The sequence below is a fragment of the Tenrec ecaudatus genome, chromosome 15 (genome assembly GCF_050624435.1).
Source record: "Tenrec ecaudatus isolate mTenEca1 chromosome 15, mTenEca1.hap1, whole genome shotgun sequence".
Classification (NCBI taxonomy): Eukaryota; Metazoa; Chordata; class Mammalia; order Afrosoricida; family Tenrecidae; genus Tenrec; species Tenrec ecaudatus.
The window spans coordinates 86274972-86419150 of NC_134544.1; the positions used below are offsets into that span (position 1 = coordinate 86274972).

The 144179-nt window shown below is 42.0% G+C and overlaps 1 protein-coding gene, 2 non-coding genes and 3 pseudogenes across 3 annotated transcripts; 3 read left to right on the forward strand and 3 right to left on the reverse strand.

Moving 5' to 3' along the window:
- Positions 1-6551: 6551 nt before the first annotated feature.
- LOC142427570 (COMM domain-containing protein 2 pseudogene) lies at positions 6552-26200 on the reverse strand (annotated as a pseudogene).
- Positions 26201-47426: 21226 nt separating this feature from the next.
- LOC142427571 (nicotinamide phosphoribosyltransferase-like) lies at positions 47427-101899 on the forward strand (annotated as a pseudogene).
- Positions 83144-83331, forward strand: LOC142428231 (U1 spliceosomal RNA; annotated as a pseudogene).
- On the reverse strand, positions 87947-88062 carry LOC142428298 (U5 spliceosomal RNA). The gene has a single exon (XR_012780222.1). It is a non-coding gene; the product is annotated as a U5 spliceosomal RNA (small nuclear RNA).
- A 1292-nt stretch (positions 101900-103191) lies between the features above and the next one.
- On the forward strand, positions 103192-107975 carry LOC142427572 (large ribosomal subunit protein uL14-like). Its single transcript, XM_075532782.1, has 2 exons — positions 103192-103231; positions 107650-107975. The coding sequence occupies exons 1-2, from the start codon at positions 103192-103194 to the stop codon at positions 107973-107975; spliced, it is 366 nt and encodes a 121-aa protein (XP_075388897.1).
- Positions 107976-140432: 32457 nt separating this feature from the next.
- LOC142428479 (U1 spliceosomal RNA) lies at positions 140433-140596 on the reverse strand. The gene has a single exon (XR_012780376.1). It is a non-coding gene; the product is annotated as a U1 spliceosomal RNA (small nuclear RNA).
- Between the last annotated feature and the right edge of the window lie 3583 nt (positions 140597-144179).

Sequence of the window (144179 nt, forward strand, 5' to 3'; positions counted from 1 at the left end):
AACTGTCTAACTCAGTGATTTTCAGCCTTCCTAATGCCGTGCCCCTTTAATGTAGTTCCTCATGTTGTGACCCTCCAACAATAAAATTATTTCTGTTGCTACTTCATAACTAATTTTGCCACTGTTATGAATCAGGCGACCTCTGTGAAACAGTCGTTCCACCCCCAAAGCAGTCTGTACCCGCAGGTTCAGAATCGCTGATCTCACTGCATTAGGAACTACAAATAATGCTACATTAAAAACGTTGATCTCTATTGGGATTCAAAGTATACTTACTATTGGGGGAAGTATACTTCTTTATTTCAAAATATATACATAAATTTCAGTCTAACATGTCATGTGTTTATTATGGAGCCTTGGCTTTGACATGTGTTAACAGTTGGACTGCTATCCTCAAGGTCAGAGGTACACAGCCATTAGCTTCCTATCCTGGCTTTAGAGTCTCGGAAGCCTGGGCCCTATCTGCAGATTATATGTCTAACTCTACTTGATGGTTAGTTTTAAAGTGTTTCTAAAGTGATTTTACGATTTATAGTTCTTCTATGAAATAATCTTTCATTTATAATAGCTCTTTATATATCCCATTTTAAATGTTTCCAGATACTTTACTTAACATAGTCATCTTCAAAGTTCATTGATTTGTTATTCTCCTGGAGAGTCACACAGTAAGGAATTGGTAGTTCTGTATGGGGTGAGGTAGGTATCCAACTTTTTGGTTTCTTCCTTTTTGACATTTATATTTGATTGCCCAATCTCTATTTGTTATAAAGTCATCTTATATTCACATGTTTGAAAATTTTGAGATTTACATTTATTGCTCATTCAGGGGTCCTCACACTACAGCCCGTGGGCCACATGTGGCCTGCCAAGGACATTTTTCCGGCCCGCCAGGTGTTTTTGCTGCCGCTGCCTATCCTGCTTAGCAGCTGACTCTCCCAGTGTGCATAGGAATTTGTTCAAAGTTTTTTTAAAACTATAGTCCGGCCTTCCAATGGTCTGAGGGACAGTGAACTGTTTTAAAAGTTTGAGGACCCATGGCTCATGTTATAAGCATGCTTTCCATCACTCACTAAGGGAATCATTAACATTATTGGGGACTTGGTGTAAGGAGAGGGACAAAAAAGTAACTGCATCTGGACCTACAGGTTATGTATTACTCACATTGTATTCTCTCATCAACCGGCAGATTGTGCATCACCAGGAGCATAGAGAAAGGAGGAAGAAATGCCTGATTCAGATGTTATTATTTTGGGGAGATCCTCATAAGAGATTGTAATTTGTGAACATAATTGAAGCTGATCAGATGGGACAAACATAAAGCATCCCAGTTGCCGGCAGTGTCCTAAGGACCTAAGAAGATGACCAAGGCCCAGGTGATTCTGATGTGTTTTATCTTTTTCTGTATTAACTACTAGGAATGTAGAAGCCTGGATAATACTGATTCCGCTCAGTGGGAAAGTCAAAATTTGAAATTAGAGATAAACTTTGACTCTGACTTCAACATTTGGATGGAGAAGATTGAGAATATTTTGATCATAGGATTAATACATCAATGACGATTCTTTGGATGACACTATCTTCCAACTCATAATGCATCATTCTGTGGCCAGCTCATGAGAAGCTTTCAAATGATATGCTGTACGTAGTTTTTAAGGTGAAATAAAACCACGTCTTTAGGAGAATTCCCTATTCCATCGGATTTTTGTCTGATTAAGTGTCTTTAACGCTTCTCTTTGAAGGTGATATTTACATATTTTCCTGAACAGCAGCATTCTCATTAATTCATCTAAAATGGGCCTTGTAGCGATACTGGTTTAAAATTGGTTTACACCTTCTCACCTCCTGTAACTATTACCTGCAGGAGAGAGGATCAACCATCAGCAGCAGCTCTGATTCCTATATGGGAGAGCTTAAACATACCTGTACTCTCCAGTGGTTTTCCAGTTCTGACACCAGTATCTTTGCCACAGCCCTCTCCTACTCAGCTCATTAATTTTTTCCAGTGGTCATGGCCTAATTGCAGCTCAGAGTCACAGGTACATGTTTTATTCAGTACCAGAATATAATTTGGTGTCAGAATCAATAGGCTACACATTGGGATTCATATTACAGAACCATGTAGGCAAATTTGATCTTCTTCAGGGTAGGTTTGTTCTCTCTGTCCCTCTCAGACATTTTACCCCCTGAAGTTAGGCTCATTTCTTTCTTCCATCTGTATAGGCTCCTCTCAGCTCCTTGAGGATATCCTCCTCTTCATCTTGCCTGCCTGCCCCACTATGTTGGCTGAAAATCTGTTCTGGACCTGCCACCATTGGCTCCGTTGCTGTGTCTTTTCTGCCCTGATCAGTATCTGCATTGGTACAGCTCTTGACCCATGAATAGTACAGTTCATTTTGCAGGAGCAGTAGTAGACCAGTCCCTAGGAGGTAGAGGTTTAAGCTGTTCTATGATTTTCCCTGCAGTATCTCAGAAAACTAAATAGCCATCAAGTAAATAACTCTTCAGGATGTGGAAGCTGGTGAGTCCCAAATTTGTATAGAGGTCAGGGATCAGTCTGTAGTGTTCTCCTCATTCGTGTGCTTGCCATGGATGATGAACCAGATCATCAGGGCAGAACTCAGTCCACTGCCTCACAAAGTGAAGTTATTGAATCTGGTCAGATAATAAGTTGTAGCGGCTGAGGAATCCAAATGGGAATGTCAGGCAGCAGGCTGTTGGCTCATAGAGTTGAGGGAGCTCTCAAGTCAGGTCACGTAGGCAGCTTGCAGTTGCCATTCAAGGAAATGGCTCATGAATTTCTGGAAGCTGGCAAATCTCTAATCCAAGGGTTCATTCTGAACTCCGAGACTATAGGGGCTAACAAAACCAAATCAACAGATCAAATGACAGGCCAATGTCTCTGTCTCTTCTCAAACCATGCTTGCAGGCAGTTCTCTCTCTCTCTTGATATGATGGCTTCTTGGGTCAACCTAGCGCCTTCCCTGCCTAGGCAAGGTTAAGAGAGCTGCAGAGGTCGAGCCAGTGGAAGAGAACTGCAAGGGAGAGCATGTGGTGAAAGATGGCAGGTCCAAGAGGACCTTGCAATTAAAGCTAAGGCAAAACTGTGTGAAGGTGACTCAGAAGAATTTGTCCTAAGGTTGTCAAGAGGAGCTTGTGCTCCTCTTAAGAACTTAAGAACTTAGAAAGTCATTCTGCATTCAGGAAGGGAGATATTGCCTCTGAACATTCTGCTCTTGGTTCGGAGATAGAGCTTCTTGTTTCTGATCCCAAGGTGTACCTGTTCATTAATAGACCCCTTTGAGCTATTTAGTTTTGTGTGGCCATAGCAACAGATTTTCAAACCCAGAAGTGAGACAAAGAGTGGTGTGGGAGGAATGACTTGGGTAAGAGTTGACTAAAAATATTGGTGAACTGAGGTGTGTTCGACCACCCCCATATGAACTGTTCCTGATAATCATTGCCACTGGAGATACTGAGCCTTTTATAATGGTGATACTGCTAGAATTCCCAATTCCATTTCACAATGTACTGTAAACTTGTTTGTTAATATAAACAAGTGTGTGAATATAAATCTACTTTGTGTGAATATAAATCTCAGCTATTTCTAGCACATTCAGGTAATTTCACTGGTATTCAAAATTCTAATTTTATGAGTGGGTGCATTATTTTGGGGCATGGAGGTCCCCAAGACTTGAACGGTGATCCTCAGGAGTGACATTGCAATTGTGGCAAATATTAAAGACAGCGCAGTGGGGCATGGGGCTCCTCATCCTATGTCAGGACTGAGAAAGTGAATGTATTTTCCAGTGGGTATATGTACTGGAGTTTACAGATCTTTCCATAAGGCGTACATGCCATGCAATTAGTGTATACATAGTCAATGGGTAATAATATCGTAAGTGGGTAACATAATAAGCAAGACTGTGATTCACCATCTTGACCTAGTGCTAGTTGACTTGAAACCCACCCTGTGCCCTCCCCAGGCATTTGCTACATTTATGGTGGGTTGGCTACAGAACCTGATTGCTCTGATCTACAGAGAACCTTCAGGCACAGTGAAGTAGCCAGGCACAGAAATGATTCATCTACTATGAGATCTCCTTTAAGACTGCTCCTTAATGGAGAGCTATTGTAGGGGGTGGGGGTGGGGCACATTATTTGGCCTGGAGAATGTGTATTTGAAAATATTTATCAGAACAATGGAGATCTTTCTGAAAATAGGGCTAGTTTTCCGTCCCATAATTGCGAATGTAGAAATAAAGTTAAATACTTTCTACCAAGTCCTCAGTTTGCCACACATTATGGAATATACAGTTTTTACTACTGTTTTGCTTTCTTTACTGTAAGATAGTTTTAAAAAATCTTCAAATGGAAAGTACACCATTAAATCGACTCCTCTTACTGTAGGAATCACTGACATTCAACGATGTGGCTGTAAAGTTCACCTGGGAGGAATGGCAGCTCCTGAACCCTGCTCAGAAGACCCTATATCAGGATGTGATGTTGGAGAACTATCACAATCTGGTTTCCATCGGTGAGGAAAATTCTGAAGTCATTGGCTTTTCCTAGCTTATGTGTTCAAATCTTTGTAGTGTCTGTGGTGTTCTCAAAGAGGGAGATTCTTGTTGCATTCTCTGGTTCTAAGTTAGTAGGTAAGGTCTCCTATGCTTGAGAGAACACCCTTTGCTTTGTTCCCTTGAACATGCTTTTCGTAGAAATACTGTATTCTGCACGCTTTACAAACTTTAGGTTAATTTTGCTGTGTCTAAGATTCTGTAATTTCTCATGAACAGGTTATCTAGTTGTCACCCCAGAAACGTTCTCTCAAATGGAACAAGAGAACTGTGGTCGGTATTAGAAACAAGCTGTAGTGGGATTTTTTTCAGGTGCATGGTCAAAATACCTTAAGGGGAATTGGCTGGGGGCGTTGATTCAAGTAGTAGAAGGCCTCACATCCAAGACAGGTGTCGGAAAATGCATAAAAGTGTGTACTTCTTTGAATAGGAGAACTCACTTTTCCTAGAAGTTGAGAGAAGTACTCCTGTAGCTCTTGAGATTAGATTTCCATTTATTTGATTTATAGTACTGTTTGTTTGCTTCCCTAATTTTCTGTCTTTAAGATTCTCAAAACCTACCCTTTTTTATATGCTTCTATCTTACTATGAAAATCCATCTTGCAAGCCTCTCTCCAAACAGAGAACTCTGATTTTGTAACTGGCCTCGGAATACAGCACATTCCTCCCCTACTGAGTAAGAATGGCTTGCCCTTTTGTTGTTCGCAACACAGTCTAGGTTCTTGAACTCCCACCATGAATGAGTCCGTCTCTTTTGGGCTTCCTTAGCTTCCCCCTTGGAGTTTCTCTAAAGGTTTTAGTGTCCATTTTCTCATTTGTTTTCCTGTTTCTTTAAAGTTTTCTTCATTCTGGTGAAATAAATTCTTTCTATTTTCCTATAGAGATGGTCAAATTGCCTTCTCTGTTGGAATTCTTCAACAGACATGTTTCTCCATATTTTGCTCCTGTTGGTGAAACACGTTTATGGCTTCTGTTATTTTCAGGTCCTTAAAATCACCTTTCTAACAAGAAAATTGTTATCAGCTTAGGATATACTTTAGCTCTCTACCTCCAATTTTGTTCTACTTGGAAGATTTTATTTTATTTTTTTACATTTTCGAATGCTCGGTTTATTCACTGCAGACACATATCACACCATCCAAAAATTAATAACTCAAACTACTAAAGATAAAAGGATTGGAGCAAGTGTGATCATAAGTATGAGCATAGTATCTACTTGTAAGATTTTAAAAACATTTCTGTTCCTCCGATAATTTTTAAGTGGAAAGGACATTTTAACATCCTGAGTTGTTGGTTTCTTCATTAAACACATATCTACTATATATTCCTTACTGTGCAGTGTGCCTTCCTTAGGCCCACCCCGAAAGATGACTTTTGATGCTTCTAAAGAACATTTTTTTCTGTATGTTCCAACAGATTTTTTTGTTGTTATTCAAACAATGCATAGTATATTCAATATTGCTCTCTCTCTTCTGTCTTTTGAGTAGCCTTTTGGTTTTCATATGTAAGATGTCTTTCGTGTTGTCCCACATCTCATCTCTTCTCAGTCATTAGTCTTCTTTCAGCAGTCTTTTTATTTTTTTAGTAATAGAAAAATCCCCAGAATTTATTTTCAATTTTGGTCAGTGAGGATGTAAATAATAAAGAAAATCAACCAGTCAACAGAAGTATCAAAAACAGGACAGTCATTCAAATATACAGAAGATATAAACAGTATAGATTCATTTCCACTTGATTTAATCCTATTTACACATTTAAAATACAAAACAGAGTTTAATTGGTCAAGGATCTTACACAATTTGCACCAGGAAAGGAACTTTAGTTCATTACCACGTCCTCAGTATCTTGGCACAGAAAGAAATCTCATCTAATCGATATGTATTACCATCAACAATTAAAAAAAAATCTGGAGAGTAATTACTGTCATCCCCAATTCCCCGACGATGCAGAGGGATCCGTGTCTTCAGCTTGATGGTGCTACTTGATGTTTCGGACAACCCTCCGACAGTGCTTTGTTTTCATCTCTCCCAGTGCTTGTTCCAGCTGCTGCACCAAATGGAACAGGGTCACTTGGTACAGTCTGCAGAACTCTGGTGGTGTGATCTCTATTCTGATGAGGTGTAGCTTTATAGTCACTGATGACTTAATCTGTTGCCTGAGACTTCTGCTTGCGAGCTGTGCATCTAATCTCCATTCAAGGCTGTGGTAACTGGGGAGCCTTGATGCCAATTCGCTCAGAATCGTTCAGATCTCCTTTCGGTTGTCCAGGTAAAGCTGAAGCAACAATCTGTTCAGTTCTTCAGAGAATCCCAGAACAAACACGGAGTCCTGGAAATCCAGTTCGGAAGTCATGAGCTTCGAGCTCTCATTGAGGAGATATGTTAACCCTTCCACAATATGCTGGAAGGTGTCCCTACTCACGTTGAGTTTCCTCGCGGCGCCTTCGTCGATCTTGGGGTTTGACCCTCACCGCAGGAATTCCACCGCGATGCGCCCGAACTCGGTGACCACTGTGAGGGAAGCCAGCGCGCTGGATCTGTCAGCAGTCTTTTATTCCTCAAGTTTATTCTTTACATAGTCTCTCAGCTCTGTGATCTAGCTACTTTTCCTAACTTCTACTTGGATTTGAGCAATTGATGATCTGTTCCACAGTTAACCCTTGGGTGTGTTTTGACTAATGAGCTTCTCCACCATTTCTTTCTATGGATATGGTGGATTTGATTTTTGTTTGTTCATCCATATGTATAGTTTCCATTTCTTTTGTTTAATAAAAATTTGCTTTGAATTCATCATTAGTCTCAAAATTTTATCGGTAAACTTGTGTGTCATTTCTGTCACTAAGGCTGCATTTTCCAATTACTTATATTGTTCCCAAATTTTACATTCATCTGTGTACATGATTGTATGTATGGTTGATCAATGTCAGGCTGCAAAAGGTATGCAAAATTTTCTAATGTATATATATTTATTTAGTTAATTGTATTGATACTACCATGGTTTCAAAATATTTTCTTCTTGAATTCCTTGATATCACCTGCCCGTATTCCCTCCCTCTCCCACCCTCAATTTCGTTATCGTGGAAAACAGAACCTGGATGAAAGTGTAAGCAACCTTACCTCTATACTCCTGACTTCATGGCTTGGGAGACCAGTACTAGTGTTAGAAGAAAACCTCCAAGCCCCAAGGATAAAGCTAGAGCTGAAATGCACAATCTCCAGATAGAGTGGTCTCCACAACTGCTCTCCAGTAAGATGTTAGAATATAGCTCCTACAGGGACATGACTTCTTGCTACTCAGCTAAAAGATGCCTAGCTTTAAAAGCAATCAGGTTCCCTTTGTTGCTATCACTCAAGCAATCAACTATCACTTTGTCTCTTAAATTCCCTCTGGATGGGTCTTAAGGGATGGTTGTATAATTGAAGGGCAGACATAAAAAGGCTTTGTATTCTTTCACCAATTTTTATAGTGTCAGGGCATGCAGCCCCGCCCCCACTCCTTACTCACAGTGATGCCTACCTACTTAACAAGGTAGGCAGTGGCTTTACCCTGAAGGTCCCTGAAGCGATTGGGTGAGCAACTAAAGACCAGTGCTGAGGCTGAGGGCAAGTGAGGGAAGTAACTATCCACTGAGCAGGGAGAACAATAACAACATATCTGCTCTTATAGTTAAAGCTGCTCGCAGATGGTAATAGTCATGTGTTGTATGAGGTATCATTAAGGTAGCACTGTAATGAAAGGATATTGTGGGGATGATTTTTAATTAGGAGAATGTAATTGGGGCTCTTCTCCAACTTACAAATGTGAATGCTTCCCTCCAACCAGATACCTGGCCTTGCAATCTTTAATTCTATCTTTAATTCTGAGAATAAAGAATTGGTCTGCCTCCAATCTCTTCTTGATCTTGTTTCCCACAGCCTGATACTTATCATGAAGTGTTCTAAAAGAGTTCAACATATTCCCACATTCACATCTGTCTGTTCTGTTGTCCATGCTTTCTGGAGGCTCGCACACCTCGCTGCAATATAAACTCACTGGTAAATGACCTCACTATCTTATTACAGCATCGGAGATGAAGCCACTCTACCCCGTTTTTGCTGTCTGCTTTATCTTTCTTACTTGCACATGCTATTCCTACGAGCCTTTTGACTCTGGGACTGGACCCCACACTTTGTTTGCTAAACAGTTGGTGCACAAATGTAAATAACACTTTTGGTAACTGGTCTTACTTGCAGGCATATGAATGTTAACCATCTGCTGACAGAATTACACTTAAGGGAAGATCTTCCCATATACTTTTTGATGAAGAATATGATTTTAGTCTTCTTTAATTTGTCAATCTCAGCTTTATAAACCACTTGATTATCTAATTAAAAAGAGCCAGTATCAGTCTATTTAGTTGAATAATTGGCAAGCCTTATCACATCTGTGGTCTATTGGTCTCAATTTCTTCCTTCTTAGGCAAATACCAAATCTGTGTCCATTCATCACTTTCATAGCCAACCTGATTTCTACAATAAGTTAACTATTTAGATTGTTTGCACTGTTGTGTTACCTCCAATGGGCAATAAACATTAAGCATAGTGTTTTATTCATATAAAAGGGTTGTCACTAAAGATCTACTTTGTATCAATGCATATTTTAAGAGACCTGTTGTCAATCAAGATGGTGAAAAGAGTCAATGTTCTTTTGCTTTACAGAAATCCACAAAGATGATGATCATTTGCTTGAGCACTCGCAATATGAAAGTTGCATAGACAGAACAGAACGGTGTTATAAATTTAATGCATTGGAAAGTATTGTTTCTCAGCACAAAAATAATTTTCCTCCAAAGGAAAATGATGAGATGTTTGGCTTACATGAAAAAATCGTAAAATCATATTTAATCATCCTGGAATTAAATCAGAATAGAAGCAATAAAATACAGAAGTCAGTTGTGCTCAGTGAAGATGAGGAAACTTTTCTCCATGTTGAACAAGAGCAATGTTGTACTGAAAAGGAATTCCCTGAGTGTGAACAATCTAGGCTCATGAAGTCACAATGCCATCAGCATCAGAAATCTGATGAAATTGAGAAACCGCACACAGGTGATAAATGTGGGACAACCTTCATCGAGGAGTCTGTGTTCTATGAGCACCGGATCACTGATACACTAGGTAAGACCTATGAATGTACTCAGTGTGGGCAAACATTCAAGAAGATTGAGGTCACTGTTCATCAGCGAACTCATACTGGAGAGAAACCCCATGTGTGTGGTGAATGTGGAAAAGGCTTTATCAAGAAGACTTCTCTCACTGTTCATCAGCGAACTCATACTGGGCGGAAACCCCATGTATGTGGTGAATGTGGAAAAGGCTTCATTCGGAAAACAAATCTCAAAACTCATCTACTAACTCATACAGGAGAGAAACCCCATGTATGTGGTGAATGTGGAAAAGCTTTTATCGGGAAGAAAAACCTCACCGTTCATCAGTGAACTCATACTGGAGAGAAACCCCATGTATGTGGTGAATGTGGCAAAGGTTTCAACTGGAAAACACATCTCAAAACTCATCTACGAATTCACACTGGCGAGAAACCCCATGTATGTGATGAATGTGGAAAAGGCTTCATTCTCAAAAAACAGCTCAAAACTCATCAAGTAACTCATACTGGAGAGAAACCCCATGTGTGTGATGAATGTGGAAAAGGCTTCACTCGGAAAACATATCTCAAAACTCATCTACTAACTCATACAAGAGAGAAACCCCATATATGTGGTGAATGTGGAAAAGCCTTTACCTGGATGACTTCTCTCACTGTTCATCAGCGAATTCATACTGGAGAGAAACCCTATGTGTGTGGTGAATGTGGCAAAGGTTTCAACCGGAAAACACACCTCAAAACTCTTCTACGATTTCATACTGAAGAGAACCCCTATGTATGTGGTGCCTATTGCAAAGGCTATATCAGGAAGACTGCTCTCACGGTTCATCAGTGAACTCATACTAGAGAAACCCTATGTGTGTGGTGAATGTGGAAAGGCTTTTACCTGGATGATTTCTCTCACTGTTCACCAGCAGACTCATACTCGATAGAAACTGTACATATGTGGTGAATGTGGAAAAGGTTTTATCAGATAGAAGGACCTCAGTGTTCATCAGGGAACTCATACTGGAGAGAAACCCCATGTGTGTAGTGAATGTGGCAAAAGCTTCATTCAGGAAGGAAATCTCAAAACTCAGCTACAAATTCACAGGAGAAAACCGCTATGTATGTGGTGAGTGTGGTAAAGCTTTCAGCCAGAAAACATAGCTTATAGCATATCAGAAACTTCACACAGAAGCTAAACCCCATGTATGTGGTGAATGTGGGAAGCCTTTTTCAGGAAGAATAAGCTCATCGTTCATCAGAAAACTCACCATGCAGAGAGAGAAACCCTGTTTGTAGTGAATGTGTCAAAGGCTTCATTCAGAAAGCACATCTCATAACTCATCTATGAATTCTTTGTGGAGAAAAACCTTAATAGGTGTTGAGTGTGGTAAAGCTTTCAGCCAGACGTGATGCCTTACAGTACACCAGAGATTTCACAAAGAAAAGAAGCTCTTTGCATGAGTTAAATGTAAAAAATCTTATATGTGGAAGTCAGGTTTCCTTAAACATTAGACAGTTTCCAAGAAGAAAACCTTTCATTGGAGTTAGTGTAACAAAGCTTTCAAAAGAGAGGATGAGGTGCTAGAGTTTGGCCTGGGCCAAGCGTGGGAACAGACAATTGTGACCATATGGGGATCCATGTTCTGCATTGCTGTCCCTCTATTGGCATGACCACCCTTGTGGGGAGAAGACCCTCCAGACTTCCACAGAGTGCATAGGTACCTCATTGCTCTTCCAGTTTTCAGTACCCGAAAGAGAACAGAACCTAGTGTTTCTGGATCCACAGCTATATCACGCAGTAGAGTGCCCACCCAGATGACACTTGTACCTGCCCTACCTGCATGCTCTTTGTTAGCCACCAGAGACAGCACAGAAGTACCATAAAATAAGAATAAAGAGAATAGAAGATGTATGGGGACAATTATTCCAAAGGATGAATGGAACACAGTGAACCTCAGACTCCACAACCGTGAGACCAGAAGAACTAGATGGTGCTCGGCTTCCAGTGCTAATTACTCTGAAAAGGGTCACAAAAGAGAGTCCTGTGTCGAGTGGGGAAGAAAGTGGAAGAAATTGGAACAAACCAAAACCATAAAATAGATCAGGCTTACTGGTCTGCTGGAAACTTGGAATCTACAGATTGTGGCCTTTAGCGATGTTTCACTCTTGGACCTGTACTCACTCCTCTGACTCAGCTTTCAGCCCAACTATATATAGACTTGGAGGGGAAGAATAACATACACTCCCTGGAAAATCAACCATACAAAATCAAAGGAACAGCATTTGCTTATGGCTAAAAACTTATAAAAGCTAGAAGAAACATGACAAAAGGATGAATAGTATAAAAACACAGGGAGTGGGCAGAAGTGGGAAGAAAGCTGGTGTATCTTGGGGACTGCAATCAATGTATGAACTGTTGAATAGAAAACCAATTTACTCTGTTAAGTTTTAAATCATAAAAAAAACATTAAAAAAATTTAAACACTTATGTCTCATCAATGATTTCAGGTAGGATAGTTACCATGAAACTGCATTGAATGTGGGTAAAACTTTTACCTGTGCTTCTAAGTTTTCTTCACAGAAACACACAAAACTGAAAACATACAAAATTCACTCAAGATAGGAAACTACAGGAAGTCATGTGACATCTCATACCAGTGATCTCAATAAGAAGGAAAGCTCTGGCAATATAGTGACTTTGCAAATACCCTCTTTGGTTTCTCTCAGTGTGTCACTAGACTACATTGGGATTTTAACGAATGTAGTTCTGATTGTCTGGCCTTTAGCCCGAAAGGAGTCATGTGACAATAGAGGATTTGTACAGCAGAGAAACCATATGAATACAGGGCATGTGGCAGTGCGTATGCATTTAGTGATTGGCAGTTACTGCAGTATCCAATTATATTTTCTTTGATGTTCCCCAAAGCTCATAGGATAAACTGACGCAGTGATTGGACAGAAGGGCTGAACAAAATGTCTGTCACAGTGTATGACTGCAATGTAAATCCTGCAGGAAATCATGAATACAGCTACTGGGAAAGCCTGATAGACTCATCCTGTGTGCATATGTACCTTGATACCAAGACCAATATTTCATTTTACATTTGATCATTCCTTTGACCCATATTAACTACATTAACTGGAGAAATACTGTGACCATAGAACAGGAATGTGAATGGCCTTGCTCCCATGCAGAATTCTTTGGAAGGTGGATTATTCAGATGCAGTTAAGTTAAAATATGACCCTTTATCTTTTGAGAACCTTTTTCACCCATTTTAAATCTTGCAGTTTTAAACATTCCTCTTATTTTCAACTGAGCTTTACCTCTGTTTTAGTATGTTGTTTTTAAAAATATATTGCTTTGTGTATGAATTCCATGGTGTCTAATTGTGGTATTGTTGGATCAAATGGGACTTCAAGCTTTGGTTATTTTAAGTAGTGCCACATTGATTTCCACAGTGGCTGTATGTATCTCTAAGTCCACCGCCAGTATATATGAATCCCAATCCCTCCATATCCTCTCCAGCATTTGTTGTTTTGCTTCTTTGTTTTGGGCTTGCATTGCAGGGGTGAAGTACTATCTCATTGTGGTTTGAATTTGCATCTGAAGGCTAGTGAGCATGAGCATTTTTTATATGTTTGTTAACCATCTGTATTTCATTTTTGGTGAAGTTAATCATGTGAACTTCATTTGCTTATCATTATTAATCATTTGTACTTCAATTTTTTCATATCTTTTCCCCATTTTTTTATTTGGTTTCTTGTTATTTTCTTATTGAGATATAGAGTTCTGTATGTATTTGTAATTGTCCCTTTGGCTGATGTGCCATTGATTAAAAAAAAAAAATTTCCCTGTCCACGGGCTCTCATTTTACTTTTCTCATGTAGTCTTCTAATGTGCATTAGTAATGCAATTTTTATTTATGTCCAAATTGGGAGTCTTTATTATAGCTGGTGGCCTTTGGGAGGATTCAAATCTCGGCTAAATTACTCAAAGCTGAAAATTATATTCAGGTGAGTTTATAAGGGCAAAAACCGCTGTTGGTTTGGCGATTAGGAGTGGTTGAAGCTATTATAAAGCTTTCAGTGTGTATGTAGGGAAGGTTGGGGGATTCCACATTCCTTTCAGCAAGCAGTTTACAGAAGCTAAGATAAGCGTAATCTTTTTAACTTTGTGAGGCAGGGTGGAATGGGGTATGGAAAATGTGCACATTCTGAGAACAGGAGGATATTGACATTTGAATAATAAAACATTGCGATGGCGCAAAACTGGGTGTGGTAGACAAAGAGGTTACATACTTTAGTGATGAAAGAGGCCAGAACAGCATTTTAAAAATTCTAAAATGGGGCATGAGTCAAGCTTAAGAGAAGTTCTTTACATCAATTATGTAAAGCACATTTGTACATTCATTTCCCTCATCATTCTCAAAGCATTTGCTCTTCACTTAAGCCCCTGGCATCAGTTCCTCATTTTACCCCTCACTCTGCACTCCCCCTTCCTCATGAACCCTTGACAATTTATAAATTATTATTTTGTCATTTATTACACAGTCCGATGTCTCCACCCACTTTTCTGTTGTCCCTGCCCCAGGGAGGAGGTTATATGTAGATCCTTGTAATCGATCCCCATTCCCACCCTCACCCCTGCCACCCTCCACCCTCCTGGTATTGCCGCTCTTACCACTGGTCCTGAAGGAATCTTCCACCCTGGATTCCCTGTGTTTCCAGTTCCTACCTGTACCAGTGTATATCTTTTGGTCTAGCCAGATTTGTAAGGTAGAATAGTGGTCATGATAGTGGGTGGGGAGGAAGCATTTAGGAACTAGAGGAAAGTTGTATGTTTCATTTTTACTACACTGCACCATGACTGGCTGATCTCCCCGCGACCCTTCTCTAAGGGGATGGATGTCCAATTGCCTACAAGTGGGCTATGGGTCCCCATTCTGCACTCCCCCTCATTCACAATGACAAGATTTTTTTGGTTTGGAGGAGCAAATGGGACTGACAGTTCCAGGGGGACATGGGAGAGGGGGAGGTTGGGGGAAAGAAAGTGGTGTTAACAAACTCAGGGAGAAGGGAACAAGTGATCCAAATCGGTGGTGAAGAGGGTGTAGGAGGCCTGGTAGGGCATGACCAAGGGTACTGTAACAGAGAAGAATTACTGAAACCAAAATGAAGGCTGAATATGATCGTTGAATAAGAGGAAAGCAAAAGGAAATAGAGGAAGGAGCTAGGAGGTAAATGGCATATGGAGAGGTTTAAATAAAGGCATGCATGTATGTAAATATATGTATGAGTATGTGGAGATAGATCTGTGTACATATATGGATAGGTTTAGTATTAAGGTACCAGATAGACATTGGGCCTCCACTCAAGCACTCCCTCAATGAAAGAATACTTTCTTCTATTAAACTGGCATTCCATGATGCTCGCCTTCCTGACACAATAGCTGAAGACAAAGCAGGTGCATAAGCAAATGTGAACAAAGCTTATGGTGCCCGGCTATCAAAAGGTATAGTGAGTTCGTTCTCAAAGGTCTTAGCCTTTCAAATGGGAATGCAATTCTACTCTGTGCACAACGGGACACAGTGAATCAGAATCACCTCCATGGAATCCAAAACAGTTCTAGATTGGTTTTGTTTTGTTAAATTGTTATGAGCATATAGAAACCCTGGGTTCACGGTGGGTAGGGCATTGACCACCTGAAATCCAGCATCTGGGAAGCATGATTAAAGGGTCTACCTCCAAAAAAATGTACAATCCAGAGTCTACAATGTTCCTATGTGTTAGAATTGACTTTGATTTTGTTTATGGCATAATTGTATGATTTGAGTCCTAGAGAATGTTTCCTCCAATTTTGTGGAGCTGATTTAACAGCCCAAAACTGAAACTATTTTCAGGAAATAAAAGCTTTTTTTCACAAAGCTTTAACCACTAAGTGAAAGAAGAGGAAAAAAGGACAGCAAATGAATTGTCAAAGTCATTCACTTTGTCCTGGGTGTCTGGCATTTTCAGGATGTGAGTTTTCATTGTTTCTTGCATAGTCATAGGTGACAGTGTCCTCAGACTACAGTCTGATAATCTGAAGATAGGATGTGTTGACTGAAATGACCATGGAGGAGACATTTCCTTCTCTCAAGCCCTCAAGGAGGTGCATTGATACAGTGACTGCAATACCAGTCTCAAACATAGCAAATAATGTTTTGATGATCCTTTGTAATTGTTAGGGGTCCTGTAGTTATTTCTGATTCCCTGTGAACCTGCATAGAACAGTCATAAATGCTGCTTGGAGTTAGATTTGGTCAGTCATCCTCAAGGTGCACTAAACCTCCCAATATTCTGAAATGTGGAAATGATGGCAGAAAATATGATTCCAAGGATAATACAATCCAATTGGATGCAGTTGTGTTCTGTTAATTGGCAAACAAGAATAAAAGTTTACAGGATAAAATTCTAACTACTATGTTATTGTTTGGTTTTTCTGATCTTATCTAGTGCCTGATTGAAAATCTCTACAGATGAATGGAGCCTTTTCTCCCAAGATGGCTTTGTCTTAAGTCTGGCATGCTGTCCTGGCTGTAATCTAGGAATGCATACAGGCTGAGGGCCAGGACCTTGATCTAGAACCTGAATCTCTCCTTTGGACTGAGATTCCACCCAACATGATCCCTGAGTGTTTCCTGAAAGTCACGAGATAAATTGAAAGTTATATTAAAAGTTACTGATTTAAATTAAAATTATGAAATAAAATTATTTCGGTTAATGTGGTCTACAACAGTGGTTCTCAACTTGTGAGTCACAACCCTTTTGGGGGTCGAACAACCCTTTCACAGGGATCTCATGATTCATAACAGTAGTAAAATTACAGTTATGAACTAGTAACTAAAACAAGTTGAACTGTGTTAAAGGTTTGCGGCATTAGGCAGGTTGAGAACCACTGCTCTAAGCGATGTGTAATGACAATGCAATTCTGAACAAGATTCCAGCATCCATCGTTAAGGACATGGAAATTATCAAGTTTAAAAAGAGAAATCAAATAGACCCAGGATAAGCAAGGTCACAACAAGCATTAAAGGATCCATGGGTCTTTGAATCTGCTGTGGCCACCTGCATCTGCCGGTCTCTGACCTGATGGGAGACCCAGCTACATCAGGAGGAGTAGAAAGGAGGTAGACATTTCTGTATCAAAGACTGACTCAGAAGTCTCTGGGATCCCCTGATTGCAGGGTGGTGAAGGTGGTGGCCTCATTTAAGTAACAAACCACAACAGGCATTTGCCTATGAGTGTTCCTGGCTGTGATACGAGTGAGGGACTATGAACAGTTTGCTAATGCGCAGGCACCACAGCTCCACCAGAAAGTGTCTCCAGAGCTGGTTGTTGAAACAAGTTGGGTGACAGAGATGGGAGTGATGTGACCCACAGGCATACCTTGAATTAGTAGGCTCCATAGAGTCCACATTTGCAATTAGAAAATTATGAGTTCCAGTGCAGCATTATTGTTTGGTTTGAACATATGCATCCACTAATGTATGCATTAATTCATTCTTTCTGAGGTCTGAGCGCTATAAACACCCCAGACATTCTTCTGCATTGAGGGAAAACCAATAGAGCAAGCAGCTGAGCTAGGAAACGAACAAGCTCTTTCTCTAAAACCAAACCACTGTGATTTCATCTTTTCTGCCTCATAGGAACCTTAGAGGACTAAGAAGTACTCATTAGGCTTTCTCTGACTGTAATTATTTACAGCAATAAACAATGTCATCTTACTCGGGGAACCGTTGGCTGGTTTGAATCCCTGACCTTGTAGTGAGCAAACAAATCTTATCCCACAGCACCACCATAGCCCTTTTTATATCTGCACCAACAGGCTCATATTACAGGACTTCTTAAATGTCCCTTTTAGAAGCCAAGTTAAAATTTTAAATATTATTATATGAATAAGGAAGGCCATAAAAATGATGACCTTTGACTTATGGTGTTAAAAAGAATGATGAAAGTACCGTGGACAGGCTTTCAATAAAAAAAACATCTGTTTCGAGTGAAATACAGCCAGAGAGTTCCTTAGAATCAAGGAGAGTGAGACTTTGTTTCATGCAACATTATCATGATCCCTCCCAGTCCCTTGAGAAAGACCTCCTCCATGATAAAGTAGGGGATCAGTGAAGAAGAAGCTACATCATGAGCTGGACTGACACGGTGGCTGTAACGATGGGCTCAAAAAGAGTCCTTGTGATTGTGGTGCTGAACTAGGCATTCTTTAGTTCTGTTGTCCATTGACTCACGTAGAATTGGAATGCACTCTGGCATTTAACAGCATCAAAAACAAAACAACAACAAATCAAAACACAAGGTTCTTCTCAGGTCGGATAACAATGCCGGGGGAAAGGGGAGATGTTTTATGTGGGGAAACACAACAACGGGAAATTTGTAACAGAACACACTGTCTTGATCATTGCTTTCTACTTGAGCCCTTGGTATCAGCTCCTCATTTTTTCCCCTCCAACCCTGCTCCCGCCCTCCGTCATGAACCCTTAATAATTTGTAGATTATTTTGTTACATTTTACACTGACATCTCCCTTTATCCACTTTTCTGTTGTCCAACATCTTGAATATTTCATGGAAGCATTCGAGCAAGACTTCATTGCACTCATTTGGTCATGTCATCAGGAGGAACTAGTCCCCGGAGAATGATCTTGTGCTTGGTGAAGTAAAATGTCAATGAAAACGAGAGAGACTATCAATGAGATGATTATCACAATGGCTGCAGTGATCAGTCCAAACAGAGGAATGATTGTGCGCATAGTGCACGTCCGGGCAGCATTTCATTGTGTTGCACATAGGATCTCTGTGAGTTGAAGCCAATTCAAGCATACCTAAGACTATCAACACATACAATATTATCCAGGTCACTGTAAGTTAAAATTATTGCATAAATATACATGTGTGAGCATATATGAATGAATACATCCGATTGCTTAGAGAAAATTTGGGACTCACAAGAGAGATTTTTCCAGCATTAAAGTTTCTTTAAGGATCCCTCTTGTGTAAAGTAGTTATGCTTTGGGCTGAGATCTGCACGTACACAGTTTAAAACAACCAGACGTTCCATGGCTTTTTACTCCTGTAAACAGTTATAGTCTCAGAAACTCACAATAGCATCACTGTAAGTTGGCATAGACTCTGGTGGTGTTTGGTGTTTTGGAATATCTCTGGCTTTGACAACAAATACTAGTTAGTACAGTCAATTGCAGACATATCTTATCAAGACATATAACTGTGAACTCTGTTGTATATATGGTCAAAGACAGACAAAGCCCATTCCAATGAAAAGAAGACATTCAGATTAATGAAGTTTCCCCAGAGTGTATACATGATAATCCCTAGAGATGTGCTGAAAATGTGGGGGAAACTGCAGCTTCTGAGCGGAAAGCATCCCTGACTCCTCTCTTGCGTGGCCTGGAACCATGGCCTGATGCAGGGAGGTTTGTGCCTGGGCTCACACTGACTTCCCATTACTGTGTCTCTAGCACAGTAATACATGGCTGTGTTCTCGTGATTCACAGAGCTCAGTTTTAAATAAACTTGGCTCTTGGAGGTGTTCTTGGTGATGCTGACTCTTGACTGGAGAGATGGATTATATATAGTATGTTTTCCCATCATAAGCTAATACCCTGCCCCACCCCAGGACCTTTCCTGGAGCCTGGCCAATCCAGTGCACATAATAGCCAGTTAAAAAGAATCCAGAGACAGCACAGGTGAGAGACCGGGTCTGTGAGGGCTTCACCAGTCCAGAGCCTGACTCTTGTAGCTGCACCTGGGCCAGGACACCTGGGGATAAAGAGAAACACCGTGAGTCATGTGCTCAGATGCTGCATCCACAGACTTGATGTTGGAATCCCAGAAGCACTCACCACCCAGAGTTGCCACTAGAACGAGGAAAATCCGCACATGCTTCATGTTCTTGTGGATAAGATTCATGACACCCAAAAAATGCTCTCCGGGCTGATGAGGACTGCGCATTGTTAAGCATATGTGTGCTGTGGCTTCATCTGGCTGCCAAAGAGGAATTCGCATGTTGGAGGTGCATTTGTTCATCAAGGTGGACAGGATGAAGTGAGGACCCTGGGTGTGCTCCTCCCACTCAATGCTGCTGGCAGTGCCTTTAGGATAATCCAGAGTTTTTCTGAAGTCTTCTCTTTATCCACTGCCCCGTTCTCTTAATCCACACAAGAGTGTAGTCTGTTCTGGGAGGTATATGCAGCCACAGATTGAGGACATTTTTATTCCCAGTGATAGGTAGAGACATCACTAGAGAGAGAAACAAACAGCCAAACAGAAAGGAGGATAAATGGCTATGTAAATAGATAAGAAATGAAAATATTCACCACAAACCAGGGCCATATCTCTTCTGATTCATGACACCTACATTAGTCTATATTTAAACAATGGAATGTTCTAGTGTGGCCAGACAACATACAAATGACCAAAAATATTGCTAAATTGGGTAACCATGTCTTTACTTAAATCAAATGTACTGCCATATGTCGTCATACCAAGTTTAACTCAAGTGATGGTATTTTCAATTGCTTCATGTGCTTGTGAAAGTTGAGCATTGAGTAAAGAATAGTAAAGAATCATTGCATGTGAATTGTGGTGCTATTGAGGAATATTGGAATTACCATGGACTGTCAAAGGAACCAACCATGAGGATCGCAGAGTAAAGGTTAACTGATGAACCACCAGCAGCAGACGCTCTTCAGGAGAAAGACTGGGCTTTCTACTCCTGTAAACCTTTACAGTCCTGGAAACGCACAGGGCGGTCGCTATGAGTCAGCACTGACTTAATGCTAGTGGTTTTGGTTTGGCCAAAGGAACAAGCAAATCTTTCTTGGAATAGTACATCCAGAATATTCCTTAGAAACAAGATGATGGTACTTCCTCTCACATTTTTTTTAACATGATATCAAGAGAGACCAGTACTTGGAAAAGGGTATCATCCTTGGCAAAGTAGAGGACAGTCAAATAGAGTAAGGCCCATGAGGAGATGAACTGACACAGTAGCTTCAATAATGGGCTCAAACTTAGGAATTATATTGAAGATGGCTCAATAATGTACATTATTTTTGTTCTTTTGTATACAGGGTTGTTACAAGTTGGAAATGAATAAACAGACCTAACCCAAAAAAGCACACTCAATGTGGTAGTTACATAATCTGTTGTCAATTTTAGACTTAAGAGTGAAGGGGTGGAGGTTAGCCTGTCAATCAGGTCGCAGCTTCATGACCTCATTTGTAGGCACTAAAGAGATAAATAGCTCACTGGGGGTGGAACACACACACTTCCTGCTAGACTTCGCCCCTTGGAGAGAGGCTGATGGAGCCAGAGGCCTGGGAGATGTAGGAGCCATGTAGAGACCCTTGCCAGCACCGAGGTGCTTCTACCGCCACTGGATCCACAAGACTTTCCACCCACTGGCTTGTGATCTTCCTGTATTCAGCATTATTGCTAAGCTGCATGAGTGTAATGAAAAATTTATGGACTAGTATTGGACATCTGGGTTAATATTGGGTGTATGGACTTGATCTGGACTGGGCTGGAATGTTTCTTTAATACCCAATTAAGTTTTGTATATAAAGCTTTTTCTTATACACATATGTGTGTCTATGAATTTGTTTCTCTAATCTACCTGGACTAACAAACACAATATGCTGAAACCAACATCCATTGATTCTATCCTGCAAAACATACTTACACAAATTCATACAAAGGCCTCACAGAGGATATTCATAAAAGGATTGCATATGAATGAGACAAGCATGAATTGAATAAATATTGGGAATACTGAAGCACATGATGAACTTTCATGATTCCGAATTTTACTAGTTAAACTAACTGAATACAAGCTCAATATATATACTACCAGAATCATCCCTTACTTGTGTTCCTAAAGGCAGGCTGGCAATTATTCACAAGGCGTTCGAAGGGGCTGAACGTGGAAATCATCCCAGATTTGTCGTCTTTGGATTAACAGACTAAATAAAATGTGGTCTTCTCTGATGTCTTCAAAAGTGCCACCAAACTGTATGTTAAGATGGATAAAAAACAGTGATCATGTTAAGTAATAATGTTCCTGAATGGAGAGATTGAAAGGGAAGTTAGTGGTGTCCCTCTTAAAATAAATAATAATAATATCTTCAAAAAGACTTGTTGCAGAAGCAGGACAACCAGAATTCTCATTGGGAGTTAAGAGACAAGGTTCTTTCACACAGACTTTGGACACAATATCAGGAGGGACTATTCTTGGGAAAAGGACCTCATAGATGTTGAAGTACAGGGTCACCAAGGTGGACGAACCCTGTGACTATAACAATGGTATCAGACATTGTAAAGACTGAGGATGGTGCAGGACAAGGCACTGTTTCATTCTATTGTACGTAGAGTCTCTATGATTCGCAACCCGTTCAATGAAAGCTAACAACAGTCTACTGGTGGAAGCATGATGTCTTAATAAAGTTGTAATGAAAGCTTATTGGTTAAAAGTTAAGAAAACTCCAGAAATAAATAGGAAATAAATCTATGTTAATACTTGCTTTCTGGGAATAACTCCAAGTTCAGTGAACTATCAATAACGATCTTGCCCTCTGCTACTTCGACTGGGTTGGTTCGTATGTTTCAACCATCCTGTGCACCCTGCAGACTTGCCCCTTCTGAATGAGATGTTTGTGTTGATCTCACCCTGAGCTCTACTCACAGGTGTTTGAAGAACTAGCACTCATGTTTCAACTTGCTGGGTTAGTTTTTCTAGCTTTGTTACTGTTTTGTCTTCTGTTCACAAGGTAAAAGGGATACTATGGTGTGGACAGCTGGGGATGCTTGTATAGATCATTCATACATGGACTGTGACCTTGTCATTGCCACAGGTGGTAAGGTGAGGTAACTCCACCTTGAGCTTGATTAATGCATGTGGTAGTTACCTAATCTGTTGTCGACTTGAGACTCTTAAAGAGTGAAGGGTCGCAGCTTGATGACCTCATTTGGAGGAGCTAGAGATAAATAGCTCACTGGAAGTGGGGCACACACCCAATTCCTGCTAGACTTTCCTACTGACAGGACATATGGACCTACTGTAGAGTCCGGGAGCTGGAGGAGCCATGTGCCAGCGTTGAGATGCTTCCACTGACATGGATCTCGGAGACTTTCAACCCACTGGCCTGTAATCTTCTTGCACTCAGCGTCATTCCATGCTTTGCATGAGTCTAAAGAGGAATTTACAGTCTGCTACTGGACATACGGGCTAATATCGGACTTATGGTCTTCATTTGCATGGGGCTGGAATGTTTTCTTAATATACAAATTGTATAGTACATAAAGCTCTTTTTTTAAACAATTTATTAGGGGCTCATACAACTCTTATCACAATCCATACATATACATACATCAATTGTATAAAGCACACCCATACATTCCCTGCCCCAATTATTCTCAAAGCATTTGCTCTCCACTTAAGCCCATTGCATCAGGTCCTCTTTTTTTCCCCTCCCTCCCCTCTCCCCCCTCCCTCATGTGCCCTTGGTAATATATACATCGTTATTTTGTCATATCTTGCCCTATCCGGAGTCTCCCCTCGCCCCCTTCTCTGCTGTCCCTCTCCCAGGGAAGAGGTCACGTGGATCCTTGTAATCAGTTCCCCCTTTCCAACCCACTCACCCTCCATTCTCCCAGCATCGCCCCTCACACCCTTGGTCCTGAAGGTATCATCCACCCTGGATTCCCTGTGTCTCCAGCTCCCATATGCACCAGTGTACAACCTCTGCCCTATCCAGCCCTGCAAGGTAGAATTCGGATCATGGTAGTTGGGGGGAGGAAGCATCCAGGATCTGGGGGAAAGCTATGTTCTTCATCGGTACTACCTCGCACCCTATTTAACCCGTCTCCTCTCCTAAACCCCTCTATGAGGGGATCTCCATTGCATAAAGCTCTTATACACATGAGTCTCTGAATTTGTTTCTCTAGGCAACCCAGAATAACACCATTATCAGATGAAGATAATCAATATGGGGAGGGGTTGTGGAGAGTGCTCAAACATGCATGGGGACTTGGTGTGCTGAACTGTATGATACATACATGTGTACACAAAAAAAGAATTACTGTCATCAAGTCAGTTTTGTCTCATAGTGACCCTATGAGACAAGGTTGAACTGTCCCTGTGAATTTCCAAAACTCTAACTCTTCATAACAATAGAAAACTTATGTGTATACAGAGCTAAAATTTATTGAACTATATACATATACTTGTGCACTTTAGATATGTTAATTACTAAGGATAGGAATAAAAAGACATGAAGGTGAATGATCTAAGGCATGATAGCACTTTATCAAACAAATAGCTCTCAGGCTGAGCAGCCCACGTGGGGCCACCCTGTGTGTGGGGGGGGGGCAGAGTTCTATCTGGCAGGAAGATGGAGTGGCAGAGAGGGACGTTCCAAGTTTCTCTAATTATTAGAAGGGCACACCCCCCAGGAGGCTTCACCAGGCTGTGACCTGATCGACGGGTTGTATTCCACCACTATATTTTCATACACCTTCAAGTTGACATAAATCTATGACAGATTTAAGTGACATAAGTATACCTGTCAGAGACCCACACAGTCAAATGCTTTTGCGTAGTCAACAAAACCCAACAATAAAACTGGTAGCTTTCAGTCAATACCCACCTGATGTCAGCAATGATATCTTGTTTCACATTCTTTTGTGAATCCACACTGCATTTCTGGAGGCTCCTTGTTGATGTACTGCTGCAATCATTATTAAATTATCTTCTGCAAAATTTTACTTGCATGTGGTTTTAATTTAATTAGTTGATAATTTCTACATATTTGGTTAATTTTATTTTTCATAAAACAAATGTAGATCTCTATCGTTTCCGACCGCTGGGTGCTGCCTTGAGCCCATTTGCGCTGGACCTCCTCACCTTTGCGCCGCGCCCCGCCCGGCCCGGCCCCGCCCATCCCTCGCCAGGCACTGGGGTTTGTGCAGCGGTAGAAATGGGCGGGACAAGAGCTGCCTTGAGAGGAAGTGAAGGCGGAGACCCTACTCCTCCCTGACCCTGCAAGCTCCTCCCACCCCGGGTCATGCCCAGACAGGGCCGGAAGTGGCAGTGTCCTCGCCGGGACTGCAGCTCACATCGCAGATTCTGCTGACCTGGATGCTGCACGTGGTGCCGAGAAGCGCCCACGGCCTGAGCACCCTGTTGCCAGCCCTCCCAAGTAGGGGGTTCCGGGGACGTGCGTGTGGGCGTAGGCCATTTTAGGGTGACCCTGCTGCACATAGCGGTCTGCGAGGACCCTTTGTCTCCTCCCCCCAACCGCTGCCTGCGCCCCGCTCATGGGCAGAGGTGGGCGGTGTCCCCGAGGCCGGTCCTATTTGTCAGCTTTTGGGTTGCTTGGGGTTCATGGTGGGAATCCCTGTTGGAGAAAGGAGAAAATCCCAGTCTGGGATTTTGGGTTTCGGGGTTCCCAGATTCGTCGCTTTGCGGGTCTCCTAACCCCACCCATTGTTTCCTTTCCACACCGCGCCGCCTCCTCCCTGAGATTCCTGGCACCTCTTTTTCTCTCAGAGGTGAGCCCCGGGGTCTTGCTTCTGTGACCTCCCTCTGGACCCGACCAGAGTCTGTTCTAGGTGCAAGATCTATTATGACAAAGACGTCTTCCCTGGCTTTTAAGATGTTGAGGGTGGCCCTATTTTTACTGGTTGTATTTTTGTCGGTACATTACTATGGTTTTATCCTTCCCACACTGTTTCTTTTCGTTAGTTTCTGTTGGGTTTATCAGTTGGTGGAGCACCGAAGGAGTGGATGCCTACAGATAAGAAATGATGGGAGGGCTTATAGGCATGTCAGCTGTGGGGTGGGGATGGGGTTGCTGAGTTGGGGAGGAGGAGGGGATTTGGGGAGTAAAGAATGAGGGAAGGAGGGAACTGAGCACTAGAACAGAAGGTGACTACACAGGTCATTTGAAAGGCGATTTAATCGTGGTGGGAAAGAAGACAATGGTATGAAATAATTCTAATGATTGTACAATTTTTGTTTGAACTGTTCAATTGTGGAATGTATGGATCAAGTGCCCCAAAATGTGTTCAAAGAGAAAAGATCTCCATCACAAAAACTAACTAAATAAACTGTGTGCCAAAGAGTCAAACAACCAAACTGAAACAAACAAACCCAAAACTAGATAGTGCCAAATTTTTCGACCTTTCTGTGGCATGAAAACAGAAGTGGGTTTTGAGTACTATGTGGCTGAAGGACAGTTTATTTGGAGCTGGTGGCCTTTGGCCACTACATTCTTGGCCAGTTGGCCAGGCAGCAGTCGGTGCACGACCCCCTGGATGTGCTGGGCAGTGATGATGGTGGAGTGCTGTTTGGAATGTGCCAGTTGAGATGCCTGGCAGGTGATGCGCTCCAGTGGGTTGTTGAGCAGCAAGTTCACGGTGCCCATGGCCCTGGACGAGATGCTGGAGTCCAGGTGGACCTACTTGAGCACCTTGTACACACACACGGAGTCAGGTCTCCTTGCTGCTGCACTGGCATTTCTTGCTGTGCTTCCTCTGAGCCTTAGCTTCAGCCTCCTTGGGACCCCTATTGTTACGTTTGAACCCAATAACTTGAATTTAAACAACAGAACAGTAAAAAGGTGTTTATTCATCCTCTCTCATGAAATTTTATTTTTAGTTTTCATCTATCTCATGAAATTTTATTTTCATTCAATCGATTATAGACCTTCAAAGTAGTCTGAAACCCACTCAACTGTCATCAATGCCTTGCTCTGTTGGATCCTCTGTGATCTTCCAGCTGAGCTCTCAGTGTAGAGAACTAGATGATTTTCACTTCCTTGAAAGACAAAAGGCCACGCACAATTGAGTGTGTTTCTCTTATACTAGAGTCCACATTCGTGATAGTACTCTGCCATATGGCATGCTGTGTGGACCTTACAGAATTCCCTCCAGCTCACCTCCAAAAGAACGATAAAATGAGGGGTAGGTATGGATTGTGACAAGAGTTATATGAGCCTCTAATAAAATGTAAAAAAAAAATGAGGGGTAGGAATTCCTCAGTGATCTTGTTGACACTTTTGTCTGTTCTGAGTTTTTTTTTTTTTAACTTTTAAGAAACCTCTTCCCTTTTTTAATAAAATAAAAACGCTTGTGTTTAGTGTTTACTCGTGGCTTCTAAGGCTGTTGTCATGTTAGCTGTCATTGAGTCAGCCCTACCCGACAGGAACCGAGCACACAACAGAACAAAACACTGCACTCTCCTGTGCCATCCTCACAATTTAGAATGAACCCATTGTTGCCGTCACTTTTTTAATCCATTTAAGAGAGGGATTCTTTTTTTTCACTGCCCCTCCACTTTACCAAACATATAATTTTCTAATTGAAAATACTGGACTCTATGGAGCCTACTAATTCAAGGCATGCCTGTGGGTCACATCACTCCCATCTCTGTCACCCAACTTGTTTCAACAACCAGCTCTGGAGACACTTTCTGGTGGAGCTGTGGTGCCTGCGCATTAGCACACTATTCATAGTCCCTCACTCGTATCACAGCCAGGAACACTCATAGGCAAATGCCTGTTGTAGTTTGTTACTTAAATGAGGCCACCACCTTCACCACCCTGCAATCAGGGGATCCCAGAGACTTCTGAGTCAGAGTCTTTGATACAGAAATGTCTGCCTCCTTTCTCGTCCTCCTGATGGTGCTGGGTCTCCCATCAGGTCAGTGGCAGGCAGATGCAGGGGGTTACAGCAGATTCAAAGACCCATGGATCCTTTAATGCTTGTTGTGACCTTGCTTATCCTGGGTCTATTTGATTTCTCTTTTTAAACTTGATAATTTCCATGTCCTTAACGATGGATGCTGGAATCTTGTTCAGAATTGCATTGTCATTACACATCGCTTAGAGCAGTGGTTCTCAACCTGCCTAATGCCGCAAACCTTTAACACAGTTCAACTTGTTTTAGTTACTAGTTCATAACTGTAATTTTACTACTGTTATGAATCATGAGATCCCTGTGAAAGGGTTGTTCGACCCCCAAAAGGGTTGTGACTCACAAGTTGAGAACCACTGTTGTAGACCATGTTAACCGAAATAATTTTATTTCATAATTTTAATTTAAATCAGTAACTTTTAATATAACTTTCACTTTCTTTATCTCATGACTTTCAGGAAACACTCAGGGACCATGTTGGGTGGAATCTCAGTCCAAAGGAGAGATTCAGGTTCTAGATCAAGGTCCTGGCCCTCAGCCCTGTATGCATTCCTAGATTACAGTCAGGACAGCATGCCAGACTTAAAACAAAGCAACCTTGGAAGAAAAGGCTCTATTCATCTGTAGAGCTTTTCAATCAGGCACTAGTTAAGATCAGAAAAACCAAACTAACACAGTAGTTAGAATTTTATCCTGCAAACTTTTATTCTTGTTTGCCAATTAACAGAACACAACTGCATCCAATTGGATTGTATTTTCCTTGGAATCATATTTTCTGCCATCATTTATGTTAAGGCTTGATAGAGTAAAATAAGTTGTCTTAAGTTACTCCATTTTGAAAAGCTTAAGTGCCATCCCCCGTTCTAAGAGAGGTATGTTATTTTAGAAACTTGCTTATATTCGCTTGTAAATGTAAGCAAAAAGTTTTGCAAGATCATCTGGTTCAAGATAAGCTGAGCAGGACTTGCCGAACTACCTGCATCCCAACACCCTGTGGTTTTAAACGTTTGCCTTTGCCTCCCCAGAACCTTTTCGTTCTGAAACCCAGGACACCTAAGTCTCTAAATGACTTAGTATATTCTAGACTACTGAACGAAAACCATTTTAAGAACTGAGTTGAAAGTCGTAGCATGGGTTGAAAAGCAAGGGGGAAAACAGGATGATTGGTAATAGGTTTTTTGTTTTGTTTTGTTTTAAAAGAGGGGAAAAGAGAGTAGTTTTGTCTTAAAGTAGAATGTCTGGTTGTGCCAGAATGTGAACGATAGTAAAGCTCAACTTGAGGGGATGTGGTAAGTTGTAGAAGGTTTGAGGGGAAGTGAACTTGATTTGCCTTGGTTTTCAATACCAGCAAATACTGCGTATGGAAAGAGGCGATGAGGTGTTGTGAAATCTTTACAGAGTAGATCAGTGGTGGTGGACTTATTCACAGGATAGTGAAAAAGGCTGGTGAACCTCTTCACTGCAGAATGCTATCTGACTGATAAAATGTTGACTATTGTGTGAAATATATTTGGCCAGAGGAAGTGTTCCCCTGAACGAGACCAGATTGGGACCCTAATACCTCTGCAGGAGATAGGAGCCTCACCCAATACCGCTCAACTCTATTAAAGGATCTGAAAGGTGCAGGGAAAAAGCCTACCAATTTGTCTAAAGTCACTGAGGTTAAACAGGGGCCTAAAGAAAGCCCTACTGCCTTTCCTGAAAGGCTGCAAGAGGCTTACAGGGTGTACACACCCATAGACCCCAGCGCCCCGGCTAATCAGGCGGCTGTAGTTATGCAATTTGTAGCACAGTCAGCTCCTGATATTAGAAAAAAGTTACAAAAATTAGAAGGCTTTGAGGGTAAATCTCTCTCTGAGCTCCTGGCGGTGTCCCAAAAAGTTTTTGACAACAGAGAAGATCCAGCTGAGGCATCCCGAGCTCTTACTCAAAAAATGGCAAAGGTGCTTCTAGCCACAGAAGTTGGGGTCCGCCGCCCCTGGAGCCTCGCCCCACCAAAAAAAAAAAAAAAAAAAGAGATTTCGGCCAAAGATAGCGAAAGCCCACCCAGTCGCGTTTAGGAAAGGATCAGTGTGCTGTGTGCAAGGAAGAAGGACACTGGAAAAACGAGTGCCCTAACCGAGGACAAAGGAAACCCAAGAAACCCTCCACCCCTGTCTTAGTGGAGGAGCTGGAGTGACGGGACCGGGGTTCAGCATCCCCCCACCTAAACCCAGGGTAACTCTCATGGTGGAAAACAAACCAATCAATTTTTTAGTAGACACCGGAGCAACCCATTCCAAGGACACTGCTAAAATTATTGGAGCCACGGGAAAAGTGAAGACATACCCATGGTCGTCAGCTAGAATTTCTAACCTGGGAAAAGGAACTGTGACTCACTCTTTCTTAGTCATTCCAGAATGCCCTACCCCCCTCCTGGGACAAGACCTTGCTCAGCAAGCTGAAGGCCACTATTTCCTTCAAAGAAAACTCCATGCAGGTACAAACGGGGTCAGGGCTCTGCTGGTTTCGTTTCCAATTGAAGAAGAGTCTCGCCTCTTCCTTGCAGCAGACGCCGAAAAGAAATACCAAGACCCTGGGGGACTCCTGGAAAGATGGAAAGCCACAATCTGTAATGTGTGGGCAGAAACAAACCCCCCGGGGCTGGCTAAACATCGGGCACCCATTGTAGTTCAATTACAGAGCTCTGCCACTCCAATTCGAGAAAAACAATACCCAATAAGCCAACTAGGCTATAAGGTTTCTGCCAAAAAGGCCCAGCTGTGTGCAAAAATCGTCACCTACCTAGGGTATGAGTTAAAGGATGGCAATCGGACTTTGTCCAATAGCAGAATCCAGGCCATCCAAGCTCTACCCAAACCCACCACCAAAAAAACAGGTACGTGAATTTCTAGGAGCAGTAGGATACTGCCGCCTGTGGATCCTGGGTTTTGCAGAAATAGCCAAACCACTCTATGCAGCTACTGGAGGAGCAAAGGCTGAACTAATATGAACAGAGGTAGAAGAAAAAGCTTTCCAGAAGCTGAAGACTGCACTGGTAAGTGCTCCTGCCCTAGCCCTTTCTAACCTCGAAAAGCCCTTTCACCTTTTTGTTGCAGAAGCAAATGGAGTAGCAAAAGATGTGTTGGTACAGGCTCTCAGGCCCTGAAAACGGCCCTTAGCGTACCTCTCCAAAAGACTCGAACCAGAGGCTGTTGGATGGCCTAACTGCTTGAGGGCAATTGCAACCACCGCCCTGCTGGTGAAAGAAGCCTCAAAGCACACTTTTGACCAGAACCTCGTCATCACTGCTCCTCACAATGTAGAGCAACTCCTCCGGGCTCCTCAAGACAGATGGCTCTCAAATTCCAGAATCACCCAGTACCAAGTATCTAACAGCAACAGACTGGCTGATCAGGCTGCGTGCCAAGCAGCCAGCTCCGAAACCATCCTGCCTCTGCTAGAACCCTCTAACAGCCTCGAGCCTCCCCATTACTCACAAGCTGAACAAGAACTGGCCAAAATTAGCAGAGCTCCTGCACAAGGATTATGTAATTAAAGGACTGTACCAGCTAACCAGAAGTGAAGCTGCAAGGTGCCCGTTTGTGCCCAGGTAAATGCTAATCCTGTCCCAGTTCATCACCCAGGACAAAGATACCGAGGAAAAGCTCCAGGTGAACACTGGAAAGTAGATTTTACTGAAGTCCCACGAGCACCAGGCAACTACAGGTATCTCCTTGTTTTTGTGGACACTTTTTTCTGGCTGTACAGAGGCCTATCCAACAAAGAGAGAGACTGCCCTCATTGCAGTTAAAAAGTTAGTCTTTGAAATTATTCCCAGATTTGGACTCCCCATGTTCATAGGATCTGACAATGGCCCGGCGTTCACCGCCCTGTTAACAAAATTACTAACTGGGGTGCTAAAAACCAATTGGAAGTTGCATTGTAGTTACCGACCACAAAGCTCTGGACAGGTAGAAAGAGCAAATAGAACAATTAAGGAAGTTCTCACTAAATTAAAGTTAGAACCTGGCGGAGATTGGGTTAGCCTCCTACCTTTTGCCTTGCTTCAGGTGAGATGTACACCTCAAAAGCATGGTTATTCTCCATTTGAAATAATGTATGGGTTTCCACCCTCATTGTTACCTAAGATTGGAAGTGAAGTGTTAAGCGAAATCAAATTGCATAACATGGTTAAGTCATTACAGGCCTTGCAATCAGAAACAACGTGCCGTCCGACCAGACTCCAGCCCGTGACAAGGAAAGCCGAAAGCCCCTCTTCAACCCCAACCGACGGCAGTTCCCTATTTCTAAAACCCACCGACTAGGCCTAAGGTTACTTTTATTGCAAACAAAACTAAAATTGTTAGGAAAATCCAAGCAGAAATAAGGAAAAAGTTAAAGTTTGTGCAAGGTCAAGTCAAACTGAGTCAGAAAAACTGAGTATGCCCCCAGACCAGTAAAGAATGATAAAGTATGTGATAAGAATGTAAAGAGTATGTGATAAGGATGTGAAGAGCATGGGATGAGGATGTGATGTGATGGAGAAGGTAATAAAGGAGTTGAAATTATTCTGAGTGATAACGAAACTGAGAATGTTCTAGGTGGTAAGCAAGGTGCGATTGTTCTGGGTAAAACTGTTCTAGGTTTGCAAAAGAAACAAACATAAAAAGCAGGATGATCCCAACCTTGCATAAAGTTCAGCTTAACCGCTTCTGTGCCCTGCAGCTTTTGGGAAAAACTACAGCTTCAGCAGATAGCTGCCTTTAAACTCTTCAGTGTTAGCTAGAAAATAAAAAGGGGGGAATTATAGAAAATCACTGAGTTTTAACTGAAGTATATTGGTAACTCTCTGAAGATACTGTGTCTTTATGCTTTCCCAAGTTCTGAGATGCATTAAGTAAACTAGAACCATGCTGGGAAGGACCCTACCCTGTTGCCCTGAGTACCCCGACTGCGTCAAAGGTTGCTGGAAAGCAGCATTGGATTCATCACCCCAGACTAAAGAAGGGGCTGACTTTACTTCCCTCAGCCTGCAAGTTAATCATGATCTCCAGGCTCTAGAAAAGTCAGTAACTGCTCTTAAAACCTCCCTAAGCTCCCTAGCCGAAGTGGTGCTACAAAATAGAAGAGGCCTAGACTTGCTGTTTCATAAACAAGGGGGTTTGTGTATGGCATTAGGAGAAGCATGCTGTTTTATGTAAATCACTCCGGTGTAATTAGAAAAAGTATAAGTCACCTCCGAAAACGACTGCAAGATAGAGAAAAGGCCCTAACCAGTCAAGAAAACTGGTAGCAACGAATGTTTTCAGCCTATCCCTGGCTCACATCTTTACTTAGTGCCATTGCTGGGCCCCTTATTCTGTTCGTACTTGCCCTCACTGTGGGCCTGTTTGTGTTCAACGTCCTTCTCAAGTTAATCGGAACTCGCTACAAGATATCAAGTTGATGGTTGTTAAAACCAATTATCAGGTTTTAGCAAATAAAAAAGTTAGGGAATGAAGGATTTGATTTAGTTACTAGAAGAGGAGGGAATGTTAAGGCTTAATAGAGTAAAATAAGTTATTCCATTTTGAAAAGCTTAAGTGCCATCCCCCATTCTAAGAGAGATATGTTATTTTAGAAAAGCAAGTCACTGTGACCTTGCTTATATTCGTTTGTAAATATAAGCAAAAAGTTTTGCAAGATCATCTGGTCTAAGGTAGCTGAGCAGGACGTGTGGAACTACCCACATCCCTCTTATCTTGTGTACACACCCTTTCCCATTCCTTGCTCTACCCCCCTCGCCTTGCTGGTTTTAAGTGTATAAAAGGGAAAGAAAAATTTTGCCGGACGCTTCAGCTTTGGACCCTGTGTGGCCATGCTGTAGCCCAAATCCGGATTTGTCTATTTGTATTTTTGTCTTTCTGTAATAATATTTTGCTTTGTTACTTTGCAGTTGCTTGTGGGTCAGTGGTCTATGTTGGGCGCGACTCCGTAACAATTTCCACATTTCAGAATATTGGGAGGTTTAGTGCACCTTGAGGATTACTGACCAAATCTAACTCCAAGCAGCGTTTATGAATGTTCTATGCAGGTTCACAGGGAATCAGAACTGACTACAGGACCCTAACAATTACAAAGGATTATCAAAACATTTGCTATGTTTGAGACTGGTATTGCAGTCACTGTATCAATGCACTTCCTTGAGGACTTGAGAGAAGGAAATGTCTCCTTCATGGTCATTTCCGTCAACACATCCATCTATCAAACTGTAGTCTGAGGACACGGTCACCTATGACTATGCAGGAAACAATGAAAACTCACATCCTGAAAATGCCACACACCCAGGACAGAGGGAATGACGTTGACAATTCATTTGCTGTCCTTTCCCCTCCTTCTTTCACTTAGTGGTTAAAGCTTTGTGAAAAAAAGCTTTTATTTCCTGAAAATCGTTTCAGTTTTGGGCTGTTAAACCAGCTCCACAAAATTGGAGGAAACATTCTCTAGACTCAAATCATACAATTAGGCCACAAACACAATCACCGAGTCAATTCTAACTCAGGGGCATTGTAGAGTCTGGATTGTACATTTTTTGGAGGCAGACCCTTTAATCATTCTTCCCAGATGCTGGATTTCAGGTGGTCAATGCCTTACCCACCGTGCACCCAGGGTTTCTATATGCTCATAACAATTTAACAAAACAAAACCAATCTAGAACTGTTTTGGATTCCATAGAGGTGATTCTGATTCACTGTGTCCCGTTGTGCAGTGTAGAACTGCATTCCCATTTGAAAGGCTAAGACCTTTGAGAATGAACTCATTATAGCTTTTGATAGCCGGGCACCATAAGCTTTGTTCACATTTGCTTATGCACCTGCTTTGTCTTCAGCTATTGTGTCGGGAAGGTGAGCATCATGGAATGCCAGTTTAATAGAACAAAGTATTCTTGCATTGAGGGAGTGCTTGAGCGGAGGCCCAATGCCCATCTGCTACCTTAATACTAAACCTATACATATATGCACACAGATCTATCTCCACATACTCATACATATAATTACATATGTACATGCTTTTATTTAGACCAATCTATATGCCCTTTGCCTCCTAGCTCTTTCATCTATTTCCTTTTACATTCTTCTTATCCAACGATCATCATGTTCAGCCTTCATTTTGGTTTCAGTAATTCCTCTCTGTTACTATCCTTGGTCATGCCCTACCAGGCCTCCTACACCCTCTTCACCGATTTGGATCACTTGTTCCCTTGTCCCTGGGTTTGTTAACACCACTTCTTTTCCCCCAACCTCCCCCTCTCCCATGTCCCCCTGGAACTGTCAGTCCCATTGTTTTCTCCTCCAAACCAAAAAAATCATGTCATTGTGAATGAGGGGGAGTGCAGAGTGGGGACCCAAAGCCCACCTGTAGGCAATTGGACATCAACCCCTTAGAGAAGGATCGCGGGGAGATCAGTCAGTCAGGGTGCAGGGTAGGAAAGATGATACAACTTTCCTCTAGTTCCTAAATGCTTCCTCCCCACCCACTATCATGATCACTATTCTACCTTACAAATCTGGCTAGACCAAAAGATGTACACTGGTACAGATAGGAACTGGAAACACGGGGAATCCAGGGCGGAAGATTCCTTCAGGACCAGTGGTGAGAGTGGCAATACCAGGAGGGTGGAGAGTGGCAGGAGTGAGGGTGGGAATGGGGATCGATTACAAGGATCTACATATAACCTCCTCCCTGGGGCAGGGACAACAGAAAAGTGGGTGGAGACATCGGACTGTGTAATAAATGACAATAATTTATAAATTGTAAAGGGTTCATGAGTAAGGGGGAGTGCAGAGTGAGGGGTAAAATGAGGAACTGATGCCAGGGGCTTAAGTGAAGAGCAAATGCTTTGAGAATGATGAGGGAAATGAATGTACAAATGTGCTTTACATAATTGATGTAAAGAACTCTTAAGCTTAACTCATGCCCCATTTTAGAATTTTTAAAATGCTGTTCTGGCCTCTTTCATCACTAAAGTATGTAACCTCTTTGTCTACCACACCCAGTTTTGCGCCATCGCAATGTTTTATTATTCAAATGTCAATATCTTCCTGTTCTCAGAATGTGCACATTTTCCATACCCCATTCCACTCTGCCTCACAAAGTTAAAAATTTACGCTTATCTTAGTGTCTGTAAACTGCGTGCTGAAAGGAATGTGAAACCTCCAACCTTCCCTGCTTACACACTGAAAGCTTTGTAATAGCCTCAACCACTCCTGATCGCCAAACCAGCAGCGGTTTTTGCCCTTATAGACCCACCTGAATATAATTTTCAGCTTTGAGTAATTTAACCGAGATTTGAATCCTCCCAAAGGCCACCACCTAGAATAAAGACTCCCAATTTGGACATAAATAAAAATTGCATTACTTATGCACATCAGAAGACTGCATGAGAAGAGTAAAATGAGAGCCCATGGACAGGGAATTTTTTTAAAATCAATGACACATCAGCCAAAGGAATAATTACAAAAAAATACAGAACTCTATATCTCAATAAGAAAATAACAAGAAACCAAATAAAAAAATGGGGAAAAGATATGAAAAAAATTGAAGTACAAATGATTAATAATGATAAGCAAATGAAGTTCACATGATTAACTTCACCAAAAATGAAATACAGATGGTTAACAAACATATAAAAAATGCTCATGCTCACTAGCCTTCAGATGCAAATTCAAACCACAATGAGATAGTACTTAACCCCTGCAATGCAAGCCCAAAACAAAGAAGCAAAACAACAAATGCTGGAGAGGATATGGAGGGATTGGGATTCATATATACTGGCGGTGGACTTAGAGATACATACAGCCACTGTGGAAATCAATGTGGCACTACTTAAAATAACCAAAGCTTGAAGTCCCATTTGATCCAACAATACCACAATTAGACACCATGGAATTCATACACAAAGCAATATATTTTTAAAAACAACATACTAAAACAGAGGTAAAGCTCAGTTGAAAATAAGAGGAATGTTTAAAACTGCAAGATTTAAAATGGGTGAAAAAGGTTCTCAAAAGATAAAGGGTCATATTTTAACTTAACTGCATCTGAATAATCCACCTTCCAAAGAATTCTGCATGGGAGCAAGGCCATTCACATTCCTGTTCTATGGTCACAGTATTTCTCCAGTTAATGTAGTTAATATGGGTCAAAGGAATGATCAAATGTAAAATGAAATATTGGTCTTGGTATCAAGGTACATATGCACACAGGATGAGTCTATCAGGCTTTCCCAGTAGCTGTATTCATGATTTCCTGCAGGATTTACATTGCAGTCATACACTGTGACAGACATTTTGTTCAGCCCTTCTGTCCAATCACTGCGTCAGTTTATCCTATGAGCTTTGGGGAACATCAAAGAAAATATAATTGGATACTGCAGTAACTGCCAATCACTAAATGCATACGCACTGCCACATGCCCTGTATTCATATGGTTTCTCTGCTGTACAAATCCTCTATTGTCACATGACTCCTTTCGGGCTAAAGGCCAGACAATCAGAACTACATTCGTTAAAATCCCAATGTAGTCTAGTGACACACTGAGAGAAACCAAAGAGGGTATTTGCAAAGTCACTATATTGCCAGAGCTTTCCTTCTTATTGAGATCACTGGTATGAGATGTCACATGACTTCCTGTAGTTTCCTATCTTGAGTGAATTTTGTATGTTTTCAGTTTTGTGTGTTTCTGTGAAGAAAACTTAGAAGCACAGGTAAAAGTTTTACCCACATTCAATGCAGTTTCATGGTAACTATCCTACCTGAAATCATTGATGAGACATAAGCGTTTAAATTTTTTTAAATGTTTTTTTTATGATTTAAAACTTAACAGAATAAATTGGTTTTCTATTCATCAGTTCATACATTGATTGCAGTCCCCAAGATGTACCAGCCTTCTTCGCACTTCTGCCCCCTCCCTGTCCTTTTATACTATACATCCTTCGTTCATGTTTCTTCTAGCTTTTATGTGTTTTTAGCCATAAGCAAATGCTTTTCTTTTGATTTTGTATGGTTGATTTTCCAGGGAGTGTATGTTATTCTTCCCCTCCAAGTCTATATATTGTTGGGCTGAAAGCTGAGGCAGAGGAGTGAGTACAGGTCCAAGAGTGAAACATCGCTAAAGGCCACAATCTGTAGATTCCAAGTTTCCAGCAGACCAGTAAGCCTGATCTATTTTATGGTTTTGGTTTGTTCCACTTTCTTCCCCACTCGACTCAGGACTCTCTTTTGTGATTCCTTTCAGAGTAATTAGCAGTGGAAGGTGAGCACCATCTAGTTCTTCTGGTCTCACGGTTGTGGAGTCTGAGGTTCACTGTGTTCCATTCTTCCTTTGGAATAATTGTCCCCATACATCTTCTATTCTCTTTATTCTTATTTTATGGTACTTCTGTGCTGTCTCCGGTAGCTAACAAAGTGCATGCAGGTGGGGCAGGTACACGTGTCATCTGGTGGGCACTCTGCTTGGTATAGCTGTGATCCAGAAACACCAGGTTCAGTTCCCTTTTGGGTACTGAAAGTTGGAAGAGCAATGAGGTACCTATGAACTCTGTGGAAGTCTGGAAGGTCTTCTCCCCACAAGGGTGGTCATGCCAGTAGAGGGACAGCAATGCAGAACATGGATCCCCATATGGTCACAATTGTCTGTTTCCACGCTTGCCCAGGCCAAACTCTAGCACCTCTTCCTCTGTTTTGAAAGCTTTGTTACACTAACTCCAATGAAAGGTTTTCTTCTTGGAAATTGTCTAATGTTTAAGGAAACCTGACTTCCACATATAAGATTTTCTACATTTAATTCATGCAAAGGGCTTCTTTCCTTTGTGAAATTTCTGATGTGCTGTAAGGCATCACGTCTGGCTGAAAGCTTTACCACACTCAACACATATTAAGGCTTTTCTCCACGAAGAATTCATAGATGAGTTATGAGATGTGCTTTCTGAATGAAGCCTTTGCTACATTCACTACATACATGGAGTTTCTCTCTCTGCATGAGTTTTCTGATAAACGATGAGCTTATTCTTCCTGAAAAAGGCTTTCCACATTCACCACATACATGGGGTTTAGCGTCTGTGTGAAGTTTCTGATGTGCTATAAGGTATGTTTTCTGGCTGAAAGCTTTACCACACTCACCACATACATAGCGGTTTTCTCCTGTGAATTTGTAGCTGAGTTTTGAGATTTCCTTCCTGAAGGAAGCTTTTGCCACATTCACTACACACATGGGGTTTCTCTCCAGTATGAGTTCCCTGATGAACACTGAGGTCCTTCTATCTGATAAATGTAGGGAACTGTGTGTCCCCCCCACCCTGGATTTAAGCCATGTACGACCTTTATGAATTTACTCTCAGTTTTCTGCCATACAAACTGCCCTGAGATTTTACTGCCCTTTGTTCCATTCCCGCCAGAGGGTGGCTGCCTTGACCCTTGCTAGGATTGGTGCTCTTTCACTAGCTGCTGCTATGTTCATTGGTCAATATATGACTGATGGCATCCACCTCCCAGGCACCAGGTATGCTTCATTAGCATACTTACCTGTTCGATCAGTTGCCGGCCATTTCTTCCTTATTTGGCAATGCACGACTATTGGCTACCTCAGTTGTACCTTACTTTACATGTGACATAATGGTGCCCGCCCTTCGCTGGCTATTTAAACCTCTGCTCTCAACTCAATAAACGAGGCTTGATCAGATTCCTGTCGTGCTTCCATCTCTCCGCGCCCTTACCCATCTTCATTCCCAGTCCCTCTTTCAGGTTCCCACGTTGTTGATGTCCCACGGGATGGGACAGATAAAACCTTTTCCATATTCACCACATATGTACGGTTTCTATCGAGTATGAGTCTGCTGATTATCAGTGAGAAAAGCCATCCAGGTAAAGGCTTTTCCACATTCCCCACATGCATGGGGTTTCTGTCCAGTACGAGTTCGCTGATGAACAGTGAGAGCAGTCTTCCTCATTTAGCCTTTGCCACCTTCACCACATACATAGGGTTTCTCTCCAGTATGAGTTCGTAGATGAGTTTTAAGATGTGCTTTCCGGTTGAAACCTTTGCCACATTCACCACATACGTGGGGTTTCTCTCCAGTGTGAGTTAGCTGATGATTAGAGAGCACAGTCTTCAAGATAAAACCTTTTCCACACTCATCACACACATGGGGTTTCTCTCCCGTATGAGTTCGCTGATGATCACTGAGAGAAGTCTTCCTGATAAAGCCTTTTCCACATTCACCACATACATGGGGTTTCTCTCCAGTATGAGTTCGCTGATGATCACTGAGAGAAGTCTTCTTGATAAAGCCTTTTCCACATTCACCACATACATGGGGTTTCTCTCCTGTATGAGTTAGTAGATGAGTTTTGAGCTGTGTTTTCTGAATGAAGCCTTTTCCACATTCACCACATACATGGGGTTTCTCTACTGTATGAGTTTGCTGACGAACACTGAGCTTGTTCTTCTTAGTAAAGGATTTTCCACATTCACCACGTACATGGGGTTTCTCTCCAGTATGAGTTCGCTGATGAACAGTGAGAGCAGTCTTCCTGATAAAGGCTTTTCCCCATTCACCACACACATGTGGTTTCACTCCAGTATGAGTTCGCTGATGAACAGTGACGTTCTTCCCGATAAAAGCTTTGCCACATTCACCACATACATGGGGTTTATCTCCTGTGTGAATTATCTGATGTGCTCTAAGGTGCTGCTTCTGGTTGAAAGCTTTACCACACTCACCAAGTACATAGGGTTTTTCTCCTGCATGAATTTGTAGATGACTTTTGAGATGGGCTTTCCGACTGAAACCTTTGCCACCTTCACCACAGACATGGGGTTTCTCTCCAGTATGACTTTGCTGTTGAATAGTGAGGTCCATCTTCCTGATAAAGGCTTTTGCACATTGACCACATACATGGGGTTTCTCTGCAGTATGAGTTCGCAGATGAGCAGTAAGATCAGTCTTCCTGGTGAAGCCTTTCCCACATTCACTGCATATATAGGGCATCCCTGCCACAAGAGTTTCCTGATAGCCCTTGAGGTAGGATTTACTGTGATAAGCTTTGCCACATTGCAAGCATTTACCTAGCTTTTGTCCTTCATGGGCTTTTTGATGTTCATTGATTTTGAACACTTTCTTGAATTTTTGCCCACACTGACTGCATTCATAGTTCTTATCTAGTGTATCAGTGATCCGGTGCTCATAGAGCACAGACTCCTCGATGAAGGTTGTCCCACATTTATCACCTGTATGTGGTTTCTCAATTTCATCAGATTTCTGATGCTGATGGCATTGTGACTTCATGAGCCTGGATTGTTCACACTCAGGGAATTTCTTTTCAGTACAATATTGCTCTTGTTCAACATGGAGAAAAGTTTCCTCATCTTCACTGAGCACAACTGACTTCTGTATTTTATTGCTTCTATTCTGATTTAATTCAGGAATGATTAAATCTGATTTTATGATTTTTTCATGTAAGCCAAACATCTCATCATTTTCCTTTGGAGGAAAATTATTTTGGTGTTGAGAAACAATAATTTCCAATGTATTAAATTTATAACACCGTTCCGTTCTGTCTATGCATCTTTCACATTGCAAGTGCTCAAGCAAATGATCATCATCTTTGTGGATTTCTATAAAAGAAAAGAACATGGACTCTTTTCAACATTTTGATTGACAACGGGTCTCTTAAAATATGCATTGATACAAAGTAGATCTTTAGTGACAACCCTCTTATATGAATAAAACACTATGCTTAATGTTTATTTCCCATTGGAAGTAATACAACAGTGTAAACAATCCAAAGAGTAAAGTTATTGTAGAAATCAGGTTGGATATGAAAGTGATGAATGAGCACAGATTTGGTATTTGCATAAAGAGGGGCATGAAAATGTACAACAAACATAATAGAAGGGAGACATCGAGACCAATAGACCACAGATGTGATAAGGCTTGCTAATTCCAGTTGCTAGAGGTCAGATGTATTCATTTCATCAATCATTAATGAAAGACAACTAAGTACTAGACAAAGTTGGGAATGTGAAAAATGTAGAATGTTCTACTTGGGAGAAAACTATTTTTACAGGTATATATGAAAGGTACTATGGTACAGAAACATATTGGTTATGTTTCTGGAGCCTGTATTCTAGCTGACACCACCCATCTTTCAGTGTTGTCCTGTGGTAGCTTGCATGTTGCTGTGATGCCAGAAGCACTGCCACCCAGTGTTTCAAACACAAGCAGGACCACCCATGGTGTACAGGTCTTAGTAGAATCTCCAGAAACAAGGACTGGGAGGAAGACCCGGTGATCTACTTCTGGAACATGCACCCCTCAAGTTTAATGGCAATGAAATAACACTGAAGAAGTACTAAATCCTCAAAGTACAATCAACAGTAATGATGTGGATGTAGGAGAGCTTTGGGGAGCTTCTGTGGTTGACATGGCATGACTGAAAATGAGAAAAAGTAGCTGTAAACATCCTCTAATAATTGGAAGGTGGAATATATGAAATATTATCAAGAAAAAATTGCAAGTTGTTAAAACAAAATGTAATGTTTAAAAATTGATAGTGTATGAATTATTCAACTAAATAGACTGATACTGGCTCTTTTTAATTAGATAGTCAAGTGGTTTATAAGGCTGGGAGTGACAAATTAAAGAAGACTAAAATCATATCCATCTTCAAAAAGTACATGGTAAGATCTTCCCTAAAGTGTAATTCTGTCAGCGGAAGGTTAATATTCATATGCCTGCAAGTAAGACCAGTTACTAAAAGTATTATTTAGATTTGTGCACCAATTGTTTAAGCAAACGAAGTGTGGGATCCAGCCCCAGAGTCAAAAGGCCCTTAAGAATAGCGTGTGCACTTAAGGAAGATAAAGCAGACAGCAAAAACTGGGTAGAGTGGCTTCATATCCGATGCTGGATAAGATAGTGAGGTGATTTAACAGTGAGTTTATATAGTAGCGAGGTGTGTGAGCCTCCAGAAGGCATGGACAACAGGGCAGACTGATGTGAATGTGGGAATATGTTGAACTCTTTTAGAACACTTCATGATAAGTATCAGGCTGTGGGAAACTGCAGCTCAAGAAGAGAGTGGAGGCAGACCAATTATTCTCAGAATTAAAGATTGCAAGGCCAGGTATCTGGTTGGAGGGAAGCATTCGCATTTGTAAGTTGGAGAAGAGCTCCAATTACATTCTCCTAATTAAAAATCATCCCCACAATATCCTTTCATTACAGTGCTACCTTAATGATGCCTCATATAAGCACATGACTATTACCATCTGCGAGCAGCTTTAGCTATAAGAGCAGATATGGTGTTATTGTTCTCCCTGCTCAGTGGATAGTTACTTCCCTCACTTGCCCTCAGCCTCAGCACTGGTCTTTAGTTGCTCACCCAATTACTTCAGGGACATTCAGGGTAAAGACACTGCCTACCTTGTTAAGTAGGTAGGCGTTCCTGTGTGTAAGGAGTGGGAGCGGGGCTGCATGCCCTGACACTATATAAATTGGTGAAAGAATACAAAGCCTTTTTATGTCTGCCCTTCAATTATACAACCATCCCTTAGGACCCATCCAGAGGGAATTTAAGAGACAAAGTGATAGTTGATTGCTTGAGTGAAAGCAACAAAGGGAACCTGATTGCTTTTAAAGCTAGGCATCTTTTAGCTGAGTAGCAAGAAGTTAGGCGCCTGTAGGAGCTGTACACTAACATCTTACTGGAGGGCATTGTGGAGAAAACTCTATCTGGAGATTGTGCATTTCAGCTCTAGCTTTATCCTTGGGGCTTGGAGGTTTTCTTCTAACACTAGCACTGGTCTCCCAAGCCCTGAAGTCAGGAGTATAGAGGTAAGGTTGCTTACACTTTCATCCAGGTTCTGTTTTCCACAATAACGAAATTGAGGGTGGGAGAGGGAGGGAATACGGGCAGGTGATATCAAGGAATTCAAGAAGAAAATATTTTGAAACCGTGGTAGCATCAATACAATTAACTAAATATACATACATACATACATACATACATATATATATACATTAGAAAATTTTCCATACATTTTGCAGCCTGACATTGATCAACAATACATACAATCATGTACACAGATGAATGTAAAATTTGGGAACAATATAAGTATTTGGAAAATGCAGCCTTAGTGACAGAAATGACACACAAGTTTACCGATAAAATTTTGAGACTAATGATGAATTCAAAGCAAATTCCTTATTAAACAAAAGAAATGGAAACTATACATATGGAACTTTCTGAATGGAACAAACGAAAAGCAAATCACATCCATAGAAAGAAATAGTGGAGAAGCTCATTAGTCAAAACACAGCCATGGGTTAACTGTGGGACAGATGATCAACTGCTCAAATCCAAGTAGAAGCTAGCCAAAATACCTAGATCACAGAGCTGAGAAACTGTAAAGAATAAACTTGAGGAATAAAAGACTGATGAGTGAAGATTAATGACTGAGACCAGATGAGATGTGGGACGACACAAACGACATTTTACATATGGAAACCAAAAGGCTACTCAAAAGACAGAAGAGAGAAAGCAATATTGAATATACTATGATTATTTGATCAACAACAAAAATATCTATTGGAACATACAGACAAAATGTTATTTAGAAGCAGCAAAGGTCATCTTTTGGGTTTTCGAACTGTTAAGAAGGGGTGGGCCCAAGGAAGGCACACTGCATGGTAAGAAATATATAGTAGGTACACGTTTAGTGAAAAATATAAAATAACAATGCAGGATGTTAAAAATGTCCTTTCCACTTAAAAAATTATCGGAGGAATAGAAATGTTTTTAAAATCTTACAAGTAGAACAAAATTGGAGGTAGAGTGCTAAAGTATATCCTAAGCTGATAACAATTTTCTTGATAGGTGATTTTAAAGACCTGAAAATAACAGAAGTCATAAATGTGTTTCGCCAACAGAAGCAAAATATGGAGAAACATGTCTGTTAAAGTATTCCAACAGAGAAGGCAATTTGATCATCTCTATTAGAAAAACTCAGTAGGGGAGGAATGTGCTGCATTGAGGCCAGTTACAAAATCAGAGTTCTCTGTTTGGAGAGAGGCTTGCAAGATGGATTTTCATAGTAAGGTAGAAGAAAATAAAAAAGGGAAAATTTGAGAATCTTAAAGAAAGAAAATTAGGGAAGCAAACATACAGTACTATAAATCGAATAAATAGAAACCTAATCTCATAAGAGCTACAGTAGAACTTCTCTCAACTTCTAGGAAAAGTGAGCTCTCCTATTCAAAGAAGTACACACTTTTATGCATTTTCCAACACCTACCGTGGATGTGAGGCCTTCTGCTGCTTGAATCAATGCCCCCAGCCAATTTCCCTTAAGGTATTTTGACCATGCACCTGAAAAAAATCCCACTACAGCTTGTTTCTAATACCGACCACAGTTCTCTTGTTCCAATTGAGAGAACGCTTCTGGGGTGACAACTGAACCTGTTCATGAGAAATTACACAATCTTAGACACACCAAAATTAACCTAAAGTTTGTAAAACCTGAAGAATATAGTATTTCTACGAAAATCATGTTCAAAGGAAAAAAGTAAAGGGTGGTCTCTCAAGGATAGAAGACCTTACCTACTAACTTAGAACCAGAGAATGCAATAAGAATCTCCCTCTTTGAGAACATCACAGACACTACAAAGATTTGAACACATAAGCTAGGAAAAGCCAATGACTTCAGAATACTCACCGACAGAAACCAGGTTGCGATAGTTCTCCAACATTACATCCTGATATAGGGATTTCTGAGCAGGGTTCAGGAGCTGACATTCCTCCCAAGTGAACTTTACAGCCACATCATTGAATGGCACTGATTCCTGCAGTAAGAGGAGTCGATTTAATGGTGTATTTTCCATTTGAAGATTTTTAAAAAATATCTTAAAGAAAGCAAAACAGTAGTAAAAACTGTACATTCCATAATGCGTGGTAAACTGAGGACATGGTAGAAAGTATTTAACTTTATTTCTACATTCATAATTATGGGGATGGAAAACTAGCCCTATTTTCAGAAAGATCTCCTTTGTTCTGAGAAAGAAATATTTTCAAATACACATTTTCCAGGCCAAATAATGTGCCCCACCCCCACCCCCTACAATAGCTCTCCATTAAGGAGCAGTCTTAAAGGAGATCCCATAGTAGATGAATCATTTCTGTGATTGGCCACTTCACTGTGCCTGAAGGTTCTCTGTAGATCAGAGCAATCAGGTTCTGTAGCTAACCCACCATAAATGTAGCAAATGCCTGGGGAGGGCACAGGGTGGGTTTCAAGTCAACTAGCACTAGGTCAAGATGGTGATTCACAATCTTGCTTATTTATTATGTTACTCACTTATGACATTATTACCCATTGACTATGTATACACTAATTGCATGACGTGTACACCTTATGGAAAGATCTGAAAACTCCAGTACCTATACCCACTGGAAAATACATTCACTTTCTCAGTCCTGACATAGGATGAGGAGCCCCGTGCCCCACTGGTCTGTCTTTAATATTTGCCACAATTGCAATGTCACTCCTGAGGATCACCGTTCAAGTCTTGGGGACCTCCATGCCCCAAAACAATGCAACCACTCATAAAATTAGAATTTTGAATACCAGTGAAATTATCTGAATGAGCTAGAAATAGCTGAGATTTATATTCACACAAATTAGATTTATATTCACACACACTTGTTTATATTGACAAAACAAGTTTACAATACATTGTGAAATGGAATTGGGAGGTCTAGCACTATCATCATTATAAAAGGCTCTGTATCTCCAGTGGCAATGATTATCAGGAGCAGTTCAGATGGGGGCGGTCAAACACACCTCAGTTCACCAACATTTTTTGTCAACTCTTACCAAAGTCATTCCTCCCACACCACTCTTTGTCTCACTTCTGGGTTTGAAAATCTGTTGCTATGGCCACACAAAACTCAATAGATCAAAGTGGTCTATTAATGAAACAGGTACATCTTGGGGTCAGAAACAAGAAGCTATAGCTCAGAACCAAGATCAGAAAGTTCATAGGCAATATCTCCCTGAATGCAGAATAACTTTCTAAGTTCTTAAGTTCTTAAGAGGAGCACAAGCTCCTCTTGACAACCTTAGGACAAATTCTTCTCAGTCACCTTCACACAGTTTCGTCTTAACTTTAATTGCAAGGTCCTCTTGGACCTGCCATCTTTCACCACATACTCTCCCTTGCAGTTCTCTTCCACTGGCTTGACCTCTGGAGCCCTGGGCAGGGAAGGTGCTAGGTTGGGCAAAAGGTGCTAGGTTGGGCAAAGAAGCCATTATATCAAGAGAGAAAGAGAACTGTGTGCAGGCATGGTTTGAGAAGAGACAGAGACATTGGCCTGTCATCTGATCTGTTGATTTGGTTTTGTTAGCCCCTGCAGCCACGGAGTTCAGAATGAACCCTTGGATTAGAGATTTGCCAGCTTCCGGAAATTCTTGAGCCATTTCCTTGAATGGCAACTCCAGGCCACCTGTGTGACCTGACTTGAGAGCTCCCTCGACTCTATGAGCCAACAGTCTGCTGCATGACATTCCCATTTGGGTTCCTCAGCCACGTCAACCTATTATTTGACCAGATTCAACAACTTCACCTTGTGAGGCAGTGGACTGTGGTCTGACCTGATGATCTGGTTCATCATCCATGGCACACACATGAATGAGGAGAACCCTACAGACTGATACCTGACCACCATATAGATTTGGGACTCACCAGCTTCCACATCTTGAAGAGGTATTTGTTTTCTGGATGGCTATTTAGTTTTGTGAGATGCTGCAGAGCAAATCATGCAGCATCTTGAACCTCTACCTCATAGGGACTGGTCTACTGCTGCTGCTGCAAAAGGAACTGTACTGTCCACTGGTTAAGAGTTGTGTAATGGAGACAATGGCCAGGGTAGATCGGACATGGTGACGGAGCCAATGGTGACGGGTCCAGAAAGGATTTTCAGCCAAGATAGTGGAGCAGGCAGCCAAGATCAAGAGGAGGATATCCCTAAGGAGTTAAGAGGAGTCTATACAGATGGAAGTAAGAAATTAGCCTAACTTCAGGATGTAAAATGTCTGAGAGGGACAGAGGGAACAGACCTTCCCTTCCCTGAAGAAGATCAAATTTGCTACATGGTTCTGTAATATGAATCCCAATGTGTAGCCTATTGATTCTGACGCCAAATTATATTCTGGTACTGAATAAAACATGTACCTGTGACTCTGGGCTGCAATTAGTCCATGGCAACTGCAAAAAATTAATGAGCTGAGTAGAAGAGGGCTGTGGCAAAGATACTGGTGTCAGAACTGGAAAACCATTGGAGGGTACAGGTATGTTTAAGCTCTCCCGTATAGGAATCAGAGCTGGTGCTGATGGTTGATCCTCTCACCTGCAGGTAGAGTTAGAGGAGGTGAGAAGGTGTCAACCAATTTTAAACCAGTATCGCTACAAGGCCCGTTTTAGATGAATTAATGAGAATGCTGCTGTTTAGGAAATGTGTAAATACCACCTTCAGAGAGAAGCGTTAAAGACAATTATTCGGACAAAAATCCGACGGAATAGCGAATTCTCCTAAAGATGTGGTTTTATTTCTCCTTAAAAAATACGTATAGCGTATCAATTGAAAGATTCTCATGAGCTGGCCATAGAAAGATACATTATGAGTTGGAAGATAATGCCATCCAAAGAATCCTCATTGATGTAATAATCCTATGGTCAATATATTCTCAATCTTCTCCAGTCAAATGTCAAAGTTAGAGTCAAAGCTTATCTCTAATTTCAAATTTCGACTTTTCCACTGAGCTGAATCAGTATTATACAGGCGTCTACAATCCCAGTAGGAAATACAGAAAAGGATAAAACACTTCAGAATCACCTGGGCCTTGGTCATTTTCTTTGGTCCTAACGACAATGCCGGCAAATGGGATGCTCTATGTTTGTCCCATCTGGATCAGCTTCAATTATGTTCACAAATTACAATCTCTCATGAGGATCTCCCGAAAATAATAATATCCCAATCAGGCTCTTCTTCCTTCTTTCTCTATGCTCCTGGTGATGCCCAATCTGCAGGCTGATGAGAGAATACAATGTGAGTAACACATAACGTGTAGGTCCAGATGATGTTATTTTGTCCCTCTTCTTACACCAGTCCCCAATAATGTTAATGATGCCCTTATTGAGTGATGGAAAGCATGCTTATAACATGAGCCAGGGGTCTTTAAACTTTTGATACAGTTCACTGTCCCTCAGACCGTTGGAAGACTGGACTACAGTTTTAAAAAAAAACTTTGAACAAATTCCTAGGCACACTGGGAGAGTCAGCTGCTAAGCAGGATAGGCAGCAGCGGCAAAAACACCTGGTGGGCCTTATAAATGTCCTTGGCAGGCCGCATATGGCCCACGGGCTGTAGTACGAGGACCCCTGAATGAGCAATAAATGTAAAACTCATAATTTTCAAACATGTGAATATAAGATGACTTTATAACAAATAGAGATTGGGCAATCAAATATAAATGTCAAAAAGGAAGAAACCAAAAAGTTGGATCCCTACCTCACCCCATACAGAACTACCAATTCCTTACTGTGTGACTCTCCAGGAGACTAACAACTCAATGAACTTTGAAGATGACTATGTTAAGCATCTGGAAACATTTAAAATGGGCTATATAAACAGCTATTATAAATAAAAAATTATTTTATAGAAGAACTAGAAATTGTATAATTACTTAGAAACACTTTAAAACTCACCATCCTGTAGAGTTAGACGTATAATCTGCAGCTAGGACCCAGGAGAACTGCTGTACAGAGCTTCCGAGACTCTAAAGTCAGGACAGGAAGCTAATGGGTGTGTACCTCTGACCTTGAGGTCCAACTGTTAACAAATGTCAAATCCAAGGCTCCATAATAAACACATGGCATCTGTTAGACTGAAATTTATGTATATATTTTGAAATAAAGAAGTATTCTTCCCTCAATAGTAAGTGCACTTTGAATCCCAATAGAGATCAACTTTTTAATGTAGCATTATTTGTAGTTCCTAATGCAGTGAGATCAGCGGTTCTGAACCTGTGGGTACAGACCGCTTTGGGGGTTGAACGACCGTTTCACAGGGGTCACCTGATTCATAACAGTGGCACAATTATTGTTATGAAGTAGCAACAAAAACAATTTTATTGTGGGGTCACAACATGAGGAACTACATTAAAGGGGCACGGCATTAGGAAGGCTGAAAATCACTGAGTTAGACATTGGTCTATACAAGTATACAGTCTTTCTAGCTATGTCCCCTTAACTCCCTCCAAATCATTTACCTGGGTTTGTCTCCTGCCAATGCTAATGAGGCAAAGGAGCCTTGGTGGCAAAGTGGTGACTGTCGGGCTGCCAACTGCAAGGTCAGCAGTTGGAAACCACCAATTTCTCCTCGAAAGCAGGATGGGGCTTCCTTCTACCATGAGTGACATGGCTTTCTACTCCGCTGCAGAGTTACAATCTTGGAAACTCACAGGGGCTATTCGACCCTGTCCTATAGGGTCGCTAAGAGTCTGTGTTAACTTGATGGCAGTGAGTTTGTTTTTGTTTTTTTGCTTCAAGAGAAGTGGGCAGTTTACCCAACAATATATTGGTACCTTTGTACCTTGTGGTTATGTAAATAAACTGTCTGAAACCAAACCTGAGAATTAGTCACATTGGAAATCATGTTAGGACTAATTGAGTCCTTTCAGAGACAGAAACTGGGATCTCACTACCATCAAAAAAGAAGAGGCAGAAGTAGAGGCCTTTGGATCCTATATTCTTGCACTAAAACTTTTCAATCCAGAAGACAGGGAGCTGTGACACAAGAGAGGAAGTGATGGGGAGAAGCAGCAACAGAGACATGGTGGCAGCAGAACCAAGAGACTGAGACAGACCAGTGGGATTCCCAGGCCACAGAACAATAGAGCTGAGTGCATTTGGGCAGGAGGCTAGGAGGTGAACTGGGGGTACATCTGAATACTTATCTGGGTCACTAGATTTGACAACCCACATAGAGTTGAGTGTGTTTGGTGTGAGGCTAAGGTGCAGAGAGAGCATTTATCCGCAGAACTAAAAGACCTTTGTAACATATGCCCATTCAGGACAGAAGCCAGGAGGGTTGCAGGGCCTGACCTCACCTGCAGGGTGGCTGTCAAGATGCTGTCCCAAAGAACTGGACCTTGAGTCACTGATGATCCTAAATTGTGCTTTAGGGTAGAAAAGTAATCCCACTGTCAAATATAATTTAAGGAGAACATTTACTAAACTTTAAGAGACAACAAAAGAAACACACACATACATCATATGGATAAGGGAGGCCATTAGTAGTTCAAATGCACAGTCGAGACCTTGCATAAGCAGGGCACAGAACAAAAGGCCATGTCACAGACCATGATTGGTGACAGATCAATACATCACAGCTACAGGTGGGACTGTATCAGCAGGAATGGGACCATAATTGGGACATGCACATTTTGGATAGAAGGATTTACATGAATCGTCCAGGCCCTTCAAACTGAGGCAATCAAGGCCAGACTCATGACAACGGCCCCTGTGCTGCCCTCAGTAAGGTGAGCTCCATCAAGGACACATCTAGGCAGGCCCTTGGAGGGTGCTGGATGGAGAGGAGTGCAGGCAATCTATTTTCTAAGGCATTCTCCCCAAGGGGAAGATGATCTACATTCTTGGTTAATGATCAGAAAGAATTCAAGGAGGCTTAATCAAAGTGGGGATGCAGCAAATGGACAGAGTTGTCACTGTCATCAGCAACGAAAACCTTAAACACAATTCAGTGCCAGCGAGTGGAATCTGGTTACAGCGACCCTTTAAAAGGAGGTGGAATGGCCCCTTGTGGATTTCTGAGACTGTAACTCTTTACAATATTGGAAACTCTGCCTTTCTACCCAGGGTGACTTGTAATTCTGAACCGCTAACCTTCGAGTTAGCAGTCCAAACTGTAACCATTATGGCACCAGCCTTTTTCAAATTGGAATGCTCATAATTTAAGTTCTAATTATAAATGGTTATGTAACCAGTGAATTCTATCATTCATGGAGATGCGCAAATTGCTCGGACCCTGACCATTGGGGCAGCTTGGGTCCTTGTACACTGGTGCTTTCCTGGGTTCAGACTCCAGGAAGCCCAGATCCATCCTCCTTCTCCTCTAGTTCCTCTGCCCAGCGCTGCCCCCAGGAACCCCAGGGATGCTCACCCTTCTTGGTGTCAGGTGAATGGATTTGGTTCACAACCCAGTAAGAAGTTGAAATCCTTCCTTGTCATGCTTCAAAGTGCAAAACAGTAGTAACAGATTTCTAGCTCCATTTCTCTGTGGCAAATCTTTGATCTGAAAAAGAAGAGGAGGCAATGGTGCAAAAGGCATATCAGGCCTGTACTTCTTGTGCTAAATAGTGACCACCCCCACCACCTAGGATCAAAATCATGCTCCAAGCTGAGGGTGTTTGCATTAAACAAAAGACCACTCTACCTTTAGAGAGCAATTTTACTAATTTCTCAAATATCATTATCAAGTTTGGATTCACATCCTATATATACAATATTTATTTTTAGAATAAAGTGGAAGTATTAAAGGCCTAAAGATTCTAAAGCTCCATTGAAGGTAAACATCTTCCTTTCACCAGCAATCTAACTGAAGAAAGGAATATTTTAGGAAGAATGTTCTTTACCAGCCCATACTGTACCTCAGACTGTAACCCTTGACATACTGGCTAAAGCGATCAAGCTGAATCATGCTCATACATGCCACTCCATCCCAGGCTGAGCTTGTCATCAAGTATAACCTGCCCCAATCCCCTTGCATCCTGGGTATTCTTTACAATATCTATTCTGTGTGAAGAAATGGCTAAGGTTGGGTAGCCCATTTATGCACAATAGTGTGGTAAGTAGAGAAAGTTTTTGTACAGGTGGACAACAAGAGACAGAGGGACACCAATAGGACATCCTAGAGGTGCCTTGGCCAACACAGAGATATCCTAAACAAGAAAACCTGACAGGGGAATGCTTATTTGCCACTCTCTTTAAGTTCTTGGGTTTACGCATGTCCAATTTTAAAGCCTTTGGGAAAGCCTGCAGCCTACAGGCAAGGAATGGCAAGGGGTAGGTAAAGGGCAGAAGCTTAAAAGTACAAGAGGGATCCAGAAAAGAGATGACTTATCAACAATTTTGTCAGCTTGGCCTAGATTCTGGATTCTGAACTTTCTAGGTAATGCTGACTGAAGGCAAACAACACACACTGTAGGAATGAGCTTATTGGCTTGGGTTCAAGGATGTCCCATCCATAGTCTCAGGTGTGAGTGACTACTTGTCTGTCAAGAGTAGTCATTAAAACATTTCACTCTACACTGAAGTGTCAGCTAACAAGACCAGAGGATCCAGCCAGAGCAAGTGATCTATGAGAGTTGAGTGGGTTTCAGAATGCTCAAAAGTCTATAATCAAATGAATCAAAATTAAATTCCATGAGAAACTTCAAGGCTAAGTATAAGGCAGATAGAAGTTTAAGATTCTGGCAGCTAGATACCAGAGTATTCACACAATATGAATAAACACTTTATGTTTTTTGTCTAAGTTCACATTATTGGGTGAAACATAACAATGATTGTGAGAGTATACTTACTGACATTTTCTATGAGACCTGTAGTAACCTGTTAACAAGGTCAGATGATACTTTAAGAAAACCGTAGATCAATATTGATAATGGATCTACATGAAAAAGTTCTTGAAAATATTGGGAATTTAGTCATAAAACACGAACATAATTATATACAATGATTAATTGGAATCTATCCTACAGTTGATTTGATATAAGAAAATAAGTACTGTAATATACCAATTAATGTAAAAAATGAATAAATAATCTAAATAGACACATAAAACATACTAAACAAAGTCAAAGGCTTTTAATGCTAAGAAAATAAACCTCTACAAATCTAATATAAAACAGATATAGCTCAATATGTTAATATACTAATACACATTCCTAAAAGGAAACAGTCAAAATGTCATATTTTTTAAAAAAATCACTCTACGTCAGAAAATGGACAAACATGTATGTCCACTGTTACCAGTGATATTAAAAATTGACTGTATGTTCTAACTAGAGCAATCAGGTTAACATTTTTTTTTAAGGAAGAGGCTTCCAAAAAGAAATAAAAATTCCTCTAATCATAATTTAATTATCATATCCATAAAATATTCACAATATGGCATAAATAGCTAATAAATATTAAAACGTAGTAGACTACATTTCAACACGCTGAAATAACTCTTGGTACTTATTCACTATTAATTGCTAATCAGGAGGGGAAGGGGAAAGTGGGGGGAGAAATAGGGAACCTATCACAATGATCTATCTATAACCCCCTCCCAGGGGAATGGACAACAGAAAAGTGGGTGAAGGAAGACCTCGGTCAGTGTAAGACATGAAAAAATAGTAATTCATAAATTATCAAGGGTTCATGAGGGAGGGAATAAAAATGAGAAGCTGATACGAAGGGCTCAAGTAGGAAGAAATGTTTTGAGACCGATGATGCCAACAAATATACAAATGTGCTTGACACAATGGATGGATGTGTGTGTTGTGATGAGTTGTACAAGCCCCCAATAAATGATTTAAGAAAAAAAGGAAAAAGAAAATACAGCATGATAAAAATTATAGCATTTATCCTACAGAAAAGTAAAAAATTATTCAGATTAGAACCTTGAAATGGGGAATTTGTTTCCACCCATTTTGTGGTGAAAGTCATGGATTTAGAGTCCTGTAGTTTTCTGTAGTGTTGAAGGTCCTTATATACTGATGAATTAAAATAAGGAATTTCTGGACACATATAATATTAGAGTGATTATATAGTTACATATATAGACATACATATATGTATATGATATACAGACATATATATATATTAAGCTTGACAGCAGAAAGGATTGATGTTCACCCAAAAACTGAAGTTTGGGGACTTGAACACACTGAGCCATGGATGTTCCAGCTAGCATTGGACCCATGAGCTTCAGTTGGACTGGGCTGTTATATTGTCCTGATAATAAGCCCTTTCTTATGCATGTGTAAGTGTCTATAGTTTTATTTTTCTAGACAACCCAGCCTAAGGCAGGTTCCCATCACATTAGTGTCATATGAGGGCAAAAAAGGTGTATCTGACATGCTGCTCTTGGAGAAAGGCACAGCACAAGGAGTGTGAAAAGATAATCACCAATTCCCTGATACCAATCCAATCCTATGTTCCTCTAAGTCTGTGGATTTTAGGTGGGTGAAAATCAATTTATAAGAAAAGTATCTGAGGGGCCACCCCTAATCCTAACTACAAGGTCAGCTACCCCTCCCCGCATAAGAATTTACTTCAAAGGACAACAATGAGGCTACAGATCAAGGAGAGGGATATGACTGATCAGAGCATGTGGGAGAAAATGAAGAGGGAGGAAGAGAGAGTGAAACACATCCTGGCCAACCAAGCGTTAAGGACAATATCCCCACTCAAAGCAGCCAATGCAAAGAGAGGACCTATGGCTGGCCGCACTATGAAACATGACATCCCTCACTTACCCATAGTCCTACAGCAGACGACGCTGGAGACACTGTGTGAGAATTGCATCCAATCTGACCCCACCACACCGAGGCAAAACACTAAGGGTGTGCAACAGAACAAGGGGAGCAGAGTGAGGAAGTCCCAAGGGAGTACCAAAAACAGACTTTTGGGCCAGCGTGTGGCAGCCCATCAGACTCCACAGGAAAACACTCCTAAAGGTCAATAAACAGACCTTGAACTTTTTACAGGCTTTTCTTTTTTTGTTTTCTTTTGTTGCTTTGTTTTGCTTTTTGTGTGCCTGTGCATATTATCTCTGCAGGTCTATCTAGATAAGATAGGCTGGATAAATGATGCGGAGAAGAAAACAATGGGACCCATGGTTGGAGGGGGAGGGGGAAGGGGAAAAAGGTGGGGTGAAGGAAGTGGTGTTATCAGTGGGTGTTAACCAACCCAGGGACAAGGGAACAATAAGTGATCCAAAATTATGGGAAACATTTCTCCCAAGTCATCTCCACAAATATATGTTAGACTTAGGATACTGCTATCATTTAATGGTAAATGATTGTCAAGTCACCTCCCTGAAGGCAATCAGTTGCCAGACTACTGTCTGGTCCCACCACAAATAGGGCCCACTCCCTGCTGTTAAGGACAATGGGCTACTTCTCCCTAAAGGCTTCAGTTTGGTCTCTGCAGGGTGGGTTTATACCCTACTGATAATGGTTTCTATAGTGAGCCAGAGAACAGGTCAAATCTGCTCAGTAACAGCCAAAGTTAGGCCACTCTCATACATTTCGGGTCTGCCCATCTTGTCAAATGTATATCCTTATTCCCTCCTCTTCCAATAGCATTTGAACCCGTAGATCACCCCCCTGCCATTACTGCATTACCCATAACACAACCCTTTCCTGTGATGTATGTCTTCACCTGTAATTAGGGGGATTGCCCATCCCCAGAGAATATAAAAAACTTGGTTAGCAATAAATCTCTCTCTCTGCATGCGGACCACCAAGTGAGGCTGAGATAAGCATGCTACCATGAAATGTGTCTGACTCTATTATTTCAATCTCTCTTCTTTCTCTCATGCTATGACTTTACTATAATCTTTACTTATCATTACTGTAAATTGCACCTACCGGATCCGTGTTGATGTGTTAGGGGCTGGCCTTTCCTCTGACACAAAATCAGTGGCAAGGAGGGTGTAGATGCCTGGTAGGGATTGATGAAGGGCAATGTAACTGAGAGGAATTACTGAAACCCAAATGAAGACTGAGCATGATAGTGGGACAAGAGGAAAGTGAAAGGAAATAGAGGAAGGAGCTAGGAGGCAAATGGCATTTATAGAGGTCTAAATACAGGCATGCACATATGCAAATATATTTACATGTGATGATGGGGAAATAGATCTATGTGCATATATGTATAGGTTTAGTATTAAGGTAAGCAGATGGACATTGGGTCTCCACTCAAGTGCTTCCTGAATGCAAGAACACTTTGTTCTATTAAACTCTCATTCCATGATGCTCACCTTCCCAACCCGATCACTGAAAACAAATGGGTGAATAAGCAAATGTGGTGAAGAAAGTTGATGGTGCTCAGCTATCAAAAGATATAGCATCTGAGGTCTTAAAGGCTTGAAGGTAAACAAGCAGATATCTAGCTGAGAAGCAACAAAGCCCACATGGAAGAAGCACAGCAACCTGTGTGATCACCAGGTGTCGAAGGGATCAGGTATCAGACATCAAAGAATAAAAATCCTATTATTGTGAATGAAAGGGAGTGCAGATTGGAGACCCAAAGCCCATCTGTAAGAATCTGGACATCCCTTTACAGAAGGGTGACAAGGAGAAGACGAGTCAGTCAGGGTACAGTGTAGCAAGAATGAAAAATATTACTTTCTTCTAGCTCCTAAATGCTGCCCCCAGCCACTATCATGATTCCAATTCTACCTTACAAATTCAGCTAGACTAGAGGATGGACACTGGTACAGATAGGAACTGGAAACAAGGAATCTAGGACAGAAGGTCCCTTCAGGACCAGTGGTGAGAATGGTGATACCAGGAGGGTGGAGGGAAAGGTGGTACAGAAAGGGGGAACCGATGTCAAGGATCTACATATAACCTCCTCCCTGGGGGGACGGACAACATTAAAATGGGTGAAGGGAGACGTCGGACAGTTGTAAGATATGACAAAATAATAATAATTTATAAATTATCAAGGGTTCATGAGGGAGGGGGAGCAGGGAGGGAGGGAAAAAATGAGGCACTGATACCAAGGGCTCAAGTAGAAAGCAAATGTTTTGAGAATGATGAGGCAATATATGTACAAATGTGTTTGACACACAATGGATGTATGGATGGATTGTGGTAAGATTTATTCAAGCCCCCAATAAAATGATTCTAAATAAATAATGAAAGTCATCACGTTAACCTTGTAAAATACACAGAGTTCTTACAAGGCACAATGAACACATACTCTCTCTGCACCAAAGGTCAACACTCGCATTATTACGCGTAAGGAAACTTAGCAGACTCATAGTCACACTTGACATAAGAAGTTATTATAACGCTATGCTTTAGATTCATGGGGGAAATTCCTACACTTGTTTATATAACAAAGTATTCCCATTACTCAGGCCACATACTGCAGTAGCATCAGTGAGTATCACACACACACACACACACACACAGATAGACACACACACACACAATTTTCTTTTCTAATGAAAATATTCATACCTACTGAGATCAGGTTTCTAAAAGTTTCCATCCCCACATGTCTCTATAGTTTCCTCTAAGAAAGGTCTAGCAATGCCCATACTTCCTAAGAGAAATCCACAGCCACCTCTTCAACAGCCACAGTGTCCTAAAATATCCCATATACTCGGGTTCAGCAAGGTGCCATGCATTCCACTATGTGAAAGGATGAAGATGACAGTCCTGGGAAATAGAGACTTCATTTCACATGGATTAGACACAGGGGTCTTGTTCTACTAAAGATTTCCAACAGGGTTTAAATAACCCACTTCACCCACTAGATCAGCGGTTCGCAACCTGTGGGTTGCATGCAACCCCTTTGGGGGTCGAAGGACCCTTTCACAGGGGTTGCCTGATTCACAACAGTATCAAAATTACAGTAATGAAAATAATTTTAGGGTTGGGGGTGACCGCACATGAGGAACTGCATTAAAGGGCCGCAGCATTAGGAAGGTTGAGAACCACTGCACTAGACACATTTCCTCACTAATTACATGCTGTCCCAACGACTGCATGCTTCTAGCATAATGAATTTATTTCTGTACAGTTTGTCTGTGACCAACTGCAACCTTATTCCTATCTATCTCTGTTTCAGAATAGAGAACAGTCAGAACACACAAATCAGATAAATGACCAAAATAAAAAGCCTCAATTCCACATCATATCCTCTCTTCCATTGGAGGGAGGAGACAAATTCACCTCCTTGCACAGAACCAACCAGAATATTTATCAGAACATGAAGCACATGGTAAAAGCAAGATAACAAATAGGAAACACTGCAGAATTTGTGCTTCCCCCTGTAGTCCTTCCTTAGCCATTGGAGAGCTACTGATATGAACTAACAAAGTAGCATGCCAAAGCCCTGGATCCATGGTAGCCTCTTGGAGAATTCTACGTTATCAAGAGCTGATGCATTACCTGCTGACAGACATGATTATTTCAGGAATTATGAAATTTCCTGTAGTGTGTCTATGTTATTCAACTACTTTCCAGTCACTCTACTGTTGTACTCTATTGAACAGGGAAACAGAGCAAAAAAAAAAGGGGGGGGGCAACTGGCCAGAGTGAAAGTTAGCAATAAAATATAGATATCACCTGTAAACTGGAAATACAGGGAATCCAGGGCGGATGATCCATTCAGGATCAGTGGTGAGAGTGGAGATACCTGGAGGATGGAGGGAGGGTGAGGTGGATATGGATGGGAAACCGTTAATAAGGATCTACATGTGACCTCCTCACTGGGGGAAGGACAACAGAAAAGGGGGTGAAGGGAGATACTGGGCAGTGTAAGATGCCAGGGGCTTAAGTGGACAGCAAATGTTTTGAGATTGATGAGGGCAATGAATGTACAATGTGCTTTACACAATTGTTGTATGTATGGATTGTGATAAGAGTTCTATGAGCCCCTAATATAAAGATTTTTTTTTAAAAAAGTATCTGAACAAAAAGAATATAGGTATCCTCCAAATTTTCCCACTCTGAGACACAAAGCTACTGTCATGTAATTATTATGTACTGCTCCTCCCCTCAAAAAACACTGGACACGCTAATAAATATACACCAAGCTCATAGGATATACTGACAAAAGAGCACAATCTATGAAATATCATAATAGCATGTCCTTTTTGCTGATTGGGAAAATGTAGTTAGATTCCAATTTTCGTATAAGTAGACTGAACTTCAATGCATTTGACTGGTAAACTGTGTCAGGCTTTGAGATGTTTTCACATTTTAGATTTTTTGAAGACTTTTTCACATTTGCAGATCATGGAAGGCAGACTAGCTGAACATGATGACAACTAGCATTCTCTCAGCTGTGGGACTGGCCTCTATGACTTGTCAGACTTTTGTTCCCACATTTTTTAAGGATAGACCAGTCCCTGGAGAAGGCCATCATGCTTGGTAAGGGAGAGAGAGGCAAAGAAGAGAAAGGACTTCAACAATATGGATCGACACAGGGGCTGTCACAATGGGCTCAAACGTGGGAACATTTGTGATGATGCAGGACAGAACAGTGTTTCATGCTGTTAAATAGAGGGTTTAGGGGTTGGAATGGACATGATGCCACCTAAAAACAACATAGAAACGGTTTCACTTTCATGCTAAAATTTCACTGCGTCGCCAACTAGCTATAACATAAAGTCACATGACCTGCCCCAGTCACCCTACAATTCTGCTACAACAGTGTAACCTAATGTCGATCCAATAAGCCTTTCAAAATCTCATCCACAGTAGTGCATCAGGTGCCATGTTTTAAAGCCTTCCCATTCCTTCATGATGAACCAAACCAAATGTAGTGCTATCAAGTACATTCTAACTCATTTTGACCATTTAACAGGGAGTGAAACTGCTCGTTAGTGTTTCCCAGTCTGTACATCATGCAGCCTCATTGTCTTATCTTGATGCGCCCTGTATGCTGGAGCCACAGAGGGTATGGCCTGCAACCAATCAATTCAACCAATGAACCACTAGAGTCTCTTCCACACAACATGTTCATGATAAAACACTGCATTTATTCCGCAACCATGATTTTGAAGCAATTTCCCCTAAATTTCCCACATTGGCTCATTTAGTCTCTTGTCTCTTTTAAGTAGATGTTGCTTCCAATGGGATATAGCTGAAGAAAGTCACAAACCATCAAGTACATGTTCAGTACTGCTCAAATGGTAAGTTGCTGAATGGAGTCGGCATGCAGGTTCCCATGTCTACCTACCACTAAGTGCCTGGCAACTACATTTCTGTTCATACACCGACAGTTTGTTATTCCGTCAGTCATCGCTTACAGAGATGATCTAGAGATCTGTGTAGTACGACGAGGAGATGAAGAAAACATTGTATTCAGTTCAGATAACTGGAACTCATTTTCCTGTAAAAGCCTGGAGCCTCAGACAATACTGCTTACCTCAGGCCCATATAACTGGCTCTTACATTTATTCAACTGATTGAAGAAATGTAACACCCAGGCAGAGCAGGCACAGCATTGAGCAAATCAAAGCAAAACATGACCAATCTGTTCTGAGAGGGCATGCCATTCTAAAACCAACTGAGTTCTACCCTGGACATATGAGGTGGCTATGAATTGAAAATGAATCCACAACAACTAACAAAAACAAAAGCACAAGGTCACATGGTCACAACTTGTATGAGAAATGCAACAGAGGTGGATCCTAAGCAGTAACACATGCATATTTACATTTCATGAACTAGCACAGGGAGAAATAAAATGATCACTTTAGGAAACTAGCTAGTGAACCTTGGCATGATAAGGAAATTCTAACAATGTAGGGGGGTTCTGTGATGAGTTTGCAAATACTGTTTGATTTCCTTTCTCAAACATACAAGCAAAGCAGTCAAAGAGCACCCAGGTCTTCATGGCCAGGAGAGGGAAGCTCCAAGGTCACCCACCAAATGAAAAGCACATTAGCAATAAGTATTCATGGAAATCCCACACTGGAAAAATGAATGGAGCATGAAGAAGCAGTAGCAAGAAAGTAAAACAAAAGAGGCAATAGTTACAAGAAATGCAAATGAGGACTTTCAGGTTCATGACCAAATTGTGATGAGCCCAAAGTCACCATTTCCGTCTCAGAGAAAAAAGCTGACCATGTTGAACTCAGAGTACGGAGGTCACAGGGCATGTTTTCTGTTGTTTTGTTTTTCTGTTGTACATTAAAAATAAAAATCACTGTCATTGAGTCAATTCGGACTCAAAACATTCCCATAGGGCAGTGTACAACAGGCCCGGTGCGTTTCTGAAACTGCGAGTCTTTAAGGGAGTAGAAAGTCTCATCTTTCTACTGTGGACCAGTTACAGTTTTGAATGGCTGAACATGTGGGTACCAACCCAACACATAGCGCATTACATCACCATGGGTGCACACTGTTGAAAAACAGAAGGGGGGGGGGTTGAACATAGGCACTCTCTCAGCTGATTTCCATTCTGAAATCATTCTGCGTACCTGCCTATCGGGCCCTTTTGTTTAGTGGTGGTTTTTGTTATCTGCCCTTAGTAGTCTAATTAATTTAATTCATTGAAAACAGTGATTTGAAGGATGTGATGGGAATTAACTAATGGATAGCCCAAAAGAGTTTGTTCCTAGAGGAGAAAATACCAGACCACAGGCTATCAGGAAGGAATCTACTTGTTATGTTTTAAGGATAGTCAAACCCCAGGCTGACCTATTAAACTTAAATAAAGATAAAGGATGCCAGAAAAGTGTGTCATTGAGACTTCAATGAAGAAATAAAAAAAGACTGAAATAAATAAAAAAGTAGCATGTTCCAAAAAATCATACCATTATGTGCTCATCTTCCCAATACGATCACTGAAGACAGATTGATACATCATTAAAAGTGATGAAGAAAGTTAATGGTGCCCAGCTATCAAAAGACACAGCATATGGAGTCTTAAAGGCTTGAAGGTAAACAAGTGGCCATCTAGCTCAGAAGCAACAAAGCCCAAAAGTTGGAAGAAGCATACCAAACTGTGTGATCACGAGCTGTAGAAGGGATTAGGAATCAGGCATCACCAGAACAAAAAAATAAAATCATTGTGAATGAGGGTGAATGCAGATTGGGAACCAAGACCCATCTGTAGGGAACTGGACATCCCCATACAGACGAATTTCAGGAAGATGAGTCAGTCACAGTGCAGTGTAGTAACGATGAGACATACAACTTATCTCTAGTTCCTAAATGCTTCCTCCCCCACCCCCACTATCATGATCCCAATTCTACTTTACAAATCTGGCTAGACCTGAGGATGTACACAGGTACAGATAGGAACCAGAAACACAGGGAATCCAGGACAGATGATGCCTTCAGGACCAGTGCTGAGAGTGGCAATACTGGGAGGGTAGAGGGAGGTTGGGGCGGAAAGAAGGAACCAATTACATATATATTTATATCTAACCTTCTCCCTGGGGTATGCACAACAGAAAAGTGGGTGAAGGGAGACAACGGACCAATGTATGTATGTATGGATTGTGATGAGTTGTATGAGCCCACAAAAAATGATTTTTTAAAATAGCATATTCCACAACAACTCTTCTTCACAAATAGATCAGTTCCCAAAACTGTCACCAAAAAAATTTTTTTTCGCACTTCACAACAGTCCACAAAAGGTGAATCTAATTGCATTTAGCCTCAAATAGCTAATAAGTGCTCAAGAACAAGGTCTGGCGTTGTCCACACATAACTCCCTCCCACCACATCTGGCCAACTCACAGCAGAGCTATCAGACAGTGTAGAACTCCCTATCGGACTCCCACACCTGCACATCTTTACTGCAGCAGGCAGATTCAACTTCTCCTGCATATTTTGGGTGAGTTTGCACAGCTGCCCTTGCAGTCCGCAGCTCAATATTTAACCCACTGGGACAAAAAAGTTCCCTTGTTCATATATCCCACATACAATAAAGTATCATTACAGGAACACATAAAAGACCAACAGAAAAAGAAAAACAGCCCCAGAAAAAGGCCACCAATCTGTAAGGGACGTTAATTCCTGACACAACACAGGGCTCTGACAGCAAGCACTCACACTTCAAGATGTAGGTCCTTAAAGGAGGTCCCTGAGTAGTGGGAACAACTGAGTGCTCAGCTACCAAATAAAAGATTAGAGAATGAAGGCAACCTTAGAAGAAATCGACCAACTTCTGAAGTTAGCCAACGAAAATCTTACGGAGTATAGTTTTACTCTGAAACCACATATAGTCACCATATGAAATCCAATGGTAGGCAAGTAGTATTTATCAAGTATTATCTAATTGAGATACAAGGAGCTCATTGGTAGCCAATCCTTTATGCCATGAATGCACAAGGGCCTTTCAAAAAGGTCATGGAAAAATGGAATAAAAATGGACTTTATCAATGAACCTTTTGAAGCCACTGCATATCTGTTCCTAATAGATTATGCTACACAGTACAGGATTATGCTAAATAGAATAATGTAATACACTTTCAATTCCTCAAATATTGTACATCTTAAAAATCTTTAGGATCCCTGTTCATCTTCCATGAAAACTCAGGAAGAATATTAAGCTATTTACATATACCATCTCTCTTGAAGATCTATTAAAGTTGATATTAATTTTATTATCTAGCTATGGTAAAAAGATCAGTTAGGATACATATATCTGTACAATTCACATAAAAACTTGATAGCTGAAAATTAACAGAATGACTTTATTTTTCTAGACCTGCAAATTTTACAAATTCAACTGTGTGGTTTCTCATGTTATAGTTAGAAATTCAACCTCATTTTATAGTTTACAATAGTTTGAGTTTTCCTTCTCTAAAAGATTTCCAACTTATATAGGTTCTGGCTTTTCTAAGTGTGTGTATTTGCACATGTGTCCCTTGCTTAGTTTTTGGTGTCCCTGAGCATTACAGATGGTTAACATGGATAGGTGTTCATGGAGAGATTGGGAGTTTGTGTCTACTCAGAGTCTCCAGGGAAGAAAGCCTGGGTGATGCACTTTGAGAAACCAGTCACAGAAACCCCTCTGCAACATCCCTGTGCTCTGATTCACATGGAGTCTGCAGGAGCTGGTGTGGGTTTCAGGGCATCTGCTTGATTTGGTTCATTTCTAGGAGGAAGAATGAATGCTGGCTTCATTTGCTACCCTCAAAGCTGGCAGTTCAACCACACCAGCACATCTGAAAAAGGAAAATGAGGCTGGTTGCTTCTGTACAGATTTTGATCTCGCACACCTATAAAGGAACACTATGAGTGAGAATTGACTTTGTGGCAGTGAGTTTATTTTGGCGGGTTAGGGACAATGAAAGCTTCTAGGGGGCACAAATAGCTTGCACTAGACTGTTCCACTGAGGCTTGATGGGGTAAACAGCCCGCATTACTATGGAAGCACAGGAGATCTGCTTCCACAAATATGATGCTCCAGAAACACTATGGAACTCACATGACATAGCCACGAGATGGAATTAACTTCATGGCACCTAACCAAAGGGGAAATTGAACATGATGATCGCATATTCATGTCTATGTATGCACATGGATAGTGTGTTGGAAATATGACTAAATCAGAATAACAAACATAATTCCCATTAAGGATCGCCATGTCTATAATGAAAAACATGTCAGAGTGGCCCATCTAAATTAGTCTGTGAAGAAGCCCTCTTACTCCAGTGGTTAGAGGACTGGCAGCTCCATGAAATGAAAGCAGTTGTGTTCCATGAGGTGGCCATTGGTAACACATGGATTACAGCCTAGAAACCATAAGGAGGAGTGTAAGGTGCTATGGCATCACTCACAAAACCCACTGTAGCGCAGTGGACAAAACAAGCCTCTTATCAAGAACACATGGATAAAAGACTAGAACATTCAAGCACTACCATGCAGTGGGGCACAGAGAAAACAGTAGCTTAGCTTAAATAAGATCCTATCTTACTATATATGAGTTATATGTATATTTGGATGTTGCCTTTTATTAGAAATGATTATGACACAATTTTTAAAATGAGCTGCTATTAATAGGGCACACTTTTTGCACAGTAAATTCAAAGAAAATGAAAAAACAGTTAACATATGAAAAAAATCCAACAGGATAAAAATCGTTTACATACTTAGAATTTGGTCCCAAGAAACTGTTCTATGGAGGTCTGAGGATTAATCAGGGCCACTCCGAAAAGGATCGAATGAAAAGCTTTACTGGAGCTGGCCGCACTCCAAAAACACTCTCCAAAGCCCTCTGTGACACTGTGCCCTGTAACAATAACAGGCAGGCCACCCCCGCCTGGTCAAGAATGGGTGCCATGTAACACTAACAGGCAGGTCCAGTCCCCCCCACACACACACACCCCTTGTCCGTCCCCAAGTCAGAAATGGAAAATCTTTGAATTGCAGCCTGCCCAGGATGTTTACGCTCCAAGAAGCAGCCTAGCCTACCTACAGTATAGTTTGGCAGACCACTGGGGACAAACTGACCTTAAATGTAAAACTTACTTTGTTAGACTTAAAAACTGTTTTGTTTCACTTTTCTGAGAATGCTTTGCCAGTTTCACACAAGAACTTGCCGTCCCCCTCCCCTTGCTTGGCAAGACGCCCCACAAGGAAGTATAATAACTTCCCTTTGAAGCTGTTCGGGGCACTCGCCTTACAGTCTGAGCCTGCCTCAGTTGCTGGTGAGAGCCCAGATTCGAATTTGTCTGAATAAAGCTTTACTGTTTCCATCTGTTTCAGTGAGTGGTCTGGGCGAGTGTCTCGCTAGCTAACACCCTCTGCCTGAGGGCCATGTTACCTACAACTTTGCTTCCTGGTCAGAAGGCGTTCAATGAGGTTTACTCTACGTGGGACTCTGCAATTCCAGTGAGGACTCAGTCTGTGTGGGGATCTGGGGCCGTCACTGCTAAGGTACCCTTTTTCAAAGGAAGGTGCTGAGAAGTTAAGCTCTAACACAGACTTCGGTCAGCAGTGGAGCGGCCTGATGACCTCAAGGCTGGCCTCTCCTTTCGGTAAAGGCCATTCCGGGGTCCCCTGCTCTCGTGCCGGAGACCTGACATGGAGGGAACCGGCCTAGGCAAGAACCCGCCCCAATCGCGCCTTTCTGGAGCCAGGGGTGAGGGTGCAGGAGGAGCTCTGAGCAAGAAAAGCGGCCAGCGGTCTCCAGACCCATGAGAGGCCTGCACCCAATTCAGAAAGGGTTTCACCGGAAATGTCCCAGGGGGTCGCGGCGACCTGAAACTGACGGACAGAGTGCGGGAAGCGTAAAGTCCGCGGGAAGCCGGACACAGCTGGGGACGCCAGGCCTGCGGGGATTCCGCGCCCGGGATCCGCACAGAAACTCAGAAACTCACCCACCGGTAGAAACTCGTGGGGCACTCACTGGGCTCCTTCTCAGGCAGAGGAAGAGGGGTCAGCAGGAAATTGCATCACCTGGGGAGGGGGTGGGGTGGTGTCTGTGGGAAGAGGCAAGGCCTGGAGATAATGAGGGCGACCTGGAGGTGAGGCTCAGGGCCTGGAGTGGCAATGGATTCATTCTCAGTGGTTTCCACTTAGTCTGGAAACCCTGCTGAAACGTGTTCTCTTTGGGTGACCCTGCTTGCATTTGGAGCACGTTTGCGTGTGTTTTGTGAGTTTGAGCAGGGCTTTGTAGACTGTTGTCGGACATAAGGGCTAATGGTCGGACTTGTGGGATTGGACTGACCTGAGTTGGGATGCTTTCTTAATGTATACTTAGCTCTTATATAAAACTCTCTCTTATATACATATGAGTTTATGAGGATTTGTTTCTCTAGTCTACCCAGACTAACACAGTGCTCTCCTGTCAGGTCTGAATCACTGACCTTATGCTCACAGATTGACACACTGCCAAGTCCTGCATCATCCCGAACATTGTGGCTCAGTCTGAGCCTATTGTTGTAGCCAATGTGTCCATTCATCTTCTTGGGGGTTTTCCTCTTTGAGTTGCTGTACAGCTTTTCCGTCCATGTTGTCCTTTTCCAGGGACTTTCTCTCTCAAGAGCATGTCCAAGGTACATGAGACAAAGTCTTGCCATCCTTGAACCCAAAGGGAATCTGGCTGTACGTTTTCAAGATCGGTTTGTTCTTCTGGAAATCCATAGTACTAGCAGCACCCTTTACTAGTACCTTCATTCACCTGAGCATAACGAGCCCACTAAATTCAGTTTGAATCTCACATACTTTCAGCCTTGATGGCTTCTTTCTGACCCCTGACCTGCATTGTAAAGAAAGGTCATGTAAAGTTCTGAAGGGTGTTGGTGAGTCTCTTCTGGATGGAAGAGGAGAGACTTACTCATTTAGCACTTTCTCTGGAGCTTACGTATCCTGGATTGCCTTTGACAGATATCGGAGTAGTAGCTAACACTGCATGAATCACATCTGGAAAAGAGAGGGCTGTGATTCAATCCTGTGGGGTTTTAAAATTTCATTGTTGTCCCCATCCTAATCATGGTCCTTTGCTTCTTCCGGAAGTCAAACCTGAGGCCGTGTTTAGTTAACCTGCCACCAGCCATGATTTTGTGCCCCCCCTCGCCCCTTCAACACCTTTTTATTTTTCTTGTGAAGAGAGCAAAAGAACTCTCTTCAAACAAGGAAAGGCTTTTACAAAAGATGCAGGCAAGATTCCAACTCTTTTTTAGTTGTATATGATTACTGTTTATTTTGAACTGAGTTTTTAAATCAACATAGCTCAGGAAACCTCCAGGCATCCTCCTTCCTTCCTCCCAGTTACTCTCACAACAGCAGTGAGGTAGAGCATTCATTCTCACCCCCAATATTTAAAAACAAAATAAATTAAAAAGGTTCAAAGTACTCAATCTTTTGTCTATTTGTGACAAAAGTAATAAAGATCAAATAATTGGAGTTTTCTTGGAAGTGTCAGGATCTTTTGGAATTTGAACTCTGAAAAAGTTCTTCACTGCAGTACTTTGTGGATCCTTACAATTATTATTGTCCATTCCAGGATTGCTTGGTTCCTGCAATAAACTGTTTGATTATTAACTCAAACTCCAGTTTGGTCTTTGGAAGGAGGAAGAGAAAAAGGAAATACTATGTACATTTCTTGAGAAATGATATTTGCCAATCACTGCCAAATTCCTTAAAAAAAAAGAAAGAACGAGAGAGAGAAAAGGAACAATAACAATGGACTTACCATCTCTGGGAAAAGTTATCTTTATGCCTTCAATAACTAATCTTTTGTGGCAAGATTCTATTTGTTGTAAATATAATAAATAGCTAGAGGGAATCTGACTACAGAGTAAGAACAACCATGAACATTGAACAATCTGTTTGAGCCCATTCCCCAACCTGCTTAACTTTGTGTAACAATGCAGATCCCACAGCTTGTCGAGCTTCCCCTTGGATATGGGATGTTGTCACAGAATGTCAGAATACCTCATTTATTGCCAGAATTATTCTGCATTTTCCTTCCTGAGACTCTGCCTCTGTTGAGCCCTTTCCTCAGAAAAATATCCCTTTACACCACATACGTATCAGTTTTCACTAAACCTGGCCAGGCTAGCATGTCCACCTTCAGGTCACAGATCACATGGAAGAGAAGAACTTTGTTCAAGGAACCAAAAGTCACCATAGATACGTCACCAGACCAAATAAGACAACATTTGGAACCAAGAACTACAAAGACCCTATCTTGTAAAGAATCGTAACCCCACCCTAATTTGTATTCACTGACCATCCCTGTGAAATGTGTTAAACATTCATCATCCTATACATTGGCATGCTAATTTATTGGAATAGTTGCCTAAAACTGTAAACTTGGTCCACTGTCTTCTTCAGGAGCTTTCCTTGGGGAATCTTCCTGCTCAGTCCTTGCTCGCTCCAAGGAAAGCAGACCCCTGTCACTGTCATGCAGCTCCTGTCTTTGTTTCTCAGCAAGAGTCATGTTGGTAACATGCCACACATTTCTTTTTTTTTGTAAATTGTTTTATCAGGGACTCCTACAACTCTTATCACAATCCATACATACATCAGTTGTGTAAAGTACATTTGTACAGTCATTGTCCTCATCATTCTCAAAACACTTGCTCTCCTCCTAAGCCCCTGGCATTCGCTCCTCATTTTTCCCTTCCCTCCCCAGCCCCCTTCTTCATGAACCCTTGATAATTTATAAATTATTATTTTGTCATATCTTTCCCTGTCCGACGTCTTCCTTCACCCACTTTTCTGTCGTCCATCCCCCAGGGAGGAGGTCACATGTAGATCCTTGTACTCGGCTCCCCCTTTCCTGTATGCTTTTCACACATTTCTTTTTCCTGAGTGCTTTTCAACATAAAATTATAATTTATCTTCTAGAGTCGCTATGAGTCAGAATCAGCTGTATGGCAGTGAACTTCACGTTGGTTTTATCCCAAAGAAGATGATGGGGTCATCCTTTCGCTTTTCAGTGTCTGAGAAGGCTAGGAACATCTTTACTTTATTTCATAGGCTTCTAATATGCAAAGTACCTCATCCATTTCCAGGTGAAATTGCAAGCACAGTGAAAAATGTTACATCATGAGCAGAGTTCTGTAGGATCCACTGACCTTGTCCATAAGTCATGAATTTCCTGTGGAGAGTCTTCTGCCTAGTGGTTACTTCTCACAAGTCGTGTCAAGATTCCAAAAATAGGTTGACATAGGATTCCGTTACTTGTCATCAGTGATTATTTTCCCTGTTCCCAGTTTTCCAAGACTTGGACCCAGGAGTGATGAATCCCTCACAGATCCTCTCACTAAGCTTCGCTGTGTCTGATGACTCCATGTTGCCAGAGCTGGAACTCCCAAAACCTGCAGAAGAGTTTGTAGTAGTCTGTGAACAATATATTCTAGTAGAAGAAACCCCGCCCATCGCTAAGGAACTGATGCTCAAGCTCCAGAATGCCCACCAAGCAGTTCTCGCTGCAGCTGAGCACAATGACCCCGAGGGCACAGCGGTCCATTACTGTGTGAGAGCAACAGTGAGAGGACTCAGTGCTCTTACAAACACAATGTCCCTGATATAATGACAGTGGTCTATAGGGATCACATGGTTTTAGAAAACACAGGGTCAAGTCTTCTAGAGCCAGAGCAATAGGGAGGCACAGGACCATCCTGTCAACCTCTAGGGTTTCCGTTCCCTCCAAAATATTTGCTCCATTAATGACATGTTCCTTAATATTCATAACAATACCCCAAAGATATTGCAATTTTCATTAATTTGTAGATTTTATTCATACACTAAATCACATGTGTGCAAGTATACCTTTTTATATATAAATGTTGTTTGCATCATTGATAGCTATGACATGTATTTAAGGATTTTATATCCTGGATTGGTGTATTGGTGCGATACTTTATTGTGCCAGCCTGGCCGATAAACACAAGTAGGATTAACTGAAGGGCAGAGGGCTAAATGGCTCGTTAAGTCTCACCTTGCTTGTTCTGTTCCTCAGTTTAAAGGGGTACACTACCTGTGGGATGCCTAGCCTGTGGACTGTGTCGCTGTAAGTTGAGGTCCCTTTAAGCCTACACGATTGGAATGCTCACCTCTGGAGCTGGGGACCGACAGTTGATGACAGTTGGGGACCTGCCTTGCTGTTGGCTGCCTGGAGATATATAGCCCAGCTCTCTCTACAGAAGGGGACTGGCAACTGGTGACTCTCAAGCGTTAAAGGACTGCTAGTGCCTCACTGCTTTATAATTTAACTGTTAATTCCTTATATTATCTATCTGTATATAATTTAACGGTTCATTTCTTCTATTATATATCTATCTTTATAAATATATTTATATATAATTACTAGCAATCTGGTTTGTCTCTCTAGAGAACCCTCTCCAACACAATGGGACTGAATGAAAATGAAAGCACCCAACTCGTAGAGACCCTATAGACCCTGTGGATTGCCAAGACAGTAAATATTCCCCCATCGATAGTTTTATTGGCATATATTCGCATATCATACAACTCACTAGTTCAATCACATCAAGAAGTGTTGTACAATCATAACCACATCAGTTTTAGACCATTTTCTTCAGTCTTGTACTAATTGTTATTAGTTACCCATGTCCCCCATCCTCCTTGCGATACCCCTAAGTAACTATTCATCTAGTTACTGCTTCTATAGGTTGACCTACAATGGATTTCATATACAGAATAACATTGAGACAAATAAACAAAATAAACTAACAAGAGTAACAAAGTAAAACATAACCTCAATAGAAAAAAAGCAGAAACTATTAAAAACGAGAACTTAAATGGATCCTAAGGGAGAACAAATGATAGGGTGCTAAATATGCTTTCCAATGCATTATGCATGTTAGCCAGGCTATTCACCTCTCTGGTCCATGGTCAAGGATGATTCACCAGGGGCTTCATCCCTCTGTATTTCCCCTCCACTTTTTAAAAACTAAAAACTGAAACAGCTTTAAAATGGGCCGACAGGGCGATGTAAATGAAGGAATGGCATTGATTTGCAGGAGGCTGTGGATGACAGTAGACATTTGCAGCTCCACACATAGAGGAAGCCTCCATTGAATGCCCTCCAGTCACAGTTGGGTGTGAATAGCCAGGTGATCAGTCAGAGGGCATTGCAAAGTCCATTGTGCCACACTAGTTAGGTCAAAATGTAATCTCTTATCTGAGACTATAAATCAGTGGTTCTCAACCTTCCTGATGCTGCTTTTCATACAGTTCCTTATGTTGTGGTGACCAGTAACCATAAAACTATTTCCATTGCTACTTCATCGCTGTCATTTTGCTACTGTTATGAATCATCATGTCAATATCTGATATGAAGGATGTATTTTCATGGTTACAAATTGAACATCATTAAAGCATAGTGATTCATTAACAAAAGAGAGAGAAAGAAAATGAAAGCACAACAGAACAAACTGTTGGACTTAACTGAGGAGCACTTTGTGAGCTATTTGTAGCAACAAACATCTGTATCATGTTGAAATACAACTCGGATGTTAATTACCTCAGTTTCCAACTAATGGAACTAGAAAAAGGTGAGTATGCCATATCATAGCTTAGCAGGGCAGGCAGGAATGAATAAATATAAAAACACAAATAATTACAATAGAAGGAACACAATTAGTGAGCCAATTAAACTAAAGCTGACTCTTTGAGAAGATGAAGTCAAGTGAAAAATGGCCAGTTTTCCCGATCATGACAAGAGAAGGAGAACCGGAATCCACCAGGTCAGAAACCAGAGGAGACACCGCTCTTCAGGTTTGCTGGACATGTTTTATGAAGAACTCCATGCCCACAGTTTTAAAATATCATTGGACTGGGGAAATTCCTTGGAAGGAAAGAAAACCAATAATGTTCCCACACAAGAAACAGGTAATGGAGTCGTCCACTATCATCATGTGTATTCACATCTTAAGGGGGAAGGAGAGAGGATGCATTGCAAGCTTTCATACCACAAAGGTTGTTGTATATGTAATATAAAGTTTGTAAAATAAAAACTACTTTTTAAAATAATTGATAGTATGTAACAAAGAAATGCTTTATAAACAACCAGTTTGAGTGCTCTATTTTCCTTTGAGGGTGTTGTGTTTCTCTAAGTCTGAGGGAATGCTCTGGCCCATGGTCTCTACTCATCTGTTTCTAAATATCAGGGGACATGCAAATGCAGCTCTCTGCCTGCTGATAAACTGGCTACAGTTTATTCCACTTAAAACCTTTTATTGCTGTCAAATTTCAAAAATTATTATTTTTTTCTTTTTTTAATTTTAACAATTTATTAGAGGCTCATACAATTGTTATCACAGTTCATACATATACATACATCAATTGTATGAAGCACATCTGTACAGTCTTTGCCCTAATCATTTTTTCTCCTCTTTTCTTTTTTTACATTTTATTAGGGACTCATACAACTCTTATCACCATCCATACATATACATACGTCAATTGTATAAAGCACATCCATACATTCCCTGCCCCAATTATTCTCAAGGCATTTGCTCTCCACTTAAGCCCCTTGCATCCGGTCCTCTTCAAAAATTATTTTATTAGGGGCTCATACAACTCTTTTCACAATCTGTACATACATCATTTGTGTCCAGCACAATCGTAAGTATGTTGCCATCATCATTCTCAAAACACCTGCTTTCTACTTGAGCCCTTGGTATCAGCTCCTCATTTTCCCCTCCCTCCCCACTCCCCCTTCCCCTGAACCCTTAATAATTTATAAATAATTATTATTTTATCATATCTTACACCATCTGACATCTCCCTCACCCAGTTCTCCACTGTCTGTCCTCCAGGGAGGAGGTTATATGTAGAACTTGTCATCTGTTCCCCCTTTCTCCCTCACCCTCCCTCCACCCTCCTGATATCGCCACTCTTACCACTGATCCTGAGGGGTTCGTCTGTCCTGGATTCCCTGTATTTCCAGTTCTTACCTGTGCCAGTGTACATCTTCCAGTGCAGCCAGTTATATAAGGTAGAACTGGGATCATGATAGTGGCGGGGAGGAAGCATTTAAGAACTGGAGGAAGATTGTATGTTTCATCGTTGCTACACTGCACTGTGACTGGCTCGTCACCTCCCCACAGCCCTTCTGCAAGGGGATGTTCAATTTCCCCCAGATGGGCCCTGGGTCCCCACTCTGCACTCCCCCTCATTCACAATGCTATGATTTTTTTTTTGTCTTTGATGCCTGATACCTGATCCCTTCGATGCCTTGTCATCTCACAGGCTGGTGTGCACATACGATGTGGGCTTTGTTGTTTCTCAGTTAGATGGCCCCTTGTTTATCTTCAAGCCTTTAATACCCCGGATACTAAATCATTTGATAGCCGGGCACCATCAACTTGGTTCACAACTTTTGCATATGCACCCACTTTGTCCTCAGCGATCGAGTCGGGACAGGCCAGTGTGCTTCTTCCATGTGGGTTTTGTTGTCTCTCAGATAGATGACTGTTTGTTTATCTTTAGGTCTTTAAGACTTCAGGTGCTATATCTTTTTGGAGCTGGGTACTATCAGCTTTCTTCACCACATTTACATGTGCACCAATTGTCTTCAGCGACTTCAGGTGCTATATCTTTTGGTAGCCGGGCACCATCAGCTTTCTTCACCACATTTGCTTGTGCACCCATTGTCATCAGCGATTGTGCCAGGAAGGTGAGCATCCCAGACTGCCGAATTGTTAGAACAAAGTGTTCTTTTGTTGAGGGAGTACTTGAGCAGGGGCCCACTGTACATCTGTTTCCTTAATAATAAACCTATAAATAAATCTACATAGATTTATTCCCCCCTTGTCATATATAAATATATTTGCATCTTTATATGCCTGAATTTAAATCTCTATGACTATCCTTTGCCTCCTAGTTCTTTCCTCTGTTTCTTTGTACTTTCCTCTTGTCCCACTGTCATGTTCTGCCTTCATTTGAGCTTTAGGAATTACTCTTGGTTACATTGCCCTTGATCCAGCCCTGACAGACCTCCCACACCCTCCTTGACACTCACTGATTTTGGATCCCTTGTTATTCCCTTGTCCCTGGGCTTGTTAACACCCTCTTCCTTTCCCCCGCTCCCCCTACCCCCATGTCCCTCCGGAACTGTCATCACGTTGTTCTCTCTTGTGGCTTGTTTATGCCACCTATCCTTCCAGGTAGACATGATATGTACTATCACAAGACTGAGTACCACGAAGCAACAACAAAAAGTAAAACAATAGTTACAACAACAACAACACACACGTATACACACATAAACATAGGACTAGTTCAGGGTCTGCTGGCTTTCCATCATGGGTGCTTTCCAGTCAAGTCTGATGGGGTGCCATGCCCTGGCACTGCCTCTATCCCTGGGGACTTCATTGCTCTGCATCCCCTGCTGCTCTGCTGCATGACCCCAGGGGCTGGCTTCGGCATGGTGGTCTGATGGTGGGCACAATTCCTGCTCTGTGTCTCTAGTGTTGTTCCCAATGGTGCTATGGGTCAATGAGGAACACTGTGTCCCATGGTTGGGCTGGCCGAGTGGTCATTTCTGTGCAGTGCTTTTTTGAGCAAGAACGTTGTCCTCAGGGCTTGGTGAGCCAGAATGTGTGTCACTCTTCTTTTTTTCCTCCCTAAGCCCCCTCGTTGGCTCCTGTGTGCTCTGACCAGACCAGTCCCTCTTCCCCTCTTTTTGAGCTGTACCGTCAGTGCTATCCTCTGAAGTGAATTCTTCTTGGGGGGAGGGTGGTGCTGTACACTTAGTTGGTAATGGGGCTCCTCCCCCTCACCCCGCCAGGCCTCTCTATCAGTTCCCTGCTTCAAGTCAGTGTGTTACATTTTGTCTTGGAGCTCCAGGTTGAAGTCTTGTCTCTCTTTCCCTGGGGAAACCCAATCAACACCCTCCCCCTGTGAGGGTTAGTGCCCTGTTCCCCCAGGAAATCTGTCTTATTTTAATTTCATGGTTATACCTCTGTTATCTCATAATTCAAAAGTTGTATTGTAAAAGTAGGAAACATTCTCACATGCAGAAAAAGCAACTGTTCCTATGCCAGGTGTCCCAAGCATCAAAGTTCTGATGAAGCTCAAGAACAGAGTTTACATTAAGACTCAGGCAACTGAAGTCCCTAGAAAGGGATAATTGTGAAGTGTGCCCTCATGACTGAAGGTTGGTGGTTTGAACCCACTCAGTGATGCTTTAGGATGCAGGGCTCATGATCTGCTCCTTGCTGTTGTTAGGTACCATCGAAGTGCCTCGGGCCCATAGGGATTGTATGCACAATCAAACCAAACACTGCACGGTCCTGCCCCATCCTCACAATTATTTCCATGCCTGAGCCCATTAATGGAGCCACTGTGTCAATCAGTCTGTTAGAGAGCCTTCTTCTTTTTCACCACTCCTCAGCTTTATCGAACATGAGGTCCTTCTCCAGGGCCTTGTCTCTCCTGAAAATATGTTCAAAATATATAAGACAAAGTCTTGCTTTCTTGCTTTGAAGGAGAACTCTGGATTTACGTCTTCCAATACAGATCTGTTTGTCCTTTAAGCAGTCCATGGTAATAATAACATTCTTCTCCAGCACCACAATTAAAATGCATTTATTGAAATATATGGGCCCATGTTATCAGCAGCAACAGAACTCAGCTTTAAATAAATATGACTGCTGAAGGGGTCTCTCGTGGCCTGTACTTAAAACATGAGGGTGCAATTATACTTCCCTCCCCTCCATATTGTAACGACATATTTCCATCTCTTTAATGGAGCCTGAACCATCACAGCTCACAGGAACACTAGTAGAAGAGCATCTAAAGAATTCACAAGTGAAGAACAGATCTGGGAATCTCACTAAATGTATTATTAAGGGTTCTCTAACCAAAACCAGGACACTTATGATTTTTTATGGATAGATACAGCAGGAAGGATTATAACAGCTAATTAGTCCACACCGCAGTACAGAGGGCTCAGTTCAATTCACTTCCATGGAAGTTAATATGGAAGCAGACAGCTGAGTCTTGCCTCTGGCAATGCAGGTAGTCAGGCAACAGGCAGCAAACAGCAGGTGGGGTCACCAGCAGCTCAGGAGATTAGCGAAGAAGCTGTGGATGGGATATAGAACTCAAGCAATGCAAGAGACGGGATCTGACAGCCTCAAGCTCAAGCCATGTGTACACCAGCAGCATGGCAAAGCAGGTCTAGAAGGTACCTCAAGTTCTAGCAACAAGATCCATGGATTGCATTCCCACAAGTAGTGTAGCTCACAAGTTGAGGCAGAAAACTAGCTAAAGCTGTTGCACACTGATCCCCAGAGAGCAAGGGGGAGGGGGGCGCGAGGCTTGCTGAGCCTACTGTCAAATCAAGCGACCTTATAAATCCCATGTGTTCCTATTTACTAGGTTGGCACATTAAGCCTACCTGTCACCCCAGATCTGGTCCAACTCGTGCATCTGCAGCTGGGACAGGAGGCCTCAGGACAAGGGAGAATCCAGTGAACCATTGGGTAGGGTGAGGTATTTCCAGAACTTTGTGTCTGAATCCCTGAGCTACTTGCATTTGTGGGCTGCCACCAAGAAAAATAGTGACACAAACATGTTCCATGCTCTTGTGAATAAAGTCCAACAGTCCCATATATATTACACCAACTTATAAAGAGCATGAATATAAATAAATGTATTCTGAGGCTCCACCTGATAGAGTAAGTGGAGATGAGTGTCAGTGGCACCTTTGTAAGAATCGGCTCCTCTGGGAGTTGAATGTTGGCTGAACCCTCAGGAGAACACAATCCTCTACCTGTGTTTTCCATTCACCAAGCCCGGGGTCCTCTTCATCTAGGCCAAGCTTGATGCTAAATGAATTGCTCAAAGAGGTAGAAAAATCCAAGGGGCAGGAAGCTTTAGGAATAAGGTCCATGATGCCCAACTCCCAGGGATTTACAGCTTATAAAACATCCATCATTTCCATTTTTCCATAATGTCATGGTACATTGAACATATAGTCCAAAGTTTGAGGATCATTGAAATCTATCGATCATGCTGAATTTAAGAGGAGGCATGATTCAACGTCTGCTAAATATCGGAATGACTGAGTGAGTCACCAACAGGGAAAAAGATCACTTCCCGTAAAATAACTGTACTGCTGAAGAGATTTAAAACTTACTGTGGAGTACAAAGTAGTCACATCACTCTAAAGCAATTTAATGATTTAGAAGGTTTCCATTAATAAGTTGTGGGGATAGTTGTTCAGCCCTGCTCATACTTTTTCTCTGCACACAGTTGGATATCTACAGCAACCTCTTGGACTTGAAGACTCTTTCCTCATAGGGAAGATGTGAAGAACATAAACTTTCCTCAGCACACAAATAATGGCAACTTGAAGAAACAATTTTATTAACTTTTTCTTCAAATGGGTTACGTATAAATCATGTGTTTTTTCTGTCTTCCTGGGTTCTTTTAGTGGATTTTGGACATATAGAGGCAAATTAGGAAAGGCTGCATTAAGGGAAATTATTTGAGCAATTTGAGGCAGTAGAATTCCGTTCTGAACGATGTCAGATTACAATATTCATAAGGGATAAGACGACTGTGCAGAGATGACCTCTGCACCAGGAGGCAGAAGAAGCTATGGTGGGTATCTGCTCCTATGAAGATGCACATCCTTGGAAAACCAAAGGACATTTCAACTTGGCTCTACAGAGACACTGTGAATCAAAATAAACTCCATGGCAGTGTTTAATTTTAGGGGCTTACATGGAGGCCAATTCTATTGAAAAATAAACTGAGCATTCCATGCCCAGGTTATGTGTCACTGAATCTTGAGATTGTGGCTGAGATCATGCGAAATAAATAAATAAAATGCCTCTATGTCCCTACTCCCAGTGAAATATTGAGGATTTGGTTACTCCACTAAACTTCAGTCTGAAAAGACATACATTGAGACAAACAGAAATGACACAATGTATTAATTTCTCAGAGACTCTCCTGATTTAATTAATTGTGTAATTGCCTTCCTGAACCAGAGAAAGCTTTCTCTGACAACCAAAATTTACAAGAAACACCTGTGTTAACGGGGCTCTTGGTTGAAGTCATAACTGGACTTCTTGCTTCATCATTGAACAGTGTTTTAAGCAACTCCACTTGACTCACACACACCTATGGATCAAAGGGTCATAGGTCAATGCCATCCTGCTATTAGATATTACTGCCCTTGAAGGACCCAGACTCTTGGTCATAAACTGGATCCCAGAGAGTACCATATTTAAGGAATTGCACCGTGTCAATCCCTGAGATTAACTCTTCCCAAGCAGGTCATGCTTTCGGCATTCATTAATGAATGATACAGGAAGGGTCAAGAGAATGTGGAAAGAGTACCCAAATCTCTGTACCAAAAAGAACTAGTCTATATTCCACCATTTCAGGAGGTAGCATGTGAGCAAGAATCAATGGTGCTGAAGGAAGAAGTTGAAACTGCACTGCATGCATAGCCAAAACCAAGGCTCCTGGAGTTAGCCGAGCACCCAATCGAAATGCTTCAGAAGAAGCACTGAAAGCACTCACTCATCTATGCCAGGAAATGTGGAAGACAACTACTTGGCCAACAGCCTGGAAGAGATACATATTTATGCCTATTCCAAAGGAATGGGGTCCAGTAGAATGCTCAAACTATAGAACAATATGATTGCTATTGTATACAAGTAAAATTTTGCTTAAGATCAAAGAACACTAGTTTCAGCAGTACATTGACAGAGGACTGCCTGAAGTTCATGCTGGATTCTGAAGAGGATTTGACACAGGGAGACCATTGCTGATCCTAGATGCATCTTGGCTCAAAGCAGAGACTACCAGAAAGATATTTACTCATGTTTCATTCACGATGTCAAGGCATTTGACTGAGTGTACCATAGTAAACTGTGTTTATCTTGAGAAGAATGGTGTGTTAGTCTGGGTAGACTAGAGAAACAAATTCATAGACTCATGTGTGTAAGAAAAAAGTTTTAACCAAAACAAAATAAAGAGGTTTATACAAAAGAGAAGTTGAATATTGAAGAAACATCCTAGCTCAGTCCAGATCAAGTTCATAAATCTGTGATATTAGCCCATATGGCCAATACCAATCTATAAGTCCTCTTCTGACTCATGAAACACATGCAATGATGCCAGATGTGGGAAGATCACAGATCAGTGGGTTGGAAGTTTTCTGGATCCAGTGTAAGCATCTCAGTGCTGGCAGGGGTCTCTACATGGTTTTTCTGGCTCCAGAGGTCTGGTTGCATCAGGATAGGCCCATGTGGCTTCTCCAGCTCACAGGGTGTAGCACTATGTGTCTTCTCAGTAGAGAGTCTCCAAAGGAGTGTGTAGTAAGAGAGAATCTCTCCCACCTCCAAGGAGGAAATTCAGGAATCCCCAGAATTCTTAGGAGAAAGAATACAGAGGCCTCATTAGCTATGACCTGATTGACAGACTAGACTCCACCCCTTCACTCTTAATCCTCTCAAGCTCCTAATTGACACCAGATTATGTAGCTACCACAAATGGGAATTCCAGAGCAATTCCTTGTGCTTATGAGGAATTTTCACATGGATCAAGAGGCAACTGTCCGAATAGAACACGGGAATGAATAGAACAAGGGATTTAAAACCTGTGTGGTTTAAAATCAGGAAAGAGGTGTCTTAGGGTTCTTTCCTTTCACCATACTTGTTCAACCTATATGATGAGCAAACCATCAGAGAAGCTGGCTTATATGAAGAAGTATGTGGTAACAACATTGGAGAAAGGTGTGGGGAGAGGTCAAACGCTTACAGACATTCTCCCCAGGGTAGTTAGGCAACCAGACTATATGGCAGGCCTCACTCCCTGCTACAGGGGACATAAACTATTCCTCCTTGAGGCCTGAGACCAAGCGTTCACACCCTACTGATAATGGTTCCCATGGAGATCTAGGGAATAGGTGAAAGTTAGGCTGCCATCCTGAACCTAGGATCTGCTCATCTTGTCACATGTATAACCCCAATCCCTCCCCTTCCTATTGCATGTATGTCCCTAGACCACCCCTCTCTCATTACTTTATTACCTATAGGACAGCCCCTTCCAGTGACGTATGTCCTCACCTGTAATTAGGGGGCTTGCGTGTCCCCAGAGAATATAAAAGGGGCCAGGGCTACCATTTAAACTCTCTCTCTCTCTCACTCACTCCACGTGGACCATCAAGTGGGGCAGAGGTCAGCATGCTACCATGAAGCATGTCTGACTCCCATTTACTTCAATACTTCACTTCTATCTCTCATGCTCTCTATAACTTTACTATGATGTTTAATTATTATCACTGTACAATTGCGCCTACCGGACCCATAATGATGTGTTAGGGGCTGGCTTCCCCTGACAGAAAGGTTTATTACCAACCTTCAGTATGAAGCTGACAAACTTGCCTGATGAAAGTGAGGAGGGTTGAAGCACTTGCTGATGAAGAGCAAGAATTTCAGCCCTCAGTATGTATTACAAGTCGATGTAAGGAAGACCACAATGCTCACAGCTGGAACAATAGGTAACATCATGATAAATGGAGAAAAGGTTAAAGTCTTATTTGGATTCACAATTAGTGCTCATGGAACAACAGTCAAGAAATCAAAACATGTATCGCTTTAGATAAATCTGCGGCACAAGACCTTTTTAGAGTATTACAGAGAAGTGCTGTTCCTTTGAGGACTAAGGTGCTCCTGACCCAAGCCATTCCCCATTGCATCATATGCTTGTGAAACTTGGATATTGACTAAGGAAAACTAAGAATCAATGCATTTGAATTGTGGTGCTGAAGAGGAACACTGTAACTATCGTCGACTGCTAAAAGGACAAACAGATCTGTATTGGAAGACGTAAGACCAGAGCACTCCTTAGAAGTAAGGATGGCAAGACTTCATCCTACATACTTTGGAAATATTGTCAGGAGAGACCAGTCCCTGGAGAAGGCATTGTGTTTGATAAAGCTGAGGAGTGGCAAAAATAGGAAGCTTTATTTTGTTTTCCTTTAAAAAAACATCATTTTATTGGGGGCTCTTACAGCTCTTACAACATTCGATACATTAATTGTATCAAGCATATTTGTACATATGTTGCCATCATCTTTTCCAAGACCTCTTCTACTTGAGTCCTTGGTATAATTTTCTCTTTTTTTCCCTCCCTTCTCCATCCTCCCTTCCTCATGAATCATTTATCAATCATTTTTGTTATTATTTTGTATCGTACAATGTCCTTTGTGTCTCTTCACCCACATTTCTGTTATTCGTCCCCTTAGGAGGGGGTGCTATATATCCAACCTTGTGATGAGTTCCCCCTTTTCCCGCCGTCCCGGGCCATCCCCCTACTCTCATGATGTAGCTACTCCCACTACTGTTCCTGAGGGGTTTATCTGTCCTTAATTCCATGTGCCCAGAGCTCTTATCTGTACCAACGTGTGTTCTCTGGTCTAGTCAGATTTGTAAGGTAGAACTGGGTCATGGTAGTCCAGGGGGAGGAAGCATTAAGGAACTAGAGGAATGCTGTGTGATTCATCTGTGATATACTACACCTGGAACCATTCCTTCCTTATAACCCTTCTGTGGGGAGATATGCAATTGATATCCAATTGTCTACAGATGGGCTTTGGGTCTCCACTCCAACCCCTCTTGTTTGCATCGATATAGTTGTTTGTTTTAATCTTTTGATACCTGATACCTGTTCTCATTGACATCTCGTGATCACACAGGGTAGTGTGCTTCTTCCATGTAGGCTTATTTGCTTCCCTGCTAGATGGCTGTTTGTTTGACTTTAAGCTTTTAAGACCCCAAATGTTGTATCTTTTGATAGCTGGGCACCATTCACTATCTCCACCACATTTGCTTATACACCCATTTTGTCTTCAGCAATCGTGTTGGGAAGGTGAGTATCAGAGTACCAGGTTATCAGAACAAAGTGTTCTTGTGTTAAGGGAGGCCTTGAGTAGAGACCCAAAGTCTGTCTGATATCTTAATATTTAACATATAAATACATGTACATTGGTCTCTATCCCTTTCATTAAACATTAATATATTTACATATATACATGCCTATAGTGATACTTCTGTAAATAGCTTTTGCCTCCAATTTCTTTCCTCTACTTCCTTTCACCTTCCTCCTATCCCACAATCATGCTCACCCACCATTTGACTCTTGGTAATTCCTCTCGGATACATTGCACTTGCCAGGCATTATACACCCTCCTGTTCCCTGATCTGTGAGTTTGTTGGCTCCCCATTCCCCCTCTCCACCACTTCCTCTGCCCTGTCCCCCAACACAGCTCCCACTGCTGGTTACATTGTTTTCTCTTTGGGATTGTTCATCCTGCTTATTTTATATAGAGACATAGGGCAAAAGAAAAGCAAAAATAAACAAAGCAAAACGAATACTTACCTGGCAGGGGAGATACCATGATCACGAAGGTGGTTTTCCCAGGGCGAGGTTTATTCATCCATTGCATTCCGGATGTGGTGACCTCTGCGATTTCCCCAAATGTGGGAAAATAGACTGCATCATTTGTGGTAGTGGGGGACTGCAGATCAGGTCTGATGAGGTGCCAAGCCCTGTCCCCCAAGTCAGAAGTCTATTTTCAGGATTCCTTGGGGACTTGGTTACTTTGCTGCCCTGTTGCACTTCCTTTGATTTCACCCCGCAGTGTCTGGGGCAAACTGGGCACACTTTCTGCACAGTGTCTCCAGTGCTGTCCCCAGTAGCACTAGGGTTCAGCGAAGGAATCCCATGTCTCCTGGTGGGGCCAGCCACACGGTCCTCTGTGTGGATTGGCTGCTCCAAGCAGGGATGTCGTCCCCAGGGTTTGGTGGGCCATGATGAGATTCTCACTCTCACTCTCACTCTTGCTTGCTCTCTCCCTCATAGTTTGGGTCTGGACCTCATCGTGTGGGTCTGGACAGATCAGCAAAGAGCAAGGTTCTTGAGAAGATTGATTGACACAATGGCTCCATCAGTGGGCTCAACCCTGGCAATAATTATGACGACGGCACGGGACTGGGCAGTGTTTGGTTCAATTGTACATTGGCTATGGGCTGGAAGCAATTCGATGACACCTAACAACACAGAGCAGATCATGAATCCTGTGTCCTAAGACATCACTGGGTGGGTTTAAACCACCAACCTTTCAGACATGTGTGTACACTTCATCATTTGCATCATGTAGAAACCTCAGTGGCCCTGAGTCTGATTATAAAATCTATCCTTGAGCTTTATCAAAACTCTGGTGCTGGGGGCACCTGTCCGGGTCTTTTTCCCTCCATAAGGCACAGGCGCTTTTACTGCAGGTGAGAATATTTCCTACTTTTACAATACCACTTTTGAATTTGGAAACACCAGGGAAGACTACAAAACCAGTAAATAAAAATGGAGAGATTATCTAGGAACACAGTGAGACAGAGCAGAATCCCCAAACTGAAACCATCTACAACTGGTCCTTGGCCTGATCCTGCGCTCTTCGGGTCCTGAGCGCCCCCTGGAGTCCAGTCTCTTCCCTGCAGAGGAGGTTTGTGTCTGGGCTCTCACTGACTTCCCACATTGTGTCACTTACATTAATGCATGATCATTTCCTCGACATTCATGCTCTTTCTAATCATCTGCAGAAAGAGAGTGTTCTTAGAGTTGTCTCTGGAGATGGTGAATTGACGCTTTGCTCAGTCTGTGTATAATGTAGTCCCACCAGAATAACTAATGTATACAACCCACTGCAGGCCCTTCACTGGAGCCTGATGGGATCAATGCATTTCACAACTATTGAAGGTGAATCCAGACGCTGCACAGGAGAGTCTCCGAGACACCCCACCACCACCACGACTTTCTCAGATCGCCCCCAGATGGTGCTCACACTGGACACCTACAAACACAGAAACACCACGATTAGAGGACACATACACAAACAAATGTACTCGATATTAAACACACACAGCAAGGGTCTACAATGATTACCATGTAAAATGGACAAAGATTGGTGCAAAAGTAGTTTTGTGTATTTGTATTATTAATAGTTATGATATGTATTGATTGAATTTTATATCCTGGATGGCTGTATTGGACTGAACAAAAAATGAAAGCACAACAGAACTGTGGGATTCAACCGAAGAGAACCTTGTGGGCTATTTGTAGCAACAACCAACCTGTATAGTGTCAAAATCAAACTGACGTTAATGACCTCATTTTGCATCTAATGGAATTAGAGAAAGATGAGTGTGCCACCGCCCAGGTTTACAGGGGAAGGGGTAGGGGTGCCAGGAAATAATTAATATAAGATCTCAAGTAAATGAAATAGAATGAACACCATCAGTAAGTCAATTAAACAAAAACTGACTCTTTGAGAAGATGACCTCGAGTGATAAATATCCAGTTTTCATGATCATGACAGAAGAAAGAGGATGCAATTCTACATGCTTTCTGAACAACCTCATGCCCACAGCTGTATATATCACAAAAATGGAGGGATTTCTTGGATGGCAAGAAAACCAATAATGTTCCTATGCAAGAAACAAACGATGGCGCCGGTCACCATCATCATGGGTATCTACATCTTAAGAGGGACGAGAGGCTTTTTGCTGGATCTAACTTGGCAACCTTTGCTTCTTTGGACTTAAGCCAATGGCCTGCCATCTGACCTGCCCATTTTGGACTCATTTTCCTGTCTAGTCACAAACCTGACCTGCCAACCTGCCATTCACCCTTCTCCGCAGCCTGTGGTGTTCCTGCCCATCCTGGGTTCGTTAGCCCCTGAAGTGTAACTTCATGTAATTTAGTGGCAGTGTAATTTAGAGTCAGAAAGGGGAACTATGATTTTGGTTTGTGATCATTAAGACTCCTTTAACCTGTGAACACATTTTTTAGAGTACTGACTGCATAGCCGAGTGGGTGAGTTTGATCATAAGCATTAGATAGATATTTTATTTATTTGTTTAAAAGATAATTTGACTGGGGGGCTCTTACAGCTCTTATAACATTCCACATATCAATTGCATCAAGCATATTTGTACATATGTTGCCATCATCATTTCCAAAACATTTTCTTCTTGAACTCTTGGTATTAGCTCTTCTTTTTCCCCTCCCTCTCCCACCATCCCATCCTCTTGAATTCTTGATCAATTATATATTGCTTTTATTATTTTATATCTTACACTGTCTCTTGTCTCCCTTCACCAACATTTCTGTTATGTATCTCCTTCGGGGGTTGGGGAGAGCTATACAGCCAACCTTGTGATGGGTTCCTCCTTTCTCTCCCTCCCTCCTCCCCAACCATTCCCCTCTCCTCATATTGCTACTCCCATTACTGTTCCTAAGGGGTTTATCTGTCCTGAATTCCCTGTGTCAAGAGCTCTTATCTGTACCAATGTGTGTTCTCCAGTTTAGCTAGATTTGTTAGGTAGAACTGGGGTCATAAAAATTAAAAAAAAAAAAAAAAGAGGGACGAGAGAGGATTCATTGTGAGCTCTCACACCACAAAGGTTGGTGTGTGTAATGTAAAGCTTATAGAGTGAAAACTACTTACAAACTCATATATAACAATAAAGTACATGTCTCAGAGCTCTGTTTTCCCTTGAGAGTGCTTGTGCTTCTCTGAGTCTGAGGGAGAACTCTTGCCCATATTCTCTACTCATCTGCTTCTAAATATCAGAGGACATGAAAATGCAGCTCTCTGCCACTGATAAACCAGTCAGAGCCCCTGATGTGGGAGATCTCAGAGGACAGTCCCAGTCTCTGGGGTCTCTGGTGTTACCATTTCTGCCCAGAAGCTAGTCCACAAGACTCATAATGAATTTTACACCAAACGTGGCATTCATTCTGGCCATTTTACATGGTAATTGTTGTACACCCTGCTGCTGTGTGTATAATTGTGAGTGCATTTGTTTGTATGTGTGCCATCTAATCACGGTGCCTCTGTGTTTGCAGGTGTCCAATGTGAGGTGAAGCTAGTGGAGTCCGGGGGTGACCCAAGAAAGCCTGGGGGGTGGTCTTCATGAAGTATTCAGTGATTTCTTCATGTAAGCGAGAATCGAGCAGGGCCATGTTTTAAGAACTAACTATTCTTGGATTGGGGCAAGAACTAAGTAGGAGCCCAAAATCCATATGCTAGCCCAGGGGTCCTCAAACGTTTTAAACAGAGGGCCAGTTCAAGGTCCCTCAGACCCGTTGGAGAGCTGGACTATAGTTTAAAAAAACAAAAACAACTATGAACAAATTCCTATGCACACTGCACATATCTTATTTTGAAGTAAAACAAATGGGGCAAAAACACCCGGTGGGCTGGATAAATGTCCTGGGCGGGCTGCATGTGGCCCACGGGCCGTAGTTTGAGGATGTCTGTCAGCTAGCCCATGGGTTTAATAATTCTGATTTACTTTTGCGGTCATGTTATGATAAAACCAAAACCCCAAACAAACAATAACAACAAAAACACACAAAGAGCAGAAAGAAACAAAAAAGCAAAGAAACAAAAGAGAAAATCATTGTCAATCTTCCTCTAGGGTATAAGGCAATTGCACTGATAAAATTCAGCAATTTATTCAATGACAGATGTTTTCCCCCAATCTATGGGCTCTCATTTTGCTCTCCTGATAAAATCATTTTTTACAATTAAAAAATAATTTTTGTTATTGTATTTGCAATACATAATTTTGTTGAATACTGCCAAAAATGTTACAAACTTTTAATCCTCATTGTATACATTAATGAAATGAATTTCAGAGCAGTTAAGTATCTTGCATGTGCTTACATAACTTATAAATAGCGTGTATGAGATTGAAAACTAATGCATTCTGATTCTAAAAATTATTCTCCTAACTTCCAAGTCTACATAACTAAGCTGTCAAGGCACTTCTGGCGAAGTTTCCTTATTTATTTATTTTTTATAAATTATTTTATTGTTCTTACAGCCCTTCTAACTGTAAGAACAGTTGATGTATGGAATGTCAGAAGAGTTCTTACAGCTCTTCTAACATTCCATACATCAATTGTATCAAGCATATTTGTGCATATGTTGCCATGGTTTCCAAAACATTTTTCTACTAAAGCTCTTCTTATAAAACCCTCTTTTTCCCCCTCTCTCCCTCTTTGATCAAATATATATATCTCCTTTGATCAATTATATATATATATCCTTTGATCAAGTATATATATATATGTATATGTATATATATATATACATACAATTTTTTTAGTAAGCCTTGCAAGTGCATGGCCTCAAAAAATTAGTTTATGACTCAGAATTGTTCCTCCCCATGGAAATCTTTAGTAAAAGGCAAAAGATTTATACGATCTGAAGAGAAACCAGAGTATGCTCAATTATATTTTGTTATTGTTAATTTGTATCTTACACTGTCCGTTGTCTCCCTTCACCCACATTTCTGTTATCATCCCCTTTGGAGGTGGGGCGGCTATATATCCAGCCATATGATAGGTCCCCCGTTTTTTACCCTTCCCCCTACCTGATCATCCACCTAGCCTCATTACATCACTACTCTCATTATTGTTCCTGAGGGGTTTATCTTTCCTGAAGTCCATGTGTTGAGCGCTCTTAGCTGTACCAATATGTATTCTCTGGTCTATCCAGATTTGTAAGGTAGAACTGGGTTACGGCCTTGCGGGTAGGGAGCGAGTATTCAAGAACTAGATGAATGATGTGTGATTTGTCGGTGCTATACTGCACCTGGGTTGAATCATCCCTTCCTTATACTACTTCTGAGGGTGTGGGTGGTATCCAATTATCTACAGATGGGATTTGGGTTCCACTCCAACCCCCCTCTCTCAAATCAATATAATTGTTTGTTTTGGATCTTTTGAGACCTGATGGCTGATCCCATCAACAACTCATGATCACACAGGCTGGTGTGTTTCTTCCATGTGGGCTCATTTGCTTCCCTGCTAGATGACTGCTTGTTTGACTTGAAGCCTTTAAGACTACAGACGTTATATGTTTTGATAGCTGGGTACCATCCGCTCTCTTCACCACATTTGCTTATGCACCCATTTTGTCTTCAGCAATTGTGTCGGGAAGGTGAGTATCAAAGAGAGCCAGGTAATCAGAACAAAGTGTTCTTGGGTTAAGGGAGGCCGTGAGCGAGGCCCAAATTCCATCTGCTATCTTACACCTTTTCATATAAATATATGTTCATTGGCTTCTATCCCTTTCATTATAAATTAATATATTTACATATCTATAGACCCATAGCTATACCTCTATAAATAGCTTTTGACTCCTATTTCTTCCCTCGATTTCCTTTCACCTTCCTTCTATCCCACTATCATACTCACCTTCCATTTGGCTCTCAGTATTTCCTCTTGGATACATTGCTCTTCATAAAACCCTACTCGGGATTATACACCCTCCTCACCACCAATTTTAGATCTCTTGTTTTTCCCTTTGTCTATGAGTTTGTTGGCTCCCCACCCTCTCTCCCCGCCCCATCTTCTTCCATGTCCCCCCTGAACTGCCGGTCCTGTAGTTTCTCTTTGGGATTGCTCATCCTGCCTATCTTATATAGACAGACAGAGGGTGGAAGAAAAACCAAAACATAATAAAACAAAAACAAAGCAACAACAAAAAATAATAGATAGTTCCAGGTCTGTCTGCTGACCCTAATGTATTTTTTGCGATCAAGTCTGAAAAGGTGACAAGCCCTGTACCCCAGGCCAGAAGTCTATTTTCAGGATTCTTTGATGACTTGGTTACTTTGTTCCCCTTACTGTCCAGGTACACTCCCTTTGCCTCTCACCCCACTGTGCATGGGGCATATCAGGTACACTTTCCTGCACAATGTCTCCAGTGCTGTCCCCTGTACTGTTGTGGGTCAGTGATAAAATGTCTTGTCTTGTGGTGGGGCAGGCCCTACGGTGCTCTCTATGCTCCGAGCATGATGTCGTCCCTGGGGCTTGATGTGTCATGATGAAGTTCTTTCTCTCTCCCCCTTAGTTCGGTCCTGTGTGGTCTGGACAGAGCCACCTCTCTCCCCGGGCTATATCTTCAGTGTTGTCCTCTGTATTGCCTTCTGGGGAGACGGTCAACATAGATCGACTTGGGTTGTTCTTACAGCTCTTATAACAATCCATACATCAATTGTATCAAGCATATTTGTACATACATTGCCATCATTATTTACTAAACATTTACTTTTTATGGAGACCTTAATATCACTTCCTCTTTTTTCTCTCCCTCCCCCAACACCCGCGTGACTCTTTGATAAATTATGTATTATTATTTTCTTATCTTACACCGACCATGTCTCACTTCCCACAGTTTCTGTTGTTTGTCCTAGAGGGTGTGTGTGTGGTTTATGTGTCAATCATTGTAATCAGTTCCCTCTTCTTCCCCTCCTCTTCCCACCCTCCCACCACCCTCCTGATATCGCTACTCCCATTCCTTTTCTTGGATTCCGTGTTCATGGGCTCTCATCTCTTATATGTACCTGTGCACATGCTCTGGTCTAGCCCGCAGTGAAAGGAAGGACTGGAGTGATGATAGTGGGGAAAGAGGAAGCATCAAGGAACCAGAGGGATATTGTGTGTTTCATTGGTGCTATTTTGAGCTGTGGTTGACTCATCCCTTTCCTTGTGACCCTTCTGAATAGATGTCCTATTGTCTACAGATGGATTTTGTGTCTCTGCTCTGACCAACCTGGCATTCTGTGATGCTCACACTCCCAGAACAATTGCTGAACACAAAATGGGCACATAAGCAAGGGTGGTGAAGAAATCGGATAGTGCCAGGCTATCAGAAGATATAGCATCTGGGGTCCTAATGACTTGAAGTTAAACAAGCAGCACTCTAGCAGAGAAGCAACTAACCCACATGGAAGAACACCATCTGTGCTATCATGAGGTGTCCACAGGATCAGTTGACAGGCAATAGAAAACCCCAAACAAATAAAAAACCATATTGTTGAGAATGAGGGGTCACGTTTATGATATCATTTAAAATACCATGGCTTGGGTCAGGTACACCATATTCCTCAAGGTAATATTTTTATTATTAAAATTTTAAAGATATATTTTGCAGCAGATTCACCAAACGCAATATGTCATTAAGTTCGGTTTGAGTTGATTTAGTTTAGTCTAGTCTAATTTGATTTCGTTTAATTTAGGACCCAATTGCAGTAAAATCCTGAAGAACTTCATTTTTTACTATTTTAAGTGGGTAAATACATAGAACACTTAAAATGCTTATGTAGGAGATGTTTGTTTCATTTTCCTCATTAACTTTGTTCATTAAATCATTTATTATAGTGGTATCAATTCAGGGATATTAATTGTATCCTTTACATTTAAAAAAATTATTTTATTGGGGCTCATATAACTCATCGCAATCCATACATACATCAATTGTGTAAAACACACTTATACATTCGTTGCCTTCATTCTCAAAATTTGCCTTCTGCTTCGGTTCCTGGAAGCCGATTTTCCTTTTTATCCCAACCCCTTTCCTCCCCACTCACCCCTCCTCTATCCTTTATATTTTTATACAATTCTAAGTTATATATTTTATTGTTCATAGTTGTCCAGATTTTTGATGTATTGAGAACATTTTCATTTCATATTAGGCATTTCCAGTTATGTCTTTTACAATGACACTCTGCAATTTTTCAATGATGTATAATGATTTCATAACTTGGGGACACATACCCATGGTAATGACCTTTATAAAACAGAAAACATTGCTGTGTGCACTTTATTTTGCTTTTAGATTTACAGTCGTTGATCACCTGAAAGTTACTTATGTTAGTATGCTGCCCTGTACCACCCTCAGAGTTGTTCTATTCATTTCAGTAGGAACATTTTTAATAGAGTTTTGCTTTCCATCTTGAAATGCCCTAATTATTTTGTAATGTATACAATTATATTAACTCTGTTGTAAAGTTTTATCTTATATTTGAAATAAAAATGTCATATTTCCAACCTGGCAATAACAAGTAGAAGAATTTAACTGCTGTTAACTTACATACATCACCTATTGAGCACCAATTCTCAAGAGTCTTGGCAAAGAGTGCATTGGGAGGAATGGTTGAGGAGTTGAAGCAGGCCTGAACTCAGTCTTACAGATATCAGCATTTTGGGATGCTAGTTTAGCGGTTGATTTTCCTTCTTCCCTCTTTTCATAGATTCCCTGGTTGAGTAGTGGTTATGCATTGGGCTGCTAGCTGCAAGTTCAGCAGTACAAAACCACCAGCTATTCCATGAAGACAGATGAGGATTTCTAGTCCTTTAGAGAGTTACAGTATCTGAAACACTCAAGGACAGTTCTTCCCTGTCCTATAGGGTCACTTTCACTTGGCATCTATGCAATGTCACTGAGTTGAGTTTGGTATATTTCAACTTATGGATAAAAGCACTTTATAATTACTGTGCATAGTTTATGTAGCTTTATTTTTAAATGATTTGAGGAGAATGGCAGCTTGATTATATTATAAAATTATATTCGCTGTTGTGAAAAAGCTGCCAGATTGTTCTAATGTGACGGTAACATTTGGTAGTTTCTGGCACTCTACATCCTCACCAGTCTTTCATGGTATCAGTCTGTCTTTTGAAGCAGAAGCACAATAGTAAACTTGCGTTACTAATTTATTGACCATTTAACTTGCAATTCTTAATGATAGTTGATGGACCACGACATTCCACATGCTTGCTTGCTAACTTTGAAGACATCAGATCAGATCTCCCCATTTCATCAATTTTGTAATTCGGATTTTAGCTAATTATGTAGTGTCTTTCTTTGAAAATCATTCAGAATGTGGCACTCCTCAACAGCTCATCATCTTCTATTCCTGGATGACATTCACGGAGTATAGAGCCCAGCCACTTTAGTAAACTATTTAATCACTGAAGCTCAAGAGGGTCTTCTATTTAAATATAAAAACAAAATCATTTAAATGAAATATTCCCCATATAGTTGCACACTCAGGATAAAATATAGGCCCCATGTGCTGAAGCGAGATCTTTGCTTTAACCCTGGCATAACTCCCATCTTGCAGCCTTAGGCAGCATGAGAGAGTATATGTGGGAGTATATATGAGTACAGTCTCAGAAGCTGATGTCTTACCCAGCAATAAAGATTGGCAAGGAGGCACTGCATTGGCCAGCATTAGACCTTCTCTTTGATGCCAATGTTTTCATCCCAAAGTCATGAAATAACCAAGTAGTTGTCATTTTAAGCTGCAAAGAACTATGCCTGATTTCTCTACAACAGTAGAAAACTGGATAATTTTGATAGCCCTTTCATTGGGCCCCTATTTTTCTACAATTTCCAAGTTCCAAAAATTGGAAAGTTCTGTGGGTATATTGATTAAATTACTGACCATGATTTGGAGCAGTGGGAAAAAACAAAAACAACATATGGAATATAGAGCCCAAGCAACGCTTCTTCAATGTGGAAGGAAACTGCCAGCATATACGGGTACTTTGTAGTACACGTGATAAAAACGTCATTTACAAAGGGTTACTGTGGGAGTTATATAATCATTTGTCAATTTGATGATTAAGAATGTAGGGGTGGAGTCTAGCCTTTCAATCAGATAATAGCCAATGCGGCTTCTGTGTGGGCATGGCCTTCTCATGAGAATTCTGGGAAATCCAGTATTTCATCCTTGGACGCAGGAAAGACTCTTTCTCACTACTTCACAGCTTGGGAGACACCGCAGCTGAGAGGACAAATTGACCCATCCCGTGCAGCCCTGGGTGCTGGGGAAGCCATTCCGAGACCCCTGCCAGAGCTGTTTCCAATGACACTGGATGCAAAGACTTGCTACCCACTGGCCTGTGATCTTCTAAATTCGGCATCATTGCATGTGTTTCGTGAGTATGAAGAGGACTTTATAGATTGCTGTTGGACATATAGGCTAATATCAGACTTATGGACTTGATCTTGGCTGGGCCATTTTCTCAATGTTCAATTGCTCTTGTATATAAATCTACTTCTTATACACACAGAGATGAAAGTGACCTGGACTGAAAAAAAGAAAAGAAAGAAAGTGACCTGGACTAATGAGCAGAGATGCACGTAGTCAGAATCTTAAATTGTTCAGACACCCACCAACACCAGATGCCATGAGATGGCAGGCAGTCTGCTGCAGTGACTGGGATCAAGTGATTACATTCCAGCCTACATGAGAGAAAATACTCAATTCCGTGATCTCCAACTGACAACTGGGAAACTGTCCTGTGCTTGAATCTCGGGATATTGACTAAACCTCTGGGTTTTTGTTTTTGTTTTTTACCAAATCATTACTTATTCCCCTCAGCAGAATCTGCTCAAGAGAAGCCATGTGAGTTCCACTCTTTAATTGTATTTCAACCTTTAAAAAATTAGAATACATTAGAGATTATACAGTGGTTAGAAGTAAGGAGGAAAATGGATGAGGTCAACCCTCGGTCTGGAACTTTTTGCAGACATTGATATGAGGGATAAAAACGAAGTGGAAATCTGAATGGGAAATAAACTTTAAAATAGCACGTTCAAAGATAGTGCCACTGCTTGCACTGTCAAAAGTATGGATAATTTTCCAAAATGGATGAATCTGTAAGCTTGGTTAATTAATTCAAGGTGAGATCTCTGAGCAGTTATTCAGTGGCCATGCATAACTCGAGAGACTGAGCAGGAATGTTCAGGCTTCAGAAGCACCCATTTCACCTGGGGAAAGGCCACTTCAGTGTCCATGACAAGCCCTAAATGTGGAGGTAACATTCTACCCTTGGTCTGGGAAAGCCAGCACATCTTCAGGCAGTGCTGTAGCTCCTCTGGAAAAGCAGAGTTGTGGTCAAAGACGCTGTTGCTCTGTGTTCTTCTGTGCCTGGTGACAGTTCCCCAAGGTGAGGGTCTCAGATAGCAAAGCTGGTTTATGGGGCCTGTGGTGAGTGCATGTGACTGACAGGAACTTCTCTCTTTATTTCTAGGTGTACTGTCCCAGGTGCTGCTTCAGGAGTCTTTTCCAGGTCTGGTCAAGCACAGTCTATTGTTCTCCCTCACCTGTATGGTCTCTGGTTACTCCATCACCAGTAGCTACTGCTGGAGCTGGCCCCTGGGGAAGGGTCTGCAGTGGTGGGGCCACATATGCTATGGTGGTGATACATAGTATCACTCATCCTTCTGAAGTCCACTCTCTAATCACCAAAGACAATTACAAGAACCAGTTCTCCCTTTAGCTGAGTTCCCTGACTGTACATGACACAGTCCTGTGTTATGTGCAAGGTACACACTGTGGGGACTCAATGTGAGCCCAGACACAAACCTCCCCTGAAAGGGAGGCAAAGAGCAGCAGGAGGCACTAAAGACCCAAAACATCACAGGTCCCCGCCCTAGAAAGGCACAGAAGAGCAATCAGGAGGATTTCCTGTTGGAGTCTGCATGTTCTCTAACTGGCTCTCAGCATCTCCAGGGACAGATTTCACTTTTCATTTCTTCCCTACATTTTCTAATCATCACTGCTAACTTGAAAGGAGGAACTAGTAAACTAGTAAACTCTGCTTGCAGTAGAAATATATACATGACTCTGACCCTTCATTATTTTCCTAAATGACCCATTTTTTTTGACAAGCAGATTATCATGATCATTCTCATCCTACCTGTCACGTAAAAACTGTTGACAATGAATGGAAACACAGGCACATAGACACTCATGAGTGCAATGCATGGTTTAAAATTCCTTGAGCTCCAAGGATATAGAGTATTTATATTCCAAATGTGTTGTGAAGGCACTATTTGTTTTTTTAGCATTAATTTTGGACTGGTATGTTAGATTAGGTGTTTTTCTTTTCTTAAAAATCATTTTATTGGGGGGCTTGTACAACTCTTATCACAATCCATACATCCATCTATTGTCTCAAGCACATTTTTATATTTGTTGCCATCATTTTCAAAATATTTTCTTTCTACCTGAGCCCTGGGTAGCAGCTTCTCATTTTCCTCCTCTCATTCCCCCACCCCACTCCATCATGAACCCTTAATAATTTAAAAATTATTATTACTTTGTCATGTCTTACTCTGACTGATGTATCCCTTTACTCACTTTTCTCTTGTCGGCCCCCTAGGAGGGGTTATAGGTAGACCATTGTGATCGGTACCCCATTTCCCCGCACCTTCACCTTCCCCTCTTGGTAAAGCTACTCTCAATATTGATCCTGTGGGATTTATCTGTCCTGGATTCTCTGTGTTTCCAGCTCTTACCTGTACCCGTGTACATGCTATGGTCAAGCCAGATTTGTAAGGTAGATTTGGGGTCATGATAATGGGGGGTAGGAGAGGAAAGTTGTATGTTTCATCGGTGCTATACTCCACCCTGACTGGCTTGTCTGCTCCCAGCGACCCTTCTGTAAGGGGCTGTCCAGTTGCCTTCAGATGGACTTTGGGTCTTCACTTTGCACTCCCCGACAGTCACAATGATATGATATTTGTTCTTTGATGCCTGATACCTGATCCCTTTGACACCTTGTGATCACACAGACTGGTGTGCTTCTTCCATGTGGACTTTGTTGCTTCTCATCTAGATGGTCACTTGCTTATCTTCAGGCCTTTAAGATCCCAGATGCTATATCTCTTGATAGCCAGGCAATATCTGCTCTCTTCTCAACATTTGCTTATACACCCAGTTTGTCTTCAGAAATCATGTTGGGAAGGTGAGCATCATGAAATGCCAATTTAATAGAACACAGTGTTCTTGCATTGAGGGAGTACTTGAGTAGAGCTCCAATGTCCATCTGCTACCTTAATACTAAACCTATAAATATACATACATAGATCTATTTCCCCATCATCATAAATATATTTACATATGTACATGCCGGTATTTAGACCTCTAGAAATGACCTTTGCCTCCTAGCCCTTTCTTCTATTTCCTTTTACTTTCCTCTTGTCCCACTATCATGCTCAGCCTTCATTTGGGTTTCAATAATTCCTCTTGGTTACATTGCTCTTGATCAAGCCCTACATCCTCATTGCCATAGATTTCAGATAACTTCTTGTTCCTTTGTCCCTGGCTTTGATAACACCCATTTTTTATCCCCTGTCTCCCTATGTCCCTCCCCTGGAATCATCATTCCTGTTGTTCTCCTCCAGATTAGATGGTTTTCATTAATAAGTATAATTCAGTGCCATTTCACTTATGGGTAATGTTTGTTTAATCAACACTACATACACAAACTTTTGTATCTTATTTCTTCTTACGTAAACTTCTGGTAGTTTTTTACCTTGCAGCATTGCATTTAATTTGAACTATAAATTTACTAGTAAACATTTATTTAATACCCTTTAAAAAATTAAATGTATTAGGACAAAATTAACATAAGTACATTCTTTTTATCTGTATCTCCCACCCATCAGTCAGTTCTAGTACTGTTATGAAAACACCCCTTTGTTTCTTCATTTTCTGGTGACTTGAATACTGCTTTGGTTCTGGAAGCTATAATATTGTTCACTGTTGGAGAAATTTAATGGCTTTCCTTTAGTAAGACAGTCTAGGAAGAACTCTTGATGATTTCTCTTCAAAAATTAGCTAATGGAAACTTTACGGGTAGCAATAGAACATTATCCAGTATGCTGCTGGAAGTTGAGCCACCAGTTCAGAATATTTTCAAAATATAACATGGAAAGTGCTGCTTCATCAAGGTAAGGTTACCCTTAGTGACATGGATGGAGAAAGGGTTTCAGGACTTTCATTGCTGATGCTATAGCACTAAAGTGAGAAGCTATAGTACAAATGACAACATTATGGGCATTCCGTAGACTTAGAGAAATACCAGAAGGAATGACCCACTCTGGGACATCAAGGTGAGTTGGCACAAAGAATTCCACAGAGACAATGTGGTAAATTCTGCATTATTGAGCAGTGATAGAAGTCTTCAGAACTTGTGAGGAGTCTTTTAAGGTGCAGCCATTCACCTGTCTCTTCCCCCAAACAAATTAGAGTCGAGATGACCACAGACTAAATCCAGTGGAATAGCGTGGATACACTGAATCCAATGAAATAATGCACCACCCATAAATCAGCCTACAAAATCCTGAGGCCAGAAGAAGAAGATGCTATCTGGCTACCATTATCGACCTACCTAAAAGGGGTCATGAGAAATAAACAAACAAACAAACAAACAAATAAATAAATAAAAGGGGTAAAGGTTCACACTTCACATTAGGGATGGGTTAACTAAATGTTTGCAGGCTAATAAAATGTTTGCAGGCCAATTATAGCATGCTAACTTTTAAGATAATAATTTTGTATCTCCCACATATAAGGTCATAAATATAAAAATGGCCCTTCAAAAGATACAACAAAAATATTTCCCTACCCTTACCTTAGGAGGCCTGGATAAAGTGGTGAAATATGTAGAACACCATTTTAAAAAGACAAGGCTTACTGGTTGGAGAGAGACTAGTGGAATCCGTGAGCGATTAGACCTCAGTAAGCCTTCAGGCTTGGGACATATCTCATTCCAGTTGCTCAATGTTTCACTGAACCGTAGATAGCATGGTGAGAAATAAACAAACCACTAGGGAACACACACTCAGGATGATTGACCATTTGAAAAAAAAAATGGCAGCATTTATCCAAGTACAAAATACTCTGCCAGAGAAGTAGTAAAAACAAAGTAATACAAATTGGAAGCCAGGGGGTAAGTGGGAGAAGTGCTATTGTATTATGGGGATTACAATCAATGACATAAAACAACATGGGTATGGATTTTTGAGAGGAAAGCAGATTTGCTCTGTTAACATTCCTCCAAGTCAAGGTAAAAACTAAATAACACAAGATGCTAAAGAAATTAATGTCTATAAAATAAGACTGTGGAATTATGAAATATGCCTCCAATACACTTGGAATTTCCATAAATCACTAGAATGCTGAATATTGATATCTTGGGTATGCAAAACTTTAAGTGGATGTTTAAATGGATTGATGTTTTGGGGATCCATAATTCTATGGTTTACTGTTTCTGGAGTGAAAAATTGAAGAAAAAATGATCTTGTATTCATTATCCAAATCATTTCATCCTGAAATACAACGTTCAAAGTCAGTGAAAAGTTAATATCCATAGGCTGCCAAGGAAGACTAATTTAAAGTTTACTGAACTTTAAGATGAAAAAATGAAAAAATTTAATGAACTGCTGCAGTCTCATAATTAATTAATAATTAATCACATGAAATATCAGGAGTCATAATTAGTCATAATTAATCACATGAAAAATCAGGAGGCACTATAATTTCCATGAGTGATTGAAATACAAAGTTTTTAGAAAGTTGTCACAAAGTTTCAAAAGTTGAAAAATACAGCTTTGTTGATTGGATATTAGGGATTGCATGATAGATAGAATTCTTCATGACAAGTAATTTATTAATCACAAGCCTTACTTTTAAATACTCCACCACATGAATATGCAAACAATCAGAGATCTACTAGATCAAATATGAGTATGTTGTGTTTCCTGAAGGATCGTTTAACTAGCATACCCTCCCCGACAGAAACGCTGAGGAGACAGCTCTCACACCATGGACTGGATCTTGAGAATCCTCTTCCTGGTGGTGGCAGCTACCGGGAAAGAAGTCACCGGTCTCAGGGAGGAGGAAGTGATTGTAGCTACTCTAGATTGATTTTGTCCACCTGTCTTCACTCAACAGGCAGTGACTCTGAGGTCCAGCTGGTCCAATCTGGTGCTGAAGTGAAGAAGCGGGGTGCTTCAGTGAAGATCTCCTGCAAAAATTCTGGACACTCACTCACCAGTTACCTTATTGACTGGGTGAGGCAGACCCCTGGACACAGGTTTGAGTGGATGGGAGAGATCTACACTAGTAATGGTGGAACAAGATACCCACCAAAGTTCCAGAGCAGAGTCACCATGACCAGGGAAACATCCATAAGCACAGCCTGCATGGAGCTGAAAGGTCTGAGTTCTGAGGACACACCATGTATTACTGTATGAGGGGCACTCAGTGAGATAACCCAGTGAGACAGCTGTGCTGGGCTCACAGAAGATAGTCAACCAAGGTACAGGCTGCCAATTTTTTCAGATGGGTAATCAAGAGAACAAAAAGAAAACCAACAAACATGTATTTACTTAAATTGTTTGAGACAGTGCCCAATGCATGTTCCCCAAAATCAAAATTTAGGGAGGCAGGAGAGGGATGAAGGTCCCTTACTGATTTATTTATTTTCCCATTGGGTAGAAGAGCCTAGCATCCAGTTGGAGCCAGTGAGCTTGGTAGCAAAGCAGATTCTGTATGCAAGGGTTTATTCCAAATAAAATGTATATGCATATGTTTGGTCAATCAGTGGATTGCTGCAAACAAGTTCTCTAAGCAATACAGTTGTCTTAGTTTCCTTAGAGAGTCTTTAAAAAAGAAAGAAAGAATGAAAAGCACGGTCTGTCTTTTGTACTGTGTGGAAGAAAAGTATTTTGAACCGAAGGCTATTATCGCGTATTTAAGAAACTCAAGGGGACATGAAACTTTGGCTGCTCGATATAAAATAGTGGTTTTTAGATGAATTGAGCATTTTAAGGAAGGTCTTGAAGATCTCAAAGATAGATTCCAAGTAGAGGTCAGATCAGAAGTTTATGGAGAATGGTGGGACTGCTTTTATTTTTGTTTGTTTACTTATTGTTGTACAGGTTATATCTTGTGTCATTTCTGGGTAGGCACATGGTTGTCATGGGGCTAAGGATTAATCCTGCTAAGAAAACTGAAAATTGCATTGGTGAGAAAAATGTCAATGATGATTGACTTTACATCACAACACAAATCATGTCAATGCTTTGAGAGTAGTAAAGGTTATCCTAAGAAATTTTATTGTAAGAGACTCTGCCATGTTGGGTGAGCTGAAAACTTTCCAAATACCTATTATTAGGAGACTGTATAAAGAAACTCTGATACATACACACAATAGAATACCATGCATTTCTGAAAAACAGGGATGGCATTATGAAACACCACATGATGTGAAGGGACTTGGAAATCATTATGCTGCGTGCAGTTAGTTGATCACAAAAGGACAAATATAGTATGTGTCCACTAATGTTTGATGGACACCAAGATGAAGGAAGGCTTTTACCCTCAGGGTGTGCAATAGTCTGAGCTGGTCTCCCAAGCAACAAGATAGAGAGCCTGCCAAGTGCTCATGGGACATAAATCACCTGCTTTATGTGTACGTGTTAAAAACCTCTCTGACAGAGGACATTTCATCTCAACTGGGGTCAGATTTTCAAGCAGGGGCTAGAAGATCATTCAATTGCTGCCATACAACATTGTGCTAAGGTCACTCAAAATCAGTAGACACATCTACAATACTGGATTGAGACTATACTTGTGTAGTCTTGGGATCCAATCCCAGTAGCCACAAAGTCAAGGGAATAGAAAACACTATTGGCTAAATGTGTGTTAGAAACATCTGCAACTTAAATGGTCTTGAATAGAAATTATATGACTTTGGCTACAAAGGATTATCTTCCCAAGCGACTGCTGGCATTGGAGCCTCTGCTCATTTGGTTAACTTCGCCGTGGTTCTCAACCTGTGGATCATGACCTCTTTGGGGAATCGAACGACCCTTTCACAGGGGTCACTTAAGACCATCAGAAAACACGTTATGATTTACATTATGATTCATAACAGCAGCAAACTTACAGTGATGATGTAGCAACAAAATAATTTTATGGTTGGGGTCAGCGACATCATGAAGAACTGTATTAAAGGTCGTGGCATTAGGAAGGTTGTGAACCACTGCTTTACAGGAGCACATCGAGTAGTGGGAATTTCTTTAAATAAAAAATACTATGGAACAAAAGGTCCTGTTCCAGGCTATTCTGTTCCAACAGCAGTACATGGCGTTATAACAGCGTGGGGGAAAGACCATGAAAAAGATGCATTAAAAATCATAGTAACGCAGTTTTCATTAGTGCCTGTATTTGCAGTCGGCCATAGCTATGACATTTTTAATGCATGTCAGAAAATATGGGGTGAAGATTTGAGACATGTAATAATATCAAGAAGTACAGAATTGCCACTAATAATCAGAACTGACTCTGGAAATCCTTTGACACTGTATTTAAGTTTGGTCCATGTTATAGAGAATTCAAAGGGTTACAAGTTACTGCCACCTTACCTAAGAGTTATTTAAGAGAATGGAATAGATATTAATACCTTATAAGCAAATTGTATAAGGGGTGAAAGGAAAAAAGGGGAGTGTTGAAAATATTCCCTTTGTTTCTGGTGGAACCTTGCTACAGAAGTTAACAAGAAATCTCTTAAAATATTCCTTCAAGTGTAGTTATGTGGTAGCTTATGTATTTAAATCCATAGTTCTATTGGATCAAACATAATTGTACAATTGCTGCCATCATCAACTGTGATACCTTCATATCAGCTCCCCCTATCCACTCCCAGCCCAACCCTGCAACCCCCAGAACCCTCAATATATATGTATATTTTGCTGTAACTTCCACCATCCCATGCATCCTATCACCTGAAATTCTGATGTTTGTTCCCTTTGAGTGGTGTTATACAGTCACCATTGCTGTTAGTTTCTCCCTCCCCCACCTCCCCACTTCCCCCGAAAAGACCTGCATGGGACTTCAATGAACCAGAAGGTAGGGAGAGGCTCCGAATTTATCACCAGGTTCTCATGCCTGATTTCTGAGTGGCAGCAAAAAAGCCGCCCAATTTGACCAAGGTGGGTAATGTAAGGCAAGGTCCCCAGGAAAGTCCAGCTGGATTCTTAGAACGCATCATGGAAGCTTTTAGGCTGTATACCCCATAAACCTGACATCAGAGGAAAGTAGGGCTGCAGTAATAATGGCTTTTATTAATCAAGCTGCACCAGATGTCAAAAGAAAGTAGAAAGGCTGGGGAAAAAATTTTAAGGATTTGTCGGAGGTGGCAGTGAAGGTCTATAACAATAGAGAAACCTCAGAAGAGAGGAAAGAAAGACAGCGGATGGAAGATCGAAGGTTCCAGGCAGGAGAAACCAGGAAGATTACAAGGGAAATTGCCCAAGTATTAGTGGCAGCTACTGCAAGTGAAGAGGGAGAACAAGGGAATGCGTTAATAGAAATGGGAGGCCTAGACTAGGAAAAGATCAGTGCAGCTACTGCGAGGAAAGAGGGCACTGGGCCAGAGATTGTCTCAAAAAAGAGCTTTTGAAAGGAATGATATGGTGCTGGCATTGCCAGGAGGATGGACACCAGTTTGACAGGTGCCCCAATCTTCATAAGCCAGCATGTCCCCTATTTTTAAGGAAGGGGGAAAAAGGCAGGACCTAGAATGAGGAACTCGGGGTTCAGAATCACTCCCCGAGCTTAGTGTACCATGATTGGTGGAGAGGAAACTGGTTGATTTCTTGGTTGACACAGAGGCAAAACACTCGGTCCCCACCCACAACAATGAAAAACTGTCGTCTTGTACCAGCTGGGTGCAAGGTGTCACAGAGACCAACTGGTACTGATGGACTTCTACGCGCAAAATGGACCTCAGCGTGGGTCAAGTAAGTCACTCGTTCATGCTCATCCCAAAGTGCCCGACACCCCTGCTAGGAAGAGATATTTTAACCAAGTTAAATGCCCAAATATACTTTAAAACGAACAAGTTTGCTTGGCAGACTAAAAAAGACACTTTTAACTACTCCACACCACCAACCAGGATGAATATCAGTACTCACAGTAAAAAGAAAGATTCATAACTGCTAAAAGAAAAGAAATAAAGAATAAGACTGAGGTGCTGCAGCCACTGGAAGCTGTAACACTGCCAAAAGCTGTGGCAGTGGTGCACACACCCAGCCATCAACAAGGAGACTCCATGGAAGCTAAGGGCCATTGTGCCGCAGACAAGGAGGTGCAAAAGGCTGCGGTCCAAGAAAAGGAAGGAGATGGACCTGTAGAACCAGGTGGGCAAGTATGCCTTGTTCAATTTTCTTTTCCAGGAAAGGGGTCCTTTCCACATGTGCCTGGATACACAGCTGAAGAACTTTGGGTCAAACAAGAGCTGTAAGCCCTAATAGAAGAGGGCTCGCCGTGGCTAAAAGCCCAGAACAATCTTATCCTCCCGGCTGAGGTGGGACGCAAGAGATGCTGTACAATTTACACCGTACTACTCATTTGGGGGAAAAGACGCTACAATTGTTGCAAACTGCCAAACTACAGTTCAAAGACCAAGGACTGACTGCAGAACAGCTGGTGAGCCAATACCATGTCTGCCAAGAAATGAAACCAGGTAAAATTATAAATATGCATCAAGGGGCTAGAGAAAGAAGTAAGCAACCTGGGCTACATTGGGGGGTGGATCTCACTGAGATCAAGCCAGGCAAATATGGTTACAAGTACTTGTTAGTCCTCATTGAGACTTTTTCAGGTTGGGTAGAAGCTTTCCCAACTAAAAGAGAGACAGCCCTGATAGTAGCAAAAAAGGTGTTAAAAGAAATAGCTCCAAGATATGGAATGCCTCAAACAATTGAATCCGACAATGGGCCTGTTTTTGTAACCGAGGTCGTTCAGAATTTATCCTGGGCTCTGGGGACAAATTGAAAACTGTATTGTACATACAACCCAAAAAGCTCTGGGCAAGTAGAGAGAATGAACAGAACTTTAAAGTAGACTTTGACCAAATCAGCCTCCAAGACTGGCGAAAACTAGGTGACTCTCCTCCCGTTTGCTATATTCCGTGTGCGGAATTCCCCCATGTTTGAATTGACACCTTTTGAAATTGTGTATGGTAAACCACTCCCCATTATCCCTAGAGCATTCAATCTGCTCTATGCAGGCCTGCTGAGATATTAGGGGCTATGCAAGCCTTGCAGAGCAGACAGGCCAATGTTTGACCTACCATTCAGGCTGTTAACCAAAATGCTATTGAGCAGGCAAATGCAGCTGCAAGTCAACATGAGCATTTGCCTGGAGATTAGGTCTGGGTTCGAAGGTTCCATAGCAAAAATCTAGAAACCAAATGGAAGGGGCCTTATCAGGTTGTTTTAACCTCCCCTACAGACTTAAAGGTGGAGGATGGGATAGCTGCCTGGATTCACCACAGCCATACCCGCCTAGCAGAGCCTCTGGAAAAGGTGTGGACGGTAACTCAGCACCCCACCAACCCCCTTTGGGTGCGCCTCAGTAGACTATCATGATCCTGTGGCCTGTGGCCCTCTGGGTGTTCCTCTCTGCGATTATCAAGGAAAATGAGACTATAACCAACATGAACCTTAGATTCACACCTGGACTCTAAAAAATGTAGTCACCGGTGACATTCTGGCAACAGTAAGTAAGACACATCCAATAACTGCGATGCGGTATCTTGAAATATTTTTCAGCCTTGAACAGCTCTGGCAAGAGAGAAGGATTGGTCCTGCCCCCCGAGTGGCATGGCATGTCGGGTATAGCACACCTTTAAATAATAAACTGGTCATGAGGAAACAGGGGTTTCATGTGTGCCCTATGACATGGCCTCAGGGCACTGACAGAGCAAAGTTGTGGGGACGCAGCCTGCAGCAGGGGTCTTCCAGTAAAGCATGATGGCCCTATTGTTCTGAATGGGCTTGTGTAACCACCAATGATGGTGACTGGAAATGGAGTTCTAAAGAAGACTCTGTGTCAATGAAATTTGTGTCAAGTAATAGTTCTGATTCCAATAATACCATAAAAATCACCATCCACATCACTGGGAAACCTGGATCCGAGGAATAATGTGGGCCTTCCGAAGTAATAGCCACCCCAGTACCAAAAGTCCTACATACTGTAACATCAACGGCTGGTCCAGAAGACACGCAGAACAGGGTTTATCTCAGTTCCCCTTTGTTTGATTTAATAGTATCAACGTATAATGCTTTAAACAGTACTAACCCAAATGCTACCAAAAGTTGTTGGCTTTGTTATAGTATAGAACCCCCATATTATGATGCCTTAGCTATAAACAGAATTTTGGTCCAGGAGGCTGATGCAAGTTGTGACTGGAATAGCCGTAAGAAAAAAAGTTTCACAATAGAAAATGTTCAAGGAATTGGAGCGTGTGTGGGAAAAATTCCAAAAAAATATGAGCCCTCTGTATAAGCATAAATTCTCAGGTCAACCAAAGCAGTAAGTGGATAATTCCTACTAAAAGTAGTTTGTGGATATGTTCAAATTCCTACCCTTCCCCTTGCCTGTATACCAAGTTGTTACACTCCACCAATGCTACAGAATTCTGTGTAAATATAATTCTTTTCCCGCGGGTTATTTACCATTCGTGGGAAGATGGATGCTTACAATGGTCAAACCAACACTACCAGAAGGTTAAAAGAGAACCTGTCACTGGTTTTTTTTAAAAAACATTTTATTAGGGGTTCATACAACTCTTATCACAATCCATACATGTACATACATCAATTGTATAAAGCACATCCACACATTCCCTGCCCCAATCATTCTCAAAGCATGTGCTCTCCACTTAAGCCCCTTGCATCAGGTCCTCTTTTTCTGTCACTGTTTTAACTGTTGGTCTGTTACTCAGAGTTAGCGCTGCTGGAGCGGGCATAGAAATAGCTGCTCTAAGCAACCAAAATAATGGACTGACCCAGTTCTAGAGTTTAATTGATGAGGATTTAGCCAGACTAGAAGATGCAATAACGCATCTAGAAAAATCTGTAAGCTCTCTTTCTGAGATAGTCCTACAAAATTGTAGAGGGTTAGATTTAATTTTTCTACAGCAAGGAGCAGTGACCACCCCCCCCCACCCCCCACCGATTGACCAGTCAAGAAAACATGTGCGAAACTGCTTGCCAACCACCACTGGACAATGCTGGCACCAGAAGTTTTCTCTAATCAATTTAAAGAACAGCAACACTGGACTGCCCCCTGGCCCTGGCCCCATAAAAGCCCAGTGAACAAAGAACTCAGGGCTGATTCCCTTTGGCTGCTGGGTCCCCACTGTGTTGGGCAGTGGAGGGAGGGAAGCCCTAGCTTGAGCTAGCAAATAAACTCCTTTTGCTGCTTTTGCATCTCAACTGGTCAGAATTCTTCCATGCGCCCAAGGTGAGCTCGCATTCCCTCCCCCAATCCAACACTCGGGGATGAGAATTATATTACAGTTGAGTCTCAACTACAGTTTACTCAACAGATAATAGGATAGATACGTGAGGTTTGCTTGAGTGCCTGGGAAAAGATAATTCCATCAGGAGAGAGAAAGCCAAGTTGCATGGCTATAAGACAGCGGATTGATGAATCCTATGCTGACTTTGTGTTCCAAAAGTTCTATTTCCAAATGTGTAAAGAATGTCCAGGCAGTAAGAGACTTAGTGCATAAGCTATCTTATGATTTCTCCAATAAGCGTTGTAAAAATACCTTCCACAGGGAACAGGGCACTCTGCTAGATTATCTCAGGATATGCAGGAATGTAGAGACAGAGGAATACAAGGCCGACCTCATGGCAGCTGCACTGGCAAATTATATCAGACCTAGAAAAAAGCGTTTTAGTTGTGGGAAGACAGGTCATCTTCACAGAGAGTGTAGGCAGAGCAGGCTGCGGCCTATGTCAGAGCATGGGCCAGGGACATCAAGTGGGTTTAATAGAACCTGAACTCTGCCCCGCTGTAGGAAGAGAACTCATTAGCCAAGACTTCCCAGTGGGGAAATAGTGGAAGGAGCTTGATACAGACCCTGCCAAGCAAAGCATGGGAGGCAAGGCGTCTGCCTGCCAGAGCAAAGAAGAGAGAAACTGCAGGTATCACCCAGCTTCACAGCAGGAGACCAGACCTAACCAATCTTGCAAAAGCCCAGGCTCTGTTCTCCCTGCTGTTGTTTTGACTAACTAACAGATGGCTCTCAGAAGCCCTCACAGCCCTTTGCTGATTCTAGAAGCAGGAACCTCTTATTGAAAAAGTAATACACCTTGGGGATGAAAGCCAGAGTGAATCATGTCTTGTTTTCGTTCTTGTACAGGAGCCAAAAATCTATATATCATCTCTGTGCAGGGGATCAAGGGCCGGCTAAGCAGACTGCCCGCTGCCGGAGTGGGTGACATAGTGATGGCCACAGTCAAGAAAGGCAAACCCGAGCTCAGAAAGAAGGTCCATCCTGCAGTGGTAATACGGCAACGGAAATCCTACCGGAGAAAAGATGGTGTGTTCCTTTCTTTCGAAGATAATGCGTGGGTCATTGTGAACAATAAAGGCGAGATGAAAGGTTCGGCCATCACAGGACCCGTTGCAAAGGAGTGTGCGGACTTGTGGCCCCGGATTGCATCCAATGCCGGCAGCATTGCGTGATTTTGCCATGTTTGTGAAAACCTCCAACAACCCTATTAAAAATTATTCACACACACACCCCCAAAAAAAGAAGAAGTAATACAGTTTTTATCAGGAAGTTTTAACCTAAATACTCAAGAAATTCAAATTGTTACTGGAGTTGATAAGAGTTGGGAGAAAAAGCCAAAAGCTGTGATTAAATTAGAAATTATTAAGAGCAGTAATTGGTGTCCACTACCAAAGAACTAATTGTGATTGTTAGCCTAAATAGAACCATTTTATATTAAGCAATCATTCTGCACCAGTCCTAAAGTGCAATCTCAGGCCTTATAACATTTTCAAAAAAAAGAAAGAAAGAAAGAAAGAAAAGGCCAACTAGCCCCTTGTTCCTAAAAACCAGCAAACGACTATCCTGTGCCAGAAAATTGTGCAACCTCAAAGTCTGCTTGCTCAGTCGCGCTGCTTAACGGCCAGTTTTGCTTCTGTACCAGCCTGCTTAGTCGCACTGTTCAACCCCAATTTCTGCTTGTATACCAGCCTGCTTGCACAGTATAGCAATCTAATGAAGCCTTATAAAAAACCAAGTCTGTAAGCGAAAGGGACCAGCCGATGGCCACATTTTGTCTAGGGCTGGCTGGTCCCTGCGCAGGTTTCTTTTGTTATCAAAACTTTTATTTCTTTCAATCTCACATCTCAGTTATTCTTATCTGGCTCATGTACAACAAAATAAGATGTTTATTAGGAAAGTCCAACCTAAATTCTCAAGGTGTTGCTGGAGTTATTGGTCACGATTATGAAGAAGAAATTAAGGCAGTGATTTATTCTGATATACCATGTTTTGCAGAGTGAAGACCCAAAGCCCATATGTCAGCCACTGGAGATCCCCTCTAGGGGAGGATAGGAGCCAATCAAGGTGCGATGTAGCATCGATGAAAAATACAATTTTCCTCTAGTTCTTAAATGCTTTCTCCCCACCCCCCACTCTCATGATCTGAATTCTACCTTGCAAGTTTGGCTAGTTCAGAGGGTGTACACTGGTACAGACAGGAACTGGAAGCACAGGGAATCCAGGGTGGATAATATCGTTAAGACCAGTGGTGTGAGTGGTGATACTGGGAGGGTAGAGGGAGAGTGGTTTGAAAAGAGGAAACTGATTACACGGATCTACATGTGACCTCCTCCCTGGGGGACAGACAATGGGAAAGTGGGTGAAGGGAGACATCAGGCAGTGCAAGATATGACAAAATAATAATTTATAAGTCATCAAGGGCTCATGAGGGAGGGGATTAAGTGGAGAGCAAATGTATTAAGAATGATGAAGGCAATGAATGCAAAGATGTGCTTTACACAATTGATGTATATATGAATTGTGATAGGAGTTCTATGAGCCCCTAATAAAACAATTTAAAAATATTTTAAAATAATAAATTATAAAAATCTATGATCAAAATATAATGGAGAGCCAAAAACTTTAAAAAAGGGAAGATCGCTTAAGCCAATTTTTGCTTCCTTGCATTTTTAGAGTTAAAAGTTATGGTTGGCAGGAAAGAGTGCTTGAGAAATCTGACCATGGTTTAAATCAAGGGGTCTTCTGGAATGCTCTTGTGGTGAAACAATAGCGCCACCACATGGAATTAGAAATTGAAGCGAAAGGCTTTTAAACTTTGGATGGGGGGTCATTTCTTTAGTGCAGTCAGGAGGGCCTAAAACTGTCCCATTAACTTCCACTAAAGTCAGCGTGAAGGGAATGAGTGAAGTTAAGTAAGAGAGACGATAGCAAGATGGTAAAATCATACAGTGTGAGAAGCCTGAAGAGCAAAGGGCTTAATTGAGCCTGTAACCTTACCGGTGAACTTGGAGGAAAAAATGTCTGATTAGTAAGTTACTTCAGGAACAGCTGAATAAATTTATTGAGAAGTTTTTCAGTCTTTGAAAGTATGGTAATTAGTCAGTTCTCTTAATTCTCTGAGGGCTGGGAGCCAGTATTTTCATAACAATGAAGGCTATCTAACTAGTTGTTTTACTGGATCAAGACCAAGCAAGGTAACTGAGATTGCCAGCAATACTTTAAAGGCTGCATTGTTAAAACAGAAGGAGGAGAAGAGGAATCTTATGTGCAACAAATTTCATTTGGTCAATTTAACAAAAAAAGTTCTCCTTACTTAAAGTTTGAAACAAAGGTAGGGCAGAGAAACATATTTTCACTTCTGCAGAGAAAACTGATCCTAAGAAATCCCAAGATGATGGAAACCGCGTTTGGGATCCGGGTTCATCTCTCACCCAGAGAAAGGGCTGTGCATTTATGTTTCTGCAGAATAAAGCTGATGGGCTCCCCTCAGAAGGACGCAACCACGTTGGGAGAAAGATGGACATGAAGGACACGAAGGAACCCCAAAGCTTAATCATAATTCTTTTTCCAGGTCACTGACACCCTGAAGAGAGGGGCTATTTGTTTATATTTTCACAGGCCAAGGGGATAGGTGAATTTCTCTTCAACCAGCAAGGCCCAGAAGAAAGCAGTGAAGCTGGTGGGTGACCTGACCTCCCTCTCCTGTTACTGAAGTTATCCAAAATGTCAAGAAGACTTGGCAGATTCCTGAGAATGGCGATTGCTGACTGCTGAGACATTTCTTCCATTGCTGATGCTGTCTAAGAGAAACTCTGAGACTCTCATCAAAGATGAACATTATATACAATAGTGACTGGACTATTACTCCAGACTGTTGTTTTGCTGAAAGATCCAGATTTTGGACTTGTGAATTAATGTTATAATGTGATTGGAATGTAACTGATTTCTGTGTAACTCCCTACCTATATAATGTAACATTGCGTGACAAGGATTTGATTAAGAAACATTAGCAAGGGTTTAAGGGAAACATTTCATTAGATGTTGATCAGCTTAAAGAGGATATTTTCTATACATTCAAAGACAGACTCAAGGCATCTCCTGACTCTGATGTGATTAAGCAGTTGGTGAGTGGCATGGGAGGGTTGGATTCTCCATCTTGGGCTCAATGTATCTCACATAGCTTAAGTTCCAGTCTGACTGTATTATTTACTCATCATATTTTTTTATGCTTGCAGTTTCGTGCTGCTTCTATAGGAAGCTAAGAGATATGAAGAGAGACCATGTTGCTTCCGTGACACTATTAAATCTCAAACATAATGCAGACAGGGGAAATGTGGGATACTAGCACTGTAGGGAAATAAAACTGGGACTGTTAGGTTTCTCTCTCCAGGACTAGATCCCAACCTCAGTCCTTGGCTCCGCGCGAGAAATATTTCACGCTGAAGCCGGGCTCATGATCCAAGAGAATTTAATGAAAGTTCAAAGAAGCATCAGGTTTTACGCGGCACCTATTAGGATTCCTTTGACCATGTGGCCTGGCAGAGACTGCCCCAGGTCACGCAAGGATCTCTCTCCTCCCAGGAAGACCAGACCAAAAAGCCCCTCTCCCTTCCAGTCCCTGCCTTTTCAAGGGCTCCCAGGGGAGGTGTGGTGAACGACCCCAGGTTGATCCCATTGGCAGAATTGCAGTCACCTGGCCCAGGTGGGCTGCTCCAGGTGTAACGCCCATCAGGGCCCACCAGCAGGAAAATCTAGCTTTTGTCCTTTGCAGGCCCACCTGGGCATGTGTAAATGGACTTCCCAATTCCCTAGGCTAAGCTACCTAACAGGACTTACTCCCTGACTGGTGTGGAGGGAATCTGGAAGACTAGTATTCCATGGCTGGAAGACCGCCACTCGGGTAGTTGGAGATATGGTCCAGGTACATGTTCCTGCGGTTGTCTATCATTTCCATAGTTTCTCCCTTAAAGCTGTGCTGTCTTAAAGTGAGCACATGGTTGATTCATTCTCCCTATAGAAGCAGACATTCCTGTTTGCTCGTTTTCTTCCCGCCATGATATCCAGCCTCTATCATACCTTCCTCCAACAGCAGATGGGCATTAGGGGACATTACCCCCAGTGCCTGGATTCAAAATGTTAGGTGTAAGCCTGAATTTTTGGCTGCATCAATTGGACCATTAAGTTTTGTCTGGACAACTTTTAATGTATAGAAAATAACCATATAGCCCATGTGGCTTTTGAATTTTTTATATAAAACAAAGGGGGACTTGTGGAGGGAGGTCAGCTTCTTAGACATCCTCCCTGGAGGCAGACTGCTGTCTCCCCACACCACAGGATGGGCCTGCTCCCTGCTGTTGGAGACAATGGGTTACTTCTCCCTGAAACTTACAACCATTAGCTTGGTTCCTCTAGGTGGGATTTATACCCTATGGGTAAAGGTTCCTATGGAGATCCAGAGAACAGGTCAAAGTTAAGCTGCCATCCTGACTCTAGCATCTGCACATCTTATCACATGTATAGTCCCTATCCCTCCTTTTCCTGTTGCATGTATGCCCCTAGACCACCCCCTCCCATTACTGTATAACCTATAGTGCAACCCCTTCCTGTGACGTATGTCTTTACCTGTAATCAGGGGCTTGCATGCCTCCAAAAGTTATATAGGCCTGGGTTAGCTCTCTGGTCTCTCCCCACCTCTCTCCTTGGCTCCCTCTTCTCCCTTGTTTCCCTTTCCCTCTTTCCTCTTTCCCTTCCCCCTCTTTCCACGTGGGCCACCAAGTGGGGCTGAGGTGAGCAATGTTACCATGAAATGTGTCTGACCCCTTGATTGCAATATCCCCTATGCCTCTTCTATCTCATGCTCTCGATGACTTTATGTATTTATCTCAACCGTACAATTGTGCATAGTGAACCCACGACTAGTGGTGGGGGGCTGCCCCCCTACCTCATACTACACTCCTGGGGCCTTATTTTTTGCTAATATCTTCAGTACCCTTTGGATTTCTTCCTTCAGTACCACTGGTTCTTGATCATTAGCTACCTCTTGCTTTGTGTATTCCTTCCATCCTCTTTTGATACCTCCTGCATCATTTGAATTATTGTTTGGTGAAGAAGATTGAAAGAACTATGGACTTCAAGAAGAATTAACAAATCTGTCTCAGAAGAAGTACATCGAGAATGCTCCTGAAAAGTGAGCATGGTGAGATGTTTTCTCATGTGCTTTGGATGGGTTATCAGGAGAAACCAGTCCCTGGAAAAGTATATCATGCTTGGGAAAGTAGAAGGGCAGTGAAAAAGAGGAAGACCCTTGTGAGAGATTGAATCATTGACTGCAACAATGAGCACAAACAGAAAAACTACTGTGAGATGGAGCAGGACTTGGCAGTGTTTCATTCTGTTGTACATGGGTTCTCTGGGAGCTGGGACCTAATTGAGGGAATCTATCAACAGCAACAACATATGATCACTCATCCCTATCTCGTCAAGGCTTTCCTGTTTCTGTTCCTCCACATTTCCTAAATCTCTCCTTGGGTGTGTACTGTCCTTTTGATCTTAATTACACGATGGTTAGTCTATCAACAGGGTGAGTTCAGTTCCGGACTGTGGGAAAATAAGACTTACAGAAATATGACCAGGACTATATTCCCTAAATCATCACAGAGGGAATTTGGAAGCTAGTATTCCACAGTAGGAAAGTCACCACTTCGGTATGTTAGAGATAAAGTCCAAGTACATTATCCTGCTTTAAATATCATTCTCACAGATTCTCCCCTAACAGCTATGCTGACTTAAAGTGAGCTTCTATCTCTATATAGAAGTAAACATTCTTGTTGTCTCCTCCCACTGCAGAACCCATCCCACCTCAGGCCTTTCCCCAGTGCAGGTATTAGGTTTCCTCACCTGTGAGCTCAGAGACTTTACTGTGGTTACCACCCACCTTGTGATGTATGTAAGTACTGAATATGCATGTATTATGGCTACCTACAAATATCCCAAGACAGTAAAGATTGACTCTCTCTTCCTCCCTTTCTCTGCGTAGACCTGGCTGCTGAGATCATGGCTGTCCCAGAGGTAAGCTTGCTACCATAACATGTGTTTGAGTCCTTTATTTTATTTTCTCTCTCCTATCTTCTAGGACTTTACTATGCTCTTTGTATATCATAGCCATACAATTTCAACTACAAAACCAGTGATTGTCACAGGCTTGTTTACACAAAGATTGGACTTGAAAGGTGACTAAAGACCCTTGTGTTGAGGGTCTCTTTGGTGATTTGACTTTTGGCCCACATTTTCCTCCTACTCTATCTATGATCTTCTAATGGGATTCCTTTTCGAGCCCTTGGTAGTGGTAGTTGGGCACATCTGGTTCTGATAAATCACTAACATTAGGTTAACAATTCAATGGAAAGTAGCTTGCATAACTGAGGGGACCTTTTAGACTCTACTTGCATGCTATCAGGGGTAGAGCTACATTGATAGATAAGAGGCCCTGTTTGTGTAGTGCTTACGAGTTGGGCTGCTAACTGTATGACTAGCACCATTCACGCCACAGGAAAAGATGGAGCTTTTTACTTCAGCAAAGATTTAGTCTTGGAAACTCACAGGGGGACTGTACCCTGTCCTACAGCATCACTGAGTTCACATTGACTTGACTGTAGTGGGTTGGTTTTTTGTTTGCTTGTTTTTATTTATTTATTTATTTATACAACTCATGATTTATCCATCGGGGGAAAAAATCTTAGTCTTATGGTCTTCATCTGGGCTTGGCTGGTATGTTTTCTTGATATCCAATTACTCTTTGATATAAAGCTCCTCCTTACACATTGAGTGTCCCTGCATTTGTTTCTCTAGCCTACCCAGTGTAACAGGGTAGGTATTTTAAGAGAAGTCCCCTTTTAGTTGCAAAATCTAGCCTCTGTTTCCCAAGATCTAAGGATAAGGTGGCTCCACCAGAACTGGGAACATAAATCAGTAAATATTTGTTGATAAATGACACAGAGTTTTCCGTATCGTCTGTGGAACTATCTGACCATATTGGAAAATGTAATAAAGTGTTGCAATTACCATATCTCCATTTTCAAAAGCAACTTTGGAATCTGACTAGAACTTTCATAAAGGAATTTTCTAATGTATCAGACATAAAAGAAGCATAATCCTTATGATTGCAAATTCATAGGGAAACACTTCACTTTGAGCTGTCCCATCAGCACTTGTTCTGAGAGACCCACCCGCCAAGAGTTACTAGGAGGAAGTAAATTTAAATTTCACACCTCTCAATTTGGAAGAGTCTCTATGAATATTGTGCCCATGCACTTGAAACCATTAGATTGATAGAACCTCTGGTGAGTGATAAATTAGCAGAGTGTAGAAATCATGATAAGCATCATTGAACTGAACTATCATGTTTATCTGCCTCAATAGCATTGAAGCAAAATAAAACAAGATCAAAATACAAACTCCAACTCTAAGAATAGTCAAGCTTAACAACCAACACCCACCCCCTCCCATCACTTTTTAGGGTTCCTATCCTGCTTAAGTTTCATTTTTAAATTTTGTTACGCAGACATAATTTACCTAGACCATATGATGCCAGATACTTCTCTTTTCCTAAAGGCAGTCATATGTGTCCCTACTTTGAGCCGCAGAGTGGTCCTTCGCCTCAAAGGTCATTAGTTTCGGTTCTTGCTTCAGCCCCATTAACACTGTGGCAGGGTTGGATGGCTGGATGGTTCCCGGTAGTTAGGAGGATGCCCCATCCGGGGAGTCTGATCACAAACCCACACAAGTACATTGTCCGTCATTTTATGTCCCCCACGAACGCTCTCGGTGCTGGGGAAAGTACCATTTCTGCCCGCAGGTGCCTCAGCCATCATTACCTGAGCCTTTGCAGCTGCAGCCTTAGCCAGGGCTGAGGGCCCATTGTTGCCTGACCTCCCTCTCCCTTCCTCCTCCCCGCGCTGCCCCAGGTCCCGCCCCAAGCTCCGCCCCCTGCCCAAACAGCACCGCCACCTCAAAGATGCCACCTCAAAGATGCCACCTCAAAGATGAAAAGAAGACAGACACCCTAACCCCGCCGGCTCCTCCCACCCCGGGTCGCTCTGAGAGGGGGCGGAAGTGGTGGTGTCCTAGCCGGAACTGTGGCTCATTGAGTGAGTCCTACTTACTGTGCATTGTAAGTGGGTGCAGAGAAGCGCCCGCAACCTGAGCACCATGTAGCCAGTGCTCCCAGGTGAGGGACGCTCTTCTCCAGGGACTTGTTTGTGGCCAGCGGCCACTTTGGAGCACCCAGCACCCCTGCTTGGGTGCAAGCCCCCTTTCTCTCCTCCTCCTCTTCTCCCATGCGTCGCCCATCTCGTGGTGAAAGGTTTGTGGGTGCTCCAGGAGATTGATCCCATCCCCCAGCTTTGGATTGATTTGGGCTCATGGTAGGAATCCCTGTTGGAGAAGGGGTAAACCCAGGCTGGGTGTTCTTGTCTTCGGGGTTTCCAGGTTAGTTTTTTTGTGGGTTTCTGCTAAGCCCCCTCCATTGTTTTCTTTCCGCACAGCGGTGCCTTCTCCCGGAGACTCCTTGTACCTCGTCAGCTCAAAGGTGAGCCCCCGAGTCTGTTGTTTCTCTCACTACGAAGAAGAGAACGCTTCTCAGGAAGCGAGTGGCTGCAGCTTGTGCACAAATGTTAGGGCTTCCTCCGGAGATTTGCTAAGTCTTGTCAGCTGTGTGCCGGGAGCCAGGCAGGGTGAGAACCCCAGGTCCAGGTCTAGAACCTCCCTGGCTCTTTGCGTCATCTGGTGTGTGGCCTGACAGCTGGAAAGTCAAAGAAGAGACAGGCCCAGCTTTAAAAAGATGAGGTTCAACCTTGAACTCAGCCAAAGGGATGTCCAGTTTTTCTTTGGGAAAGCTTACAGGTCTCTGTGGAAGGGCGAGACCCCCTTCTAGGGTCTGTTGGAAGCATTTACTAAGGATATCATAGATGATTCTTCTTTACAAAGCTAACTCTGCCCATCTTCCTGCCCAATAAAGAGATGTCAGCCCACAGAAGCCAGCATCCAGCCCATTGGAGTTATCCACATCAACCAGAAAGATGTGGGGGAACCCTCCTGTCTAAGCATTAGAGACATCCCACAGAGTTAAATACCTGAATTGATACTTTGCTCACTTGGACTGGGCACCTTCTACCCTCCTGCTGCTCTGACTTATCTTGCCTCTCACCACCCCCACCCCTCTCTACCCCTAAGTCTGGCTCTCCCTCCCACTTACACTCTTTCTGCTGGTTCTGCAGCAGACATTAGAGCTGTGTAACCCCTTCCTCGAAAAAATTCTGCTTTAGTTCGTGGGTCTTTATTAAACCTGATGTTCTCTTCCTTTATGAAATAGCAGGTCTAATGGACTTTACACTTTTAAATTTACCCTATATACTTGAGTATCAGCCGACCTGAAAATAAACTTAGGCACCTAATTTTTCCACAGAAACTGGACAAACTTCTTGACTCCAGTATAACCCTAGGCTAGGAAATGCAACAGTTATGATAAATTCAAAAATAAAAATAGATACCAATGAAATCAATTGAGGCATCAGCAGGTTAGATGTTTATGAATATTTCAAAGAAAAATAGTAAACTAGCTCTAAGTGGAAAAGAGGGTGAACAAAAACCATATGTTATGAGTAATAACTGTAGAAGCTGAGTTACTGCATGCGCTACAGTACTGCATGTACATAAGACAGCTTGTAAAGCTTGAGGCCTAAGGCAGACGGATGATCTTCCAGAATAAGATGACATGACTGTTTTCATACAGCAGCCTGTGTTAGGGCTCATAATAAACACACACTGCGTATGCCCTGTGTTACTGCATGTGCTGTGCTACTGCATACACAGCGTCGCCCCCTAGGCATGGGAAGTGCTAATGCACCACATGCAGTAACACAGTGCGTATACAATGCAGCGTGTATATTATGAGCCCTAACACAGGCTGCTCTATGCGGGCATAGTCAACACTGGGTCCAGATAGCGGTTAATAAGAAAGTGAAAAATAAAATAAGTACTGTAAATAATCATAGTGTATATCCAAGACCAGAGAGCTTCTAGTACTTGTAGTCAGCAATGCTTGAATGGAGCAAAGGGGTGTGACAAAGCACGGGTAAGACTGTAAAGGCTACATCGTTGGTCAAGCCCTGGAGAAGAGTGGGAGAAGAAGAGCGGCCGTATCCAGCATTCATATGACAAGGATGCAGTGCGCCTCTGGTACCAGCACACAGAAGTGGGCAGGTTCATGCCCAGTATGGCACAGAAAACACAGGCTTCTGGCATGCAGGAGAAAAGAACTGTGATATTCGCAGTCATGGACCACCCACAGAGGCTGTAGGCACTCTCAGATGAGGAGGAGAAATCAGGTTGCACCAGAGAATAGATAAGTGGGACCCTCACTTCAGTATAAGCCGGGGAGGGGGGGTTTGTCAGCATCCAAAAATGTGCTGAGAAACTCGGCTTATACACTAGTATATACTCGTGTGGCTAATTCTCTGCTTTAGATGAAGGGCCAGCTCTAACCTTTCTTAATCTTACTATCCTTAACCCCTTTCACCTATTTTCCTTTGATATCCTGTTCCCTACAAACCTAAACTCCCTCAATAAATCTAAAATTAAAGGTCTTTGTCTCTTGTCTCCCTAAGACCTAATACATGATGGCCGGTACAAAGAGTCTGTCTATGTTAGACTGGAGTGGCACTTTCCTTTCCCTAGCCACTAAAGTCCCCAGCGCCTTTCTGGACCTCTTCGAGCGAGCCTAGCAAAGAGATCTCCACTTCATTGGCTAAAGACCCTCTGACAATGCATCGGTGAGGGTGAATGTTAAATCCAAAGCTCCCTACTCCATGGTCATCTGTTCATTTTCCCATGGCCATTCTGAAAATGTCCACATACAAGTAATCTTGCTAAGTCAGATGGCCTTTTCACCCCAGGGGCTTAGGTGGTAATTATTCAGTGGAAGGATGCTCTCCTGTTTTGCTACCTCATTTAAGAGAGCTCAAATTTTCTCTCAGCCTTTTAAAATGGGTTGTAAGAATTCCAAGTATGTTAGTCCAGGTAGGCTCGAGAAACAAATCCATAGAAATTCATACGTGTATAAGAGAGAGATTTATATAAAGGGTAATTGTACATTAAGAAAGCATCCCACCAAATCCAGTCCAATCCCCTAAGTCTGATATTAGCCCATATGTCCAATACACATGCAGTGACGCTGAATGCAGGATGATCACAAGCCAGTGCATAGAGAGTCATTGGATCCAGTGGTGGGGTACGCATCTCAGCATTGGCAGGGGTTTACATGTGGCTTTTCCAGTTCTCAGGGAATGGGGTCTATCAGCGTAGTGCCATGTTTCTGGTCAGTAGAGTGTCTCCAAGGGAGTGAGTTGAAAGAGAGAGAAAGAGAGAGTCTGTCTCCTGCCTCCAAAGAGGGAATTCAGGAATCATGGTTGACCAACTGGACTCCACCTCTTCACTTTTACTTGACAAATTGACAAATGATTATATAACTACCACAGTAAGCAATGGGCATAACACACCTCTAGTTTGTTTACTGGCAAGCCTCAATTATCTGGGTCTTAAATCAGTTATTCAAAGGGGAAATAATATTTTCCTATGTAGTAATGTGTGGCCGCAGCACAAATTGGACAATAACTCAGGATGGCCACCAGGTATTATATTTGATTTAAAATTATTCAAGTTCTCAATACTTTCTTTTTAATCTACAAAATATATTCTCATTTTCCATATATCCAAGTTTTCTCTCTCCATGCTCAACCTCATTTATGTCCGAATTGTTCCACTATGAAAATCCTACTGGTTCAGGAAAGTGTTCCTCTCTCAGACTAAGAATCAGTCATTGATCCTTCTGATCTCGCTTTGCCGCCAATTTCAGTGCCTATTGTCTCTGAGAAAACTGCTTCTGTGCCTTCTTTCTCCCCCACCCCTTGCAAACCCCTTCATGTCCCTCCAACCACCCGTGGACACTGCTGCATTCTCCCAGTTGCCAGAGTGTAAACCTATATCTCCTGCTAGAGTGTCCCATTCTTCTTCAGCCTTGCTCTTCACCACCACTCCCACTCCTGCCTTGTCTCAACCTGGTCCCACCAACTCCAAGCCTACCTCTCCCCTATTACATCATATAATTTCTACCCAAACTTCTCCCTTGCCCATACCATGATTGTCTACTACACTACCCTATTACTACCCCACCCTATTACACCATATAATTTCTACCCAATCTTCTCCCTTGCCCATACCATGATTGTCTATTCCTCCCACCTCTCCTCTGTCACCAGTTTCCTCCCACGGTTGCCATGTTCTAAGACATCTTATACCTGTCCCCTTCTGCCAGCACCATCTTCTCCTCCCAGCCTTTTGTGTTCAGCTCTCTCCACCACAAAGACAGCTCCATGAAACCCAAAGGATCCATTCCTAAATCCTGCCACCCTCATCCCCCTCTTTGAAGTCGCAGGAGCAGAAAGGCTAGTAAAAGTTCATATCCCTTTCTTGTTAAATTATATATCAGTCTTAGGGAAATGTCTTGGATGTTATACATCAGAGCCAGACACTTATATTAAAGAATTTAAATAACTCACTCAGACATATGTTACCTGTCATGTCGTCCATAGGATGTTAACAATTACCTTGACTTCTGAAGAAAGGGAGATAGTCTGGACAGCTGCATAAAGAGAAGTGATGAAGGGCATGCCCAGAACTGGGATAAGCCCGTGGACTTGAAGGCAGTCCCCAGAAGAACCCTAATTGGAATTATCAGACGATCATGAGGACTGTATTCTTCAAGATTATTTTATTTGTATCTCATTGAGGGCTTGCCAAAAACCTCAACTAAGGCAGTCAGTTATGACAAAGTTAAGGAAATCTTTCAGGAACCAAAAGAAAATTCTGCCACATTTCTCTCACATCTTTCAGGAGGTTTAAATGTACCAAAGTAGACCCTACTACACTGGAAGGGATGATTGTATTTCACTCAAATTTCATCTCACTATCAGCTCCAGATATTAAAAGACCATTTAAAAGGTTAGACTATGGACCCCAGACTTCACAGCAAGATCTCAGTGCAGCCTTCAAAGTTTTCAACAATAGGGAGGATCAGGAAAAGTTATATAAGTTAGAAAGAGATAAGGTTAAATGTCAAATGTTAGCCAGTGCCCTCCAGGCCAGAGTGGGTGTGTCTAAACTAGTTATTGGGCCACACATGAGTGTGCCATGATGACCCTGCTTCAAATGCTCCCAATCGGGGCAGTGGGCAAATAAATGTATGCCCTAATCTGTGACCTCCAAGAAAGCCATACTATGAACAGAAAGGTCCCTGGGGAAATGACTGCCCCACTCTCAGAGTGGGAGGGATAGTTTATCCCATTAGACCTACAGAGCAACTTGCTCAAGATGCCTCCGTGTTAGAGCTGCTTGGCTTGGCCATGAAGAATCGATACCCAGGGTGTAAGACCCCTTTGAAGATCACCCAACTCAAGAGAGCCTTTCTTTCCTTTTAGACGTAGGGGTCACTTACTCTTACCCGAACAGGCAGGTAAACATAATTAGCATGCACCACTATTGTGGGAGTCTTTGGTACAACTCCACAACCACTTATCACACAACCACTTTTATGTAGTCTGTATAATGTTCAATTTACACATCAATTTCTAGTCCTCCAAAATTGTCCTATTTCTTTACTGGGAAAAGATATTCTTGCTAAAATTCAGAGCAGTGGTAAGTTTGCTTTTACCAGAGGCCCCACCAGTCCCAGACCTATTGCTTCTCTTATAAGCAGTGCCAGACACTTGCCTGTCTTCACTTCCTCCCTAAATGACTCTAGTGTCACCACACCCCCAGCCGGGTCTTTCCCTTTACCACCTGATCTAGTTTACTCACAAGTATTGGATGTCACTCATCCTTCAGTTGCTAGGCATCATCAGCCTGTTTACATCAAGTTAAAAGACCCTTCAAAATTTCCTAATGTGCCCCATTATCTAGTATCCTCCGACACTTACAAGGCCTCAAAACTATAATCTCAAAACTACTTACAGCAGGCCTGTTAAGGCCAACCCACTCTCTTTACCACATGCCTATCCTGCCAGTTATTAAACCCAATGGAAGTTACAGATTTATCCAAGACCTTAGGGCCATTAATGCTGCTGCCCTGCTTATTCATTCCCTGGTGCCCAACCCTTAACACTCTGTTCTCTACCATTCCGCATAATACTAAACATACACGGTTGCCTCCGTTACTATCCCTCTGATGAAAGGTCCCAAGCCCTCTTCACCTTTACCTGGGCAGTTCATTCATACATTCTCAACAACTCTGTTGGGGCGTTTTGCTCCAGGGTTATTTAAATAGGAGCCACTTTTTTAGTCAAACCCTGACGATTGACTTCCTGTCCCTAGACCTTTTCCTCAGCTTCATCCTCCACTATGTAGGTGACAGGCATCAGAAGATTCATAACATACAACTTTCCTCTAATTCTTTAATGCACCCCCCTATCAATGACCCCAATTCTACCTTACAAATCTAGCCAGAGCATCTGTATACAGGTACAGATAAGAGCTGGAAACACTATTGAGAATAGTCATACCAGGGGGGGGGAAGGGAAGGGGAAGGTGACTGGAGATACGGGAACTGATCACAATGATCTACCTATAATTTACTCCCAAGGTGATGGACAACAGAAAAGTGGGTGAAGGAAGACATCAGTTAGTGTAAGCTATGAAATAATAATAATTTATATATTATCAAAGGTTCATGAGGGAGGGGAAAAGGGAGAAACTGATACCAAGGGCTCATGTAGAAAAAATGTTTTGAAAATGATGGCAACAAATGTAGAAATAAGCTTGACATGCTGGATGGATGGATGGATTGTGGTAAGAGTTGTACGAGCCCCCAATAATATGATTTTAAAAAGTCATAACAAACAACACGTTGTTGATATCCTTCCATTTCAGATTCCCCAAATCATACCAATGGTCTTTTAAACTTCCTGGCAGATAAGGAGTACGGAGTGTCTCCCACCAAGGTACAGCGTTCTCTCACCACTGCAATGTATCTGGAAGTCCGACTCAGAAAGAATTCCATAGATAATACAGTTGATAGAAAACAGCTTCTTCCTCATCTCCCAACTCCCTCTACTGAAATGCTCTCCTTTCTAGGCTTGGTTCACAGCTAAGGCTGTGGATTCCCAGTTTTAGTGGGTTAGCCAAACCTCTCTATGAAGCAGCTAAGGGACAAGCCCTGAATCTTTAGAACCAACAACATTCATTGATAAACCATACAAAGCACTTAAATGTGCCTAGCTATCAGCTCCTGCACTTTTCCCTCCTGGTTTAACCCCTTCATTCTATATGTTCATGAAACTGGTGGCTGTGGGAGTCCAATGCCAGGAAATAGGATCTACTTTTGCTCTAGCAGCCTATTTACCTATACAGTTAGATCCAGAAGTACAGGGGTGGCCTCCAAGCTTATGGGGCATGGCAGAAGCTGCTCCCCTAGCCCAAGAAAGCTCAAAAATTACTTTTGGCCAGAACATGCATATTAAATCCTCTCATCATTTATGTGACCTGCTCTCCCACCATGCTATATCAGCCCTGACACGCTATCCTCTACAACTCTTTCATCTTAACTTTTTTTTTTAATTGAAAGAATTCTACTGGGGGCTCTTACAACTTTTATTACAATCCATACATCAATTAGATTAGGCATATTTGTACATATGTTGACTTCATTCTTTTTTAAACATTTACTTCTTATTGAGCCCTTGGTATCAGCTCCTCTTGTTTTACATCCCTCTCGCCACCCTTGTGGCCCCTTGATAGATTATAAATTGTTATTATTTTCATATCTCACACCCATCGTTGTCTTCCTTCCCCAATGGTTTCTGCTGTTATTCTTCCTGGAGGGGTATGTGTGCTTATGTGCCAGTCATCACGATTGGTCCTTCCATCCTTCCCTCCTCTCCCCACCTTCCCCCTACCCTTTTGGTATTGCTATTCTCATCCCATGTGTCATGAACTTTATCTCTTATCAATACCTGTGTACCTGCCCCAGTCCAGTGCAGAGTGAGAAACAGCAGTAGGGTCATGACAGTGGGGAGTGAGGAAGCCTTGAGGAAGCCTTAAGGAACCAGAACAATATTGTGTGATCCATTGGTGCTCTACTGCCCCCTGGTTGACTCATGCCTTCCCTGTGACCCCTCTGGGAGTGGGATGTTCCATTGTTTACAGATAGCCTAAGGGTCTCTGCTCCAACCTCCTTCATTCTCAACAATGTGTTTTTGTTTCTTTGTTATGAATCTTCTGATACCTGTTACAGTCCTGATGACACCTCATGATAACCCTGGCTGGTGTACTTCTCCCATGTGGGTTTGCTTCTTCACTGTTGCATGATTGCTTGCTTAACATCAAGTCTTTAAGAGACCCCAGACGCTGTATCTTTTAATAGCTGGCAACCATCTTTCTACACCACATTTGCTTGTGCAGCCATTCAGCCATCAACAATTTTGCGTGTGTGTGTGTGTGTGTTTGTGGGGTGACCATCACCAAATGCCAGTTTGTTAAAACAAAGTATTTTTGTGTTAGGGTGTGTGTGAGCTGAGCCCCAAGGTCTGTCCACAGTGTATTGCCTTATAAATGTGTGCATAGGCCAATCCCTCTATTTTTATGGATTAATGTATTTACTTAAGTATACACCTCTGCCTATACCTCTATCGATAGTTTTGCTTTCCAGAGCCTTCCTCTGTTTCCTTTTGTCTTCCTCCTGCCCCACCATCACATTCCCCCTTCTTCCACCTCTTAGTACTTCCTCTCAGATTGCTGTTGCTCCAACATCCATAGAATCTCTATGTTGTTGTTGATTTTAATTCTATAGTTGTTCCCCTGTCTGTGGCATTGTTTGCTCACCAAACCCTCTGTCTTTCTTCTTGAGGACTTCTCTGCTAATGTTGGGCTTCTGCCCTCTCCATATAAAATTTGTGGCCAGTTATTTGAATAAGATTATTGGTATTTTAATCAGGATAGCATTAAACTTATAAAGTGCTTTGGGTAAGATTGACATCTTCCGTGTGTTGAATTTTCCAGTCCACAAACATGGGATATTCTTCCATTTGTGGAGGTCATTCTTGGTTTCTTGTAGTAGGGTCGTGTAGTTTTCCTTGTATGTCTTCAGATTTTTTTTGGTTAAACATATTCCTAGATATTTCAATGTGCTCTTGACTATTGTGAAGGGTACTGCCTTCTTGATCTTCTCTTCCATGGTCCTGTCGAATGTATATAGCAAACCAATAGACTTCTGTTTGTTGACCTCATATCCTGTCACTCTTCCATATTCTGCTATTGCTGTCAGTTATTTTGGGATTTAAAATGTACACAATCAGGTTGTCTGCAAAAAGAGATAGTTTCACCTCTTCCTGTCTCACTTGGACACCTTTAATGTCCTTCCACTGTCTCACGTTGTTTGCTAAAGCCTCCTGTACGATATTGAATACAATTAGGGAGAAAGGGCATCCTTGTCTGGTCTCCTTTTTCATTGGGATCATTTTCCTCTCTCCTTCATAGGCTATAATGTGGCTGTTGTATTTTCATAGGTAGTTTGCATTATCTTGAGGAATCTTCCTTCTGTTCCTATATCTTCATGAGTGTCTTAATTAGGAAGGGGTGTTGAATGTTGTCAAATGCTTTTTCTGCATCTATCAATATTATTATGTGGCTCTTATACTTTTTCTTATCAACATGGGGTATAATATAGATGGATCTTTGAATGATAAATCATTCCTGCATCCCTGGGATATTTCCTACCTGATAATGGTGAATGATGTTTTATATACTTGTGTATTCTCTTGGCCTATAAATATCTTGTTAAGGATTTTTGCATCTGTGTTCATTACAGATATCACGTCAGAGGAAACCAGCCTCTCTCTAACAACTGAAGGGTCCATAGGTGCAGTTGCACGGTGATAATATATAAACATATAGTAACGTCGTAGAAGATAGGAGAAATAGGAGTGTGAGTAAAATACAGGAGTCAGATACATTTCCTGATAGCATGCTCACCTTAGCCTCTCTTGGTTGCCCATGTGGAGGTGAGAGAAGACAGAGCAATTGTTTACTGTCTCGAGATATTACTAAGTAGTAATATATTATACTTATTTTATTTCCAAATAAAAGTCCTATGGTTTCTTTAGTTAGCAGTCCCAACATTGTGGTTTTAATAATTTCTGGCGGGATGTCTTAAACAAGCTGGAATTCCTCTTGGCTGTTTAAATCTATCGAAAATCTTCACCCAGCAGTGTGATTGTCTGATAAAGCTGGCTGGACTCTGGTGCATTTCTTGCTTGGCTTATTAGCAACAGATTCCCTCAGGCTCTCTTGGGTGGGGCTTGGAGCATGCCCCCTTAGAGGGTTCCAGATTGGGAAGTGCTTACCAACTGGATTCCTTCACTGTTGGCTCTTGAGTGACATTGATTTATTCAATGATCTCCCCTTTTGCAATGGGGCATAGTCCAGGTTCTCTGGAACCCACCTCTTTTCCCGGTACCTGTCTGCTGTGAGTTGCCCTGTTTCTTCATGAAAATTGCAGGCATTATCTTTTAAAATTTACCTCTTCCCCACCTATAAAGCACTTCCCCTTATGCCTGTTGTAATTTCCCAAGGGAGCTGCCATAGATCACTTCTGCATTCATCTGTTCCTACGTTCCTGCATATTCTGAAATAATCAGAGTGAGCTCTGTACCTTGAATGGATGGATCACAGATTGACATGATGGGTTCAAATTTTAAAATTCTAATATAAGAATGAGATTATCAGCAGCCCCTGAGTCAGCCACATTTTTGCAAACCGCATCCTGCAATCTGGAGATAAAGTCTAGATAAGGCTCATCATTTTTTTGATTCACTGCAGTGTAATTGGGCCATCTGCCTCCTAATAGTGCTGTTTTCTCCCTGTCCCTTGGGCAAACCTAGTGTACCTGTGAGAATGCCTGTCCAGAAAATTAGTTGTGACTCAACTGTGATATAATTCTTATCCCCTAGCAACTGATGAATTCCAATATCTATTCCATCCTCAGTATTTTTGAGATCTTGTGCATGCACTGCTTCATTCCACAATATCTGATACCATAAGAATTATGCAGTAGAGATGCATGCTTTTTGTCAAAGCTCTCCAGTCAACAGGGATCCTGTGTTCAGACTGACAAAGACTTTAATCATGCTAACTACAGAAGAGGAGCTGGGCCACAACTAGAAACCACTTTCTTGAAATCTTGATGATGTTGTTCTTGAACTGTGATGATGTTCTTGAACTCTCTGTGGGTGTTGTGAGTCAGGCTGTGTGTTAATGATGCGAAAAGGAAAAGCCATACATGGGTATGCTCTGTACTTCCCTGTGAACGTTTCTTAGGTTAATAGCTACCATGTCCCTGCTCTCCATATCAAAGGCTCCTGACTCTGGAAAACAAGATTTAAATTTCTTTACCACTTGAAGAAATGCCTTTATTTTTTAATTTGTTGGCACTACATTTTGTTTATTTAAGAGGTGGCTAAGAGTGATATGGCACTCTGTATCTTTGCTCGTCACCTGACCCATATCTCAGTCATTCTAAAAATACTGAAATTTCTCGGATTTAACCTCTCTGTCTGAAGAGGTTGTACAATTGTTACACAGGGTATAACTCAAAAGAATTATTTTCCTACATCTCCATGTTAGGCATCATTGGTCAGAAGAAACCAGCCTCTAACAACCAAAGGGTCCATTGGCACAATTGTACAGTGATAATATGTAAAGGTTATAGTAAAGTTATAGACGATAAGAGAGAGAGTAAAATAAAGGGGTAAGACACATTTTATAGTAGCATGTTCACCTCATCCCCTCTTGGTGGTTTATGTGGCGGTAGGAGAAGAGAGAGTGAGTCTTTATAGTTTTGGGATATTTATAGGTATCCTTAAAACATGCACATTCAGTAGTTACATAATTCACAATGTGGGTGGTAACCACATTAAGGTACCTGAGCTCACAGGTGAGGAAACAATTCCTGCATTGGAGGAAGGTATGAGGGTTATGGGTTACTTGATGGGAGGAGTAACAAAAGAATGTCCATTTGTATAGGGAGATAGGATCAATCATGTGCTCACTTTAAGGCAGCATAGCTGTTAGGGGAGCATCCGTGGGAATGATATTGAAAGTAGGATAATGTACTCGGACTTTATCTCTAATGTACCAAAGTGGTATCTTTCCTATCGTGGAATACTAGCTTTCCAAATTCCCTCTGTTATAAGTTAGGGATTATAGTCCTAGTCATATTTTCCTCAGTGTTAGTTTCCCTAGTCCTGTGGGATTATTACCCTATTTGGGTATCAAAGTTAGACTGCCTTCGTAGAATGAGTTTGGAAGTTTTCAAGTTTGCCATCCTTTTCTATCCTCTGGAATAATTTGTTGATGATCGGTGAGAGCCCTTCACTGAATGCTTGATAGAATTCCCTTGTGAAGCTCTCTGGTCGGGGGGCCTCTTTTGTTGGTAGATTCTTGATAACCAGATCTATTTCTTTTGTTATGGGAAAGTTTCTTGAGGTTCTTGAACTCTATTTGGGATAATCTAGGGAAGGATCGTTTTTCCACCTATTTGTCCATGTCATTCACATTTTTTAATTCATTAAGATACAGTCTTTCATAATACTTTGTGATTATTCTTTTAATCTCATTGGGGTCTGTTGTGATTTCCCCTATTTCATCCCTCAGCAGGTCTTCTCTAAGCAGCTTGTAAGGATGATCAGCAACATCTTTTGAGGAAGATCAGAGCAGGTGTTCTCACAGAATTTTGCAAGGAACATCAGCGACATCTTGCATGGACAATCACAGCAGATCTTCTATCAGCACCTTGCAGGGAAGATCAGTGGTGTTTTGAAGGAAGGGCAGGTCCGATTGATTCTATCTCACAAGAAATATCCTATCACTTGTGGGTGAGGGAGTGGTGCTGGGAAAGTTTTTCAGAGAGACCGTGTTAATTCGCTTTGCACGACATCACACGCAGCTGCTGTTTCTAAGTCTGTATTATCAGCATGTTGTGCCTACCATTAAATTTTGCTATGTTTTGCCGCACCAATTGAGTTTGTGTGTCTGCCTGTGGATTAGGAACTCCCTGGTTGTGACTCATCTGTCTTTTTCAATTTCATACCTTACACTCACACTCACAGACACACACACATCATCATTTATGCAAGCCCAAAAAGATCATCTGCCAGTATCGTTAAAATACATTCTTCAATATAATTTCCTGATTTTTAAATTCATAATAAAAACTACACATTTAAGAAATTAAATCAGCACACAGAACTATACCACAGTAGGAGGAGGTAAGTTGTTAGCCAGAGAGGAGCCAGAGCTGGTTGACACCATGTAGAGCTCCTGTGAGCAGGGAGAGTTCAACAAACATACATAAATAGGCACATAAGAAGGTACCACAGGGTTTGCTGGATCTAGACCACGGTTCGACTGACCCCCGAGGTGTTTAGTAAAACCCACCCTTCACAAACAGGCGTGTATGATGTGCAAACACACATACACATACACACACACACACACACACACACACACTCAGGGGCCCTCAATAACTATGCCTCTGTACAGGTGCGGTGGGCTACATATGCCAGGATCTTGATGTACATTTATGAAATACAGATAAAAGTCCTATTTTTCCTGCAAATCTTTTGAAACAGTCATAAGAATAGAAAAAATAGAAGTGAACCCAACCCATATCTATCCAAAACTTTGCCAGAGAGGAGGAGGGAAAATTATTTGACCTACCTGTGGGCCTGCTGAGGCCAATTCTGGGCTCACACGCACTGGGAGCAGAGGTGCATGTGCATATCGGAACAACTCCAACAGGTTGTCCTCAGCATCTGGCAAGGATGATCAGCAGTCACTTAAAAGGTAGATCAGAGCACGTGTTCTATCTTGCCAAGCAGATCTGCAACATCTTGCGAGGATAATCAGAGCAGGTCTTCTATCAGCATCTTCCAAGGAAAATCAGCAACATCTTGGAAGGAAGAGAAGACCAGGTCTTCTCACAGCATCTTGCAAGGAAGTTCAGCGACTTCTTGGCAAGCTAGAGAAGAGTAGGTCTTCAATCACCATCTTGCAAGGCACATTGGAAACATCTTGCAAGAAGATCTTCTCTCAGCCCCTTTTAAGGAAACCAGGGATATCTTGCAAGGAAGATCAGAGCAGGTCTTCTGCCTTCATCTTCCAAAGAATATCACCGACATTTTCCAAGGCAGATAAGAGCAGGTCTTCTTCCAGCACCCTTTAAGGAAGATCTGGGATATCTTGCAAGGAAGATCAGAGCAGGTCTTCTGTCACCATCTTGCAAGACAGATCAGAAGCATCTTGCAAAGAAGATCAGACCAGGTCTTCTCTCAGCACCTTTTAAGGAAGACCAGGGATCTCTTGCACGGAAGATCAAAACAGGTCTTGTATTAGCATCTAGCAAGGAAGATCAACAAAATCTTGCATGGAAAATCAGAGCAGGTCTTCTATAAGCATCTTGCAAGGCAGAAAAGGAAGCATCTTGCAAGGAAGATCAGGGCAGGTCTTCTCTCAGCATCTTGCAGGGAAGATCAGTGGCATTTTCAAGGAAGGGCAGATCCGATTGATCCCATCTCACAAGGAAGATCCTATCACTCGTGGCTTAGGGAGTGGTGCTGGCAACATTTTTCAGAGAGTACTGTGTTAAGTTGCTTTGCATGTCATCTCATGCAGCCGCTGTTTCTAGGTCTGTATTATCAGCATGTTTTGCCTACCATCAGATTTTACTATGTTTTGTCGCACTACCTGAGTTTGTGTGTCTGCCTGTGGGTTAGGCACTGCCTGGTCGTGACTCATCTGTCTTTTCCTTGTTCACACCATACACTCACACACAAACACACACACTCACACAGTTACCATTTATGTAAGCCCAGCAAGATCATCTGCCAGTATTTTAAAATTACATTGTTCAATATATAAATCTGATTTTAAAGTTCATATTTTTAAAAGTGACACATTTGAGAAATTAAACCATCACCCAGAACTATTCCACAGTATGAGGAGGTAAAGTTGTTAGCCAGAGAGGAGGCACTGCTGATTGACAGCATACAGAGCTACAAGCAGGGTGAGTTTGACAAATATACATAAATAGTCACATGAGAAAACACCAGTGTTTGCCTGATCTAGACCACTGGTCGACTGACCTTAAGGTGTTTGGTAAAACCCACCCTACAGAAACACACACATTCAACCTACCTGTGGGCCTGCTGAGGCGAGACCTGGGCTCATACCTGCTGTGAGTGGAGGTGCATGCGCACATTGGAACATCTCCACCAGGTTGCCCTCAGCATCTTGCAAGGATGATCGGCAGTTCACTTACTAGGGAGATCAGAGCAGGTGTTCTATTTTGCCAGTCACGTCAGCGACATTCTTGCAAGGATGATTAGAGCAGGACTTCTATCAGCATCTTCAAAGGAAGATCAGCAACATCTTGGAAGGTAAAAAAAGACCAGGTCTTCTCACAGGATCTTTCAAGGAAGATCAGTGACATCTTGGCAAGGAAGACCAGACCAGGTCTCCAGTCTGCATCTTCCAAGGAAGATCAGCAGCATCTTGCAAGGAAGATCAGAGCCTGTCTTCTGTCAGCATCTTGCAAGGCAAATCAGAAGGATCTTGAAAGGAAGATCAGAGCAAGTCTTTTCTTAGCATTTTAAAAGGAAACCAGGGATATCTTGCAAGGAAGATCTGCAACATCTTGCAAGGAAGGTCATGGCAGGTCTTCTGTGAGAATCTTGCAAGGCACATCAGGGAAGATCAGAGTAGATCTTTTGTCAACACCTTTTAAAGAATATCAGCGACAGCTTGCGAGACAGATCAGAGCAGGTTTTCCCAGCATCTTGCAAGGAAGATTAGCGATATCTTACAAGGAAGACCCTAGCAGGTCTTCTATCACAAGCTTGCCAGGCAGATCAAGGACATCTTTCAAGAAAATTCAGGGCAGTTCTTCTTTCAGCATCTTTCGAGATAGATCAGCAAAATCTTGCAAGGCAGATCAGAGCAGGTCTTCTCTCAGGAGCTTGCAAAGATGATCAGCGACATCTTTCGAGGAAGATCAGGGCAGATGGTCTCACAGAATCTTGCAAGCAAGGTCAACAACATATTGTCAAGGAAGATCAGAGCAGGTCTTCTATCAACATCTTGCAGAGAACATCAGTGGCATTTTCAAGGAAAGGCAGATCCGATTGATCCCATCTCACAAGGAAGATCCTATCAGTTGTGGGTTAGGATGTGGTGCTGAGAACATTTTTTAGAGAGAGTACCATGTTAAGTCGCTTGGCATGTCATCACATGCAGCTGTAGCTTCTAAGTCTGTATTATCAGCATGTTGTGCCCACCCTCAGGTTTTACTATGTTTTGTCGCACCACCTGAGTTTGTGTGTCTGCCTGTGGGTTAGGCCCTGCCTGGTTCTGACTCATCTGTCTTTTTAAATTTCATAGTTACACTTACACATAGACACACATATGTCACCATTTATGTGTGACCGACAAAATCATCTTCCAGTATCTTTAAATTATATTCTTCAATATAAATATCCAATTTTAAAATTCATAATACAATTATCCATTTGAGAAATGAAAACCGGTATCGAGAACTATTCCACAGTAGGAAGAGGTGAAATTGTTAGCCAGCGAGGAGCCAGAGCTGTTCAAAAGCATGCAGAGCTCCTACAAGCAGGGTGAGTTTGACAAACATACATAAATAGGCACATGAGAAGATACCAGTGTTTGCCTGACCTAGACTACTGATCGACTGACCCCTGAGGTGTTTGGTAAAACCCACCCTACACAAACAGGTGTGTATGATGTACACACACACACACACACACACACACACAAATTCAGGACCCTCAACGACTATGACTCTACAGGCAAGTCGTACTGCATATGCCAAAGTCTTGATGTACAATTATGTGACGGAGTCCAGCTCCGGGAGGATTAAACTAGATACTTCAAGGAGGTGTGGAGTCGGCGAACACAGACAAGACAGACATGAGAGATGTTTTGGCGGAAGTATTCTCTGCTGTGTTCTTCCAAACAGCTGTACTTATAGCATAAAAAGTTTTGCAGAACACTACATAAAAACAATGCTTTATGATTAATTCCAGTATCACCCTTATTGTTTCTACTGAAACCTGATAAAAGACCATTATGAGGTCTGTACTTTTTTCTATCACTTTCTGTCATCTTCCTGGTTCTTTCTGTACTGCTTGTCTTATAAGTCACATACTATTTTTGATTGAGGTGTTCAGAAAATTTGGTTAGACTCATATCCTACTCACTGCCCTATCATTTTTGCACAATATTCCTTTCCTGGTTGGCTAACAATGAATCTACCTCATGTGCTACTTCAAAGCCTAATATCTAAAAACATAGTTAAATGCTTCTCAGTGTTACATATTTTGCTTTATAAACTTTCCCATGGTAACTGTTTCATTGTCTACCTATGATTCTTTTGTTTTTTATACTCCTGAGGCACCAAAGAGCCAAACCATCTGATTCTTTGCCAAAGACTTAATATTTCCCCTTTTATGTGTTTCCTATTAATGTTAACCATTCTTTCTCCTTCTATCTAAGCCCCTGTCCAAGATATAGGGTCATCAGTTGGTCCTCTATATCAGGGAGGGCAAAAGAGTCCCCCACTACCTAATCTGGATGGAATCCAGGGTTTTTTGGATGGGTTTTATTTCTCCTCTAACCTCAACTTTTGGGTTTCTTCCTCACTCAATTCCCACATATCTTTCTCAGAATTCCCAAAGATGTCTTGTTGTGTAAGCCTCTCAATGCCTCAGGTGAGGAAAGCACCATCATATTGAAGCAAGTTTTAGATCTAATTTCATTCATACTTCTCAAGATTGCCCTCGCATTGGTTCCAGGTGCGGTAAACATGACAATGCACAAAATTCTCAAGAGTGGATTTAACAGCAGCAAATATTTGAGGGATGTTGGAAACCCTCTCTGAGAACCTCTCCTCTGCAGAAGCTTCTTCCACCAGGCTGTACCTTTGCTAGACAGCATGGCTGGGATGGCTCCCAACAATTATGAAATACAGATAAAAGTCCTATTTTTCCTACAAACCTTTTGAAACATAAGAATGGAGAAAAGAGAAGTGAACCCAACCCATATCTTCCCAAAAGTTGCCAGAGAGGAAGAGGGAGAATATTTGACCCACCCTTTGGCCTGCTGAGGCTAGACCTGGGATCAAACACCTTGTAAGTAGATGTGCATGTGCACAGCAGAACATTTCTAAGAGACTGTCCTCAGCATCTTGCAAAGATGATCAGCATTTCACTTACAAGGGATATCAGAGCAGGTGTTCTCTCTTGCAAAGCAGATCAGCGACATCTTGCAAGGAATATCAGCAACATTTTGGAAGGAAGATTAGATCAGGTCTTCTCACAACATCTTGCAAGGAAGATCAGAGACATCTTAGCAAAGAAGACCACAGCAGGTCTTCCATCAGCATCTTCCAAAGAATATCAGCAACATCTTGCAAGGACGATCAGAGCAGGTCTTCTATATTGCAAAGCAGATCCACGTATTTCAAGTCAGACCAGAACAGATTTTCTAATCACCATCTTGCAAGGCAGATTAGAAGTATCTTGCAAGAAGACCAGAACCGGTCTTAGCACCTTTTAAGCAAGACCAAGGATACCTGGAAGGCAGATCAGAGAGCAGGTCTTCTTTCATCAGAAGCATCTTGCAAGAAAATCAGAGCAGGTCTTCTCTCAGCTCCTTTTAAAGAAGATCAGCGGTATCTTTCAAGTCAGATCAGAGCAGGTCTTCTGTATGCATCTTCTAAGGAAAAACAGCGGTATTTTGGCAAGGAACACCAGAGCAGTTCTTTAATCAGCATCTTCCAAGGAAGATCATCAGCATCTTTCAAGGAAGATCACAACAGGTTTTCTATCTTGCAAAGCATATCAGCGACGTCTTGGAAGGAATATAAGACCAGATCTTCTAACAGCATCTTGCAAGGAAGATCAGCAACATCTTGGCAAAGGAAGACCAGAGCAGGTCTTCAATCACCATCTTTCTTTTTTTTTTATTAAACATTTTATTAGGGGCCAATCACCATATTTCAAGGGTCACCAGAAGCATCTCACCAGAAGATTAGAGCAGCTCTTCTCTCAGCACCTTTAAAGGAAGTCCAGGGACATCTTGCAAGGAAGGCCAGAGCAGGTCTTCAATCAGCATCTTGCAAGGCAGTTCGCAGCATGTTGAAAGGAAGATCAGATAAGGTCTCTAAGCATCTTTTAAGGAAGACCAGGGATATCTTTAAAGGCAGATCAGAACAGGTCTTCTGTCAGCATCTTGCATGGCAGATCAGTGACAACTTGCAAGAAAGATCTGGGCAGGTCTTCTGTCACCATCTTGCAAGGCACATCAGAAGCATCTTGAGAGGAAGATCAGCAAAATTTTGCAAGGCAGATCAGAGCAGGTCTTCTCTCATAACTTGCATTGAAGATCGTGGCAGGGCTTCTGTTAGCATCTTGCAAGGCACATCAGGGAAGATCAGAGTAGGTCTTCTGTCAACACCTTTTAAAGAATATCAGTGACAGCTTGCAAGATAGATCAGTGCAGATTTCCCCAGCATCTTGCAAGGAAGATTAGCTACATCTTACAAGGAAGACCCTAGTAGGTCTATCGCCATCTTGCCAGGCACATCAAGGACATCCTTCAAGGAAGATCTGGGCAGGTCTCCCAGCATCTTACAAGGTAGATCAGCAAAATCTTGCAAGGCAGATCAGAGCAGCTCTTCTCTCAGGAGCTTGCAAGGTTGATCAGCGACATCTTTCAAGGAAGATCAGACAGGTGTTCTCACAGAATCTAGCAAGCAAGGTCAGCAACATATTGTCAAAGAAGATCAAAGCAGGTATTCTGTCAACGCCGTGCAGGACGATCACTGTACCAGAGGTCAATGTCTGTCCTTATGTAACTCTTCCCTGCTTCCTCCCCCAATCATTTAATTGGGGGCTCATACAACTCTTATCACACTCTTTATCTACATCCATGTATCAAGCACATTTGTACACTCGTTGTCATCATCATTCTCAAAACGTTTGCTTTCTACTTGAGCCCTTAGTCTCAGCTCATTGTTTTAAAAATCATTTTATTAGGGGCTCATACAACTCCTATCAAAATCCATATATAACATCAATTGTGTAAAGCATATTTGTACATTCTTTGCCCTCATCATTTTCAAAGCATTTGCTCTCCACTTTAGCCGTTTGCATCAGGTCCTCTTTTTCTCCCCCTCCCTCTCCAGTCCCCCCTCCCTCATGAGCCCTTGATAATTTATAAATAATTATTTTGTCATATCTTGGCCTGTTTGATGTCTCACTTCACCCACTTTTATGTTGTCTGTCCCCCAGGGAGGAGGTCACATATAGAGCCTTGAAATACGTTTCCCCTTTCCAATCTACCCTCCTTTTGCCCTACAAGTATATCCACTCATGCCACTGGTCCTGAGAGCATCATCCACCTGGCTTCCTTGTGTTTCCAGTTCCCATCTGTACCAGTGTACATCATCTGGTCTAGTCAGACTTGCAAGGTAGGATTCGGATCATGACAGTGGGCGTGGGGTGAGGGGAGGAAGCATTTAGGAACTAGAGGAAAGTTGTATATTTCATCGTTGCTACATCACACCCTGACTGGTTCATCTCCTCCCCAAAACCCTTCTGTAAGGGAATGTCCAGTGGCCTACAAATGTGCTTTGGGTCTCCATTCCACACTCCCCCGCTCATTCACTATGGTGAGATATTTTTGTTCTGATGATACCTGATCCCTTGACACCTTGTGGTCTCACAGGCTGGTGTGCTTCCTTCATGTCGGCTTTGTTGCTTCTGAGCTAGGTGGCCTCTTGTTTACCTCCAAGCCTTTAAGACCCCAGATGCTATATCTTTTGATAGCCAGGCACCATCATCTTTCTTTACCACATTTGCTTATGCACCCATTTGTCTTCAGCAGCTATGTCAGGGAGGTGAGAATACAATATGATTTTTTTTCTTTGAAGCCTGATAACTGATGCCTTAAGCACCTCCTGATCACACAGGCTGGTGTGCTTCTACAATGTGCGCTTTATTGCTTCTGACCCAGAAGGTCGCTTGTTTACCTTCAAGTCCTTAAGACACCAGACACTATCTCTTTTGAAAGCTGGGCACCATCAGCTTTCTTCCCCATATTTAGTTGTTTATCCACTTTGTCTTCAGTGGTTGTGCCAGGAACGTGAGCATCATAGAATGCCAATTTAATAGAAGAAAGTATTCTTGCATTGAGGGTGTACTTGAGTGGAGGCCCAATGTCCTTCTGCTACCTTAATACTAAACCTATAAATATGGCACATAGATCTATTTCCCCATCCTCATGTATAAATATTTTCGCATATGTACATGCCTTTACCTAGACCTCTATAAATGCCTTTAGGAGTGTTTTATAGTCCAGTCTTTTGGGGCACCATGCCCTGGGCCCAAAGTCCACCTTCAGCATTCCCTGGGGACCTTGCTGCTCCATTCCCTTGCTGTTCTGTTACACCCCTTAATGTTTTTCCTCGGTTTGGCGGGATCCAATTGGCTGCAATTACTTCGCTGTATCTCTGGTGTTGTCACCTGTAGGGCTATGGGTCAGTGAGGGACGTCATGCCTCATAGTGGGGCTGGCCATGTGGTCCTCTCTGTCGACTGGCTGTTCTATTTGGGAACATCGACCTCCTGGCCTGGTGGGCCATGATGTGCTCCACTCTCTCCTCTTCCCCCTCCATCTGCTCCCATGTGCTCCGATCAGATATGTCCCTCTTCCAGAACTGTAGATTCAGTGTCATCCTTTGATATAAATTCTTCTGAGGGGAGGGGCTAATGTCCCATTAGTAGTTGGGGTTGGGGCCGGCCCCCCAGACCTCTTCACTGATTTCTCACTCCAGGCGGGCATGTTGGATTCACATCTTGCAGCATCGGGTTGAAATCTGGTCCCTCTTTTAATTTGTGACCCCAGGCACACAGGCAGGAATTCCCCAGGAAGAAGTTGAGCAGAAAAAAATAAGTTGAGCAGAGTATCCCCTTGTGGGGGTCAGCAGGCCTTTTCCCAGCCTCCCTAGCTACACAGGGTGGAGGTCACCTAGCTGGGTGTGGCACAGGTGTAAATGCCCTAGGCTAAGGGAAGTGGTCTGGAGGTTAGCAATAGCTTGTGAGTGACCAAGAAAGAGGCAAAGAGGAGGAAAAAAAGTTAACAAGCAAGCTCTGGATGCATGGGAGCAGGGGGAGGGGATATAGTGAAGAGATGGAAACAAAGCAACAATGTAGCTGAGTTAGATCCCTGCCAGTGTGGAGCTGCAGGGTTTAGTCCCTGCTCTGCGGCAGCATGCGGCAAGCTGTGCCTGTGTTGAGAAGAGGCCCCCTCCCTGTGCAGCCCTCCAAGATCTAGGGGGGACAGAGAGGAGCCCCATGGGTTTAGTCCCTGCCCTGAGGCTGGTGGTGAAAAACTGTGGCTGTGTTGAGACCAAGCCTCCCTACAGGCTCCACATGGTCCCGGCTCCAGCAGAGACAGTGGCGGGACCAAGGTGAAGCCCCAGCGACCTCCACTGAGGTAAGCCAAAAGCCCCCAGCCCCTCAAAACCCCATCGGTCTGTGCCTACTTATCTTTATGATATTCCTCCTGCATTCCAATAGTGTTGAATTTCCATGTGGAGTCCCTCTGGTATGTGTTACACCATCGCCATCTTGCTGGAAGTCTATTCCCTGCTTTTCTGGGTTGTAGTTCACCATGACTCTACCAATGTGAGTAGAAGTCTCTCTTTTCTGTATTAAAGGGGAACAAGCTCTTTTATGTGGAAATGCTAGACTTGAGACCATGAGTCACTCAAATGTAGGAGTCAGCAACCTAGATCCTTCGGGATTGACTGGACCTGTTCTTTGAGAAAATTCCACTAAAAATCAGTCACACAGGGGAAATTCTTAGTTATAATGAAAGTCAAGAGAGGTGAGGAATAGCTGGTCACCCGTCAAAGCCACACCTGTCAAAGAACAATACCAAAAGCATTAATTATTCTATGATTCTCTTATATTTCATTCTTAAATATATTTAAAATGTAAGTTTTATTATAAAATGTCAAGAAGTGGTTATTTAGCCTAATGGACTAGAATGAAATAATAGAGAGTGAGACTTGCAATCAGGCATTCATGCAGACATACACAAGTTAGGAAGTGTGAATTAACTGTATCCTAGTGTTCTTTGTGAAGTTGTTTTGGTTTTTTTAGTCATATTATTGTGGGCTCGTACAACTCTTATCCCAATCTATACATCATTGTGTGAAGCACATTTGTACATTTGTTGCCATCATCATTCTCAAAACATTTCTTTCTACTTGAGCCCTTGTTATCATCTCATTTTCCTCTCTTTCACTGTCCCTCCCTCACGAACCCTTGATAATTTATAGGTTATTCTTGTTTTGTCATATCTTAAACTGCCAGATGTCTCCCTTCACCCACTTTTCTGTTGTCCGACCCCCAGGGAGAGGATTATATGTAGATCATTGTGTTCGATTCCCCCTTTCTACTCCACCATCCCCTTCCCCTCCTGGTATGGCTACTCTCATTATTGGTCCTCAGGGATTTATAGATGAAGGCTTTTGATGTGCATTAATGTATTTTTAGTAGCTCCCAGTTCTTTATTTTGTCATCTATAATGTGAATATTTTTATTATTGCCATAGTGTGTTTATATCTTGTATAACTGCCCTCAAATTTGTCCCTACATTTTAATTGTCTGGCTGTATGATCTAGGGTTTATATGTAGGTATTGGATTTATCATGCGTTCATTTTTGTATGTGGCATGAGGTATGGACTTTATTCCATTCTTTTGCAGGTGGAAATCCAATTTTTCCAACATCATTTGTTGAAAAGGATATCTCCTCTCCACTTAATGTGTTTTAGTCCTTTATCAAAGATTAGGTTGTCTATACGTACCTGGTTGTATATCTAGGTTATCAATTCTAATCCACTGCTATTCATATATACCATTGTACCAGGTTGCTTTAAGTGTCATGACTATATAACACATTATTAAAGTTTTGTTTGACTTTTAAATAGTGTTTTATGTATCCTGTGTTTCTTTCCTTTCTATATTAACCTTACTGATTTCATAGGCTGATATTTATTCCCCAGGGATACAGTGGCAGAAAACCACATCAAACACCTTGAAAGAAGCCTGACTAGGATAGTTTGCTGAAAGTTCCACCAGCAATGCAAGTGGAGGGCACAATAAAGAGTTTTGGGGCTTATTGGTCAATCTAAAATCTAGTAAGAATCGTTTAAACAGCTGTTTCCAATGACAATAGCAGTAGGACTCTGAGAATGAAGAACATTTTGTATCTTTGACCAATGTTACTTCGTAATTCAGGAATAAAACATATAACTTTAAAAATAAAGATACTAGATCTTTCTAATGATGTGTTTCTTCTAAACGCAGTCCATGCAGATAATGCTAATACAGAGATCATGTATCTGAACTTTTTTTTTCTTTTCTTTTTTTTAATAACAGGGGAGAGCGTGATGGCAGTCCCCCACTACCACAAATTATGCAGTCGAGTTTCCCACATTTGGGGAAATCGCAAGGGTCAGCACATCCGGAGTGTAATGGATAAGCCTCGCCCTGGGAAAACCACCTTCGTGCTCATGGTATCTCCCCTGCCAGGTAAGTATTCATGTATCTGAAAATTATCTAAACTCTTTGTCAAGATAGAATTTATTATTCTAATTTGCTGTTGTTGGTCTTAACCTAAGACCCACACAGCATGTCATTTTCAATACATCTGAATGTTTTTTCTATGTCCCATGTAACTTGGACTACGGTGAATTATAAATCCTTGTGCCTAAAGATGGTTGCTAGTTTGAAACAAACTAAATAATACATACCTAAAAACACCCATATGTGCTTAAGTTTTACTTTTTCTCCTTTTATAATCACTCAGTCATGTTTTGATTTTATGAATAAGAAATATGGGGATATTCAAAGGTGAATTTTCTGTTAACTCTTTTGATTAAGCAATCAGGGAGGGGGAGGTGGTAGGAGGCTGATACCTGTAGTTTTTTTTTTAAGTACAACATAAGCCCGCTGAGGTAAGAATAAAAATTTTTTTTAAAAAGCAAAAGTGGCATAGGGGAAAAAGCTACTGTATACAAACATTTTTGAGGCGAAGACTGTGTAGTATGGTAGAGACCAGACCAAAACCAGGCATGCACATGGTAGACCATGGTGGAGGAGGGGGGGAAAGGAAAACAAAAGGATGAATATAAGGAAGAAAAAGGTAGTGGGGGCATGGGGCACTAATCCACCCAAGGGGAGGGTATTGTTTATATCTCCACAGGGAAAGTGGGACCAGACTTCAACCAAGTGCCGCAAGGTGTGAATGCAATATCCAGGCGTGGATTAGGAAACCAGTGGAGACATCTGGGAAGCTGGCCCCAGCACCATAAATGAAGTGGATTCCTGCCCTCCCCCGAAAAGAATTTGTTCCAAAGGACTACATTGACTCTGCAGCTCTGGGAGATGGACATATCTGATCAGAGCACATGGGAGCAGATGAAGGGGCAGGAGGAGAGAGTGGAACACAGCCTGGCCCACCAGGCCATGAGGAGGATGTTCCTGAGTAGAGCAGCCAGTCCACAGAGAGAACAACATGGCTGGCCCCACTATGAGAAATGATGCCACTCAGTGACTAAGGGCGATACAGGGGACAGCACCGGAGACACTGTGTGAGAATTACACCAGACCTGATCCCACCACACCGAGGCAAAGCACTGGGGGACTGCAGCGGAACAGCAAGGGAATGGAGTGGCAAGGTCCCCAGGGAATGCTGAAAGTGGACTTTGGGACCAGGGCGTGCTGCCCCAACAGACTGGACTGGAAAACGCTCCTAAGGGCCAGCAAATGATCTCTGAACTAACTACAAGCCTTTCTTTTGTGAAGTGTTTTGTTTTGTTCTTTGTCTGTGGTTTGTTTTTGTTGTTTTGTAGTCTGGTTGTATACTGTTGCTTTGTTTTCCTCTGTCTTGTTTTCATGCATGTTAGTGTCTCCACAGGTCTGTCTGAATAGGACAGGGTTGAAGAACTATCTGGAGGGAAAAAAACGGGACCGACAGTTCCGGGGGGACTTGGGGTGGCGGGGTAGGGGGGTAAGGAAGTGGGGTTAACAAACACAGGGACAAGGGAACAACATGGGACCCAAAATGGTAGAGAGGGGGGAATGGCAGGCATGGTGGGAAATGATCAAGGGTAAGGTTGCTTAGAGAAGAGGTATACTCTCGCCCAGGTGGCGACGAAGCATGGTAGTAGGGCAGGAGGCAAGTCAAGGGAGATGGAGGAAAGAGCTAGGAGTCAAAGGGCATTCATGGAGGTCTAGACAAAGACATGTACTTGCAAATATATACAGGAGGATGGGGAAATAGATCTATGTGTCTATATTTATAGGTTAAGTATTAAGGTGGCGGAAGGATCTTGAGCTTCTACTCAAACACTCCCTCAATGCATGAATACTTTCTTTTATTAAATTAGAACTCTATGATGCTCACTCTCCCGACACAATGGCTGGTGCCAAAGTGGGTGAACAAGTAAATGTGGTGAAGGAAGCTGATGGTGCCCGGCTATCAAAAGAGATAGTGACTGGGTTCTTAAAGGCTTGAAGATAAACAAGCGGCCATCTAGCTCAGAAGCAACAAAGTCCACATGGAAGAAGCACACTGGCCAGTGCGATCACGAGGTGCCAAAGGGACCAGGTATAAGGCATCATGCAAAAAATAAAAAAAAATATGTGTGTATATATATGTGTGTGTATGTATGTATATGTGTGTGTGTGTGTGTGTGTATACCATATTGACTGAAGGGGGAAGTGCAGAGTGGAGACCCAAGGCCCAAGTGTTGGCCAATGGAGATCCCCTCACAGAAGGGTTTAGGAGAGGAGATGGGTTAATTAGGGTGCGAGGTAGTACCGATGAAAAACACAGCTTTCCCCCAGATCCTGGATGCTTCCTCCCCCCAACTACCATGATCCGAATTCTACCTTGCAGGGCTGGATAGGGCAGACTTTGTACACTGGTACATATGAGGGCTGGAGGCACAGGGAATCCAGGGTGGATGATACCTTCAGGACCAAGGGTGTGAGGGGCGAAGCTGGGAGAGTGGAGGGTGAGTGGTTTGGAAAGGGGGAACTGATTACAAGGATTCACATGTGACCTCCTCCCTGGGAGAGGGACGGCAGAGAAGGGGGGGAAGGGAGATTCCGGATAGGGCAAGATATGACAAAGTAACGATGTATAAATTACCAAGGGCACATGAGGGTGGAGGGAGCGGGGAGGGAGGGAAAAAAAGAGGACCTTATCCAAAAGGCTTAAGTGAAGAGCAAATGCTTTGAGAATGATTGGGGCAAAGAATGTACAGATGTGCTTTATACTATTGGTGTATGTATATGTATGGACTGTGACAAGAGTTGTATGAGCCCCTAATAAATTGTTTAAAAAAAAAAAGAAATGTCTGATGTGTTGTAAGATATTATTTCTGACTGAAAGCTTTACCATATTCATCGCATATATTAGGTTTTTTTCCAGTAGGCATTCATTGATGATCACTGAGTTTCTTCTTCCAGATAAAGGTTTTTCCACATTCACCACACACATGGGGTTTCTTTCCAGTATGAGTTCACTGATGAACAGTGAAAACATTCTTCCAGGTATAAGCTTTTCCACATTCACCACATACATAGGGTTTCTCTCCCGTATGAGTTCGCTGATGAACAGTAAGGTTGGTCTTCCTGATAAAGGTGTTTCCACACTCACCACATATATGCGGTTTCTTTCCTGTGTGAAATGTCTGATGTGATGTTAGGCATTGCTTCTGACTGAAAGCTTTACCACACTCACTGCATACATAAGGAGTTTCTCCAGTATGACTTCGTAGATGAATTTTGAGATGTGCTATCTGAATGAAACCTTTGCCACAATCATGACATACATAGGGTTTCTCTCCAGTAGGAGTTTGCTGATGAGCAGTGAGATCACTGTTCCTGTTAAATCCTTCCCCACATTCACTGCATACACAGGGGGTACCTACCACATGAGTTTTCTGATGTTCCTCGCAATATGTATTACTGTGGTAAACTTTGCCATATTCCAACCCTGTGTATGGGTTTTGTCCTTTATGTGCTATTTGATAATGTACAGTGAGTTTGAATGCTTTGTCGAACCCTTGCCCACCCTGAATGCATTCATAAGTCTTATCTAGAATATGACTG

Coding starts and splice junctions, on each gene's coding strand:
- LOC142427572 (XM_075532782.1), top strand. CDS start 103,192: ATGGACTTCTACGCGCAAAATGGACCTCAGCGTGGGTCAA. Junction 103,232..107,649: donor TGGACCTCAGCGTGGGTCAA/GTAAGTCACTCG, acceptor GTTCTTGTACAG/GAGCCAAAAATCTATATATC.